Here is a 144179-nt window from a genome sequence, read left to right as displayed (position 1 = left end):
ACTTTATTAGGAGAAGCCTGATTAATTAATTATACACATATATTTACTGTGGTATCATGACGTAAAAACAAAAGAGTAGGGAGCCATGAAAGGTAGAGGCAGGGGGAGATGTTAGGTGGGCAACGAATTCTAAATCATTTAAACTGCTGTTTCTGTACTTTGGGGCACTCACAGCTCAACCTGATCTTTAACACAACTGCCTCAGGTACACCTCTATCTGTGTAGCACACCTTGTAACATGTCTTTCTCTCTGGGCCTTGACACATCCCTGGGGCTGAATCTGGGAAGAAAGGCAGATTTCCCTCTGCTCCCAGGGTTTGTGTCTCCTGTCACCCACCCCCATCCCTGCGGAGCCCAAGGTCCTCTTACTTGGGAATCCATCAACCTCCGTGCACCCAGGGCATCTACTCCACCTACTCCAGTGGAGGAATCTTTATCGAGTCCAGAGAGGTGTAGCATTGCTTTTATATCGGATTATTTCTTAGTCCTTTCTGCTCCTTCAGTACTAGACTGCTCCAACTCAAAAGCTGAACTGAATGTGGAAGAGGATGGCAAAAACATTACAGGAAATACAGGATAAATAAATTACTATTACCCTGCCCTATATTTTAAGGGTGATAATTCACCACTGATAATAAATGCTTGTAATATTAAATAGTTCTTTTTTGCTGCTCTTACAGTTTAATATTTTTAAACAATGTTTTTTGTTTTTTAATAATTTTATTTATTTATTTGTTTGTTTATTTATTTATTTATTTTTGGCTGCGTTGGGTCTTCCCTATGGTGCGCCGGCTCCTCATTGCGGTGGCTTCTCTTGCTGTGGAGCACAGGCTCTAGGCACATGGGCTTCAGTAGTTGTGGCTCGCGGGCTCAGTAGTTGTGGCTCACAGGCTCTAGAGCGCAGGCTCAGCAGTTGTGGTGCATGGGCTTAGTTGCTCTGCGGCATGTGGGATCTTCCCGGACCAGGGCTCGAACCTGTGTCCCCTGCATTGGCAGGCGGATTCTTAACCACTGTGCCACCAGGGAAGCCCCAGTTTAATTTTTTATATCAGGTACATGTTTATTTTACACAATTTAAAAAATACCTTTAATCACAATAGAAAAGAAAAACCTTTAATACTTTGGTATAATGATGATGACCCTCTAATGTTGCCAGGATCCAGTCTGAGTAACCTGAGTCCCTCCTCCCTACCCCATTAGGCTTAGGGCCAACTCATCCCAAACACAGAGTTGGCAAAGCACGCCGTTAATGGCTTCCCGCCCCTGCTGACATCATTCCATTTTTTCCCTTCTAGATTCTGATGTCTAACCCAGGCGTCAATCCCATTAGTCTCTGTTAACTGTTTTTTTTTTTTTAATTAATTAATTTATTTTATTTTTGGCCGCGTTGGGTCTTCGTTGCTGCGCGCGGGCTTTCTCTACTTGCGGCGAGCAGGGGCTACTCTTCCTTGTGGTGCGCAGGCTTCTCATTGCGGTGGCTTCTCGTTGTGGAGCCCGGGCTCTAGGCGCGCAGGCTTCAGTAGTTGTAGCATGTGGGCTCAGTAGTTGTGGCTCGCAGGCTCTAGAGAACAGGCTCAGTAGTTGTGGCACACGGGCTTAGTTGCTCCACAGCTTGTGGGATCTTCCTGGACCAGGGCTCGAACCCATGTCCCCTGCATTGGCAGAAGGATTCTTAACTACTGTGCCACCAGGGAAGCCCTCTGTTAACTGTTTTTGTATTTTGTTTTTTGTTTTTTAATTTTTAAGCCCTTTCTTTAGAATATAAAAATGTATATAGTTGGATATACATTATATGTAACAGAAGTTCATGACATACTGAACAATCTTAAACAAAAGAGCATATTTTCTTAGCACTCAGACTTATAATGGTACAAAGGAGTTAATATAGGAACTTAGCATTCCTCTAAAGCAGTGGTTCGAAATCAGGGGCATTTTTTTTGCCCCACAAGGAGCATTTTGCAATGTCTGAAGACATTCCTTGTTGTCACATCTGGAGGAGTGGGTGCTACTGACATATAATGGTAGAGGCCGGGGATGCTGCTAGACATCCTGCAATGTAGAGGACAGACTCCACGACGAAGCCTCAAATGTCAGTAACACTGAAATTGAGAAACCCTGTTTGACAGTTTTAAAAAATTGTTTTAATAAATGAGTCATAAGGATGTAATGTATACCATGAAGCCTATAGTAAACAGTATTTTATTGCAAATTTGAATGTTACTAAGAAAGTAAGTCTTAAAAGTTCTCATCACAAGAAAAAAAATTATATAAAAAAATTTGGGGACTTCCCTGGTGGCGCAGTGGTTAAGAATCCACCTGCCAATGCAGGGGACACGGGTTCGAGCCCTGGTCAGGGAAGATCCCACATGCCGCGGAGCAAGTAAGCCCATGTGCCACAACTACTGAGCCTGCGCTCTAGAGCCCGCGTGCCTAGACCCTGTGCTCCACAACAAGAGAAGCCACCCCAACGAGAAGCCCATGCACCGCAACAAAGAATAGTCCCCGCTCACCACAACTAGAGAAAGCCCACGTGCAGCAATGAAGACCCAGTACAGCCAAAAATAAAATAAATTTATTTTTTAACAACATTTGTATGGTGACCGATGGTAACTATACTTATTGTAGTGATCATTTAGTAATGTACACAAATGTCAAATCACTAGGTAGTATACCTGAAACTAATAGAATGTCATAGGTCAATTACACTTCAGTTAAAAAATTGTTTTATAACATTATATTCGTTTCATACTGTAAAATTTATCCTTTTTGGTACACTATTCTGTGAATTTTTATCATTTAAGTTTGTGATTATCTGGCATGTTTAGTAGATAAGGAATGCTGTGGTTTTCAGGTTTTTATTTTTGTGTTTGGTTTTGTTTTGTTTGCATTGTCCCTGTAAGTCAGGGAGAGTCCTGCTCCCTTGGGAAAATCAGATTTAGAAGTGAGCTTATAGGAATGACTTAATGTGACTTTTGCCAGATAAATTATGAGAGGGGAGGAGCTCAGTATCTGAAAGGGCCTAACAGTCCCTGACACATGGGAGAAATTCATTAACTATGGATCTCAGGTGTGAACGACAGAAGCGATGTTCTGTTCATGCTGGAAATCCAGGCGTCCTTCTCCATACGCTCCTGGATTTCCCTATTCAAGTCATCACCCAATCCTACTGAGTTTACATGTTCTCTCTCTCGTATCAGCCCTTCTGTGTCTCTAACACTCCCCCCAACCCAGACACCATTATTTCCCATGTGGACTATGTAGTAGCCCACGGCCAGGATTGCAGTAGGCCTGATGTGGACAACACTACACTTAACTGGGAACAAGACCCAAAGATGACAAGAAAAAAGGAGCTGGGGAGCTAAAGAGCAACCTATGAATGTGTAAAAAATTAATAAAGAGGGCTTTCCTGGTGGCGCAGTGGTTGAGAGTCCGCCTGCCAATGCAGGGGACACGGGTTTGTGCCTTGGTCCGGGAAGATCCCACATGCCGCGGAGCAGCTGGGCCCGTGAGCCATGGCCGCTGAGCCTGCGTGTCCGGAGCCTGTGCTCCGCAACGGGAGAGGCCACAACGGTGAGAGGCCCGCGTACCGAAAAACAAAAATTAATAAAGAGAAACCTCAAATAAGTAGAGTGGGGCGATCAGAAGGGGGAGCTCTCGCGTCCTACGCCGATAGCAGAGCCTGATAGGAGGAAGAAAGACTTCCTCTTCCTGCCTGGCAAGAGCTCAGCCAGTGAGAGAATGTCACAATCCAGCCAAAGAAAATCCTTGGACTCTGTTTCCCGTAGCCCTCCAACCTCCTTTCCCCTTTATAAAAGAGTTCTCCTTCCCATTTTTGCTGAGGACTTGTACATGGCTCACCATGTTGTGGACCCCAAATTGCAATTCTTTGCTGCTCAAAAAAAAAAAAAATTTTTTTTTTTTTTGGTGAGAAAATAACTGGCAGTCTATTTGTTTTAGGTCAACAAGTGCATTGCCACTAAGGAATACACGGTCTTCAACCTTCGCCATGTTGCATGACTTCCTGCAATTATGTAGCATCAAGCTCATCCAAGAATGGGGCCATTTCATGGGAATTCCCTGGTGGTCCAGTGGTTAGGACTCCACGCTCTCACTGCCGAGGGCCTGGGTTCAATCCCTGGTCGGGGAACTAAGGTCCCACAAGCCACATGGCCAAAAAACAAAAACAAAAGCAAGAATGGGTCCATTTCACCTTAAAAACAGAAGGGCTCTCAGGCACTTCAGAGAGAAACAGCTCTAATTTTCTTGAAGCATCAGGAGTCAGAGGGAGGATAAAACCCAGAAAAAAAGCAGGGGGAGGAAAATAAAATCTGAGTTAGAAACTTTGAACTTGGACTAACAGAGCTTCCAAGGAAACCTACAACTTACAAAGTATTGTGAAACTCCAGTGAGTCCAATGCATCGTTGCCTAGGCTCCCACGCACAGAAGGGTCCAGTGCTCAGTTAAGGCTCTGCTATCACCACCTTGACCTTCTTAATAATTTTTAAACAAGAGCTCTGCATTTTTATTTTGCATGAGGCCACATATTATGCAGCTTGTCCTGACCAGGGCAATTGACTGTATGGAACCTGAAAAACAGAAGTTCTAAGTAGTTATTTCAATTCAAGCAGGGGGTATAGCTCAGGGGTAGAACATTTGACTGTAATGGAAGTAAATTCCTTTCTTAAAGGAGAGATTCTCTTTTTCCTTTCTGAGGTAATGTGACTTCACAGTGGGGAATGTGATGGAGGAGAGTCGGAGCGGACACGAGTGCCCGCCCACCTCCCCTGGGCATGTTCCACTGTACTCTGAGGGCTGCATACTGCTAACACCCACCTGAAGACTCTTCTGGCCACAGGAGGCTGCTTGGGCTGCCCGTGGGGCAATCCTGAGTGCTGGGGAATAGCGAGTTAGTGGGTATGGCCCTCACCTTCCTCGCCCCTCAGGAACAGGGATGTTTGGGATCCTTCGGAGGCATGTTCCACTCTACTCCCAGCGTCCCCTCGGGGAGTCAGCGCCAGCTGCCCATGGGAGAGACTTGCTTGCTGATGCACACTTTATCGCTCCCTTCCTCTCCCCATCTCAAATCTCCATTCCCCTGTTGGAGTTTCCTGGAATTACCTCCTGAATAAACTACATGCACCCGAATCCTCATATCGGGGATACTTCCAGGGGAACTCAAAGACAGCAAGTCATTTCATGAAAATCCAGGACAGGTTCAAAGAGTGACGTGAATGACAACTTATACACAGTTCGGGGGCTGCTTTCTCTTCACTTTGCCTCTAAGCCAGCAAATAAGACTGCGAAGGATACATACTAGGTAAGGATTCAAGCGGGTGAGTGGATGGCTCCTGAGCTCCTCTCTGAGCAGTGGCTTTAGAGTTGGGAACCTGCCAGGTCAGAGAGGTCTGGAGCTGCAGACTCACTACCTGTTAGGCCATTAAGTTGAAAGAGAGGCCTCATCAGTCTCAAGGACCTACCTCTTGCCATGTAAAGAAATTCTTGCTGTGCTGTCATTACTTCACGTTCTTCAAGGGATGGAAAACCTAGGAATGTAGCTTAAACAAGTAAGAGGTTAATTTGTCTTTCACATAGCAGATTGATGGGAGGTGGTCGAGGGTTGGAATGATACGCCTAAGTTTTTCTTCACTCTGTGAGACCTCCATCCTCAAAGTCTCCTCATTCTCCAAAATGGCTGCTCACAGTACAGCCATCTCATCCACGTCCCAGACAGCACACCGTTTCCCTTTAAGTCTCCTTGGCAGATGTTGTACATATTCTCTTCTGCCTATATCCCAATGGCCAGAATCTAGTCTCATGACTCTACCAAGGTGCACAGAATTCTGGGAAACATGTGTCCAGCTGAAATATAGGTGTTCTATAGAAGAGCAGACTTTGAGGGGCAACTAATAGGCCCTAACACCCCAGCCTCGAAGAGTTTCTTGGGACCTAGTTTAGCCCAGAAAGTACAGAATAATTCCCATTTGCTCCAGAGAGGCACAGATGTGGCCAAAAAGTCACTGGCTCTGATGGAGTCAGGCAAACTAGAATGAGGTGGGCAGACAACTACAGACCAGATGAGTGTCTCAGGACATGCCAACCGGAATAGATGATGACTGAGGTTCAGATGTTCTCCACTGTGGTGGCATATGTAAGTTCCCCATAGATGGAACCCAGGAAAAGAGAGGAACTCCAAGGTGGCTTAGATCAGGTTTCTACTCCCTTAATGAAATGAGGATTATGGTGACCATTAGAGCTACTTACAGATATCCTGGTTCTCCTCCTCCTGGGTAGATGATAGGATTTGCCTTTCCCTGCCCCTTTGAAGTTAGCTGCGGTCATGTGATATACGTGGGCACAAGTGATACTTGAGCACAAGTGAGAGGTATCCTGTCTTGGCTGAAGGGTAAGAGTCGGTGATGGTTAATTTTGTGTGTCAACTCGGCTGGGCCATGGACCCCAGTTTTTGGTCAAACACCAGTCTAGATGTTGCTGTGAAAGTATTTTTTTTGTGATTAACATTTAAATAAGTAGACTTTGAGCAAAATAGATTACCCTTCATAATGTGAGTGGGCCTCATCCAATCAGCTGAAGGCTTTAAGAGAAAAAGGCTAAGATCCCCAAGAAAAAAGGAATTCCGCCTCCAGAATGCCTTTGGACTCAAGCTATAACATTAACTCTTCCCTGGGTCTCCAGTCTGCCCTGCAGATTTTGGATTTTCCAGCCCCTGCAATTGTGTGAACCAATTCCTTAAGGAAAATCTCTGTGTGTCTGTCTCTGTCTCTATCTCTCTCTGTACACACACACACACACACACACACACACACACACACACACACACACACACACACATTCTATTAGCTTTGTTTCTCTGGGGAACCCGGACCAATGCAGAGCCTATGTGCAATTTGTCACATTTTCTTTTTTTCTCTGCCACAGTGACCTTGAAACACGTGTGGAGATGAGTTCCCCAGCCTGGATCCATAAGTGACAGTAGCAACTAGGGGTCCCTCTGCCGATGGTGGACAGGGAACATAAGCAAGAAATAGCCTCCAATGTGTTAAACCACTGAGATGTGGGGACCGTTTGTTGTCACAGCATAATCTATTCTACAGACCGGTACAGGGAGGCGAAATAGAAATTAGGGTGACATAGAATCATATGGAAAGTTCTATGTCTTCTATTCTAGAATTACAGGCTAAGATTTCATTTCCAAGTACTCACTATTTCTTATTTCTTCTGGCCAAGATTACCACAGGGCTTGAAGCCCTGCAAGGCCGTAAGAAGCTCTTGGAGTTTTCCCTGTTTAGAATGTCCCTATTCCCACTCTTCTGTCCTTCATTTAAGCTTCCCTGGTGCTAAAATTCTTTTTCCTCTCAATTCAATAAAAATGTTTCCTTTTCTTCTCAATGCGAGAGATCACAATTAGGCAACAAGAGGTAATAAGCAAATTCCCTCCAATGTGTGAATAGAAGCTTCATTTTCCCAAGGGAATTTGCATTTGAAAAGGAGATTTAAAAACAAAACAAAAATCCCACACAAATGAAGCTATACTTGGTGAAATTCCAGGAAGCACAACTGAGTGAGATTTCCTGTAGTAAGGGAGACATTTGGGAACAAGAAAAGTCTTTCACAGGTGCTCTGCAGAAGGTACCAATATGGTTGAATTTTATTTCTTGGGATTTCTGGGTGCTTCTGAGTGATGGAGAACAGGGATTCCTCAGCAATGCTTCAGAGCAGCTTCCTGTACTGTCCAATAATCCCCATTTCTCCTTCCAAATGCTTCCCAATGACTAGCACTGTCCAGCTCTTACAGCCTCACAGCCTTTCCCGGCATCCTCAGGCCAAGCTGCCAGCCAATTTGTTTTCCACAGGGAGCAGCTTCCTGGGATATGTGACCTTTACCCCAGGTTAAGGTCCTTGAAATCTGATACAGAAATACCCCCCGGGTGTCACATCTCCCCCTCTTATTTCACCCCAGGAGGCTTACCTCTAATCTCAAATGTAATGTATATTCATACGAAATCAAGGAGGCAACTTGTTTAAAAATGTAGATTCAGAGATCCAGATTCTGATTCAATCGCTTGGGATGCAGCCCAGAAAGCCGGATTTTTACAAGCCTCCTTCCCCCAGGTGGTTCAAATGTACGTGGTAGGCGGACTATAGGTGGCGAAGTAGTGCCCAAGGGAGATGGGGTGAGTTCTGAGCACAGCCTGCCCTCCTGAATCCCCTGCTAACTCTTTTCTAGTAAGCTCTGAGTTTGTGTGCATTTGATGTATCTGGGCCATCTGTTCACAACCTTAAAACAAAACAAACAAAACAGACAAACAAAAGATGGAATGTTGCTGCTAGGAATTTCTGTGCCATTTGTCTCTTTTCTTTCGGCTTACAAGAGGATAGGTCTTTTTTGTGATTTAGTTTTTGATGACAAAAATGAGGACAAATGGTTGTCTCCTCCTGCACTCGATTTTTGCCATATTTGCAGAGGACTTAAAAGTGAACACATATGAAAGAAGCAACTAGCTCCAAGAGCTCTCAAATGAAAGTTGGGATAATCAAGAGTTAAAGGGGAAAAAAAAAGAGTTAAATGACATTTGTTAACACAGTGTCTTTATACACCTGGTTTAGAGCCAATAGTCCTAGGGCAGAAACCAATACTCAAAAAGAAAATTCAATTGGCCAGTTGAAGGGTTAATTTCTATGGCCTCCGAGAAGAGGCCGCAGAGTTCCGCAAGCTTGGAAGTAATTATCCTTCCCCTCCCCCAACACCACCCCAGCTCCCGCCCAGTCCCAAGCCAGATCTTTGACCGAAATGCGTGTGCCCCCTGGTGGGTTCGAAGGTAAACTACACTTTACCTTAGAGGGAAAGAGAACCTCGGGAGTTTATCTTTGCATTTCACCACTCGACAGGCACAGAGAGCTTTTTCAGGAACAGATCTGCAGGTGAAGAGTCCTCTTCAAAGGTGCATCAAGACTGACAGGTAAAGATATCGTAGCTCTAGTGGCACCCTCACCCTTTATTCTACACACATCAAACATGTGGGTGCTTTGATACTTCACAAATGCAGACATGTAGCAACCCCTTAAAAGCACAGTTCTTGCCCGGCCCAGCTCTCTCCACTGAACCAGGCCAAGCCACCAGTGCCTGTCACGGAAAGCACTCGATAAAAATCAAGCCCCAAGTTCAGCGTTGTCCCTCGGGCTCCACCAGCGTCCACGCTTCAACTCCAGGCCTGGGACAGAGCTTGCATTCACCCTGTGGCCCCTAGGCTCCACCTGGTTTGCACGTCCACTCCATCCCCACCACCCTAATTAGGGAAAATCTGACAACTCTTCACCAGGAAATAATAGAAAAAGGCCTCTGGACCTTCAAAAGGGGCTGCTGGCCTTCAGCCAGACCCTCTACACACATGCAAGATTCTTTTCATTTTATTTTATTTTTGAGGATATTCCTTTTTTAAAAAAAAATTTATTTATTTGGCTGTGTCAGGCCTTAGTTGTGGCACACGGGATCATCGTTGAGGCACATGGGATCTTTTGTTGTGGCGCGCGGGCATCTCTCTAGTTGTGGCAAGCACTCTCTCTAGTTGTGGTGTGTGGGTTCCAGACCACGTGGGCTCTGTAGTAGTTTGTGGCACGCGGGCTCACCAGTTGTGGCTCGAGAGCTCAGTAGTTGTGGCACGCAGGCTTAGTTGCCCCATGGCATGTGGGATCCTACTTCCCGGACCAGAGATCGGAACCTGTGTCCCCTGCATTGGAAGGCTGATTCTTTACCACTGGACCACCAGGGAAGTCCCAAGATTCTTTTTATTTTTAACTATAAATTATACAGATATATCCTCTTGTTTAAAACATCCAATACAGCATACAGATGCCATTGTTATTAATTTGGAGCATGTCCTTCCAGAACTTTCTATAATGTATTTACATATATAAGTGTACATAGACAAATATAGAGATTTATAAGCCGTGGAGCTTTTTTTAAAAAAAGCAAACAGACAACAAACAGGATCATATTGTACCTATCTTCTTTTGCAGCATGATTTTCTTAATTAACAATAAGATTTCTTCTGGCAATAAATCTTTCTAGTGCATACATATGGAGCCATTTCGTTCTGTTTAACTCTGCACACTATTCCATTTTCCTAAGTCTGGGCTCAATGGAGAAAGAAGGCAATGGACGCAGCAGATATAAACCAAAAAAACTGACAGAAATAAAAATGTTCATATTGTTAGCAAGTTGATTGGAAAATATGGCTTAAGGGCATATCTAGAAGGACTTGCTAATATTTCACCCCTGAATGAGTATAGACTGACTTGCTGAGTCACAGGCATCCCTGGACACCCCATGTGTCCTCTGGCTGAAGAGCTTGCTACAGAGCAGAGCACAGGCTAGCATGGCCTCAGGGCAGACACCTTGGAAGATGGCAGTGAAAAGCCTGAGCTAAGGTGCCCAGCCCCTTCTCCTTAACTCACCAGCTGGGTAAACTAGTCCTTTCCTCACAGGGATGAATAAGCAAATGGAGGGTGGCAGGGAGGACAGGAGTGTACTCTAGAATCTAAGGCCAGGGAAATGGAGATTCCCCTGAACACTTTCTAGCCTTTTGTTCTCGTGACCCTGTTGGCCCCAAATCCACAGGGGCATAACTGACTCCTGCTTCCCCCCTGGAGAAGAGGTCAGGCATTTATCAGAACACTCCTGGCATCTACCTTCATGAATCCATTACCTCGATACCAACCACTGTTCTTTTGTAGATCTGTCTTGTGAACAGTTTATATTTTGACCTCGGAAGACTCTAACATGGGTTAGGACAGTCCATTTGTTATTAACTCCTAGGCCTTGATGTTGTCTAAACAGTAATCTGCTCTATATTCTGTTTCCCACCAAAAACATGCCCTATCACATGGTCCAATGACACCCATCAAAGGTTATACAGCAAAAAGATGCTCCTTTCAAAAATGCAATATCTAACATAATAAAGGTCATATATTAAAACCCAGAGCTAACATCATACTGAACAGCGAAAGAATGGAAGCTTTTCTCTAAGATCAGGAACAAAACAAGAATGCATGCTTTTGCCACTTCTGTTCCACATAGTGTTGAAAACCCTAGCCAGAGCAATTAGGCAAGCAAAATAAATAAAAGGCATTCAAATCAGTAAAGAAGAAATAAGGGAATTCCCTGGCAGTCCAGTGGTTAGTACTTGGCGCTTTCACGGCAGGGGCCCAGGTTCGATCCCTGGTCAGGGAACTAAGATCCCACAGCCTCCCAGTGCGTCTAAAAAAGAAAAGAAGAAGTAAAACTGTCACTGTTTGCAGATGACATGATATTATATATAGAAAACCCTAAAGACTCCACCAAAAACACTGTTAGAACTAATAAACAAATTCAGTAAAGTTGCAGGATACAGAATCAATTGATACAAAATCAATACACAAAAATCTATTTACCCTAAGAATGAACTCTCAGAAAGAGAAATTAAGAAAACAATACCATTTATGATTGCATCAAAAAGAATAAAATACCGAGGAATAAATTTAACCAAGGAGATGAAAGACTAGTACACTGAAAACTGTAATACACTAATGACAGAAATTGAAGAAGACACTGATAAATGGAAAGATATTCCATGCTCATGAATTGGAAGAATTAATATCGTAAAAATGTCCATACTACCTGAAGTGATCTACAGATTCAATGCAATCCCTACCAAAATTCCAATGGCATTTTTCACAGACATAGAACAAACAATCCTAAGGACTTCCCTGGTGGCGCAGTGGTTAAGAATCCACCTGCCAATTCAGGGGACACGGGTTCAATCCCTGGTCTGGGAAGATCCCACATGCCATGGAGTGGCTGAGACCGTGGGCCACAACTACTGAAGCCCGCATGCCTAGAGCCCGTGCTCTGCAGCAGGAGAAGCCACCACAATGAGAGGCCCACATACCGCAGCAAAGAGTAGCCCCCACTCGCTGCAACTAGAGAAAAGCCCGCAAGCAGCAACAAAGACCCAATGCAGCCAAATAAATAAATAGAACAAACAATCCTAAAATTCTTATGGAACCACAAAAGACCCTGAATAGCCAAAGCAAACTTGAGAAAGTAAAACAGAACTGGAGGCATAATGCTCCCTGATTTCAAACTATATTATAAAACTATAGTAATTAAAATAGTGTGGTATTGGCATAAAAAAAGACACGTGGATCAATGGAACAGACTAGAGACTCCAGATATAAACCCACATATATATGGTCGATTAATTTATGACAAAGGAGCCAAGAATATACAATGAGGAAAGGACAGTCTCCTCAATAAATGTTGTTGGGAAAACTGGACAGCCAAATACAAAAGAGCGAAACTGGACCACTATCTTACACCACACACAAAAATCAACTCAAAATAGATTGAAGACTTCAACATAAGACCTGAAACCATAAGACTTCTGGAAGAAAACAGGGGTGAGCTCTTTGATATCATTCTTGGCAATGATTTTTTTTTTTTTGGCCGTGCCACGCGGCTTGCAGAATCTTAGTTCCCTCACCAGGGATTGAACACAAACCACGGCAGTAAAGTACCAAGTCCTAACACTGGACCACCATTTCCCTAGCAATGATTTTTTTGGATTTAACACCAAAAGTAAAGGTAACAAGAGAAAAACAAACAAGTGGGAATACATCATCTAAAAAGCTTCTGCATAGCAAAGGGAACCATTAACAAAATGAAAAGGCAACCTACCAAATGGGAGAAAATATTTGCAAATCATGTATCGATAAAGGGTTAATATCCAAAATATATAAAGAACTCATACAACTCTATAAGCAAAAAACCCCAAAAATTCAATTTAAAAATGGGCAGAGGAACTGAATATACGTTTTTCCCAAGAAGACATACAAATGGCCAACAGGTGCATGATAATGTGCTCAAAATCATAATCATCAGGGAAATGCAAATCAAAATCAAAATGAGATATCACTTGACACATTAGGATGGCTATCATCAAAAAGACAGAAATAACAAGGGTTGGTGAGGATGTGGAGAAAAGGGAACCCTTATACACCTTTGGTGGGAATGTAAATTGGTACAGCTGCTATGGAAAACAGTATGGAGGTTCCTCAAAAATTAAAAATAGAACTATCATATGATTCAGCAATGCCACTTGTTGGTATATATCCAAAGGAAATGAAAACAGAATATCAAAGAGATATCTGCACTCCCATGTTCACTGCAGCATTATTCATAATAGCCAGTATATGGAAACAACTGAAGTATCCATCAGGAGGTGAATGGATATATATATATATATATATATCTCCATTCACACACGCACACATACACACACAATGGAATATTATTCAGTCGTGAGACCGAAGGAAATCCTGCCATTTGTGACAACATGGATGGACCTTGAGGGCATTATGCTAGGTAAAGTAAGCCAAACAAAGAAAAATAAACGCTGCATGATATCACTTATATGTGGAATCTTTTTAAAAAAAAAAGTCAAATTCATAGAAACAGAGAGCAGAAACATGGTTGCCAGGAAGTAGAGATAGGTTGGTAAAAGGGTACAAACTTTCAGCTATAAGATGAATAAGGTCTGAGGATCTAATGTAAAACAGGTGACTGTAGTTGATATATAGTATTATATAATTGAAATACACTATCGTATAATTGAAATTTGCCAAGAGAGTAGAACATAAATGTTCTCACGAATAAAAGAAAAAGACGAACATGTGAGGTTATGGATGTGTTAATTAACTAGATGGAGAGAATCCTTTCACAATGTATATGTACATCAAATCACTACGATATATAATTTAAATATCTTACAATTTTATATGTGAATTATATCTCAATAAAGCTGAAATTTAAAAAAAATACTACAAAGTTACAGTAATCAAAAACAGTGTAGAAACGGCATAAAGACAGACATATAGACCAAGGGCACAGAATATAGAGCCCAGAAATAAACCCTTGAATATATGGTCAAGTGATTTTCAACAAGGGTATCAAGACCATTCAATGGGAAAAGAACATCTTTTCAACAGATAGTTCTGGAAAAAATTGGATATCCACATGCAAAGGAATAAAATTGCACCCTAACAAAATTAGGGAATAAAACTGCACCCTAATTTTGATTTTACCTAACACTGTATACAAAAATTAACTCAAAATGGAGCAATGGCCTAAATGTAAGAGTTAAACTATAACACTCCTATTAGAAAAAATACGGTAAAGCTTTATGACATTGGATTTGGCAATAACTTCTTAAATATGACACCAAAAGCATAGGCAACAACAAAAATAAAAGTAGATAAATTAGATTTCATCAAAATTAAAACCATTTGTGCATCAAAGGATATTATCAACAGAGTGAAAAGGCAACCTATGGAATTGCAAATCATATATCTGACAAGGGATTCACATTCAGAATATACAAAGAACTCCTACCACTCAACAACAAAAACAAACAACCCAATTAAAAATGGGCAAAGGACTTTGTGATGGTTAAAGTTATGTCTCAGCTTGACTGGGTTAAGGGATACCCAGATAGCCTGTAAACACGATTTCTGGGTGTGTCTATGAGGATTTCTTCAGAAGAGATGAGCATTCAAATCAGTAGACTGAATTAAGAAGATCAGTCCTTACCAATGTAGGCTGGCATCATCCAATTCTTTGAGGGCTGGGAAGTCTGTCTTCTTTTGCCATCGGACATGAAATCTCCTGGTTCTCAGGTCTTGAGATTCAGACTCAATTTTAACCACTGGATTTCCTGGTTCTCTAGCTTGCATACAGCAGATCATGGGACTTCTTGGCCTCCACAGAGCGTGAGCCAATTCCAGTAATAAATCTCCTCTTATATCTGTCTATAATATCCTATTGCTTGTTTCTTTAGAGAACCCTAACAGGCTTTTTTTTTTCTTCTTTTTATGTTTGGCTGTGTTGGGTCTTCGTTGCTGCAGATGGGCTTTCTCTAGTTGCAGTGAGCGGGGTCTACTCTTCGTTGCAGTGGACTTCTCATTGTGGTGGCTTCTCTTGTTGCGGAGCACGGGATCTAGGCGCGCAGAGCTTCAGTAGTTGTGGCTTGTGGGCTCTAGAGCTCAGGCTCAGTAGTTGCAGCTTGCGGGCTTAGTTGCTCCGCAGCATGTGGGATCTTCCTGGACCAGGGATCAAACCCATGACCCCTGCATTGGCAGGCAGATTCTTAACCACTGTGCCACCAGGGAAGTTCCTGACTAACAGACTTGAATAGACATTTCTACAAAGAAGATATATAGAAGGCCAATAAGCACATGAAAAGATGCTCAACATCACTAATCATTCGGGAAATACAAATCAAAACTACAAAGAGTTACCACTTCACACCCATTAGGATGGCTATTACTATAAAACAAACAAAAACAGAAAATAAATGTTGGTGAGGATATGGGAAAATTGGAACTCTTGGCATTGCTGGTGAGTGTATAAAATGGTACAGCTGCTATGGAAAACAGCATGAGTTTGCTCAAAAAATTAAAACTAGAATTACATATGATCCAGCAATGTCACTTCTGAGTATAAACCCAAAAGAATGGAAAGCAGGGACTCAGGTATTTTTACACCCAAGTACATAGCAGCACAATACATAAGAGCCGAAAGGTGAAAACAACCTTAATGTCCATTGATGGGTGAATGGATACACAAAATGTGATATATACATACAATGGAATATTATTCAGCCTTCAAAAGGAAGGAAATTCTGAAACATGCTACAACATGGATGAATCTTGAAGGCATTATATACTCCAGGGGAAGAAAAATAATTTTCCCTCTACCCTTCTGAGTTCTTAGCTGAAACTCCTGTAATAAAAGACAGATTAACAAGAGAAAAAAAAAATTTATTAACATATATACCTCATTTATATATGGGAGATAATCAGGGGGAAATGAGTAACTCTCCAAGGTGGCTTTAGAATTCAGGATTTAATGCCATCTTAAAAGGGAAAGGGGAATCCAGAGGTACAAACCTCCAGTTATATAGTAAATAAGCCATGGGGATGTAATAATGTAGAGCATAAGGAATATGGTTGATACCGTAATAGCTTTGGGAACAGATGGTGACTAGACTTATTGTGGTGGTCATTTCATAATGCATGCAAATGTCAAATCACTATGTAGTACACCTGAAACTAATGTAATATTGTCCACTACATTTTAATTTTTTAAAAAAATAGGGAAAGGGGAGAGGATATGTAGGCCTCAGAGAGAGTAAATAACTTTTAGGAAAGATGAATGAGCCCTTAGAAGAATAGATGGAAGTATGATAGTTTGTGGAAAAGTTTGTCTTCATTTTATCATTCAGTTCCACCTAGCCTATGTGCTCAGTTAGTTCTCAAACCTTTAGAAGGCATCAGAATCACCTGGAGGGCTTGTTAACACAGGGATTGCTAGGCCCTACCTGTGGAGCTTTGATGAAATAGGTCTGGAGTATTTGCATTTCTAACAAGTTCCCAGCGATGCCCTTGCTGGTCTGGGGACCACACACTGAGGCCGCAGCTCGCTGACCTCAACCTTCTCTGAAGGGAATCTCTTTATTTTATTTTATTATTCCACTGTTCCACCCTAAGGCATATTTTTCAAACCTACACTAATTCCCCCTTGACTCTCTGACTCCTAGGTGCAGGCCTTTTAATCCCCTTCTTTGCTTTTGGGCCTTACAATAATTTTATTGAGCTGTTTCTCCACCTCAACCCAAGAAACTGGCATTATTGTTTATTTTTTAAATTATTTTTTAAAAATTATTATTATTTTGGCCATGCTGCGAGGCCTGTGGGATCTTAGTTCCCCAGCCAGGGACTGAACCCAGGCCCACCGCAGTGAAAACACAGAGTCCTAACCACTGGACCGCCAGGGAATTCCCACATTATTGTTTATTAATAAAACACATTTCTGTTCTTGATCTGGTGGTGGATGTGGGTAGTATTCAGTTTGTAATCATTCACTGAGTGGGTACTCTTAGGTTTGAGCACGTTTTTGCATGCATGTTATGCTTTTTTTTTAATGTTTATTAAACACACACACACACACACACACACACACACACACACACACACATCCATGCTGATAAGGAAGCCATAGTTTTTGAGTCTCTAAAGTCCAAAGCTGCTCATGGCCAGAGGTTATATAATTGGCAACACTGTGGGCTGTAACTCAACCTGCAGATAAGCCAAATGAATCAGAGAGGTTACTTTCCTGCTTGGCCCTAAAAGCAGATGTAAAAAGTGGCCACTTTTCAAACCATATTTCAAACAGTCAAGGACAGCCCCCTGCACTGCCCCGCTCCACCCCAGCCCAGCCCTGTCCTTCCTACAGCAGCAAAAAAGCCTGCCACCAGCAGCCCCGGCCCTGCCAGGAGCACACTCTCTCCTCATGTGATTTCTGCTCTCAGGGCCAGTCCTGTTATATTGTCCAAAGTTCCAAGTGGTCGGGTTTTTAGGAGGCCACTATATTACAGTTCTTTATTCCCACCCCAAAACAGGACCAGCTAAAAAAACAGGCAGCAGACCATGGTGTCTGCTTTTTCACTGATAAGCATTGGGCTGGACATGGATTCAAGTCTTTGACTAAAAGCAGTTCAGCCGACAATTAGACAGGGTCAAATTAGATAGGCTCCCTCACTCAGTCACATCTAGTCCTGGAGGACTAGAACTTGCCACATAGTAGATAACAGGTCAAAATGCAGTGTCCCTGAGAGTCATCAAAAAAGAGAAAAAGGAAAGGACTTAGCTGAGCATGCCCAGTTCGTCCTCCCAAATTCATTAATCCTAGGTGTCCCCTATTCCCATAGAGAGGTGTGAATAAAGGGACAGGGGTGTTACTCGAATTTAATACTGTTTCATTAGAAATATGAAACCAGAAAAAAATGGAGGTCCCCCCAACATATAGTATGGGTTTACCAGAGTTTAACGATTTCCCTGTTCATGGATATTTAAGTTGTTTCTAATCTTTCCACAGTGAATATCCTCAGGGAAGATCTTGTATATGTTTCATAGCGTACATGTGCAAGTTTTCCTCTAGGCTAGCTACCTGGAAGTGGATTTCTAGGTGGAATGTATAAACATTTAAAATTTTAATAAATACTGACAATTTGCTTTCCAAAAAGGCTGTACATGATTTGCATTTGAGCTAGAATGTGTGCAAATACTTGTTTCCCCGCATCTTCATCATTACTGGTTACTATCGATCCTTTTAATTTTTGTCAATATGGTAGGTAAAAAGGATGTCTCTGTTTTGTTTTGCTATATATGATTCTATCACTGGGGAGAATGAACATCTTTCTATATGTTTGCTGGCCGTTTGTATTTCCTTTTTACAGAGTTGCCTGTTCATTTCCTTTGCCCATATTTCTATTAGGTTATCTTTTCCTTATTAATTTGTGGGCATTCTTTATACATTTTGGATACTAATATTTTGCCTTTTCTATTTGTGGCAATTATTCTTTCCAGTCTTTTGCTTGTCTTTTAAGTTGAGTGTGTATCTATGGTAATACAGAAAATTTTATTTTTTGAGGTTACTGTTTTTTTCTTTGCGTCTGCATTTTGTTTCTTGGTTAAGAAAGTCTTCACTATTTCAAGATTCTTCTATATTTTATTCTTCCACAGTTTGTTCAAATACTTTTGTTTCTTTGTTTTTGAAATAAATGTAAACATCCATCTGGAACTTACAAAGGAGTTGTCGACTTAAAGAAAAATGCACAACATGAGATCTGTGAGTTTAAGTTTTATTCAGGGTCTTACTGAGGACTATTGTCTGGGAGACAGCTCTGATGAATTGCTCCAAAGAGGTAGGGGAGGAGTCAGTATATACCTGCATTTTTTGGCTAGGAAATATGGGCATTCAAGCATACAGTCTGGCAAAAGATTACTACTCTTCACAAAGAACACATATCTCAAGCTAATGATTTTAGTGCTTTTCTATGTATAGGAAGAGACAAGAATCTGGAGTCATTGAAATTCTTCCTGTCTAACTATCTAGGGGTCCATTTATCTAAAGTACAGAGTGCCTCATCCTGTTTTTTCATCCTGAATTCCCCTCAGGATGCACTACTGGAGGGCCACTGCAGTGGGTTTTGACTTAACCTTTATATAACTGGTTGATGAATGACACTATTTTGTTCCTTTTTTTTTGTTCACAGAGTTAAGGAGGTCAGTTTACTATTTTTTTCCCAAATGAATAGCTAATTTTCCATTTGTTCCCTACTGATAAAATGCCATCTTTATCAACTACTGTCTTCCCTTGCATGTATGGGTCTTAACATATGTTTCTTTTTTTAAAATTTATTTTATTTATTTATTTTTGGCTGCATTAGGTCTTCATTGCTCTGCACGGGCTTTCTCTAGTTGGGGCAATCTGGGGCTACTCTTCACTGCAGTTCATGGGCTTCTCATTGTGGTGGTTTCTCTTGTTGTGGAGCACGGGCTCTAGGCACACGGGCTTCAGTAGTTGTGGCACGTGAGCTCAGTAGTTGTGGCTCACTGGCTTAGTTGCTCTGCGACATGTGGGATCTTCCCGGACCAGGGCTTGAACCTGTGTCCCTGCATTGGCAGGCGGATTCTTAACCACCGTGCCACCAGGGAAGCCCCAACATATGTTTCTAATAAAGCTAGATAACTAGGTTCCTTGCCTACCATAGATTGGAAGCAAGGAAATAAACTGAGGAATTTGTTTCTTGAGAAATGAATCAAATGATACAAAAAGGAAGTGAAAGCTGAATACAAAAAAGAATACAGATAAATAGAGGAGGAGAAATTGTGTTGTGTTGCACAATAATGGGCAAAGAAATATTCTGAGTCTTTAAAAAAGGGTTGAATTATGTTTGGGCTCATTTGATTTTTAAGACAGGTAATAAATTTTATATTTTAGAACAATTTCTATTTTTAAAAAGTGATAAAAATACATACTGTTTTGGCACTTGAAGGGGCAAGTTTCCATTACGTGGAAATAGCAGTTACACAGAACCTTGATTCCCATGCAATGTTGGGTACACTGAGTGTTGCTATAATTTTTAGATATAAAAACAAGCCACTGCAGAACCAAGCTCATAAATGCAGAGAAAGGAAGATCTTACCTATAATTTTAAGCAAACCTGAAAACCCGGGTGCTTCTTTTCCCACACCACGCCTCGTTCCTGCATTGGACTGCACGGACATGTAGCCCTTTATCTTACAAGCTGCAAGCTCTGTGTGTTCAAGTCCTCAGCCTTGTGGCTTCCTGCTGAAGATAGAAGTTCATGGTCCTGTAATTTGAGCTTCTGTGGGCTCATATTTAGCCTGGGGGGTAAAAATCAAGGAGGCTGGAAATTTAGCCTGGAGGGTAAAATCGAGGAATATGAATCCAAAGTAACAGTAACAAAGGAGCAATCTTCCGCTGCATGCCCTTACCATTGAGATATCACTCTTCTTGCACAAGGTGTCTCCATGGTAACTCACTTTTGCCTCCAAACAGCCTTGATGGGCCCTGTGGGAGATTGGGTTCCTGTTCCTTTACTCCCTCCCTGCAGTAGAATGAAACATCCACAGCCTTTGCCATTTGACTTTGTAGGGTCTCCCACTGCAGTACATTTTCATGCCCCATGGATGTGGGGCTTGACTATGTGATTTGTCAGTGGAATATTCATGGATATCACCTAAGCAGAGGTTATAAATGTGCTTGCATGGTTTGGTTTTTTCCTCCAGTTTTATTGAAATATAATTGACATACAGCACTGTATAAGTTTAAGGTGTACAGCATAATGATTTGACTTATGGTTTGACTTCTTGAACTTCTGTCATCCTCCATGACATGAGAGTCGTGAAGCCACAGGCTGAAGCAGAACAACCAGCCTGAAACTGAAGACCTAGAGTGAGAAACATGAATGTGGTGCTGATGTTGCTGCAAGCCATCGAAATCTGGGTTTGTTTCTTTGTTTAAACAGGATCATTGGGCGTCCCTGGTGGCGCAGTCGTTGAGAATCCGCCTGCCGATGCAGGGGACAGGGGTTCGAGTCCTGGCCTGGGAAGATCCCACATGCCGCGGAGCAACTAGAGCCCGTGCGCCACAACTACTGAGCCTGCGCTCTAGAGCCGCGAGCCACAACTACTGAGCCCACGTGCCACAGCTCCTGAAGCCCGTGTGCCTAGAGCCCGTGCTCTGCAACAAGAGAAGCCACCGCAATGAGAAGCCTGCGCACCGCAACGAAAAGTAGCCCCCGCTCGCGGCAACTAGAGAAAAGCCCGCGTGCAACAACAAAGACCCAACGCAGGCATAAATAAATAAATAAATTTATTTTTTAAAAAAACCAGAATCATTGCAGTGAAAACTGACTGATCCACTCCCCTTCTTTGGCACCCCCAGACCCAGTGTTAGCCGTGCAGCTCCCCTGTCCTTCCAACAGTCACTCCTCGCCTGACAGGCACTGTGACTCTTGTGCCTTGGTTTCCACTCTCCTGCTGTGCCAGGTGCCCCCATCAGCCCCTCTGAGAGCTCCCATGTCTCTGGGGTCAGAGGCAAGGCACAGCTCCCCTCAGTTGCTGATGAAGTGAAACACTTTCTTCCAACCTCAGTTAGACACTGTGAGGCCATAAAACAGAACCACCCTGTGCTGTATTTACAGCTCTTAAACTTGACTAATTTTTTCATTTTAGTACAAGACTCCTCTCCCCAGGAGACAGATACAAGACAGCTGGGCCTAAAGATCATTTGGGACTCTCCTCAGAGATGCATTGGCTCTTGTTGGGGTGAGTTGCTTTCCTTTTAGAACACCACCGAGAAGGTTAAGGTAAAGTCATTGCTCTCTGATTGAATGTGGATTACAGTCCTGGGGGCCAGCTGTCAGTCCCAGTGCACCAGGTACAAGGCTCTTGGGAGAAAAAGATCCGTGGGAGCCCATGTGGAAATTTACATGAGCTCCATAGCTTGTGCCTGCCCTATGGGATGCTAAGTAGACTAAGTGGCTGGTAAATAGTATTTTCACTTTCCTATCCTCTAGAGAAGATAGGTGTGTATCATACCACTTCTGGAAGATTCACTCACTAACTCATTCAGAAAATACTTATTCAACTACAGTGCTAAGCACTAGAGATACAAAGGTGAAAGAGACAAAATTCTTGCCCTCATGAAACTTCCATTCCTGAGAGGAGGAGAGGAAGGAAACAGAAAATAAAGAGAAAAACACATAAATGTGTAATTTCAATCAGTGATAAGTGCTATGAAAATCTCAAAAGCAGGGTAAATGGTGGGAAGAAGTAGGGCTCTTTATATAGGGCAGAGAGAAGGCATCTCTGAAATCCTAACATTTAAGTAGACACCTAAATCAAGGGGGGATAAAAGCCATTAGAAGTTTTAAGGAAGGACAATCTAGAATAGGAAAAATGAATATAGAGATCCTGAGGAAGGGCTTCCCTGGTGGCGCAGTGGTTGAGAGACCGCCTGCAAATGCAGGGGACGCGGGTTCAATCTCTGGTCTGGGAAAATCTCACATGCTGTGAAGCAGCTGGGCCTGTGTGCCACAGCTGCTGAGGCTGCACTCTGGAGCCTGCGAGCCACAACTACTGAGCCCACGAGCCACAACTACTGAGCCCGCGCACCTAGAGTCTGTGCTCCGCAACAAGAGAAGCCACCGCAATGAGAAGCCTGCGCACCACAACAAAGAGTAGCCCCTGCTCACCACAACTAGAGAAAGCCCGTCCACAGCAATGAAGACCCAATGCAGCCAAAAATAAGTAAATGAAATAAATAAATTTATAAAAAAGAAAAAAAAAGATCTTGAGGCTGGAACAAACATTCAAAGACTATCTTGAAGGCCAGTGGCTAGAGGAAAGTTAGCCAAGAAGAGTGGGAAATCCCTTAATAGTGTCAAATGTCATGTCAGTGTTTAAATTTTCAATTGTCTCCTAAATGCTGTGAATTTTTCTTCTTTCATTTTGTGGAGTTTTTTTTTTAATGGAATCCAAATAATATCCACACATTACAAATGGTTGTTGTTTTTTAAATCTCTTTTAATCACAGGTTTTCCCTCCACTTCTTTTTATAACACTTGGAATTTATCTGTTGAAGAAACAAGGTTGTTTATCCTAAATAGTTTCCAATAGTCATGGATTTTGTGTACTGCATCGTGTGGTTTACAAATATCTTCCTCGGTCTTCTGTATTGTCGATAACAGGTATCAAAAGTTGGAATTAGGGCTTCCCTTGTGGCGCAGTGGTTGAGAGTCCGCCTGCCGATGCAGGGGACACGGGTTCATGCCCCGGTTCGGGAAGATCCCACATGCCGCGGAGCGGCTGGGCCCATGAGCCATGGCCGCTGGGCCTGCGCATCCGGAGCCTGTGCTCCGCAACGGGGGAGGCCACAACGGTAGAGGCCGCAACGGTGAGAGGCCCGCGTACTGTTAAAAAAAAAAAAAAGTTGGAATTAAATCTATTTTAAAAATACAGGCAACCCTCAGTATCTGCCAAGGATTGGTCCCAGGACTCTCACAGATACCAAAATCCTCCAATGCTCAAGTCCCTTATACAAAATGGCGTCGTATTTGCATATAACCTATGCATATCCTCCCATATACTTTAAATTATCTCTAGATTACTCATAATACCTGATACAATGTAAATGCTATGTAAATAGCTGCCTATGTGCAGCAAATTGAAGTTTTGCTTTTTGGAACTTTTTTATTTTATATTAGATCGAATGTTTAATTAAATGGTTCTGTTGATTAGCTCTTATTTTCAACCTGCTAAGATTATATTGAATTTGATTATCCAATTCATTCCATTTGTTTTTTTCTTTGTTTGGTTTTTGTTGGTTTATTTTTACATCTTTATTGGGGTAAAATTGCTTTACAATGTTGTGTTAGTTTCTGCTGTATAACAAAGTGAATCAGCTATACATATACATATATCCCCATATACCCTCCCTCTTGCATCTCCCTCCCACCCTCCCTATCCCACCCCTCTAGGTGGTCACAAAGCACTGAGCTGATCTCCCTGTGCTATGCAGCTGCTTCCCACTAGCTATCTATTTTACATTTGGTAGTGTGTATATGTCCATGCCACTCTCTCACTTCATCCCAGCTTACCCTTTCCCCTCCCCGTGTCCTCGAGTCCATTCTCTCCCTCCCCGTGTCCTCAAGTCCATTCTCTATGTCTGCGTCTTTATTCCCATCTGCCCCTAGGTGCAACAGAATCATTTTTTTTTAGATTCCATATATATGTGTTAGCATACAGTATTTGTTTTTCTCTTTCTGACTTACTTCACCCTGTACAACAGACTCCAGATCCATCCAACACGCTACAAATAACTCCATTTCATTTCTTTTTATGACTGAGCAATATTCCATTGTATATCTTTGCCACATCTTCTTTATCCAGTCATCTGTTGATGACAATTAGGTTACTTCCATAACCTGGCTATTGTAAATAGTGCTGCAATGAACATTGTGGTACCTGTCTTTTTTTGAATTATGGTTTTCTCAGGGTATATGCCCAGTAGTGGGATTGCTGGGTCATATGGTAGTTCTGTTTTTAGTTTTTTAAGGAACTTCCTTACTGTTCTCCATAGTGGCTGTATCAATTTACATTCCACCAACAGTGCAAGAGGGTTCCCTTTTCTCCACACCCTCTCCAGCATTTATTGTTCGTAGATCTTTTGATGATGGCCATTCCGACTGGTGTGAGGTGATACCTCATGGTGGTTTTGATTTGCATTTCTCTAATGATTAGAGATGTTGAGCATCCTTTCATGTGTTTGTCGGTAATCTGTATATCTTCTTTGGAGGAATGTCTATTTAGGTCTTCTACACACTTCTTTTTTAAAAAATTATTTATTTATTTATTTTTGTCTGCATTGGGTCTTCGTTGCTGCATGCAGGCTTTCTCTGGTTGCAACGAGTGGGGGCTACTCTTTGCTGTGGTGTGCAGCCTTCTCATTGTGATGGTTTCTCTTGTTGCGGAGCACAGGCTCTAGGCACGCAAACTTCAGGAGTTGTGGCTCACGGGCTCTAGAGCAGAGGCTCAGTAGATGTGGCGCCCTGGCTTAGTTGCTCTGTGGCATGAGGGATCTTCCCAGGCCAGGGATTGAACCTGTGTCCCCTGCATTGGCAGGCGGACTCCCAACCACTGCACCACGAGGGAAGCCTCTTCCACTCATTTTTGGATTGAGTTGTTTGCCTTTTTTGATATTGAGGTGTATGAGCTGCTTGTATATTTTGGAGATTAATCCTTTGTCAGTTGCTTCGTTTGCAAATATTTTCTCTCATTCTGAGGGTTGTCTTTTCATCTTGTTTATGGTTTCCTTTGCTGTGCAAAAGCTTTTAAGTTTCACTAGGTCCCATTTATTAATTTTTGTTTTTACTCCCATTACTCTAGGAGGTGGGTCAAAAAGGATCTCACTGTGATTTATGTCATAGAATGTTCCGCCTATGTTTTCCTCTAAGAGTTTTAGAGTGTCTGGCCTTACATTTAGGTCTTTAATCCATTTTGAGTTTATTTTTGTGTATGGTGTTAGGGAGTGTTCTAATTTCATCCTTTTACATGTAGCTGTCCGGTTTTCTCAGCACCACTTATTGAAGAGGCTTTCTTTTCTTCATTGTATATTCTTGCCTCCTTTGTCAAAGATAATGTGACCATATGTGCGTGGGTTTATCTCTGGGCTTTCTATCTTGTTCCATTAATCTAGATTTCTGTTTTTGTGCCAATACCATATTGTCTTGATTACTGTAGTTTTGTACTATAGTCTGAAGTCAGGGAGCCTGATTCCTCTGGCTCCTTTTTTCTTTCTTAAGATTGCTTTGGGGGGCTTCCCTGGTGGCGCAGTTGTTGAGAGTCCACCTGCCGATGCAGGGGACACTGGTTCATGCCCCGGTCTGGGAAGATCCCACGTGCCACGGAGCGGCTGGGCCCGTGAGCCATGGTTGCTGAGCCTGCGCGTCCAGAGCCTGTGCTCCGCAGCGGGAGAGGCCGCAGCAGTGAGAGGCCCGCGTACCGCAAAAAAAAAAAAAAAAAAAAGATTTCTTTGGCTATTTGGGGTCTTGTGTGTTTCCATACAAACTGTAAAATTTTTTGTTCTAGTTCTGTGAAAAATGCCATTGGTAGTTTAATAGGGCTTACATTGAATCTGTAGATTGCTTTCCATCTGTTTGTGTCATCTTTGATTTCTTTCATCAGTGTCTTATAGTTTTCTGCATACAGGTCTTTTGCCTCCTTAGGTAGGTTTATTCCTAGGCATTTTATTCTTTTTGTTGCTGTGGTAAATGGGAGTGTTTCCTTAACTTCTCTTTCAGAGTTTTCATTGTTAGTGTATAGGAATGCAAGAGATTTCTGTGCAGTAATTTTGTATCCTGCTGCTTTACCAAATTCATTGATTAGCTCTAGTAGTATTCTGGCAGCATCTTTAGGATTCTCTCTGTGTAGTATCATGTCATCTGCAAACAGTGACAGTTTTACTTCTTTTTTTCCGATTTGGATTCCTTTTATTTCTTTTTCTTCTGTGATTGCCATGGCTAAAACTTCCAAAACTATGTTGAATAATAGTGGTGATAGGGGGCACCCTTTTCTTGTTCCTGATCTTAGAGGAAATGGTTTCAGTTTTTCACCATTGAAAATGATGTTTGCTGTGAGTTTGTTGTATATGGCCTTTATTATGTTGAGGTAGGTTCCATCTGTCCCCACTTTCTGGAGAGTTTTTAATCACAAATTGGTGTTGAATTTTGTCAATAGCTTTTTCTGCATCTATTGAGACGATTATATGGCTTTTATCCCTCAGTTTGTTAATATGGTGTATCACATTGATTGATTTGTGTATATTAAGAATCCTTGCATTCCTGGGATAAATTCCACTTGATCATGGTGTATGATCCTTTTAATGTGCTGCTGGATTCTATTTGTTGATATTTTGTTGAGGATTTTTGCATCTATGTTCAACAGTGATATTGGCCTGTAGTTTTCTTTCTTTGTGACATCCTTTTCTGGTTTTGGTATCAAGGTGATGGTGGCCTCGTAGAATGAGTTTGGGAGTGTTCCTCCCTCTGCTATATTTTGGAAGAGCTTAAGAAGGATAGGTGTTAGCTCTTCTCTAAATGTTTGTTAGAGTTCACCTGTGAGGCCCTCTGGTCCTGGGCTTTTGTTTGTTGGAAGACTTTTAATAACAGTTTCAATTTCAGTGTTTGTGAATGGTCAGTTCATATTTTCAATTTCTTCCTGTTCAGTCTTGGAAGCTTGTACTTTTCTAAGAATTTGTCCATTTCTTCCAGGTTGTCCATTTTATTGGCATATAGTTGCTTGTAGTCATCTCTCTTGATCCTTTGTATTTCTGCAGTGTCAGTTGTTACTTCTCCTTTTTCATTTCTAATTCTGTTGATTTGAGGCTTCTCCCTTTTTTTCTTGATGATTCTGCCTATTTATCAATTTTGTTTATCTTCTAAAACAACCAGCTTTTCGTTTTATTTATCATTGCTGTTGTTCCCTTCATTTCTTTTTCATTTATTTCTGATCTGATCTTTATGATTTCTTTCCTTCTGCTAACTTTGGGGTTTTTTTGTTGTTTTTGTTGTTGTTGTTGCTCTTCTTCTTTTTCTTTTCTTCTTCTTTTTCTTCTTATTTCTCTAATTGTTTTAGGTGTAAGGTTAGGTTGTTCATTTGAGATTTTTCTTGTTTCTTGAGGTAGGATTGTATTGCTATTAACTTCCCTCTTAGAACTGCTTTTGCTGCATCCCACAGGTTTTGGGTCATCATGTTTTCATTGTCATTTGTTTCTAGGTATTTTTTGATTTCCTCTTTGATTTCTTCAGTGATATCTTGGTTATTTAGTAGCATATTGTTTAGCCTCCATTTGTTTCTATTTTTTACAGTTTATTTTCCTGTAATTGATATCTAGTCTCATGGCATTGTTGTCGGAAAAGATACTTGATGAAATTTCAGTTTTCTTAAATTTACCATGGCTTGATTTGTGACCCAAGACATGATCTATCCTGGAGAATGTTCTACGAGCACTTGAGAAGAAAGTGTATTCTGTTGTTTTTGGATGGAATGTCCTATAAATATCAATAAAGTCCATCTTTGTTAATGTGTCATTCAAAGCTTGTGTTTCCTTATATATGTTCATTTTGGATGATCTGTCCACTGGTGAAAGTGGGGTGTTAAAGTCCCCTACTATGATTGTGTTACTGTGGATTTCCCCTTTTATGGCTGTTAGCATTTGCCATATGTATTGAGGTGCTCCTATGTTGGGTGCATAAATATTTACAATTTTTATATATTCTTCTTGGATTGATCCCTTGATCATTACGTAGTGTCCTTCTTTGTCTCTTGTAATAGTCTTTATTTTAAAGTCTATTTTGTCTGATATGAGTATTGCTATTCCGGCTTTCTTTTGATTTCCATTTGCATGATATATCGTTTTCCAACCCCTCACTTTCAGTCTGTATGTGTCCCTAGGTCTGAAGTGGGTCTCTTGTAGACAGCATATATACAGGTCTTCTTTTTGTATCCATTCAGCCAATCTGTGTCTTTTTTTGATATGTATGTTCAATATATCAATACATATTGATATGTATGTTCCTATTCCCATTTTCTTAATTGTTTTGGGTTTGTTTTTGTAAGTCTTTTCCTTCTCTTGTGTTTCTTGCCTAGAGAAGTTCCTTTAGCATTTGTTGTAAAGCTGGTTTGGTGGTGCTGAATTCTCTTAACTTTGGCTTGTCTGTAAAGGTTTTAATTTCTCCGTCGAATCTGAATGAAATCCTTGCTAAGTAGAGTAATCTTGGTTGTAGTTTTTTCCCTTTCATCACTTTAAATATGTCTTGCCACTCCCTCTGGCTTGCAGAGTTTCTGCTGGAAGATCAGCTGTTAACCTTATGGGGATTTCCTTTTATGTTATTTGTTGCTTTTCCCTTGCTGCTTTCTTTATATTTTTCTTTGTAGTTAATTTTTGATAGTTTGATTAATATGTGTTTTGGCGTGTTTCTCCTTGGATTTAACCTCTATGGGACTCTCTGCTCTTTCTGGACTTGATTGACTACTTCCTTTCCCATGTTAGGGTAGTTTTTGACTATAATCTCTTCAAATATTTTCTCAGAGCCTTTCTTTTTCTCTTCTTCTTCTGGGACCCCTATAATTTGAATGTTGGTGTGTTCAATGTTGTCCCAGAGGTTCTGACACTGTCGTCTATTCTTTTCATTCTTATTCTTTATTCTGTTCTGTGGCAGTTATTTCCACCATTTTATCTTCCAGGTCACTTATCCTTTCTTCTGCCTCAGTTATTCTGCTATTGATTCCTTCTAGAGTATTTTTAATTTCATTTATTGTGTTGCTCATCATTGTTTGTTTACTCTTTAGTTCTTCTAGGTCCTTGTTAAACATTTCTTGAATTTTCTCCATTCTATTTCCGAGATTTTAGTTCATCTTTATTATCATTACTCTAAATTCTTTTTCAGGTAGACTGCCTATTTTCTCTTCATTTGTTTGGTCTGGTGGGTTTTTACCTTGCTCTTTAATCTGCTACATATTTCTCCATTTTCCCTTGTTTAACTAACTGTGTCTGGGGTCTCCTTTTTGCAGGCTGCAGGTTTGTAGTTCCCGTTGTTTTTGATGTCTTCCCCCAGTGGGTGAAGTTGGTTCAGTGGTTTGTGTAGGCTTCCTGGTGCCTGTGTTCTGGTGGGTGGGGCTGGATCTTGTTTTTCTGGTGGGTAGCGCCGTGCCTGGTGGTGTGTTTTGGGTGTCTCTGAGCTTACTATGACTTTAGGCAGCCTCTCTGCTAATGAGTGGGGTTGTGTTCCTGTCTTGCTAGTTGTTTGGCATGGGGCATGCAACACTGGAGCTTGCTGGCCATTGTATGGAGCTCAGTCTTAGCGTTGAGATGGAGATCTCAGGGAGAGCTCTTGCCGATTGATATTACATGGGCCTGGGAGGTCTCTGGTGGTCCAATGTCCTGGACTCGGCTCTCCCACCTCGGATGCTCAGGCCTGACACCAACAGGAGCAAAAATACCCTACCAACTGCACTGCATGGAAGAAAAGGAAGAAAAAGAAAATGAACAGACAGAAGCCCAAAACAAATTGTAAAAGCAAAACTGAACAGACAAAATCACACAAAGAAACATACACATGCACACTCACAAAAAGAGAAAAATAAAAAAGGAAGAGAGCAACCAAACCAATAAACAATCCCACCAATGAAAACAAGCACTAAAAACTAAACTAAGATAAACATGAAACCAAAAACAAATCAAATGCAGAAAGTAAACCCCAAGTCTACAGTTGCTCCCGAAGTCCGCTGCCTCAGTTTTGGGAACATTCGTTGTCTATGCAGATAGTGCACAGATGCAGGGTTTATCAAGCCGACTGTGGGGATTTTATCTGCTGCTCCTGAGGCTGCTGGGAGAGATTTCCCTTTCTCTTCTTTGTTTGAACAGCTCCTGGGGTTCAGCTTTTGTTTTGGCACCGCCTCTGAATGTAGGCCACCCTCAGGCATCTGTTCTCAGCCCAGACAGGAAGGGGTTAAAGCAGTGGCTGATTAGGGCTCTCTTGCTCACTCAGGCTGGCGGGAGGGAGGGGTACGGTAGTCGTAATTGGAATGCAGGGTGTGCCTGCAGTGGCAGGCCTGCATGACATTGCAACAGCCTGAGGCATGCCATCTGTTCTACCAGGGAGGTTGGCCCTGGATCACAGGACCCTGGCAGTGGCGGGCTGCACAGGCTCCCAGGGGGGTGTGGGTAGTGACCTGTGCTTGCACACAGGATTCTTGGTGACAGCGGCGGCAGCAGTAGTGGTCTGTGCCCGTCTCTGGGGTCCAAGATGATAGCTGTGGCTCGTACCCTTCTCTGGAGCTTCTTAGGCAGTGCTCTGCCATCTATGGGCACACAGAGCAGGAAGCCTCTCTCCTCGCACACCCCAAAACAATGGTTTCTTTCCTCTCTGGTAGGTCCAGACATTTTCCCGGACTCCCTCCCGGCTAGCTGTGGCACACTAGCCCCCTTCAGGCTGTGTTCACACAGCCAACCCCAGCCCTCTCCCTGGGGTCTGACCTCCAAAGCCCAAGGCTCAGCTCCCAGTCCCACCCCACCCTGGTGGGGGAGCAGACAAGCATCTTGGGCTGGTGAGTGCTGGTCGCCACAGATCCTCTATGTGGGTATCTCTCCGCTTTTCCCTCTGCACCCCTGTTGCTGCACTCTCCTCTGTGGTTCCGAAGCTTCCCCTCCCCATCCCGGTTAGTGAAGGGGCTTCCTAGTCTTTGGACACTTTTCCTCCCACACATCTCCCTCCCAGAGGTGCAGGTCCCGTCCATATTTTTTGTCTGTTTTTTCTTCTTTCTTTTGCCCTACCCAGGTACGTGGGGAGTTTCTTACCTTTTGGGAAGTCTGAGGTCTTCTGCCAGCATTCAGTAGATGTTCTGTACGTGTTGTTCTGCATGTAGATGTACTTCTGATGTATTTGTGAAGAAGAAGGTGATCTCCATGTCTGACTCCTCTGCCATCTTGAAGGTCTCCCCCTGTTGATTAGTTTTTGATCAGATTGTTTTCTTTTTTTTTAAGATTTATTTATTTATTTAATTTATTTTTGGGGGCTGCATTGGGTCTTCGTTGCTGTGCGAGGACATTCTCTAGTTGTGGTGAGCGGGGGCTACTCTTCACTGCAGTGCACGGGCTTCTCATGGCGGTGGCTTCTCTTGCTGCAGAGCATGGACTCTAGGTACATGGGCTTCAGTAGCTGCAGCATGTGGGACTTTCCTGGACCAAGGATCGAACCCATGTCCCCTGCATTGGAAGGCAGATTCTTAACCACTGCACCACCAGGGAAGTCCCCAGATTGTTTTCTGATATGGAACTTTCTTTTTCTAATTTTGGGTGATCATTTTATTAATTAATTTATTTTTGCTGTGTTGGGTCTTCGTTTCTGTGCGAGGGCTTTCTCCAGTTGCGGCTAGCGGGGGCCACTCTTCATTGCGGTGCGTGGGCCTCTCACTGTTGCAGCCTCTCTTGTTGTGGAGCACAGGCTCCAGACACACAGCCTCAGTAGTTGTGGCTCACGGGCCTAGTTGCTCCGTGGCATGTGGGATCCTCCCAGACCAGGGCTCTAACCTGTGTCCCCTGCATTAGCAGGCAGATTCTCAACCACTTTGCCACCAGGGAAGCCCCTGATATGGAACTTTCTGGAAAAAAAATGTTTTTGATATCTTCTATCTATAGTTGATTGAATCTGTGGATTTGGAACTTGCAGATACAGAGGGCTGACTGTATAGATGATTTGGAAAAGCACAAATGGAAGGTAATATAGAAAAGCAACAAAAGAAGAAAGTACAATTTATTCAAAATTCACCACTTTTAACCCTCTTTTTGAATAGTAAAGAGTAAAAATGGGAGTTCTCCCTTCGCCTCCTGGAATCCCATCCCTCAAGAGTAACCACAGGTAACAATTTGGGGCTTGGAGGACATAGTTTAAATTAAAAAATGAGGAAAGGTGTGTTGGTTAATGTATGTGTCAACTTAACTGGGCCATGGGGTGCCCAGACATTTGGTCAAAATTTATTCTGGGTGTGTCTGCAATGGTGTTTTTGGATGAGAGTAACAATTCAATCCATGGACTGGGTAAAGCAGATTGCCTTCCCTAATGTGGGTGAGGTTCATCCAATCAGTTGAAGGCCTTGAACAGGACAAAAAGATTGACCCTCCCTGGAAAGGAAGCTCCTCTTGCCTGAGAGCTTGCTGGGACGTTAGTCTTTTTCCAGCCTTTGGACCCAAAGTGAAACACTGGCCCTTCTTGGGTCTTGAGCTTGCCAGCTTTTGGACTAGAACTTACACCATCAGCTCTCCTGGTTCCCAAGCCTGCGGACCTGGCCAGGAGCTACACATCAGCTCTCCTGGGCCTCTAGCTTGCTGACTACAGATATTGGGAATTCTTATCTTCCCGATTGCATAAGCCAATTCCTTATAGCTAATTTATATATGTATATTCTGTTTTTATATTCTGGTTCTAGTTCTGGTTCTGGCTCTCTGGAGAACCCTGATTAACACAGAAGATTAAGTGGAGGTGTTGGAATTTGAGCTAAGCGGTGAAGGATTGGTGCTATTTCAACGGTTAAAGACAAGGGGAAGGGGTATGCCAGGAAAACAAAGTGGAAGAGTCTGGAATATGAATTTGTTATGTGGGTCTCAGTGGGGAGATTGGGCAGACTACAGCTGAGACTTGGGGTTGTTGAGTAACGCAGGGTTTTGGAGGCCAGGGTAAGGAATAGGTACACAGTCCTACAGGCAAGCAACAACCATGTCCACCGTCACCAAGATAAGAGGCAAGTGTCGAAGAAATTCGATGTGTGTGCAAAACAGCTCAAAGCAGCAGGATTTGCTGGACAAGTTCCACTGTGGAATTCTGAAGGAACCCAAGATTCTCATTATCAACCTGGTATCAGAAGTCCCACGTGGAACCTCTAAAAATCACATTTGGGAGCCCTCCAAAAGGGAGGTGCAGGGCTGTACAGCATTTACCTCAACACAGTCACACCCTAACTCTCTGACACTCCCTCCTGCTCGCCACCGCATTTGGCTCTCTGGTTCTCATCCTTGAAATGCACCTGTGTCTGTGTCTCCTTGACTTCTCATGCATTCTGGTTCCCAGCACTTGCTCAGAGAGTCAGCTTCAGGGCTATGTTTATCTGCCTGGCTTATGTAAGAGGCAATGTAAGGTGCAGAATGTATCTCTGGAGCCATATTGCCAACATTTAAACCCCAGATCTGCCTCTTTAAATAGCTGTGTGACCTGGGGCAAGTGCCTTAAACTTTCTGATCCTGTTTTCTCATCTATAAAATGAGGAGAGTAATAGCAATTTACATGAGAGTTATTAGGAGGATTAAGTAAGATGGCACGTGTAGAGTGCTTAGAACAGGCCTGGCACAATAGTAATAGTTGGGGTTTTTTAAATTAATTTTTTCATTAAAAATTTTTTTTTAAGTTTATTTATTTTATTTATTTTTGGCTGCGTTGGGTCTTCGTTGCTGAGCGGGGGCTTTCTCTAGTTGTGGTGAGCAGGAGCGACTCTTCATTGTGGTGAGCAGGCTTTTCCTTGCGGTGACTTCCGTTGTTGCAGAGCATAGGCTCTAGGGCATGCGGGCTTCAGTAGCTGTGGCTCGCGGTCTCTAGAGCGCAGGCTCAGTAGTTGTGGCGAAGGGGCTTAGTTGCTCTGCGGCATGTGGGATTTTCCTGGACCAGGGCTCAAACCCGTGTCTCCTGCATTGGCAAGCGGATTCTTAACCACTGGGCCACCAGGGAAGCCCTTTTTAATAAATTTTTATTGGAGTATAGTTGATTTACAATGTCGTGTTAGTTTCTGCAGTACAGCAAAGTGAGTCAGTTATACACATCCATATATCCACTCTTTTTTAGATTCTATTCCCATATATGTCATTACAGAGTATTGAGTAGAGTTCCCTGTGCTAAACAGTTGTTTTTTCTTTATTGAAACATAAAGCACAAGGTCTCTGCTTCCACTGCTCTATCCCCTGTTGAGGTCACCAGTGGCCCTGAATTTCAACCTCTGGACCTCAGAGCTGTGTACCGCACTCTCTTTGAGAACTCCCCCAGGAACACTGGATTTCCACACTGCTAAACTCCCAATCTGGCTCCTTAGCCCTTGCCCCAGCTAGTTAAGCACCTTCATTGGGAGAAGAGATGCATGAGCCCCTACCTGTTCTTGCTCAGCTGTGGGCCCTGAGACCCTTTCCCAGCAGGCTGAACTGGCCTTGACCAAGAGGTGCAGTGGGAAAACCTGAGCCACAGTAGAAGGGATCTGCAATGCTTCCGTGGCTGCCATGTATATTCTGTGCTTGAGCTTCTCAAACCCCTAAGCCACAGGCATGCCCCACCCTCCAAACCTCTGGGCTCTGCCTCCACTCCCCATTCCTGGTCTAGACCAGGAGTCTTCCCTTTGGCAAACCAGGCTTGTGTTTGATACGCTGCCCTGCCCCCTCTGGCCCAAAGAGGCTATCTTCTGTTTTCCTCTAAAGGCTTTGTTGATTTTTCCATGCACATTTAAATTTGCAATCCATCTAAAATTGATCCTGCCTCCAATTTGAATGTTCTGCAGAGAACCGAATTGAAAATGGTTGGTTTTCATTATTTAGGCAGTGGTGTCCATCCAGGCTGTTCCTGCCTCTCCTGCTTCCTTATCCTCCAGAGCTTACTGTTCCTGCCCAATTCCAAGCCTGATTTTCCAGCCTTCCTGTTAAGTATATGAGCTTTCTAAAACCTCTTCTAAAGTCCCCTATTAACTCCCTGGTGGCACGGTGGTTAAGAATCCGCCTGCCAATACAGGCGACATGGGTTCGATCCCTAATCTGGGAAGATCCCACATGCCACGGAGCAACTAAGCCTGTGAGCCACAACTACTGAGCCTGCATGCTGCAACTACTGAAGCCTGCACACCTAGAGCCCATGCTCCACAACAAGAGAAGCCACCGGCAAGAGAAGCCCGCGCACCACAAGGAAGAGTAGCCCCCACTTGCCACAATTAGAGAAAGCCCGCGCTCAGCAACAAAGACCCAACACAGCCAAAAATAAAAATAAATAAATAAATATATATATATATATATTTTTTTAAGTCCCCTATTAGTTGTATCATCCAGTGTTGGTTTCTATTGCTTGCAATTAAAGATCCCTAATTTTTACACCCCAGAGAAGTGGATGGCTCATGTCTAGCTATCTGGGGTGAAGGTGGCGGAAATGAAGACCTTTTGGGATATCAAAGGAATACTAATGGTGAAATAGTAATCTGTCACATTTACTTCCTTTACGCAGGAGACTAGAAATGACCATCCCCAGGCCTTGCCTAGAAACTGGGCAGTATGGCCAGCCGTAAGTTTGTTGGTGGTGGAGACACTGGCCACAGGCAGACAAAGATTGCATGTGTAGGATATTCAGGAAACTGCCAATAGGCTACTGTACATCTCCATAGATTCTGGACCCTTTGGGATAAACCAGGTCATGTTCTGACAGAAGCAATGCCCCACCACCACTCAGCCTGTCCCATGATGGCTGAGATGATCTACAACACACTCTGTGCACAGAGCCCATGACTAGTTGTTTCAGGCTCTAGAGGTCTGTGAGGGAGCATGTGTGAGAATGTGTCTGGGCTGAGTGGCTAGACACACATGATTTCACTTTTACTGAGAGCACCATAATCATAATTTTGGTGTCCCCTGCAACCAACATAATCCCCAGTCTGCTGCCCAAGCTGGGACCACCTAATCATCCCACAGAGAAGGAATGGCAGGTATTGTTTGTTGCCTACTTGGCAGGTGTGATGGGCTGAATATGTGTTTTCCCCCAAAATTCACATGTCAGAGCCCTAACTCCCAAATGTGATAGTATTTGGAGCTGAGAACTTTGGGAGGTAATTAGGGTTAAGTGAGGTCAGGAGGTGGGACCCTCATGATGGGATTAGTGCCCTTATAAGAAGAGATACCAGAGAGCTTGCTCTTTTTCCTCTCTCCCACTGTCTCTCTCTCCCAGCACACACCTCAGGAAAGCCACATGGGCACACAGCAATATGATGGCCATGTCCAAACAGGAAGACAGTCTTCACCTGAAATGAACCCTGCTGGGCCATGATATTGGACTTTTCAGCCTCCAGTTTCCTGTTGTTTAAACCACCCAGTCTATGGAATTTTGTATTAGATGACTAATACAACAGCAATTCCCTTTCTTTCCTAACAGAACCCTTATTTAGTAATAGGTGGAAACCTCTTGTAACAGAATCCCAGGGGATGAATAATGATTTGTCTAAGGCAATCATTGTAATACCATCCCCCCTTTCCAATAATGGGTTTAAGAGTGGGTATGTCTAGCACAGTAGAAGAAAATTGACACCTGTAGTAACCCATAGGAAATAAACTGTAGAGTTCCATATTCTGGTATTGTGGTTATATTGTTTTATATTAAAAAAGAAAAGAAAAGAATTTTTTAAAATTTTATTTTTCCCCATCTTGCAAAGTATAGTGACCCCTGTTTCCATTAAATTTGAACAAACACTGTTTTTGCTTGACAAAAAAAGGAAGAATGGGCATGTCAATCTCTTGATTCTCAGTTATGGCCAATGAGAATCAAAAGAAAGTCGGGATAGAAAGCCATAAAAAATCCTTTTTCCTCTGCCCCTTCCTTTCTCTTGTGCAGTTGGAGCAGCAGCAGCCATCTTGTAACCAGGAGATAACATACATGAGGAAGCAAAGATAATACCCTGATGATGGTGAGGCCAAGGATGCTTAACGATATTACTGAGCCATTTAACCAACCCTGGGATTTCATGTTGAGTAAGCAACAAATGTCCTTATTGTTCACACTCACCAGTCATTTTCTGTTATTTGAAACTGAATGTAATAATCTCATTGATACGGGAGGAGGTCACTGGACTTCTCCCCAGACAGGCTGAATTCCAAAAGGCATTTAGCCAATGGAAAGCTGTACCATTTCTAGATGTCCAGGGTACAGGTCCTTGGCAAAAGCGTATTCTCCCCCATTGGGGGCAGAATACCATAAAAGTTAAGAGCTCCAGCTTTGGAAACAGATGCATGTGTTCAAATCCTGGCTTTTAAGCTGATTAACTATGTGACCCTAAGAATGTTACTTAACCTCTGTGCCTCAGTTTCCTTCCCCATCAAAACCTAGGAATAATAGCAGGGACTACCTCATAAGGTTGTTGTAAGACTATAATGAGATGATACCTGTGAAGTGCCTAGCACAAGGTTGGTATAGAGCCTGGCATATAATAATCACTCAAATATTTACTATGTTCCATGACAGAAGATGAAATCTTCAGTAGAAGATGAAGGTCTTCAGTGTTCAGTGGACAAGAATGTCCAACATGGATTCATGCCACTCTTGATTGTACGGGCTGACAAACCAGGGAGACTCTCTGCTCTGGAATGTCTAAGGAGTCATTTATAAAGGGAGTGAGTCTCTTAGGGCAGAGGGAGGGATACAGCTTGAAATTACAGACATAATTTTCAACTGTTTATTTAGGAACATTAGTCATCTCCTTATTGGACTTTAACCTCAGGCATCAACTACAGAACACCCAATTCTTCATTAAGCAAGTACCTTAGAGAGCCTAATTTTGGGACAGATCAGCAGGGCAATGAGCAGAGAAGACTGAAGACCTGAGAGAGTTTATTCAAATTGTTATGCCCATCAGATTACTTTGATGCAGGTACTTCAAGGGTTTCATGAATGAGAACATTAATGGCTTGTAGCCTAGAAGTTATCCTCTACACAGATGGTTCTCCACCAAAGTGACCCTGTTCCCGGGGGAATATTGGAAGTTTGTGGATGTTGCAATGACACCCCTGGCATTTAATGGTCAGGGGCCACGGATATTAAACATCCTGCAATACACAGGACAGTCCTATAGGACAATGGATTATGTCAGTATCAAATTGGACATTCGTGTGCATGCAAATTATGTTTATAAGCGTAGAATCTAAGCCTAGAATCAAAGTTGGCTTTGATATATAAAAACAAAGTATTTTTACATTTTAACATGCTCTAGATTTGAAAGGAATGTCATTATTGTGGAAATGGAAGGATGGTTGCACTGTGTTCTGTTTAAAATGTTAGCACAGATTGTTTACCATTTCAGAAATTTCCATCACCAGTGCCTTAGTAATTAACTAGTACATTACCTGATGCCATTTGCACTTGCAAATGTTGCATTCATGGAGATTTGCACACTAGGTGCAAGCCCCTGCTGTACTCAGTGTCTTCCAGAGTAGTCCTAACCAAATATCAACACACTGAAATACACATTTTTTTATTATAAAGTTTTTCCCTCTCCTTTTTTTTTAAATATTTCTACTAAGGCACTATGTTGATTTTAATTATAAAATTAAAATTTTATTTTAAAAAGAAAAAATTTTAATTATACATGTAGTATGTACAATTATCTACAACTTTCATTTCAGGAGAGTACAGAGGATGTCACAAAACATTTGTTATAAAAGGGGGGCATTTGGGGGCTTCCCTGGTGGCGCAGTGGTTGAGAGTCTGCCTGCCGATGCAGGGGACGCAGGTTCGTGCCCCAGTCGGGGAAGATCCCACATGCCGCGGAGCGGCTGGGCCCATGAGCCATAGCCGCTGAGCCTGCGCGTCCGGAGCCTGTGCTCCGCAATGGGAGAGGCTACAACAGTGAGAGGCCCGCGAACCGCAAAAAAAAAAAAAAAAAAAGTGTGGGGGGCATTTGGGTTTGATAAAGTGAAGAACCACCACTCTATGGGGACTATTTTTTTTTAAGTAAACGTTACATTGAAATAAACATATATACAGAAAAGTGTAACTTAATTTATAAATTAAATTTTCATAAGTTACCCATCTCCTCTGATGAACCCTAGTATTACCAGGTCCACAGAACTCCGCCTCATACTCCTCCTAGTCACTTCCCACTTACTATCCTGACTTATCATACAAGAGATTAATGTTGCCCAACCAGGAACTGAACCTGGACCATGGCAGTGAAAGCCTGGAATCCTAACCACTAGGCCACCAGGGAAGTCCCAATGTTGCCTGTTTTTAATTAAAACTTCATGTTTATGTGAAGTGATGGCTATGTTAAGTAACCTTACTGTGGTAATCATTTCACAATATATACACTATTCAATAAGTGTATCCAGTCATCTCATACACCTTAAACTTGCACAGCACAATATGTCAATTATATCTCAATAAAACTGGGGGGAGGGACTTCCCTGGTGGCACAGTGGTTAAGAATCCACCTGTCGGGCTTCCCTGGTGGCGCAGTGGTTGAGAGTCCGCCTGCCAATGCAGGGGACACGGGTTCGTGCCCCGGTCCGGGAAGATCCCACATGCCGCGGAGCTGCTGGGCCCGTGAGCCATGGCCGCTGAGCTTGCGTGTCCAGAGCCTGTGCTCCGCAATGTGAGAGGTCACAACAGTGAGAGGCCCGCGTACCACACACACACACACACACACAAAAAGAATCCGCCTGTCAATGCAGGGGACACGGGTTCAATCCCTGGTTCAGGACGATCACACATGCCGCGGAGCAACTAAGCTGGTGTGCCACAACTACTGAGCCTGTGCTCTAGAGCCCATGAGCCACAACTACTGAGCCTGTGTGCCACAACTACTGAAGCCCGCGCGCCTGGAGCCCGTGCTCACAACAGGAGAGGCCACCACAATGAGAAGCCGGCACACTGCAACGAAAAGTAATAGCCCCTGCTCGCCACAAGTACAGAAAGCCTGTATGCCTCAAAGACCCAACACAATCAAAAATAAATAACTAAATAAAATTGATTCTTTAAAAAAAAAACTGGGGGAAAAAAGAAAAAAACCTCATGTAAGTGACTTCGTAAAATTCTGTATTTATTTATGTATGGCTTTTTTCCCCTCAGCATTGTATTTCTGAGAACCATCTATGCTGCTACACATATCAGTCATTCATTCTCATTGCTGTTACTATTCTTTTTTTTTTAATAAATTTTTTTAAATAAATTAATTTGTTTTATTTTATTTACTTTTGGCTGCGCGGGCTCTAGAGCACAGGCTCAGTAGCTGTGGCGCACAGGCTTAGTTGTTCCGCAGCATGTGGGATCTTCCTGGACCAGGGCTCGAACCCGTGTCTCCTGCATCGGCAGTCGGATTCTTTTTTTTTCTCTGCCGTACGCGGGCCTCTCACTGTTGTGACCTCTCCCGTTGCGGAGCACAGGCTCCGGACGCGCAGGCTCAGCGGCCATGGCTCACGGGCCCAGCTGCTCCGCGGCATGTGGGATCTTCCCGGACCGGGGCACGAACCCGCGTCCCCTGCATCGGCAGGCGGACTCCCAACCACTGCGCCACCAGGGAAGCCCTGATACTCTTCTTTTGTACAAATGTAAGAGAATTTATTTTACCCATTTGACTATTGAAGAATATTCCGGTAGTTTCCAATTTTGGACTGTATGAATAGTTGCTTCTCTGAAGATTCTTGTACATATTTTTTATAAAACATATAAACATGTATATACAGATACACATTTCTGTAAGTGTACCTAGGAGTAGTATTGCTGGATTGTAAGTTTGCGTTTGTTGAGCTTTAATGGATTCTGCCAGTTTTGCAAAGTGGTGGAAATGATCTGCACTCCCTCTGAAGCTATGACAGTTCCACGTGCTCTACATCCTCATATCTATATTCTTCTAACCCCACTGACACAGAATCTTGCCCTCCAGGCTTTGAGCAACTAGCAAGGTAGGAAGGTGACCTGCCTCTCTGAATGTGCTCCAGGCTGAGCGCTGCTGAGGGGCATAGCTAGCAAGTGCTATGATCAAGGCCTTGGCTGAGTGACAGCCAAGCCTCGCCACCTCTGGAGCTCTGGAGCTCCCACTGCATCTCAGGGGGAGGATGACTTCACACCAAGGCCCTTGAGGCAGAGAAGGAGTTTTTCGAACGCCCCTGGCCACCAGCCTCGTTGGGCTGCACAGGTAGTGCATGGAGTAGGCAGAGGGAAGGGAAATGAGCAGGCTGCCTGTCAGCTGGAAAGCAGACTCAAGGTAGGTGGGAGTGGGGGAAGTCAGGGTACAAATGACTGCATTTCCAAGGTGTTTGCCAATCAGATATAACTCAGAACTAGGTTTTTAATTAAAAAGTTAATTCAGGGGCTTCCCTGGTGGTGCAGTGGTTGAGAGTCCGCCTGCCGATGCAGGGGACATGGGTTCGTGCCCCGGTCCGGGAAGATCCCACATGCTGTGGAGCGGCTGGGCCCATGAGCCATGGCCGCTGAGCCTGCGCGTCCAGAGCTTGTGCTCCGCAACGGGAGAGGCCACAACAGTGAGAGGCCCAAGTACAGCAAAAAAAAAAAAAAAAAGTTAATTCACTATACAGGGAAAACTGTTTTTTCCAACCACCACAAGCAGGCATGTTAAAAAAAAAAAGTCTCTTCTGTCTCTTAGATTGCCAATCCTCCAGGCCCCTTCCCCAAAGACAGGTATGGTCCTCCAGAAGCAGCCTGTGCTTACACAAGAATAGACACAGAGCTATCTTCAATAAGTTACTCAACTTCTTTGGGCTTCATCATCTTCATCCTTAGCATGAAGGGGCTGGGCATAGTGTTCCCCAAAGTTCCTTGTTGATAAGAATCACTTGAGGAAACTTGTTCAACGTATAGTTTCCCAGACCACATGTCCTGGGATTCTGATTTAGTGGGTCTGCAATTGGATCCAAGAATTTAAATTTTTGGAAGACTCCTTAGGTGATTCTTATTATCAGAAAGCTGAGGAGAACACTGGATTTAGAGTAATTTTATTGTAATTTTACTTGGTTTTGCCTGGGGCAAAGGGGTGGTGGGGATGAGGGGTGCCAACCCCAAAGATCCAGCCTCTATTTTTCCTGGTATCCCCGACATAAAGCAAAATAAGGGCACTTAGAACATTTATTTTGAAAAGTTGGGGGTTTATTATTCATACTGATCATGAATAATAAATTTATATGATGAAATGAAACTGGCTTTGGGCTGAAAGTCAGGAGATATATCTGGACATGGCACTCATGGCACTAAGGAGCTGTGTGATCTTGGAAAAGTCACTTAATTCTCTAGACCTGTTTCCTTATGTATGCGGTGGAAGGGTGGATTAATGATTCTAAGGTATACACATAGTTTGGATTTTGTTTTGTTTTGTTTTGTTTTCATGTTTTGACATCTCTGAACTTGGAATGCATCTTATAATCAATGGTGTCTTACAAATCTTATTGGCAGAATTTTTTTCTTTGCTGCTTTCACAATCTATAGCAGATTGGAATCAATTAAACACCATATCTAGAAATTTACTTCTAGCCTGGGAGCCTTCTGGGCCCTGGTAAAGATGGAACACGTGACCATGGGACACCAACTGACTAGGAGAACTGTCTGTCATGAACTGGGTATTATCTTACCTTCCAAGCCGTAAAACTAAACCCATACAGCGGTCTTCCAAAACAGAAGCAGCATATATAAGAGACCAGGCTGGAGTAGTCCAGCAGGCACAAATAAACTCTCACAAGCTGGTGGCCCAGAATCCCATGTTACCTGCTCCCATTAGCTTGCACTCTCTCCCTCCAGCCATCCTTATAGCCCATGGGAATTCCCCACGACCAGTTAAAGAAGGAAGCGAATAAGGAAGAGTCAAACACCTGAATCATTGATTGATCTGCATGGTATACTAGTTCCAGCTGAAATTGGACACCTGCTGCCCTACTGTCCCACTCAGGGTGACCCTGAAATACGGTGGAAAAGAGAAGTCCTCTGAGAGGGCAGGATTTGGGTTGTACACTTTATTGTCTACTTCATATGTAAGTAAAGATAGACTGAGTACAGATCTATACTTATTAATAAGCACTCACAGCTGATCAGGGACTGGGAAAGAACAAGGCTAGAAAATGTGACATGAAGGTCTGGAGGAGAGGTACGTGGATAGACCTTCCAGAATGGTCACTGAATGTGAAAATGTTCATACCTCATGTGCAGCGGTCAGAATAATGACCCTCAAACCTAATATATGTTCTCTTACATGGCAAAAGGAACTTTGCAGATGTGAATGAGTTAAGGATCGTGAGATGGAGAGATTATCCTAGATTATCCAGGTGGGCTTAATGTAACCACAAGGGTCCTTATAAGAGGAAGACAGCAGTGTCTGAATCAGAGGGAGATGTGAAGATGTTCTGCCCGTGGCTTTGAGGACAAAGAAAGGAGTCGTGAGCCAGGATTGTAGGTGACCTCTAGAAGCTGGAAAAGGCAAGGAAATGGATTCTCCTCTCGAGCCTTCAGAAGGAATGTGGTCCTGTTGGCAATTTGATTTCGGCCCAGTGAGATTTCTGAACTACATTATTATAACGCATAAATGTGTTGTTTTAAGCCAGGAAGTCTGTGGTAATTTGTTATAGCAGCAATAGGAAACTAATACATCATGGAAATGCTCACCAGAGGGTGTTCCCAGAGGACGAGGCACTCTATTAATCAGGGGGACAGATGACCCATTTATGGATGTGGGTCAGCCTCTTTCCCCAGCCACCCAAGTGCTAGCTTGATAGACCCATGTACAAAGTGTATATTTAGCCATTTAATCCTCACATCAAATTTACAAGTTAGTACTACTATTATTTTTCCTATTTCATAGATAAGGAGACCAGGGCATAAGGAGTTTAAGTAAATTGGCCAAAGTCATACACTCAGTAAACGGTGGAGCCAGGATTTGAACCTAGATCATCTGACTCTAGTACTGTACTATCCAATAGGGTAGTCACTAGCCATATATGTGTAGTTAGATTTAAATTAAAGAAAATTAAAATTTTAATTTCTGTCCCACGAGCCACATTTCAAGTGCTCAACAGCTACATGTGGCTAGTGGCTGCCCTATTGGAGAGTACAGATATAAAACATCTCTATCTTTGAAGAAATTTCTACAGGGCAGTGTTGCTCTAGAGTGTGCGCTCTAAACCAATGTGCCCTTCAGCATCTCCCATTAATGATTTTATCAAGCTCTAAACCGGGTCACAGTGTGGCTCGGACTCTTCTCCAGTCCCCTAAATAGCTATTCCTTGTGGCTGCCTTGATTTCTGCAGGTTCTTTGGATTCCAAAGAATATATTATTGACACAAAGAAACGCTTACAACACTGGCATTAGGTGTTGAGACCTGGCAGCAGATTACATGTGCTAGAGGGTCAAGGTTGCTGGGAGGACTAAAATAGGTTGGCATTTGCTTATGTGCCTGGTACCATGCTGGGTGGCAGTTGGAACAGGGTGGAGGAAGATACCAAATTTATATCGTAAAACCATTGTTCTCAGGAAATGAAGGACACAGGATTAAGCTCATCTATACCACAAACCGTTATTTAAGACCTACTATGTTATTGTCATGGTTCTAGGCATTGGGAATTTTGTGGCAGATAAAACAAAGTTCCTGACCCTATGGAACTTACGTTCTTTCCTTGGGGAAAGAAAGACATTGAGTAAGAAATAGCAAGTCTGATGTGTGTTAGGAAATACAAAGTATGGCATACTTCGGGATCAAGTAATTAAAGAGCTGATAATATAAGTGTTCCGGTAGTTTATAAATGAGAAATAGCCATGTACACTAATAGGACATGTTCTTACTTTAGGCAGGTACGAATCTTTGTAACATTTTCAGCAAGGTAGTGACATGTTGGTCAGAGGTGTTCTAGGGAGGTGGCATGTCATGCAGGTTAGGCATTCTGGAATCACGTTGGCCGAGATGTAAATCCTGCCTCTACCACTTATTAACTTCATGAACTCAGTTTTATCATCTCTAAATGGCATAAACATAATAGTCCCTACCTCATAGGTTTCTTTCTTTCTCATAGGTTTCTTTTTAACACCTTTATTGGAGTATAATAGTGTTAGTTTCTGCCTTATAACAAAGTGAATCATCTATACATATAAGTATATCCCCATATCTCTTCCCTCTTGCATCTCCCTCCATCCCACCCTCCCTATCCCACCCCTCTAGGTGGTCACAAAGCACCAAGCTGATCTCCCTGTGCTTTGCGGCTGCTTCCCACTAGCTATCGATTTCACATTTGGTAGTGTACACATGTCCATGCCACACTCTCACTTCATCCCAGCTTACCTTTCCAACTCCCCGTGTCCTCAAGTCCATTCTCTAGTAGGTCTGCGTCTTTATTCCCGTCCTGCCCCTAGGTTCTTCTCTCATAGGTTTTTATGAAGAATAAATGATTGTAATGTACATTGATGTTCTTCTTACTATTACTACTATTTTTTAAATTTTATATCCTTTGAGAATTTTTAAGAAGATGGGTTTGAGAGAGTTAGATCCTTAGGAAGAGAGACCAATTAGTGGGCTGCTGAAGTGGCTCTGGGCAAAAAGCTGTGAAGAGGAACAGAATTAGACATTTTTAAAAAGTGGTGGTGAAGGGGGGCGGTATTTACCAGCAATCCCATTAAGGAGAATTGAAAATATATATATATATATACAAAAAAACTTGTATTAGTCAGGGTTCTCCAGAGAAAAGAACCAATGAGATATACAGCGATATGTATAAGAGATATATTACAGGAAGTGGCTCATGCCGTCACGGAGGCTGAGAAGTCCCTTGATATGCCATCTGCAAGTTGGAGAACCAGGAAAACTGGTGATGAAATTCAGTCTGAGGCCAAAGGCCTGAGAATCAGAACCAACAGTGTAAGTCCCTGTGGGAGCCAAAAGGCCTAAGAACCAGGAACTCCAAGTCCGAGGGCAGGGGAAGATGGATGTCTCAGCTCCGGCAGAGAGTGAATTTGCCCAGCCTCCACCTTTTTGCTCTATTCAGGGCCTCGGTAGATTGGATGGTGGTCACCCACAATGGTGAGGGCATCTACTGATTCAAATGCTAATCTTTTCCAGAGACACTCTCACAGACACGCCCAGAAAAAAACTGTTCAACCAGCTATCTGGGCATCACTTAGCTCAGTCAAACTGACACATACGGGGGCTTCCCTGGTGGCGCAGTGGTTGAGAGTCCACCTGCTGATGCAGGGGACACGGGTTCGTGCCCCGCCGCGAATAATCCCACATGCCACGGAGCGGCTAGGCCCATGAGCCATGGCCGCTGAGCCTACGCGTCCGGATACTGTGCTCCGCAACTGGAGAGGCCACAACAGTGAGAGGCCTGCATACCACAAAAAAATAAAATAAAAATAAAAAAAATTGACACATATGAATAAATGTTCATAGTAGCATTATTCTTTTTTTTATTTGATGTGGACCATTTTAAAGTCTTTATTGAATTTGTTACAATATTGCTTCTGTTTTATTTTTATTTTATTTATTTATTTTTTGAATTTTTGAATTTTATTTTTTTATACAGCAGGTCCTTATTAGTTATCTATTTTATACATATTAGTGTATATATGTCAATCCCAATCTCCCAATTCATTACACAACCGCCAACCCCCACTTTCCCCCCTTGGTGTCCATACGTTTGTTCTCTACATCTGTGTCTCTATTTCTGCCCTGCAAACTGGTTCATCTGTACCATTTTTCTAGATTCCACATATATGCGTTAATATACGGTATTTGTTTTTCACTTTCTGACTTACTTCATTCTGTATGACAGTCTGTAGATCCATCCACATCTCTACAAATGACCCAATTTCATTCCTTTTTATGGCTGAGTAATATTCCATTGTATATATGTACCACAACTTCTTTATCCATTCATCTGTCGATGGGCATTTAGGTTGCTTCCATGATCTGACTATTGTCAATAGTGCTGCAACGAACATCGGGGTGCATGTGTCTTTTTTTTTTTTTTTTTGGCGTACGCAGGCCTCTCACTGTTGTGGCCTTTCCCGTTGCGGAGCACAGGCTCCAGACGCGCAGGCTCAGTAGCCATGGCTCACAGGCCTAGCCGCTCCGCGGCATGTGGGATCTTCCCGGACCAGGGCACGAACCCGTGTCCCCTACATTGGCAGGCGGACTCTCAACCACTGCACCACCAGGGAAGCCCTGCATGTGTCTTTCTGAATAATGGTTTCCTCTGGGTATATGCCCAGTAGTGGGATTGCTGGGTCATACGGTAATTCTATTTTTAGTTTTTTAAGGAATCTCCATATTGTTCTCCATAGTGGCTGTATCAATTTACATTCCCACAAACAGTGCAAGAGGGTTTCCTTTTCTCCACGCCCTCTCCAACATTTATTGTTTGTAGATTTTCTGATGATGCCCATTCTAACTGATGTGAGGTGATACATCATTGTGGTTTTGATTTGCATTTCTCTAATAATTAGTGATGTCGAGCAGCTCTTCATGTGCTTCTTGGCCATCTGTATGTCTTCTTTGGAGAAATGTCTATTTAGGTCTTCTGCCCATTTTTTGATTGGGTTGTTTGTTTTTTTAATATTGAGCTGCATGAGCTGCTTGTAAATTTTGGACATTAATCCTTTGTCAGTTGATTCATTTGCAAATATTTTCTCCCATTCTGAAGGTTGTCTTTTCGTCTTGTTTGTAGTTTCCTTTGCTTTCCAAAAGCTATTAAATTTCATTATGTCCCAATTGTTTATTTTTATTTTTATTTCCCTTACTCTAGGAGGTGGATCAAAAAAGATCTTCCTGTGATTTATGTTGAAGAGTGTTCTTCCTAAGTTTTCCTCTAAGAGTTTTATAGTGTCTGGTCTTACATTTAGGTCTCTAATCCATTCTAATTTGTTCTAATTTCATTCTTTTAAATGTAGCTGTCCAGTTTTCCCAGCACCACTTATTGAAGAGACTGTCTTTTCTCCATTGTATATCCTTGCCTCCTTTGTCATAGATTGGTTGACCATAGGTGCGTGGGTTTTTCTCTGGGCTTTCTATCCTGTTCCATTGATCTATATTTCTGTTTTTATGCCAGTACCATATTGTTTTGATTACTGTACCTTTGTAGTATAGTCAGAAGTCAGGGAGTCTGATCTCTCCAGCTCCATTTTTTTCCCTCAAGACTACTTTGGCTATTCGGGGTCTTTTGTGTCTCCATACAGATTTTAAGATTTTTTGTTCTAGTTCTGTAAAAAATGTCACTGGTAATTTGATAGGGATTGCATTGAATCTGTAGCTTGCTTTGGGTAGTATAGTCATTTTCATAATATTGATTCTTCCAATCCAAGAACATGGTATATCTCTCCATCTGTTTGTGTCATCTTTGATTTCTTTCATCAGTGTCTTATAGTTTTCTGAGTACAGGCATTTTACCTCCTTAGGTAGGTTTATTCCTAGGTATTTTATTCTTTTTGTTTCAGTGGTGAATGGGATTGTTTCCTTAATTCCTCTTTCTGTTCTTTCGTTGTTAGTGTATAGGAATGCAAGAGATTTCTGTGCATTAATTTTGTATCCTGCAACTTTACCAAATTCATTGATTAGCTCTAGTAGTTTTCTGGTGGCATCTTTAGGATTCTCTATGTATAGTGTCATGTTATCTGCACACAGTGACAGTTTTACTTCTTCTTTTCCAATTTGTATTCCTTTTATTTCTTTTTCTTCTCTGATTGCCGTGGGTAGGACTTCCACAACTATGTTGAATAAGAGTGGTGAGAGTGGACATCCTTGTCTTGTTTCTGATCTTAGAGGAAGTGCTTTCAGTTTCTCACCATTGAGAATGATGTTTGCTGTGGGTTTGTCATATATGGCCTTTATTATGTTGAGGTAGGTTCCCTCTATTCCCACTTTCTGGAGAGTTTTTATCATAAATTGGTGTTGAGTTTCGTCAATAGCTTTTTCTGCATCTACTGAGATGATCATATGGTTTTTATTCTTCAATTTGTTAGTATGGTGTATCACATTGATTGATTTGCATATACTGAAGAATCCTTGCATCCCTGGGTTAAATCCCACTTGACCATGGTGTATGATCCTTTTAATGTGTTGTTGGATTCTGTTTGCTAGTATTTTGTCAAGGAGTTTTGCATCTATATTCATCAGTAATATTGGTGTGTAATTTTCTTTTTTTGTAGTATCTTTGTCTGGTTTTGGTATCAGGGTGATGGTGACCTCATAGAATGAGTTTGGGAGTGTTCCTTCCTCTGCAATTTTTTGGAAGAGTTTGAGAAGGATGGGTGTTAGCTCGTCTCTAAATGTTTGATGGAGTTCACCTGTGAAGCCTTCTGGTCCTGGGGTTTTGTTTGTTGGAAGATTTTTTTTTTTTTTTTGGTACACGGGCCTCTCACTGTTGTGGCCTCTCCCGTTGCGGAGCACAGGCTCCGGATGCACAGGCTCAGCAGCCATGGCTCATGGGCCTAGCCGCTCCGCGGCATTTGGGAACTTCCCGGACCGGGGCACGAACCCGTGTCCCCTGCATCGGCAGGTGGACTCTCAACCACTGCGCCACCAGGGAAGCCCTGTTGGAAGATTTTTAATCATAGTTTCAATTTCATTACTTGTGATTGGTCTGTTCATATTTTCTATTTCTTCCTGGTTCAGTCTTGGAAGGTTATACCTTTCTAAGAATTTGTCCATTTCTTCCAGGTTGCCCATTTTATTGGCATAGAGTTGCTTATAGTAGTATCTTATGATGGTTTGTATTTCTCCTGAGTCCGTTGTAACTCTTTCATTTCTAATTTTATTGATTTGAGTCCTCTCCCTCTTTTTCTTGATGAATCTGGCTAAACGTTTATCAATTTTGTTTATCTTCTCAAAGAACCAGCTTTTAGTTTTATTGATCTTTGCAATTATTTTCTTTGTTTCTATTTCATTTATTTCTGCTCTGATCTTTATGATTTCTTTCCTTCTACTAACTTTGGGTTTTGTTTGTTCTTCTTTCTCTAGTTCCTTTAGGTGTAAGATTAGATTGTTTATTTGAGATTTTTCTTGTTTCTTGAAGTAGGATTGTATTGCTATAAACTTCTCTCTTAGAATTGCTTTTGCTCCATCCCAGAAGTTTTGGATCATCGTGTTTTCGTTGTCATTTGTCTCCAGGTATTTTTTGATTTCCTCTTTGAGTTCTTCAGTGATCTCTTGGTTATTTAGTAACATATTGTTTAGCCTCCATGTGTTTGTGTTTCTTAAGTTTTTTTCCCCTGTAACTGATTTCTAATCTTATAGCGTTGTGGTCGGAAAAGATGCTTGGTATGATTTCAATTTTCTTAAATTTACTGAGGCTTGATTTGTGACCCAAGATGTGATCTATCCTGGAGAACGTTCCATGTGCACTTGAGAAGAAAGTGTAATCTGCTGTTTTGGGATGGAATGTCCTATAAATATCAATTAAATCTATCTGGTCTGTTGTGTCATTTAAAGCTTGTGTTTCCTTATTAATTTTCCGTGTGGATGATCTGTCCATTGGTGTAAGTGAGGTGTTAAAGTCTCCCACTCTTATTGTGTTACTGTCAATTTCCTCTTTTATAGCTGTTAGCAGTTGCCTTATGTATTGAGGTGCTCCTATGTTGGGTGCATATATGTTTATAATTGTTATATCTTCTTCTTGGATTGATCCCTTGATCATTATGTAGTGTTCTTCCTTGTCTCTTGTAACATTCTTTCTTTTAAAGTCTATTTTATCTGATATGAGTATTGCTACTCCAGCTTTCTTTGGATTTCCATTTGCATGGAATATCTTTTTCCATCCCCTCACTTTCAGTCTGTATGTGTCCCTAGGTCTGAAGTGGGTCTCTTGTAGACAGCATATATATGGGTCTTGTTTTTGTATCCATTCAGCAAGCCTGTGTCTTTTGGTTGGAGCATTTAATCCATTCACGTTTAAGGTAATTATCGATATGTATGTTCCTATTACCATTTTCTTAATTGTTATGGGTTTTTTTGAAGGTCCTTTTCCTCTTTTGTGTTTCCCACTTAGAGAAGTTCCTTTAGCATTTGTTGTAGAGTTGGTTTGGTGGTGCTGAATTCTCTCAGCTTTTGCTTGTCTGTAAAGCTTTTGATTTCTCAATCGAATCTGAATGAGATCCTTGCTGGGTAGAGTAATCTTTGTTGTAGGTTCTTCCCTTTCATCAGTTTAAATATATTGTGCCATTCCCTTCTGGCTTGTAGAGTTTCTGCTGAGAAATCAGCTGTTAACCTTATGGGAGTTCCCTTGTATGTTATTTGTCATTTTTCCCTTGCTGCTTTCAATAATTTTTCTTTGCCTTTAATTTTTGTCAGTTTGATTGCTCTGTGTCTTGGCATGTTTCTCCTTGGGTTTATCCTGCCTGGGACGGGACTCTCTGTGCTTCCTGGACTTGGGTGGTTATTTCCTATCCAATGTTAGGGAAGTTTTCAACTGTAATATCTTCAAATATTTTCTTGAGTCCTTTCTCTCTCTCTTCTCCTTCTGGGACCCCTACAATGCGAATATTGTTGCTTTTAGTGTTGTCCCAGAGGTCTCTTAATGTCTTCATTTCTTTACAGTCATTTTTCTTTATTCTGTTCTGCAACAGTGAATTCCACCATTCTGTCTTCCAGGTCACTTACGCATTCTTCTGCCTCAGTTATTCTGCTATTCAGTCCCTCTAGTGTATTTTTCATTTCAGGTATTGTATTTTTCATCTCTGTTTGTTTGTTCTTTAATTCTCCTAGGTCTTTGTTCTTTAATTCTTCTAGGTCTTCTAGGTCTTCTAGGTCTTCTAGGTCTTAAACTTTTCTTGCTTCTTCTCAATCTTTGCCTCCGTTCTTTTTCCGAGGTCCTGGATCATCTTCACTATCACTATTCTGAATTCTTTTTCTTTTTCTCCACTTCATTTAGTTGTTTTTCTGGGGTTTTATCTTGTTCCTTCATCTGGTACAAAGTCCTCTGCCTTTTCATTTTGTCTATCTTTCTGTGAATGTGGTTTTCCTTCCACAGGCTGCAGAATTGTAGTTCTTCTTGCTTCTGCTGTCTGCCCTCTGGTGATGAGGCTATCTAAGAGACTTGTGCAAGCTTCATGATAGGAGGGACTGGTGGTGGGTAGAGCTGGGTGTTGCTCTGGTGGGAAGAGCTCAGTAAAACTTTAATCTGCTTGTCTGCTGATGGGTGGGGCTGGGTTCCCTCCCTGTTGGTTGTTTGGCCTGAGGCAAACCAGCACTGGAGCCTACCAGGCTCTTTGGTGAGGCTAATGGCGGACTCTGGGAGGGCTCATGCCAAGGAGTACTTCCCAGAACTTCTGCTGCCAGTGTCCTTGTCCCCATGGTAAGCCACAGCCACCCCCCGCCTCTACAGGAGACCCTCCAACACTGGCAGGTAGGTCTGGTTCAGTCTCCTATGGGGTCACTGCTCCTTCCCCTGGGTCCCAATGTGCACACTACTTTGTGTGTGCCCTCCAAGAATGGAGTCTCTGTTTCCCCCAGTCCTGTCGAAGTCCTGCAGTCAAATCCCGCTAGCCTTCAAAGTCTGCTTCTCTAGGAATTCCTCCTCCCATTGCCAGACCCCCAGGTTGGGAAGACTGATAAGTGTTTTCCAGTTTGTGAGTCACCCACCCAGCAGTTACAGGGTTTGATTTTATTGTGATTGTCCCCCTCCTACCGTCTTTTGTGGCTTCTCCTTTGTCTTTGGATGTGGGGTATCTTCTTTGGTGAGCTCCAGTGTCTTCCTCTCAGTGATTATTCAGCAGTTCATTGTGATTCTCGTGCCCTCACAAGAGGAACTGAGCACACGTCACCCTACTTTGCCATCTTGAACCAATCTAGTAGCATTATTCTTAATAGCCAAATAGTGGAATCAAACCAAACATCCAGCAACTTATGAATGATAAACAAGATGTGGTATATCCAAACAATGGAATATTATTGTCATAAAAAGTAATGAAGTACTAATGCATGCTACGACATAGATGAAACTTGAAAACATAAGACTAAATGAAAGAAGCCAGCTAAAAATGCCACATATTGTATAAGTCCATTTATATTAAATGTCCAGTATAGGCAGATCCACAAAGACAGAAAGTAGATTTGTGGTTTCCAACCACTCAGAAGAGGAGCATAGGAAGTGACTGCTAATGGGTACAGGATTTACTATTGGGGTGATGATAATATTCTGAAATTAGACAGTCGTGAGAGTTGCACAATTTTGTGAATCTACAAAAAGCCACTGAATTGAATATTTTAAAAGGGTGAATCTTATGGTATGTGAATTATATCTCAAAAATTTAAATTGAAAAAAATTAGTATAATAGGGTGAGAGAAATCAGAGACTGACTGTCTATGCCAAGAAATCCTTTAATATCTATTCTGTCTGGTATTAACCAAAGGATTGCATTGAGCACTTGCCATGTGCCAAGTAATGCTCCAGGAATACTTTACATGTATTCATTCGTGTAATGCCCACAACAATCATGTAAAGTAGGCGTCATTAATTCCTGAAGAAACTGAGGTCCAGAGAGGTTATATAAATTGCCCTAGATCTACACAACTAGTAAGTGGTGCAGGTAGGATTTGAACCCGTAAAACCTGGTCCTAGGGCCTTCCCTAGTGGCACAGTGGTTAGGAATCCACCTGACAATGCAGGGTACATGGGTCCAAGCCCTGGTCTGGGAAGATCCCACATTCTGTGGAGCAGCTAAGCCTGTGCGCCACAACTACTGAACCTGTGCTCTAGAGCCCGTGAGCCACAACTACTGAGCCCACGTGCCACAACTACTGAAGCCCATGCATAGAGCCCGTGCTCCACAAAAAGAGAAGCCACCGCAATGAGAAGCCCGCACACCGCAACAAAGAGTAGCCCCTGCTCACCGCAACTAGGGAAAGCCTGTGCTCAGCAATGAAGACCCAACGCAGGCAAAAATAAATAAATTTATTTATTAAAAAAAAAAACCTGGCCCTAGAAGAAACCACTGTATCATAAACTCTCTTACTGAGGTAAATACGTCATCTTCTGCACTAAATTTCCCTTTCACAACAGCAGCTGTCGCTGTGTTTATCAAGGATACATGTTATCTCTGTGGATTACCCTACTATCTGATCCTGGATCACGGCTCTCAGTTTGTACCTTAATCCTTTTAAAGGCCTTCATGTATCCATCAATCTATCCACCATCCAACATCCATTGGCCAAAACTCAAGAAAAAACTTCAACTGGATTCTAAAGAATATCTCTCAGCATGTCTCCCAGACCACAGAGTTATTCCTCCAAGGGAGAGGAGGAGAGCAGAGGGGAAGGGAGGGGAGAGAAGGAGAGAAAGGATGGGGAAGGAAGAATTTAGATGGGCCTGCTTCCTGGTCTTTCACCTTTGGCTCTTTTTTTTTTTTTTGTGGTACGCGGGCCTCTCACTGTTGTGGCCTCTCCCGTTGCAGAGCACAGGCTCCGGACGCGCAGGCTCAGCGGCCATGGCTCACGGGCCCAGCCGCTCTGCGGCATGTGGGATCTTCCCAGACCGGGGCTCGAACCCGTGTCCCCTGCATTTGGCTCATTTTTGATTGTAATAAGAATGGGTGGTGGTTGGAATAATAGCCAACACTCACAAAGTGCTTAGAGTGGGCAGGCACTAATCTAGGAGCTTCACATCTAGGATGATGTTAAGCCCCCTGCTGTAGGTAGTACTTTCATCATCTCTATTTACAGAGGAGAAAAATGAGGCACAAAGAGGTTGTGACAGAGGTGAGTTACGGAGCCGAGATCTGAAGCCAGCTGAGTCCGGCATCAGAGTCTTTTTCACTATCATACTCCTCATAGTACAGAGTAGCTTATATATTATTCTTTCTGGCTGACATGTTTGTATTGTAAGAAGGCCTTTCAGGATACCAGTTCTTGACTCAAAGGTGTGAGGAAAGGCAAACATGTATTTTGGGTGAGTTTAGGTGCAGGCCTTCTCAGGCTGGCTCCACCTCTTCTGGGTCTGCCAATTGACATTTCCTCATTTGGCCTCAGATGCTAATTAAGGTTTCTCTTGATGATGCTGAGGCAGATACTACAGGTTCCTGAACTGCCTTCTGAGTCATCCAAGAAAGATTAAGCTGTGCGCAGCCTGGTTCATTCATTAAATAAGTTCTATCACCAGGCACCCAATATTAGCGCCTTGCATTCAACAAGCTGCAGCTTGATGGGGGAAGTACATATTAATCAAATAATCACGCAATAAGTGTAAGATTGCAACTGTGACAAAGGCAGCTAAGTGTGAAGCATAGTAAGGGTCTGATCCATTCAGGGGGTCAGGGAATTGACTGAGGCTGAGGAGTTGACTGAGTGGAGATCTTTCTTTAAAAATAAATTTACTTATTTATGGCTGTGTTGGGTCTTCGTTGCTGCTCACGGGCTTTCTCTAGTTGCGGAGAGCAGAGGCTACTCTTCGTTGCAGTGCGCAGGCTTTTCATTGCAGTGGCTTCTCTTGTTGCAGAGCACGGGCTCTAGGCGCACAGGCTTCAGTAGTTGTGGCACATGGGTTTACGTGCTCCGCGGCATGTGGGATCTTTCGGGACCAGGGCTCGAACCCGTGTCCCCTGCATTGGCAAGTGGATTCTTAACCACTGTGCCACCAGGGAAGTCCTGAGTGGGGATCTTGAAGCACAAGGGTCAACTAGGTGAAGAGAGGAGGGAAGAACATTCTAGGCAGAGAGAACATGCAAAGCCCTGGGGTGGGACAGAGCATGGTAAATAGGAGGCCAAGGAAGCTGGAATGGAGAGAATAAAGAGGAAGATGCTGAAAAGGTGGGGAGGACAAACTACACAGGGCTTGTAGACCACATGGAAGTTTTGCTTTATGCTAAGAGGGAGAAGCACAGAAGCGTTAGATCAGATTTTCATTTTGAACTCATCACTCTGGCTGAAATATGAATGACTGTTGTTTTACAGAAATGCTACCTCATTTAATCCCCACCACAATCCCGTGAGCGTTATTGTTATTCCTGTCATACAGGTTCAGAAAGGTTAAATAATGTACCCAGGTCATTCCACTACTAAATGCCCAGGAAAAGGACCCAAGTTTTCTTGATTCCAAGCCCTGTCCAAAACTCCTTCCTTAAATAATCCCAAATCAGGGGCAGGTTGAGGCCATTCCTGCTGCCACACCTACCCTTAGATCTGGGAACAGTTACCAAAGAGAAGAGGCATGCCTCCCTCTTTCTAGTTACCTGACTGCTCATTGGGGTGTGCCTGCAGCCCAGTCCTCTTCCATCCTCTAAATACCTGCCAAGCAACCAAGCACAAAATTGGCCAGAAAAGAATCCTCTTGGGCGGGTGATTAACACCTGACTTTTCTCCTCCAGTTTTAGTCAAATAGCCCAGTAACTAACAGTGCAAATTTATCAAAGCAGTTACAGTCAGCGCCTTGAAGGCTTGATTGCTCCGTGAAGTTCAAGGCAAATTACCTTTAAAATGCAGTTCTAATATCTTATGTGTAGATTTTTTTTTTTTCCTAGCAACACACTTGGAGCACAAATAACTTTTGCCTGGAGAAACATCGGTATTCTGAAAAACAATGACATTGATTTTTCTCAAATAGTCTACACTTTCTCTCTTTTGAAATGAATAAGAGGATAATTCAGACAGGATTTTAGAAACTGTACCTTTCTAGGAGGTATGGGGGAGCAGGGTTGGCACAAATAAGAACTGAGGTACTGTCTCTGCTCTGGCATGAGAAGGTGGGATAAGGCCCTAAACTTAGTGAGTCAGTTCTGATTCACCCTTTGTGTTTCTTTTTAATGCTCATATCCAGCTCAGATCCAATAGAGAGGCGAGTAGCAGAGGGTCTGGGGGATGGCTGTGGACTAGGTGAGGAAGAGGTGAAATGGATCACTTAGGCACTGATGGAAGGCGGGAAAGATGTAAGGTGGGAGAAATAGTCAGAAGAGGAACTGCAGGAGGAAAGAGAATGGTTGAAAATGCACAGGGAAAGTAAAGACAAAACAGTGAGAAAGCAGAGGGAACAAAGACACGGCTGCACGGTGGGGAGAGTATCCTTCTGTCCTTACCATGAAAGATTCACCACTCTTACCAAGGACTTCTGTGATCTGGACTCCCCGTCACTCGACTCCAGCCAGCCTAACTCCCTCGCTGCTCTTGAGCACGCCTGCCTTAGGACCCTCCATTTTCTGTCTTTTCCCCCCGACTGTCAACTAGGTTTGCCCCCTCACCTCCTTCACAACTCTACCCGTTGGCTGCACTAACCACGCCCTACATAAAGTAGCACCTCTCTCGCTCTCTAACTTCTTTACCACGCTTTATTCTTCAAGCTGCAATCACCAGCCGACATCGTATTTATTTGGCTATTGTCTGAACCTCCTGCCGCCCACCCTCCCCTTTCCCAGAAGGTAAATTCCGTGTGAACAGGGACTTTGTTTTGCTCACTGCTCTATCTCCAGCACCCAGAAGAGCGCCTGACGTTTTGTGAGGGCTCCGTACACGCTGTAGGAGTCAAGCGGTGGGTGCGGGTGGGAGAAGGGACCAGAAGAGAAGTGCTCGGAAGGGGTATCCAACGCAATAGCACACCTGCCGTTCTTTTTCTCTTTCTCTTCTCCCCGTCTTTCCTTCTCCACTTTAAAGGCTAAGGACAAGAACCGGGAATGCGAGAAATAAGGAAAAATCCAAATTAGTCCAGCTCAAGTCCTGGTGAAAAGTGCACGATGGAGAAGGGCAAAAGGGAGAGAACAAATGGACACGCAAAAGTGAAAGAAGTGAAAAGTAAGAAGAAAAGGCTGGTAGACGTCACTCTCTCGGGTCACTCTCCCCGACTCCCTCTCCCGGCCGGCGCGGCTCGTCTCGCCTTCGCCACCACCGCGCAGGAGACCAAGCCCGCCTTCCACGGAGGGCGCCCCAGGCCCGCCTCGGCGGAGGCATGGCACGCGCCCGTCGGAGCCGCGAAGGCGGCGGGACTACAGCTCCCAGGGTGCCGAGCGCGGGGGCGCCTGCGCAGTGCGGCGGGAGGCGGCGGTCTGTTCTCCGCTGAGGAGGAGCGGGGCAGAGGAGGGAGGCAGCGGGTGAGAGTTCAGAGTTCAGCAGCAGCAGCCCGAGCCCATGATTCCCATATGCCCTGTAGTTTCTTTCACCTATGGTGAGTATAATGTGCCCCGTCGGGGTCCCCGTGTGGCCCCTTCCCCGGCCCGGGGCGGCGGGGAGGCGCGGGGGGTTGGGGCAGGCTCTGGGGAGGAGGCGGCGGCCGCCACCCGGGCGTGCGAGTGAGTGAGGGAGTGCGAGGCGGGAGGGGGAGGCGGCGCGGCCGCGGCCCGGCCCGGCGAGGGCGGCTTCTCACGGAGCCTCTCTCTCTCTCTCCCCTTCCCTCCCTCGGCGTCTCTGCCCCTCCGCGCCTCTCCTCCCGCCATGGGACCCGACTCTCCGTGCCCGTCGCAGTGCCCAGCCGGCTGGGGGAAGATGCCAAAATGGCGACCGGCAACTACTTTGGATTCACCCACAGCGGGGCGGCGGCGGCGGCGGCTGCGGCCCAGTATAGGTAACGGCTCCCCGCCCTCTCCCTCCTCTCCCCCTGCTCGCCCATCCGCCCGGATCCCGCCGACACGACGCCCACACGCCCGCCGCCCCCCCGTGCCCCCCCCCTCCGAGCGCCGGCCGGTGGCAGGCCGAGCCCCGCGGCCTCGCCCGGCCCGGGGCGGGCAGCGGCCCCGGTGGGGGCGGGAGCGGGAGACGGTGAGGCGGAGGGCCTCCCGGGCCTTTGGCGGCCCCGCAGCTAAAATGGCCTCCCGCGGCCTCGGAGCCGAGCCGCCACCCCCGCCGGGCGGGGAGGGAGGGAGCCGAGGCCGCGGCCCCTGCGGTGCCTCCGGTCCCGCCCCCGCCGGGCCGGTCCCCACCTCCGATATCCCTCCCACTTGGGGAAAGAGACGGTGGGCGAGGGCACCTTTCGGGGAGTGCGGAGTCGCGCCGCCGCCCGGGCACCGGTCCTCGCCCGGTGCTCCGGCCCCCCGAGCCCAGATAACGTGTTGTTTTCTTGGGTGCCTTCTCCTGCGTCCCGTGGTCTCCCCTGGCCTTCCACCCGATCCCCGCAAACAGACTGTGGGTGTCATCGCATTCGTTTGGTTCCTTTAGTTCTCCCTTCAAGGAGAGAGGTAAACACACCAACCACCTGTGAATTGTGTAGCTGGTAGGCTGGAAGAGATGTGCGAAGTTTCTAGTGCTGATAAATGAGTCCACAGCTTTGTTCTGGCTGTTGCGTTTAGGCTCCAGGTGGGCCAGTAATTTCCCTTGGCGGGTCTTTCCCCTCCAGGGAAATGAAAAGTGCAAGTGAGGTGCCGTGAAATGCACCCTATGAAATCTCTTACTTAAGGGAAGCTCTAATTTCTGAAGTTTCTGTACTTCGTTATATATCTTATCAAAAGAAAGAAAAACACTAGATTCTGTTGTTGTTACTTTTGAGTCAGCCTGAGACAGTCTCTTTAGACTCAGGCCGTAAGCGTTCAGGGCTCCTAAGTGATCAGCTTTTTATAGAGAGAGATTATATTAGATATCTGTGTACTAGGTAAATTAGCTATTGGTTAATAAACCCAGGTAGTTTTCTCACCTCATTCACTTCAGGCGGCGGGTTGTCTAAAGGAAAGGACATCACTGGGAACCAGAAGACCTGGGTTCCAGTCTTTTTTGCTCCGGATTTTAATGACTTTGGGGACATCTCTTATTTGGTCTTTCATTTTCCTCATCTGTAAAATTGGGCTATCTTTTTTGGTTAAAACGTGTAATTCTGAGGAACAGAGTTGCCATATTTCATGGAATTATAAGATAGCATTTATTATAAAGGAAGGGTATCATTATTTTATGTATCACTGAAAAAATCACCACCAGTTAAAATATGACTCAATGCTTAAGACCCCATTGATTTTTAAGAGATATCAAAATGTGTAAATGTGTTTTATTGATGAAATTAATATTCTACTAATTGTCAAATGCGTTGAACACATGTGGCATTTTTTTACAAGTCTCTTTTACTTTGAAGCTTATTTCCAGAAAAAGAACTGAGATGACAAATTATTGGGGCATGATCTTGGGGCTTTTCAAACTTTTAAAAAATTCTTTACTTACAAATTGTGATAATTAAACAACTAACAAAGTCCCAGCCACTTTAATAAAGAGCAAATAATTTTCGTGGAGAGAAAAATCAAGCCATTTTCTTTTTCTGGGAAACAAGATACAGCTCATCAGCACTGTGCTGTAAATCTACTGCTACCAAGTACTGTGTGTCCTACACAAGGCTGTATTTAACCATTTAAGTTTTAATTGTTTTACACAGTATTTTTCTGTTACTGTGGGCAGAGTGATAGATTTGTTGGATTATTAACTGTTTACTGAAAATGTAGTGGGTTTGTTCTTTGTGGCAGTTTTGAAATATTTTTTCGAATGCAAACCTATAGATAGAAATGAGGGGAGGAAATGCCAATTTAAAGATAATCATTTTTTGATCAAATATTTGCATGTATGTATTTTATCCCAGTATAGGAAGCTATTACAGAATTTCTGTACCTAGTTTTTCTTTGGCTTTGAATCTTATAAAGTTTCAGTAAACTGTAACAGCAATCCAAAGTATTAAATTGCTTGTTAATATGTGTGTCTAATGAGAAAAGACTAGTCTTTTGACATCACTTATTTATGCATGTATTGGCAAAACTAATTGTTAAGATGCTCTGTCCTTGTATATAACATACTATATAGAATTGTTTGTTTTTAATGGAAAGAAATCAGGTCCAGTAATGCTAATACCTTGGTTCAAGGAAGATGAACAAATAGCATTAATAATAAAAGCATATGCAAAAAATGCAGTGATGGTGCTCATCTTTCTTCCTGTCTGGAAATCATTAAAATGTAACTTTGAGACATGGAAGACCAAGGCTTACTTTGCAAAAAAATTTTTTTTGAAGGATGTAAACTTAAGGAGATCTTAAACATTTATCTGTAGATTATGTGAATAGTTGCTTCACCTGTTGTTGAGTGCAGATAACTGAGAGTAACTATTCTAAGTCTAGATTTAATTCCGGTTCTTAGTTTTCTTGGTTACCACTATGTGAGGTATTTGATTAAATTTATTTTAAATTTAGACTTTCTTTTTGCTTGTTAATATTTGAGATTTATAATGGCATACTAAGTATCAAAGTTCTTTAAGAGATGTTGTAAAGATCTCTTATAAGTTCTACTACTAATAACCTTTAGATAAACCAGGTTTTTCTTTTGTATAATACATAATAAATATTTTTGTGGTAAGCATTTATTCAGTCTTTGTGCTACACGTTCCATCAGCTACTGATTGCTTTTCTTCCTGCTTCTGTATTTTTTTAAGGCTAGTAAATAAACCTATTGGTGCCATTTGCCACTATTGCAAATGTAATCTTTTCTTACCTTTCATGTGCTTTTTTCCCCTTGGCAGTGACAAAATCAGAAAGGTTTTAAGTATTAATTATTGTGTTTATAAGTATATATTTCTGGTAGAATGTTAATTTGGGGTGTGTAGGACAAGGCAGATCTCAAGCATGATGAAAAAACAGGAATGGCTTCATGGCAGAAAGGGAACTTGGTTAGATAGGTAACTACTTCAGTAGAGTACCTTTTTTGTTTGAGAAGATATACTTAAAAACTTTTAGACAGACATTAATTTTATAATAAATTTTGAAAAAAATGATTTCAACAGTTGTAAGAACTTACGGTAGCAAAGAATGTGAGAAAGATAATTCTCAGTGGAAAAAACTTTCTAATTAACTATCATAGGATCAAATGAGTTTTTTTGTCTCCTTCATTGGCAGTTTTACAGAAGTTCTCATAGGAGTTCTTCAGTTTTTGAAGGGGATTTGTGGCATAAACAAATATGCTATGTATATGTAATATAAACTAAAGTAATCCCATTATATCCCACTATGAATAGGACATAACTTTTTCTTGGAGAGTTTTAAACAGCTAGTTTCTTGTATTCTTTAGAAAAGCCTTGGTCATATCTTTCTTGTCACCTTTCTATCTACTCAAGATGCTTGTCTGTTAACCTGCATAACCTAAATGTTTAGCTTGTGCTTAAACTAATTTTCTTTGTTCTATCTATAGCTCTTAGTGTATCATTGGTATCTGAATGTTATTCTACCTTCAATAAAGTTAGCTATTTAAAATAATCATTCGCCAACATTTTTTTACCCTTTTAATATCTAGAATTAATTGAGTTCAAAAATTTTATAATGATTGTATAAAGGTACAAAATAATTGCCCCCATATTCTTAGGATCTCAGCAAATGTTGTTAAATAATAAATGTTTAAGTGGATTTCGACTGTTGTCTGGACATTAGCTTAAATTAAGTATCTGTTAGTCAAAAGAAGGCATCTCATCTAGTGATTCTTGAGATGTCTTTAGGACATCTGTTCCTAAAGGATAAGTATCTTTTCACATCACTAAGATAACTTGGGTAGGTTGATTGGCCAGTGAATTTTCCTCCTCTTTTTTGCTTTTTATTTGAATGTAGAGTTAAGAATATTGTATCTTGAAGGAAAGAATAAAAGTAACACTAGTAAGGTAGAAAGAAGTAATCACTAACTGAGATGGTGAGAAAACCAGGTGAACAGGTTTTTGAAACCGATCTTAGTGATGGAAATTTACTGGCTCTACCAAAAAAAAAATTACTGCAACTGCTAATTATATCAGCTCCTCCACTGTTGAATCAGAGATCTTAGGATTCATATTGCATGAATGAATTTGAAATAATGAAAATTTTCTTTCCAAAAGGATTAGTGCTTTTACAATGATGATATATATCCTGTATATGTTATTAATAGCCTTAAGAGTAGGATGAGGGAGACTAGCCCTGTATAGAATGCTTAAAGTGTATGCTTGACTGTGTTTTTATAACGTGCCTCACAGTATACTATAATGAAAAGGCTTTGGATTTGAATCTCAACTCTATCTCTTTAGACACTTATGCAAGTCACCTAATCTTTCTACAACTCAGTTTCCTCAGCTAACTTGCTTTGAGGTGAAGTTATTAAATATAAACCTTCCTAGCCTAGTGCTTGATTTTCAGTAGGCATTTTACCAATACTAGTTTTCTATAGAGATTTGTATAATAATACTAAAAGGGTTTTAAAAGCTCTCCATAGTTGATGGCTATCATACACTTAATACATAGAGCTTCATAATCTCAAATGTTTTAAAAGTAGGTACTTGAGTATCAATTGGAGGCCTCAGTTTCAGTGTCAGTTTAATAGGGACCTCCAAGTTTTTAATTGTTTGCAAGCAACATGATTATAATCAACAGACTAATATGAGAAATAATAAGAGTTCAAATTTTCTGGATCTAAGATCACTCCTGTTTCAGCAATGTTGAATTAATTAGATTATCAAATTTCAAATAAGTCCTTTTTATATAGCCACAGAATCTATTAAGTAGAAATAAAACTAATGAGATATACAAAACACTTTAAGAAAAAAATACAGTAGGCTATAAAGGGCATACAAGAAGACAAATAATTGAAGATGGGCTGTGTTCATGCAGTGAAAAAAATCAATACTATCAAGTTATCAATTTTCTCCTAAGTAGTCTATATGTTTAATGTAATTGCAATAAAAATCACAACAGGCTTTTTGGGGTAACTTGATAAAGGAGTTCTCATGTTGATAGTGAAGAGAGTATTTGTCCAAAAGTAGTCATGACAGTCTTGTAAGATCATAAGGAAGGTCTTGTATTGGCGGGGACCAAAAGATGTTATTAAACAGGAAAATGTGGTATTGGTAGAGGGATAGACAAATAGATCATTGGCTTAAAATAGCCCAGAAATAGATGTATGCTTATGGGCAGTTGGATTAGAATATATAGCTGTTTAAGTAGAGGTATTTGTCAAAAAAAAGCAAATCAACCAAATTATTATTCAGAAGTACACCATCAGGATAATCAGAAGACAGTCCTTGGGCTTATAAATGTAGTAATTGACAAAGTATGTTAGAATTACTAGAATGAGATTAAAGGTGAGGAGTGCGCCAACAACATTGTCCTTGGCATCACTCTATCAGAATTAGGTTCGTTGTTCCGAGTATAACATTTCTTAGTGTTTTGTGAAAGCTGTGTGCAGTGCAGCTCTTAATTCATCCTTACAGAGGGCGAATTAATGAAGCAAAGAACACTGGGCTTTTTTGTTGTTTTAGTATTAGTCTCCTCATGTAATATATACATTAAAATACGTTCATAGGGAGTAACTTACAGTATGCATAGTCCCTGCTTTCAAGGAGTTTACACTCCTGGGGGATGAGGGTAGGGGCAGGTATACCTCCAGGTAACTATGCCATGATAGCGATCATAACTGAGTTTTAATGAAATACTAAAATGGGGAATTGGAGGATTCTGACTATGGAGTTTGGGGTAGGCTTCATGGTCTTTAATTCTGAAAATGGAGGGAAGGTCATTTTAGACAAAATGTGTTGAACCAAGATAGGAATGAATTAAATCCACCCCCCACTCCTCCCCGCTGGCTGCGCTGTGTGGCATGTGGGATCTTAGTTCCCAGACCAGGGATTGAACCCTAGCCCTCGGCTGTGAAAGTGCTGAGTCCTAACCACTGGACTGCCAGGGAATTACCTAAATTAAATTCTTGATATGGTTGATAGTTGGTGGGTTCTGAAGTCAGGCTAGCTGAGCTGAATCCAGGATCCCTCTACTATTTGTCATGTGACATTGGGCAAACAGTCCTTTGGTCCTTGAGTTTCTTCATCTGTAAATTAGAGATAATACTAATAATTACCTCATAGGATTGAAATTTTAAAAAAATTCTCCGTCGAAGTATGGTATATATAAAAAGAACTGCACATATAATAAGAATATAGCTTGATGAAATGTCATAAGCTGGACACACCTGTATAACCAGCACCCAATCAAAAAAACAACACTATCAGCATCCCTGGAGGCCTCTACAGTCTCCATTGTGATTTGAGAATTCAATGAGATAAAATTTGTAAAGTGCTCAGAATAGCCCCTGCATACATATATCTCCATCAATGTTAATATCATATTGAGTAGACATTTGGAAATTGAGCTCAGAAGAGGGATAAGGGTCGTAGTGTAAATCCGAATATCATCCATATGGTGGTGATCCACCATTATAGGTGTGAGCATGGATGAAACCAGAGAAAGTACAGTGCCTGTCGTACATCAAACATTTAGTAAACGTTTTTTGAATGAGTGGGAAAAAAAATAGAACAAAGCCATGGTTACAAACTTGGGGGACATCTGTGTTTAAAGTAGGGGCAAAGAAAGAAGCAAATACTGAGACAGGGTCGGGGTGGGCAGAGAGCTGGGAGAATGTAGTGTTCATAAAAACCAAAAGAAGATGGAGTAATCAGCAATGTTAGGGTTTTAGAGAGGCTGGATAAAGGATTGATAGTTAGCAAGATCTTTGGTATAATTTTCATGGGCAGCCAGTATAGAAAAACTAGAATCTGATCGTTTGGAGCTACAGAAAGACAAGCATAAAATTTCGCATAAGATAGGTCTTGTAGTCGAATTTAGTATTCAAATAAATTTTTTTGTTGCTGTTGTTGACGTGTAGTTGATTTACAGTGTTGTGTGAATTTCTGCTGTATAGCAAAGCGGCTCAATTATACACATGTATACATTCTTTTCCATTATGATTTATCCCAGGATATTGAATATAGTTCCCTGTGCTATACAGTTGTTTATCCACAGATAAATTCTTGAGTGTTCTAGAGGTTAAATGGGCTTAAAGTATTTGGAAGCACTGTTTTTGAAGATGGATTAAATGAAAATAAAATTTTTAATTCATTTTTTATTTCTGGGAAAAGATACTGTGCCTGAACCACCCCCTCCCGTCCTTGGAAAAATTGTCTTCCACGAAACCAGTCCCTGGTGCCAAAAACGTTGGGGACCACTGACCTAAAAGGATAGTAAAATAGTGAAATAATTGGAGGATGTTGCATTGTCTAAAGTATTGCATTGTCTATCAAGAAGGTATGAAAGAAAGGAGAGATGCTGTCTTTAATAGTTGGCTTTTAGTTTTCCTTCAACACAGTTGAGGAGTCAGAATTACTAATTCTCTGTTCATACTGGCAAAGGGAAGAAAGTTAACACAAGACGATATTTGACAACTCTTAGCTAAATAAGATAAATACAAAAATAGCACCACTCTAGACAAATGATAATGGTGAAATTAATTGTATAAGCAAAATCTCAGCCTAAGAGTCTATAGATACAATGTCCTAGATGATTTTTTTCAAACTGAAGAATCAGTGAGTGAAAAATATATTTATAAGGATAAAAAAGGAAAGTAAGGTATTCTCATCTAGTTAACAGGAAGAACTTCATTATGTAATATTCTGTGACAAGTTCCAGAACATCCCATTTTGCTAAAAGTATATGTGGCAGAAATCTTTCATGTTTTGTGATGTTTGTGAACCAAAATTTACTCGATATGGTTCATTAGTGGACAGATGCTTAAGGCAGATATGTATACAAAGGTAGTTGGAAGGAAATAGATGGTGTAAAATTTTAAAAATTCTTTAGATCATTCCAAAGGAAAAAACTGATAATGTTTTACAGTTATGGAGCAAAGTAGATGACCATCTCTCTTCAACAAAATATGAGCCATAAAACATTTCAAAACTTTTTTAAGCATTGCATTTTGACAATTCAAATGCAGGAAGATGAACCCAAAGTAATGGCGGGTTAGAACTTATTAGAAAAATATTTGAAATGTGGAATTAGCATTTATGGGATGGACATGTTCCATGTTCATGCATGAAAGTTGATGAGCAGTTATGTTCAGAGAACATGGTGCATTTTGTGTATATGTGGAATAAAAATTTGGGTTTATTGTACTCTGTATTTAAAATTTTCTAATAGTATTTTCATTATCCCTTATTCTTATGTAAATTGTCAAATGACCTCAAAAATATAGAAAATGTAAGAGGTCCAATGGACCCAAATGATATTTCTCCTGGCATGTTGAGAGTTAAAAGATGTCAAGAAAACTGTCAACGGTTTTCATATGTTATTTAACCACCCTCCCTCCCTTGTAGTCTACCCATCTAAAGAGTTGGTAGAAATTTTAGGATTAGTTATTTTATTTGTTCTAGTTTTTAAGAAGAAAATAGAGCCTGAATTTAAATTTCTTCTAAAATTCTACAATGATGCAGTTATTGTTTTAATAGCACTGTGAAGGTTAATGGGAGCATGACATTACAATAACAAGTTTAGGGAATATTTAAAGGTGGTTTGTCTTTGGGATTATTCCATGAGAAAGTTTAATTTTTCATCATTCTCAACATTATAAAATACTAAATGTAAAGATAAATTTGTCAGTGATTTTGTAGATACATAAAACGCCATAATTTGACCTAGAAAAGTCCAGCAATGTTGAGCATTAAATTTGGACTAATGGAAAGGTTAAATTTTGTTTTGTGTGCCAAGAGAAAGACAGAAAAAAAGTTTTATCAGTTACTTTACCATTTTATGCAAAATTGAAACAAACACATACAAAGTGTGTTTTCCAGGGGAGTAAAAGCACATTTAATAATGTAAGTGACAGGAGCTGCCTACATTTTCTTGCCTGAGACTTGTTTCCCTCATGGCCTTTCAGAAATGAAACATTCCGCATTTGTCCTATAGTGGTTCCTTTAGAAATTTAGCATATTTCACTTAGTCTAAAGTTAATCATCACCTTTATTCTCCTAAACAATACGAGGACTTAAAATGTTTTAACTTTGGTCAGTCCACTCCTGATTTTTGTGCTTTTGTTGTACTATATTTCAGATGTTCTTAACCCCACAACTGTTGTTGAACAAAATTATTCTTTTATATAGCTAGTATTTAAATTTGCCTTCGTATTTACCACTTTTTTTATTATTATTTAATATTCATTCCCTCAGATCATTTTCATTCTTCCTAAAGTAAATCTTTGAGAATGTCCTTTAATGTGGGTCTACTGATAACAATGTTTTTTTGGTTTTTCTCTGTTTTTTAATCTCAAAATATCTTCATTTCACCCTTCTCATTCTTGAGAAGTCATCACTTAGTTTCTAGGGATTTTTTTTCCTCAAGCTACTCGTGCTTCTCTCTCTTTGGTGTTTACAGTTTCACTCAGATGCGTCTTGGTGAGAACTCCTTATTTAATCCTACTTAGGGTTAGTTGGGGGCTCCTGGATCTGAGGATTGTTATATCAGACATTCTATTTAGATGTTTCCTCTCTCCCTTTTTCTTCATTTGCAACTCCAATGAGTTGTAAGTTACCATTTTTTATTCTTTTCTCTTGGTCTTTTAACCTCTTTAATATCTTTCATCTCTTTGTGTGCCTTCTGAGTAATTTTTATAGATTTTTTTTTTGCCAGCTATGTCTAATCAGTTACATAATGCCTTTCTGAGTTTCTGATTATAATTTTTATATACTGTATTTCATTTCTGGAAATTCTGTTTTTTTTTTTTTAATTCATCTGGTTGTTTTTGATTGAACTCTTAGTTCTTGGTCTTGGTTTTCATAGTCTCTTTAAGTGTACTTATTTTATATTTCGTATCCAATACTAATACTTGTAGTCTTTTTTTTTTTTTTCCCCAAACTCTTGCTCCTAGTATCTTGTTTCCTTATGGGTTTTGTTTGTGATTTTTGATTGAGATCTCCTCTTTTTTGGAACATGGTAGCATTAGAGAGGAATGAGCATTTTGTGGTACCTGGAAGGAAATAAATAAATAAATAAACGCCAAACCAAGTAGTTAGTTTTCCTGGTCAGCTAATGTGAATTCCAGAGCCCAAAGTAGAGGAGTGCTGGCTTTTTGTTAAGAATTATCAGGAGAGGGCTTCCCTGGTGGCACAGTGGTTGAGAGTCCGCCTGCCAATGCAGGGGACGTGGGTTCATGCCTCGGTCTGGGAAGATCCCACATGCCACGGAGTGGCTGGGACCGTGAGCCATGGCCGCTGAGCCTGCACGTCTGGAGCCTGTGCTCTGCACAGTGAGAGGCCCACGTACAGCAAAAAAAAAAAAAAAAAAGAATTATCAGGAGAGGCTTTTCTCTCTTTTACTTGGAGCCAAGGCTGAAACAGGAAAGTTTCCTTACAGTTCTCCCTTAAAGGGGGAAGTGAGCTTTTTCCTAATTCATCTTCTGTTAGTTTTGTGTGGGAGTTCCAAAATTCTAAGCCATTACTTCCCTATGCCTTTGATGTCTCTGCTAACATAGAAAATATTTGTACAGCAGCACACCAGGTAAACTGGGAGGAGATTTGGAGCCCTAGATAAGACTATTACACAGCTGTAGGCAGCATACTTGGGGCTCTGGCCACTTTTTCAGTGCTCATTTTACCAGAGAACAAGTACTGTTTCCATGTCATAAGATAGAAGGAAACATTTTGCTTAAAGGGGCAGTAAGTAAAGAGCAGGAAAATGAATGGTGAATACCATTACAGACTCTAAGTTAATGTTCTGTATCGTAAAATGGTGGTTCTCAAACTTTTTGGTTTGGGGACCCTTCTAACCTCTAATTATTAAAAACCCCCAAAAGCTTTTGCTTATGCAGATTATATAATATTTACTATTTTAGAAATTTTTAAAATATTTATTAAATTGTTTTAAAATAGTAAAAATACCACTACATGCTAACCAGAAATATCTTTATGCAAAATAACTATATTCCAACCACTGAAAAAGTAGTAAGATGAGAAGCATTGTTTAACATTTCTACAAATCTTTTTTTTTTTTTTTTTTTTTTTTTTTGTGGTGGTACGCGGGCCTCTTACTGTTGTAGCCTCTCCCGTTGTGGAGCACAGGCTCCGGACGCACAGGCTCTGGACGTGCAGGCTCAGCGGCCACAGCTTACGTGCCTAGCTGCTCCGTGGCATGTGGGATCTTCCCGGACCGGGGCACAAACCCGTGTCCCCTGCATCGGCAGGCGGACTCAACCACTGCGCCACCAGGGAAGCCGCCTCTACAAATCTTTTTAGTATCTCAATTAAGATGGTTGGATTCTCATACCTGCTTCTGCATTGTCTGTTGCAGTAAATTGTTTGGATTAAAATATATGAAGGCAATCTGTAATTGAAAAGGGAGAACCAACCTCCTGAGCCCTCTGAAACGGTCTTAGGGACCCTCAGCGGTCCTTGGATCACATTTTGAGAACCACTGTTGTATAGAAACTAACGGAGGTGTAGGATACCGCTTATGCGGATGAGCCATTTGTACACATAAGTTATTTTAATTTCAGTAGTGACTATAAATTTAGTAGTGTAGTATGAAGCCAGGTCATATTAATGGAATTCAAAAGCACTTAGAGATGGGCCTGAAGTTGGATACAGATTAGGGTTGAGGCCAGAAATGTAGATATTAGAGTTGTGTTGGGATAACTAAAAAGGAGTATTTAAATTCGGGGTTGGTTTTTTGGTCATTGAAGTTGCCAGCTTGAGAATTCTATTCTGATATCTTTCTGCTTATCTTTCATTACTCCCAGAGTAATGCATTAATTAATTAAAAATAGTATAGAAGGGCTTAATGAAAACAACAGTCCCTTATTTTCCTTCTCCCTGCCTCCCAGTTCCCCACCTTTAACGCATTTTGGTTTTATTTCTAACCTCCATATCACTAAATAGTATGCTGCTTTTTTATGTCTTAATTTATCAACTTTATGCATTATAGTTTGATTTCTTACAATCATGGTTAGGATTTCGTACATACTCTCTCATGCTTCTCATTTCTCCTCCCAGATTCAGTGATAATGATTATTTCTGTTGCTTCAAACAATACACACCAATTCTAGTTCCATCAAAGGTAGACAGTATCTTGGTACTCTCTAAGAATCTTGAAACCCTTGTGCTTTACTTTCCCTCTCTCTCCACCCCATCCCCCAACTCAGCTCTCGTTTTCCTTGTGATAACACTTATATTGTGTTCTGTAATCATAGTTTATCTTCCGTGATTTAGGTTGATTCTAAAACCTTAAAGCAGAAAACTGTTTCATTATTATGACTGTAAATAGTATTTACTCTGGAACCAAGTACTGTTCTAGGATTAGAATTCCTCATGTATTCCATTTTTACAACCCTGTATCACTTAATAGAGAATTTTTGCAGGGTCAATTTCAAACAGATTTTTCCTTTTTTACACCCTACTAATTGCTCAACTGAGATCATGACTTTTCTTGAGCAGTTTCATATTTCCTGAAGTCTTTCATTACCCTTTTTTACACAAATCTTCTTGGTGCCTTGATTATATCATGAGATTTTCCCAGGCTCTTGGTCTGCTGTCTATTGTCCAGTCATCTGTTTTCCTAGACATCCTTCTCCTGGAGGCTTCTGTCCTTCCTTTGATTTCAGTCTCATAAACTTACTGCCTTTCTGGGCCTGCTGCATAGCTGCCGACCTGGGCTTTTATCTGTCTCCTGAGTTTGAATCCACTGTGTGTAGGATCCCATTATATCTTTCTTGTTTTATTTTTTGCTGAAGTACATTTTCATGTAGCTTCCTAAGAAAAGGCATGTGGGAGGTAAACTCCTTCATACCTTGAATGTCAAAATCATTATTCTGTGTTAATAGTTTAACTGGGTGCAGAATTGTACATTGATAATCATTTTCCCTTGAATTTTGAAGATATTACCCTTTTGGCCTCCAGCCACTGGTGTTATCAGTAAGTCTGATTTTCATTTACTTGTATGTAGGTGATCTGTTTTTCTTCTCTCCCGGAGATTTAAAGGATCTTTTTTTTTGTCTTGTGTTATGAAATGCTATCAATATATGTCTCTCAGTGTTGTTCTTTCATTTCTGTTTTATACTCCGTAGATATTTGAATTTGAAAATACGGGCCTCCCTTCAATAGTGGGAAATTTCTTAATTTCTTCCATCTGCTTTTTTTCTTTACTCTAGAATTCCTTTTTGTTGGAATATTAGACCTGCTATATTTATCCATTCTCTTTTCTTTTGTCTTTATCTTGTCCATGTCCTTCAACTTTATCTTCTAACTAGTGTAAAATTCTTGTTTTATGGATACAAATTAGAGATTTTTAAAATTCTTATCTGTTGCTTTGAGATATCCATTTCCCATGGGTTCATTCTTATTTCTTTTGCAGTTTATAGTAGGTTTTCTTTAAACATCTGGTGATTTTAGCTGGCTGTTTATTTCGGTAAGGCTTCTGGCTGGCCTCACTTTTTGGTAAGCAAGTAGGGAGCAGACCATTAACCTCCAGCTTAAGTTCAGAAATATGAAGGATGTTTTTACTCTTCAATATTAATAATTTCCTAAATACTCTCCCCCCCGCCTCCCACCGCCAAGAGAAATACCCTTCCATTTTATGTCTGATTGTTTCTTTTTCTTTTTGGTATCTTTTTGTTTGTTTGTTTGTTTATTTATTTTTGGTGACATTGCGTCTTCGTTGCTGTGCACACGGGCTTTCTCTAGTTGTGGCGAGCGGGGGGCTGCTCTTCATTGCGGTACACAGGCTTCTCATTGCGGTGGCTTTTCTTGTTGCAGCATGTGGGCTCAATATTTGTGGCTTGCGGGCTCTAGAGTGCAGGCTCAGTAGTTGTGGCGCACTGGCTTAGTTGCTCCGTGGCATGTGGGATCTTCCCGGACCAGGGCTCAAACCCGTGTCCTCTGCATTGGCAGGTGGATTCTTTTTTGTGGTATGCGGGCCTCTCACTGTTGTGGTCTCTCCCGTTGCGGAGCACAGGCTCCGGATGCGCAGGCTCAGCGGCCATGGCTCACGGGCCTAGCCGCTCTGCGGCATGTGGGATCTTCCCAGACCGGGGCACGAACCCGTGTTCCCTGCATCGGCAGGCGGACTCTGAACCACTGCACCACCAGAGAAGTCCCTGTCTGATTGTTTCTTAAACTTTCTTACCCATGTTGTTTATATATTTGTTTCATAATTTATTATTTAATTTGTCCCAGTTTAAAACTGACTGAAGCTGATATGATTTAATTTATTCACAAAAGGATATTACCATCTAAGTAAAAGCTTCTGCTCTACTGGATGCTTAGTAAATGAAAATCTTCTCATATTTCACAAATTATTTTTAATGGCACAAGATTTGGGATTTTATGTCCTGTTCTATTTAAGTTAAAAAATATATATTTATTTTTGGCCACACGGCTTGTGGGATTTTAGTTCCACAACCAGGGGTTGAACTGAGGCCCTTGGCAGTGAGAGCACGGAGTCCTAACCACTGGACCGCCAGGGAATTCCCTATTTAAGAAATCATTTAAAGACAGTTAAAAGTCTTACATTTTATGTAGGGATATAATTTAATACCTTTTATTCTCACACCCCAGACTAGGCAAAAACCTTGATTTGAACGGTTTCAACTTAAGACTAATTTTTATGTAAACTAATTTGAACTTGACCTGAATTTTTAAAAATTAATTTACTTATTTAGACTTAGCTACTTGATACTTAATTGAACGGCTATAGTCCAGTGTAGTCATCTATGTCATGTGAAAGGCAGTTTTCCTAAAGGTATTTGAAATTGGAAGAGAATTTCCCAGATGGGTCTAAGATAACAAATCAGAGAATCTTTATTCTGAATAGTAGTCAGCTGCCCTAGCCCTTGACCCCCTGGGAACTGGGACTGGATCATCATTCTTCATGATGCTTTGGTGGAGCATGTTGTTCCAGCCCGGATGATGGTTAGGGACCTGGCTCTACAGAGCAAGTTAGGTTAGACAGCCCTAGGGATGTCTATGGTAATTGCTAAATGCGCTGGCATCTTTTTATATGATTCCTGGGAAGGGTGACTATAAAATTTATTGTTCAAACTGAGACACATAGGAGAGTGAGAATACTATTAATAATTATGCTGGGGCAATAAGCATAAACCAGAGCACAAGGTCATCCCTTCCTGAGTCGCATGGACTTTTAAAGATCAGTGGCAGGCTTCCCTGGTGGCGCAGTGGTTGAGAGTCCGCCTGCCAATGCAGGGGATGCGGGTTCGTGCCCTGGTCCGGGAAGATCCCACATGCCACGGAGCGGCTGGGCCCGTGAGCCATGGCCACTGAGCCTGCACGTCCGGAGCCTGTGCTCCGCAACGGGAGAGGCCACAACAGTGAGAGGCCCACGTACCGCAAAAAAAAAAAAAAGATCAGTGGCAGTTTAAGTCAAATTGCCTGCCTAGTGTACTTGACATTCCTATTCTACTCCAACTTTTGTTTTTTGTCCTATAGGACATGTCTTGGGGATCATGAAATGTGAACAGATACTCGATAAAGAGCAGTGGGATGAATGAAAAGAGTATAGGAATTCAAGACTGTCTGAATTTTACATAACCATGTAGCCTCTACGTGGGAAATCTTATCAGTAAATGTTAAATACAAGTTTTGCAGAACTGGTGTATTTATATTTTAAACATAATTCTTTTTCTCAGTTCTAGGAATTTTGAAGAAGTATATGTTATTGGAATTTTTCTTAAGGACGTGGAATTATCCATTGAAAATGTCAATGCCCAACCAATTTCCCACTATTACCGTTTAAACTTCCCTTTTCCTGTCTTATAATTGGCATATATGTAGGAAATGTTAGCTAATTTTAGTATCAAAATGTGGAAAACCTCATCCAAATAGAAATTATAAGAGTTTCTTTGGACTCTGTTCTAAGTTTTTGTTTTTTTTTCTTTTTCATATTGGGCTGAAATCTGCCACCCTTCCATCCATTGGTTCTAGTTCTGTTCTCTGGAGCAGCATGGAGTAAGTCTCTTCTATTAGAAGGCAGCTATCATATCTTCCAAGGTCACTTTTTCTAGACTGAATGTCCCTAGGTCCTCTACTTTTATGTGAAATAATACCCATACTTATAAACTTCATATTGATTCCCTTTGAACACATCCTAATTATCAGTGTTTTCCATAATACAGTTAAAATATGATGGCCCCAGATTTTAATTCTGTGCCATATTTTTTTTTGGTATTGTGCATACCAGTGAAGAATACCCTGTACTATAACCCATGAATCAAACACTCTAGTTTATTAGTGCAGCTTCAGCTTACGTCAGGTATTTTTTTCTTAGCTATTCTTAACTGTTGGCTCATATTAAAACTTATGGTCAGGGCTTCCCTGGTGGCGCAGTGGTTGAGAGTCCGCCTGCCGATGCAGGGGACACGGGTTCGTGCCCCGGTCTGGGAAGATCCCGCATGCCGCGGAGCAGCTGGGCTCGTGAGCCATGGCCGCTGAGCCTGCGCGTCCGGAGCCTGTGCTCCGCAACGGGAGAGGCCACAACAGTGAGAGGCCCGCGTACCGCCAAAAAAAAAAAAAAAAAAAACTTATGGTCAGGTAAATAACTGTTGGGGCTCTCCTTTTTTCAAGAAGGCATTTTTCTGCCTTGGTAATACAGATTTAGCAAGTGTGATTGTGAATGTATTACTTAAGAGAACCTAAAACAACAAAAACGTTTTCATTTGCTAACATTTGTGGGCCTGGTTTTATGTGATATAGGCTCTCAATTTAAAAATTAAAGTAAATGCTATTTTAACTTTAGCTGAAGATTCATTTGATTTACAGTTTTAGAAACTTTTTGTCTCTCTGAGGTTTAAATGTTATGATTGCAAAGCATCTGACTTAGGTCTCCTTTTGCAACATGTGCTACTTTTTAAGAGAAAAAGAAATGTGTGTAATGAATTGCTGCCTGAAACCTGGAAAATTTATCTAAAATAATAGATATTCCATTGTAAATTCTGTACCTTAGAGCAGGATTTCTCAACCTCAGCACTGTTGACATTCTTCGGATAATTCTTTGTTGTGGATAGCTGTCCTTTATGTAACAGCATCACTGGCCTCTACCCACTAAATACCAGTAGCACACATCACCTCCTCCACAGTTTAACCATCAAAAATATCTCCAGACATGGCCAGATATCTCCTGGAGGGCAAAATCTCCCCTAGCGGAGAACCACTGCCTTACAGCATCAGAAGTATTTAAGTCATCTCGGTAATAGTTTCTACCTTAAATGTTTTCCATAATTGGAGTTAGAATACAATATTTTTCTTGATATGATTTCCTTGTAGAGATTTTTTTTAACTATAGTACATAATAAAGAACTATACATATAACAAATACTTTTTTAAGTTCCTAGGTTGATCAGTTTTTTCTTTCTTCCTAATACTTCTTATCCCAGTTTGTCCTCCCTGCTTTGTGATATGATCTTTGATCTGAAACATATGTGTGACCATCTAATTTATTCAGATTAAGGAATGAAAATTATGCAACAATAACAAATAGGGTGTTGGTTAGGTGGTTTATTAAGCTCAAATACCTGTTCTTTTGTAGTCCATGATTAAATTATTGGGAAATGTGCTTTTGATTTAAGTTGATTAAACTCCTAGATTTTAAAAATTAAATTGTATTATGTTTATTCTTCTACTCCACGATATAGCCAGCAGCCAGCTTCGGGTGTAGCCTACTCTCATCCAACTACGGTTGCTAGCTACACTGTCCATCAGGCTCCAGTAGCTGCTCACACAGTTACTGCTGCCTATGCACCAGCAGCCGCCACAGTTGCAGTTGCCAGGCCTGCTCCAGTAGCTGTTGCAGCTGCTGCAACAGCTGCTGCATATGGAGGGTACCCCACTGCACACACAGCAACTGACTATGGTTATACACAGAGGCAACAAGAAGCACCTCCACCACCGCCCCCAGCTACTACACAAAACTACCAGGTAAGAAAACTACTTTCATTAGCCTTAACATATAGGTTCAGCGGCTTCAGTATTTAATGTAATGTCCAAGCCAATGCTTCTCAAATTTGGGTCTTCCAAAATATACCTCTAATGATACAGAAAAGTGAGTGTGTATTCCTATAATTTGGGGGTATACTCCAAGCATTAAGTTTCCTTGCAGTGAATTTTATATTAATAATCCCCCAGTGCATTGCACTCCACTCTATATATATGTTTGCTTTAATTAAAAAAATATAGTAATTGGGACTTCCCTGGCAGTCCAGTGGTTAAGATTCTGCGCTTCCACTGCAGGGGGCGCAGGTTCGATCCCTGGTCAGGGAACTAAGGTTGCACATGCCACATGGCGTGGCCAAAAAAAAAAGATACATTAATTACTGGTTAAGTATTTTAATTTCATTACAAGTTTTTGAGAAAAATTAAGACATATAGGGTCTTCTGCCCCTTCTTTAAAATTTTTATTTATTTATTTTAGGGTCTTCTGCCTCTTGTTGGTACTATGGCATTATTTATCCACTTGGGACACCCCTGTGTCTCCTATTTTGAGAACCATGAGCCTCAGCTGAATAGGACAAATTACATAGTGTCTTCTTGAAACTTATCAAGGGTGGAAATTCTATTGCCTAAATGTACATTCTTCCCTCAAGGTGTTCTTTCTTAGTTTGTAATAGAAATTGATCCTGCTCTTAATTCATCTAATTGCTTCTTGTTAGGTTTATAGGGACATAAAGATCTAAGTCTGTTTATGGTAATATAATTCTCTTTATGTCTGATATGACACTAAATTACTACCTGCTTATTTAATTAAATTTGGCCCTAATCCTTTATCCCATTTTTTGTTTGTTTGCTTTTAGGATCTGTTTTTTAAACTTTGGTCCTTCTGGACTTTGCCTGGTTTTTAAATATTCTTTCTAAAATACGGGGATTTATTTTGTTAACTAAGAAACTGACATGAATCAGCAATATTAGTATTTGCTATTAATATTTAGCAGGTTACTAAACTCAGGATTACTTTAACATGTGTGATTGTTTTCATTATGTCCAGAGACAGAATATAATAAATTTTATTGGTTTTGATAGGATGTATGAAGCCCATCATTTTCTGGGCCCTGCCAAATCTTTCTGCCTTTCCTCCTGCATACATCAGGTGTACCTCCCCAGTTCTCCTCATTATATGCAGTGCCAGAATTCACCCAGCTCTCCGTGATCTTCGTTGCCTTGGAGATTTATATTTAGCGTTCCTTTCCCTTGGAACCTCTGTTCCCCTTTCCTCCACCTGGAAGCTCCTACTCATCATTATGTTAATGAATAGTAGTAAATAAGGAAGAATGAAAAGAAAGCTGGAACAGTCACAAAGCTTAGAACACCCAGGTGTTCTTTACTGTGGCATCCATCTTTAAGGCAGATCCGCCAAGCAATTTTTTAATAAAATTAATTTTTTAAAAAAATAATGCTTATTTTAAAATTTTGATGATTTTTCTAATTGTAAAAGTTAAGCATACTGCTTAAAATGGTTTTGACCTTATTTGATGAAGTCCAAAATGAATGCCCTTTGTATTGAATTTGAATCTTCTGTCTCTGTTCATACATATTTAGGCTTTTGTTTTCTTTTATTGCGTTTTTAATATAGTAAAGATGAAGGTTTTTTTCCGTCTGCCACTTCACTCATAGCAAGGTTTTCTTTCATTCTCTTTCTTTAGGACTCGTACTCATATGTAAGATCCACAGCTCCTGCTGTAGCTTATGATAGTAAGCAGTACTACCAACAACCAACAGCAACTGCAGCTGCTGTAGCTGCTGCCGCCCAGCCTCAGCCTTCTGTTGCTGAGACCTACTATCAGACAGGTGGGTTTTATTAACATATGCCCTTTCATTGTACACTATTGAAACATATTATTCAAGGTGTTTTTTAACGAAAATATGCTTTTGAATCCATCTAAACTCATTGTGTTATATTACCTTGAGGGGCAGGTTCTAACCATGTCCTTCTCTTTCTCCACAAGAATGCCTTTGAGTCCCAAAGAGAGAAGATCTTGGAGGCAATTCATAATCATGTCCTTCCTTCCTGAAAGTGTATTTCATATCTGTTCTTCAGATTATAGTTCTTTTCCTGTTGAAATAAGCTGTACAAAAGAAGTTGTGGCAATAACTTCTGGCCACCTTCTTCTCGTTGTCTGAAATGCCCAGACATAACTGCTGACTGCCTTTGTAACTAGTGGAGGCCCTAGTATGGTTTCCATTTTGTGGACCCTTTTTTTTTTGGCCATGCCGTGCAGCTTGTGGGATTAATAGTTCCCCAACCGGGGATTGAATCCGGGCCCTCAGCAGTGAAAGCTCGGAGTCTTAACCACTCCAACTGCCAGGGAATTCCTGTGGACCCATACTTTTAACTCATCTTTCTCTGATCTGTAATGACAGTTGGTTCCGTTACCAGCCATTGATATTACAGTATGTATTAATGGTTTGAATGCAGGAAGTATTTTGTTTGCAAAGAAGCCTACATATTTGTAGTCTTTAAAAGATAGGTTTTTTTCATAGAGATTTAATTGAGAACTTTTAAAGCAAAGCTCTCTTAGTTCTGAAAAATAGCAACTCCTTTACTTTAATTTTTTTTTTTTTTTTTTTTTTTTTTGCGGTATGCGGACCTCTCACTGTTGTGGCCTCTCCCGTTGCGGAGCACAGGCTTCGGACGCGCAGGCTCAGCGGCCATGGCTCACGGGCCCAGCCGCTCCGTGGCATGTGGGATCTTCCCGGACTGGGGCACGAACCTGTGTCCCCTGCATCAGCAGGCGGACTCTCAACCACTGCGCCACCAGGGAAGCCCTGATTTATTTTTGAGTAATACTTTTTTATTACTATTTATTTTATTTTATTATTTTTTGGCTGCATTGGGTCTTCGTTGCTGTGCACGGGCTTTCTCTAGTTGTGGCGAGCGGGGGCTGCTCTTTGTTTTGGTGCACAGGTTTCTCATTGTGGTAGCTTCTCTTGTTGCAGAACGTGGGCTCTAGGCGCATGGGCTTCAGTAGTTGTGGCTCACAGCCTCAGTAGTTGTGGCTCACGGGATCTAGAGCTCAGGCTCAGTAGTTGTGGTGCACAGGCTCAGTTGCTCCGCAGCATGTGGGATCTTCCCAGCCCAGGGCTCAAACCCATGTACCCTACATTAGCAAGTGGATTCTTTTTTTTTTTTTTTTTTTTCTGTACACTGGCCTCTCACTGTTGTGGCCTCTCCCGTTGTGGAGCACAGGCTTCGGGCGTGCAGGCCCAGCGGCCACGCGTCACGGGCCCAGCCGCTCCGCGGCGAGTGGGATCCTCCCGGACCGGGGCATGAACCCGCATCCCCTGCATCGGCAGGTGGACTCTCAACCACTGCGCCACCAGGGAAGCCCAGCAGGTGGATTCTTAACCACTGTGCCACCAGGGAAGTCCTGACTCAGATCTTTCTAGGGTACTTTTAGTTCTAAGATTGATTTTACGAGTCCCTTAAAAGTGGTTTAAAAATATTTTGCATTATAATGACCCTGACTTTTCTTATCGTCTCTTTTCTAATGATTTGTGGGTACAGTGAACTATAATGAACTTCCTGATTAGTTACCAAGGTTAAATAGATTGTGCTTAAGAGTACTAAAGTGATCTAAGAGTCAGAAGACCTTGGTGTAGTCTGAACTCTGACATTGACCATGTGACTTCTGTGAATCATTTAGCTCCTGGACATCAGGGTTTTTTGGTAAAATGTTGTACTCTTCTATATGTTGTGTGGATCAAATTTCATGCTATGTGTAGGAAAAGTTTTATAAACTCTTAAGTGCTATTTATTTCAAATACTTTTACTTAACTAGGCATGAAATGAGTTTGGCCCCTGATATTTGGGCCTTTCTCAGAAAATTACATTTGTATGCTTTACTGATTATTAATAACAGATTAATTATTAATTTAGTGATAATAAGTCTCATAGATTCTTAAAGTATACATTTGTTTTAATATGTTCAGGGGCAGTGGAAAGTTTAGCAGAGACATTAATGGTAGCCATTTAAGAACAGCTGACTCATGCTATTGACATTTGAAGAATTAAGTCAGTAGCACCTTGTGGGTTGTAATTAGATTGAAGTTCACTATGGATAAAATCAGTAAAATGCCATGAATAGTATATGAAAAAGTTCCATGTAATTAAACATTGAAAACTTCACTGTGACTTAAATTATACTTTGAGGCTCTCTCTATTCTGTTCCCAATATTAAGCATAACTCTCAAGTAGACTGACTAGCCCAAATACACACATACACACACACACCCTTTTCTAAAAACTTTGTTTATTGCTAACATGTTTTAAATAGTGCTGGTGTTTTAGTTGGAAATTTTGAACAATGTCATTTTGGAAATATGTAAAAAGCATATGTGGAGGGATAGTAAATTTATACAGATGCTATATTTTATTAAGTTGGTGATAAGAATTTTATCAAGAAGAAATTGCTAACATAAAATTTACAGTTAATGATGTTTACATTTTTTTTCTAGGATACTGGTACAGTAACTATAGTGGTTCACCCTTCTAATTTTCTGATGTCTCTTTCCCAATTTAGCCCCTAAAGCAGGTTATAGCCAAGGTGCAACTCAGTATACACAAGCCCAGCAAACTCGACAAGTGACAGCCATAAAACCAGCCACACCAAGTCCAGCTACCACTACTTTCTCCATTTATCCTGTATCCTCCACCGTACAGCCAGTAGCAGCTGCAGCTACTGTGGTGCCGTCCTATACCCAGAGTGCTACTTATAGTACCACGGCAGTTACTTATTCTGGTAAGGCTGATAAACTGTGTTTAAATGAGTAACCAAATTAAAAAGAGACTCACCAAGAAACTATCTTGATTTTCTATGGAATGATCTTACTCCCAGTAGCAAGAATTGGATTAATTGATAGGCGTTAATACAAATATATGTGCATAATGTGACAAATGAACCATAATCGAAGTTGTAAGGGTTTTTTTGGTTTGTTTTTTATTAATTAGATAAAATAACACCTAGTATTCTACAGGGTCATTTCCTGTCTGACTTTTCCAAATGAGTTTGAAAGTTCAAAGTTAACTTCAGGAAATAACCACTGACAGATTCTTTATATTGTTTTTTCCAGCTCTCAAGAAGCTATATCTTCATATTTATCCTCAGGAATAAGTAACCTTGAAAATATTGGGGGCCTTTATAAACATCCATAAGATGATGGTTATATAACACATCTCTTGGAAGGACAGAGCAGATTTATTTTCCTTAAATAATCATATATTTTCCCTGGAGAAGAATAATTACTAAAACCTTCTTGCTGTGCCCACTGCTCTTCCTAATTTCCAGCTGAGGTACTTTGTAGTGTTGCAGTGATGAAAGTCACACATGGCTTTTTTGAAGACACTTAGCCTTGTATTACTGCATGGTTTGTTGTTGTTTTGCATTTTATTTATTCCTTAATATGCTGTCTTGTTCCATGGAGGATTTAAGGTGACATAGGCCGTTGAATTTCTTACCTCTTGATGTTTTTGTGGTAGCCTAGCTACTGAATTTCTAAACTATTTTTTTATTTTTTAGAGATTTTTTTATCTCTTACCCTATGTCAAATCCTGTGCTTGGTGCTAGGGATAGAAATCAGGCAGGCATGATGTATTTGGGATCAACAGTTACTGTGGCTGGAATACAGGATACATGGGGTAACTATCAGGAGCTGAGGCTGGAAATGTCAGTGTGGAAAGTTTTGTAGGGTCTGCTGTGGTGTCTGTGTTTATCCTGTGGGCAGACAGGGTGCTAAAGAGGAGATCTCAAGAAGGGGAGCAATGGGAACACATTTATAAGTTAATTAAGACAGCCATGTGGAAATGAACTGGCATGAGGAGATGTTGTTATTCGGGATTGCCCAGTTACAACTTTTCTGCCTTTCTCTGATTAGCTAGTTATAAGTGTAAATGGAGTTATTTCAATGAAATCTGTTTGGACACTAAAAAAAAAATCCACATTAGCTTTAACAAAATAAGGAATACGATAGTATCCTTTCCTACTCCTTGTTTCTCTCTTGACTGTGCTCCTTCTCCCACTATCTTTTCTCTGTCTCAGTGTTTGTCTCTCTCAGTTGCTTGAATATACCTTACACAGAATGAAGATAATTATTTTTATTTACTGCTTTATTATGTAAGTAATAAATCATTTTAAACCTTGAAAGTATGGATTAAAAAAGGAGAAAAAATTAAATTACTAGACATCTACCCCTAGACATTAATTACCATTAACATTTTAGTGCATGTCCTTCTAGACTTTCTTCCATGGGACTATGCATATATAAACATGGTTTCTTTATAAAAATGAATTTGTCTTGTATCTACTGTAGTGTAAACTCCTTTCCTCATTGTGAATGTTCTTTCTAAGTATAGAAATATACCATTCCTTGGTTTCATGTTTTTTCCCCAATTTTAGAAAATTTTAATTCTGCAGAAAAGTGAAAAAATATTATAGTACAACAAATGCCCGCACAACATTTACCTAGACTCACCAAGTATTATTTTAATACATTTGCTTTATCTCGCCTCTCTTTAAACATATTTTCAAATGGTTCAGCAGTGTTTTATAAGTTGCAGGCAACATGGTGCTTTGCCTAGAATTCTTCCACATGTATTTCCTAAGAATAGGGGCATTCTTTTATATAGCCACAATTCAGATAAGGAATTGGACATGGATATTATCTAATAAATTTTCTCCAGTTGTCCACAAATGTCTTTTATGGCTGGGCTTTCTCTGTGGTTAATGTATTTGTGTTTGTGCTTTGTTTTAAATTTAGGGTCCAGTCAAGGATTATGGGTTGTATTTGGTTGTTAGTTTCAGTTTCCTTTAATGTAGAATAACCCCTGTTTTTATCTTGTCTTTCATGACCTTGATGTTTTTGAAGAGTTCAGACCAGTCTTGTAGAATATCCCACAATCTAGATTTACCTGATTGCTTTTATGTTTAGATTCTGGCAGCTTTTTAGTTAATTAAACTACCTATGTGAGCATTACATTTCAGCACATCAGGTGCACAAAATAAATGTCAGTTTATTCCTTATTGATGGTGCCAAGTATAATCACTGATTAAAGTGGTGACTACCAGATCTTTCCATTGTAAAGTTACCTTTTTCCATTTTATAATTAACCAAGTAATCTGTGGGCCTATTGCTCAACTACCTTTCTCTCTAAGGTGTTAGATCCTATGAAAATCTCAGTAACTGAATCAGGTTCTCCAATGGTGAATGCAAAATCCTTTTACTAAGAATCAATGTAAAAGGATTTGGATTCTTAGACATTCTTCCCTAAAAAGGAGTCCCCTCACCCCTTCTTTTTTAGTATTACTGTGGGCTCCTTTTTTATTCAGTGTAGTATCCATTGCTTTCATTTTTCTTTCTGAGGCACACAGTGTCCCAAATTTGGCCAGTGGGATCCTTTTCAAACCAACTCTGAGTCTTTTGAATTTGGCATCATTTGTCTTTGAGCACTTCTTTCCTTTCTGGCACAGTAAGATGTTATTCTGCCTGGTTCACCATTGTATCCCTAGCATCCAGCATAGCATTTGACATAGGGTAAGAGATAAAAAACCTCTGAGAAATAAAAAAATATTTTTAAAATTCAGTAGCTAGGCTTCTAACAGCCAAGATGCAACAAAACATCAAGAGATAAGAACTGAAATTGCCCATATCACCCTAAATCCTGCGCAGAACAAGACAGTGTATTAAGGAATAAATAAAATGCAAAACCACAACAAACTTTGAGCCTTTCCTGCCCTAGACTCACAATTAGCCATTTCACAAAGGAGCGCCTTGGTTTCTGCATGGCATTGGTATTTAGAAACCAAGATCTATGCTTAGAAAAACATAGTTTTTAATGACTAATACTGTCTTATTGTATGCATGTACCACATTTTAAAGGTTCTTTTTGGGGACACTTAGTTTCATATTAAGGAAAAACTAGAAACGACACTAGGTAAACATCCTTTTATGTAAAGATTTGTGTGTTTGCCAGTTGTTTCCCTAGGATAAATTCCTAGATTTGGAACTGTTACATCAGAGTATATACACTTTTTAAGGAACATGTGATACACAATGTGAAATTGCCATCCAGAGAGATCATTATTAGGGCTTCTGAATTCTGTATCTGCAATTTTATATCAGCTACAACTTAAGTCAGCTATTCTTCTTATCTCATTAAAAATGAGTTCTAGAGTATTGGTACCTACGAAATGATGACATGTAGTATGATGCATTTACTGTTGAAGTGATAATTTTTGTTTCTGATACCATACCTTTAAAAATTATATTTTAACTGCTATAATTATGCAACTTTCTAATTGACAGGTATTTATAATAAAGGTGCTTTTTAAGTGAAACTGTTTTAGCATTTCCAGATTGAGCTTTTACTTAATTTAGAGACACATCCTTATATTTATTTTCCCATAGTGCTTTATAAGAAATGTACGTTTGTTTCCTAGTATAGGAGATTTAAAGGTGTTCCTTAGCAGAATTCCAGAACCTTCAGCCTACCTTTCAGTTTATGCTTTGATTTTTTTTTTTTAAAAAGCTAAGTAGTAAGCTATAATTAAGCTTACCTTTTTATTAGTTTTAGACTACATGTGTACAAATGAAGGTTATTTTGTAAATATTATGCTTAACCTAGTGATTTTTGTTGTTTAAATAACACAGAGGACCTTATGATCTCTTAGCCTCAGTTTTTTCATCTCTAAAGTAAGTATAGTAATACCTGCAATACCTAACTTATAGTTCTGTTGTGAGACTTCACTGTGTCTGGAACACTGCCTCCCATATTGTGAATTCTCAATTTTAAACCTAGGGAATTCCCTGGCGTTTCCAATGGTTAGTACTCAGCGCTCTCACTGCTGTAGGCCTGGGTTCAATCCCTGGTTGGGGAACTAAGATCCCGCAAGCCGTGAGAGGTGCTGCCAAAGGAACAAAAAAAACCCCTAGAAGTCCTGGTCATCCAGCATTGTAGGATGCTGCTGCCCTTATTCTCCTTTTTATTTTCTTGATACATAATTCCTGAAGTTATATTTTAAGTGGCATGTTTACAGTTCCTACACACAACTAGTCATTTGGAAATTTTATATTAATAAAGATTTTATATAGAAATTATGGTCCTAACCAGTAATAATCCACAAGTAGCTTTGTTATTTTAAAAATCAGACAATTTTATGGTGTTGTTTAAAGAGCGAAATTTAAACTGTACATGTTTCCGACTATAAATGTGCAAGTATTTGGCTGAGCTTAATTATATTCTTTTATCACAAACTTCAGTAATAGAGGCCACTGGTAGGACTGACAAAGAATTTATTGATTTTTATAGAATTTTTCTTTTAACCAATTATACCAAGTGTTTTCTAATTTTTAGAACTCTGTTCATATGCTTATTATTGATGTGTTTACCTGCTTCTTTCTACTTTCATTTTTAGGTGTTTTCTTCGTTACCACATTTTCTTTCTGTATATCTTCGTAAGCATTTATATAATTCAATAACCTGACATAAAAGTCTATGAAGGTTTTTCATAAAAGTTGCCCAACTACTTTCTCTCTCTCTCTCTCTCTCTCTCTCTCTCTCTCTCTCTCAATCTGTCTGCTTTCAGATTCCTATGATTCTGATTTCCCATGCATCTTAACCTTCACCTTTCCAATTCTTATTTTCTCCCCTGTGTGTGTAATATATATTGGAGTCAATGTGTCATAAGTCTTTACTCCTCAGTATAGCAGCCTGCATTTGAGATACCAAAAAGTTCAGTTTTCCTTAAGTCGTTCTCCTGTGCCATCATGGCAACTAGGAATCTCTCTCTTGAGCCTTAACTCTTGGCCCACTCATTTCCACTTTAGGGGAAAGGATGATAATTAGGGAGTCCAGCAAATTTCCAGAGATCTTAGTTTAGGAAGCAGTAAGTTTTCCAGTTTTGTGATAACATAATCATAACATTACACCATGTATATATTATATCAATAACTAGTCTAATGTGTTACTCATCAAAGACTTTGAACAATGGAAATGGATAGAATCCATACATTTAACCAGAAAATTCAGTGCTTTTTCACCTTTTGGAAGATGAAAACCAGTGTATTTGGTTCTTTATTTCAAAATTTTTTCTTTGTCGTCCTAGATGTTCATCTGAACTCCAACTCCATATTATGGACTTCTGCTAAGCTTCATTCACCTTGCCTCTCCAGACCAGCTTCTATCAGCTCCTTGCTTTTATTGGTTGCACAACCCATCAGTCAGTCCCTGGGATTCAGAATCTTGGTGTCATCTTTGTGTGTTTTCCTCTTCTTTCACATATTTTATCCTCTAAGCCACCAAGCATGTAAAATCTTACTTTCATGACTTCCTTCTTTTTTCCTTTCTAATATCCTAGTTCAGACTCTTCCTCAAATCCAGCACTTCCCAAATTATTCAGAGGAATTCTGCTTGGGGAAATACTAATAATAGGTTCTATAATCACATAAGTTTATCAAGCCTATCACTTCCCTCCAACGGAACTATAAGCCTTCTTGAAAGCAGTGTCCAAGTCTTATTCTTACTTCATATCTCCATGACACCTGGCACGTATTGCGTAAATACTATGTTGGTTGACTTACATTAAAAGGAAGATAAGTGAGATTTTTTTTCCCCAGGTTTTGTAAATAGGCACATGAAAACCTACCTTTATTAGCAGCATTTATTGGATTTACATTCACAGCATTTATCTTGGCCTTTTATAATTATGTAATATAACCTTTGTTTGATTTTATCTGTAAGGTACATCTTATTCAGGTTACGAAGCAGCCGTCTATTCAGCTGCATCCTCCTACTACCAACAACAGCAGCAGCAACAGAAGCAGGCGGCGGCGGCGGCGGCAGCAGCTGCTGCAACAGCTGCTTGGACAGGGACCACCTTCACTAAAAAAGCACCATTCCAAAATAAACAACTGAAACCAAAACAGCCTCCCAAACCACCCCAGATTCACTATTGTGATGTTTGTAAGATCAGCTGTGCTGGACCACAGGTACTTATGTTGTATGCTTTACCATGAGTCTTCAGTGGTTGGGTTTTTTGTTTTTTGGTTTTTTTCCTGTTGGTAAACTTAAAATAAGTGATTTAGGGAAGAGTCTATTTATAAAATCTAGTGAGTTCAGCTCCCTTCCCAACTTTATTTGTTAATACTTTATTTAAGGGTATCTAGTTTTCGTATAAAACTTTGATAAGCAGTTTGGTGGACAAAAGGCATAGTATTTGAAAAGATCAGATTTTGACTCTTTAGTAGTTTCTTCCAGTTATATCCACTCCCACCCTTGCCCAACCTGTGTACCTTCTTTTTAATTTACTAGATTAGTTCTGTCTACTTTTCAAAACAGAATTTGTAGGGTATTTTCAGTTACCAGCATTTGCTGAGTTACACCAAATTAGGGAATATTTTAATATATGTGGCTAGTAACATAAAACCTTCTTTTTTCCTATTTTCAGTATGATAGGAAACAGGTTCATTGTCATTACTTGGTTGGGGGAGAGGAGACAGGTGGGGAATGTTTGCAGCAACCCAAGATTAAACCTGAACTGGAACAAGAATGTTGGTTTTAGGATTTGAGGAGTGTATCTTACTCAGTAGTGACTGTTTTAAAGGTAATGATGCTAAGAGTGGCAAATGCAAACCATAAGAGACTTGTTGAATATGTGGTACCATGTAAAAGGATAGACCATGGCTGTAGGGTGATAGGTTAATTGCAGCATTTAGAATGAGTATATATATAAGGCTGACCATTGATCTGGGGGAGCTGGATGGTTACACAAGAACAGGCCAAGGGTACTTCTGCAAGTCAGAGGCAGTGCCATAAGGGATTAACGAGCCTTAGAGAAAAATACCATTGAGGTGGTGAGGTAGAGTGAGTTAGAGTCTAGTGTAGACATAAGGAGGGAGAATAAGTTGGTATATAAGGGACCATGGTTCCAGTCCTCTCTGCAACTAACTTGTGGCCCTGGGCAACTTGGAGACCTTAACTTCTTTGGACTTTTGTTTCCTCAGTTCTGTAATAAGGACTTGTCCTAAATAATTGAGGTTCAGACTGCTTCACAGAGCCACTTTAGACTGCCGCAGATAGTGAGAGGAGAATCAGATGGCTAGGTCTTATGCCTTCCTCTTTTGTTTCAAAAACAGTAACTTTCCTTACTTGTGCACAAGATTTCATTTTGAGGAAGGATTCTCTTGTTTAAAATTTAGAAAATTGTTGTTTTAGTTAATCTCCAAAGTCTCATCGAGCTCTGAGATTCTATGCTGTATATATAATTTTATGCTAATCATATGTCTGTATTAAAACAATTTTTTAAATAATACAGGAAAGAGTAACTATCTAGCCCCACTCAAGAAAAAACAAACTACCCAGCAGTCCTTATTGACCTCCTCTCATTTTAATAAAGCTACCTTCTTCAGTCATCTGCATTGAAGACGATTTTTTTTTAATGGTTTTTTGTTTTGTTTTGTTTTTTATTTTTGGCTGCATTGGGTCTTTGTTGCTGCGTGCCGGCTTTTCTCTGGTTGTAGCGAGCAGGGGATACTCTTGGTTGCAGTGCGTGGGCTTCTCATTGCGGTGGCTTCTCTTGTTGCGGAGCACAGGCTCTAGGCGCACGGGCTCAGTAGTTGTGGCTCGTGGGCTCTAGAGCGCAGGCCCAGTTGTTGTGGCGCACGGGCTTAGTTGCTCTGCAGCATGTGGGATCTTCCCGGACCAGGGCTCGAACCCATGTCCCCTGCATTAGCATGTGGATTCTTAACCACTGCACCACCAGGGAAGCCCTGAAGACAATTTTTAATGTATAATTTCACTATTTTGATGGCTAGTATTACAATAATACTATTTTTCCTTCGAAAGAGATAAAATTTTGGCTGTTAAATATTTTAAATAGGCTTTTGTTTAGGGTGGCATGGATTCTAACATAGATCCTATGTGAAAATGCATTCTGTGTTTGAAAAATAAAAGAAAGTGTTAGGTAAATGTATTCTTGGAAAACAAGGTACAGAGAACCACTGATGTATCATATATGTAGGGAAACCACATGCTGTTGTTCAGTTGCGTTTAAAAAATGTGTAGTGCTGATTTTTTAATGAGTATTAGAGATTTGAGAATTGAATAATTTCAAATGATGCAGATAGAAAATTAGTGAAGCAAAATTTATTCTTTTTGTTTGAAACAGACTTACAAAGAACATTTAGAAGGGCAGAAACATAAAAAAAAAGAAGCTGCATTGAAAGCCTCACAGAATACCAGCAGCAGCAACAACTCCACTCGTGGGACTCAAAATCAGCTACGTTGTGAGCTCTGCGATGTGTCTTGTACAGGAGCAGATGCGTATGCTGCCCACATTCGTGGTGCTAAGCATCAGAAAGTAGGTGTTTTTTTCCCACACACCCTTATGTCTTACTCTGTTTTCTTCTCCTTTTTCAGTGGGGGGTTTAAAGTAAAGGTGGCTTCAAAATTTGAAAACTTTGAGTGCATTATACACCTTGCTTACATGTATATAAAGGTGACATCAAATACTCTTTGCTTAAGGAAGGAAAGACTGGAGACCTTTTTTCTTTAAATTTAACTAGATCGTTTTTTTCCACCAACTGGAAATTGAGTCATGTGATTGTTTTCTGCCTTTTGTCATGCTTACAACTAGGTTGGTAAGCATGTGGCCAAGTCATTTCCTTACCTGGTGGTAGATGGAATATGTATCCATATCTGCTTCACGGAGATTATTTTGAAAGTAATAAGTTTTTATCTAAAAATGTATAACAAAAAATACAAAAAAGAAAAATATAGTTAAGATTTTCATTTTATAGTGTCTTTTAGACGAACTTTTTTAAAAACTTTTATATTCTCCGAGTTTCCTGACAAATAAATATGCTTTTATTTTGTAGGTGGTTAAATTACACACAAAACTTGGCAAACCCATTCCTTCAACAGAACCAAACGTTGTTAGCCAAGCTACTTCTTCAACAGCCGTGTCTGCTTCAAAACCAACTGCCTCTCCTTCAAGCATTGCAGCAAGCAATTGTACTGTGAATACTTCATCAATTGCAACTTCTTCAGTGAAAGGTCTTACAACTACAGGAAACTCGTCTCTTAATAGCACAGCCAACGCTAAAGTATCAGCAGTGCCTGCAAATATGGCTGCCAAGAAAACATCTACACCCAAAATAAACTTTGTTGGCAAGTACTGAAGATTCTCTGTGTTCCTTCTAACTCTGTTAAAGTGATGTTTCTCTTCCATTCCAGGACTAACCCTTCTACTTTTGCTGTTGTATCAGTCTTCTCCTTTCCTGGGACCTTATTCAATCATATATCTGTATTTTTTTCTTGAAATTTTTTCAGTTCCCTTTTCTTCAGCCAGCAGGTATACCTGTGTCTTTCATAATCTTAAAAAAATATATGTATATATTTTCCCATTTCTCAGGCTGCTAACCTAATTCTTATTTTCTCTACTTACTATCCAGTCCTCAGTCTCTTACAGTGTTTCGACTCTGTGCTTTTCTGAAACTGCTTTCAGGAGTCACCAAAGACCTACTTGCCTGATTGATTGAGTGGCCAGTTTTCTGTTTCATGCTTTTGACCTCTCTAACATTTGACACAGTTGACTGCTATACCTTAAAGCTTAAGATATGTCTCTGTCTCTATTCCATGTCCACTCACCTCTTCCTCGGGTATCTTTATTGGTTCTCCTGCCTTCATGTTCATTAACTGGTGGTGTTCCTAAGATTCTGATTTTGGCCCTCATCTCACTTACCTAGTATTCATGAGTGGTCTCATCTATTCCACTGTGTATGCAGTGAGTTTAAACTCAGTTGGGCCAATTCAAAACCCCCACCTGAGTTCTAGAGCCATATTTTAGGTATTTACTGGTCACTATCTGTATGGTTCTGTTGATGCCTACTAGTGTCTCATTCTAACTTTTTATCTCATCACAAGAGTACCATGAAATAATCTCATAAACTGCTGCTTTTTCACATGGAGAACTTCACTGACATCATTTCTTCTTATTTATTGCCTCTTCCAGTCGTTTATCTAGTCCTTTTGTTTCTGTCACTACAGTATTTCTCCAAAAAGTGTTGTTTCCTCTTCAGAGCCACTGCCTTGGTTTTTTGGGTTTTTTTGTGGTATGCGGGCCTCTCACTGTTGTGGCCTCTCCCGTTGCGGAGCACAGGCTCAGCGGCCATGGCTCACGGGCCCAGCCGCTCCGCGGCATGTGGGATCTTCCCGGACCGGGGCACAAACCCGCGTCCCCTGCATTGGCAGGCGGACTCTCAACCACTGCGCCACCAGGGAAGCCCCATAGTCTTTTTAACGCCATGTTTTTGTGCTTTTCTTGTACATACCACTGTTTCTGTTTAGACATCATTCTCTTTTTTTCTGCCTGACAGTTCATACTCATTGCTCTTCTTTCAAAGCCCAGCTCAAGTGTCACACCCTTGGTAAAGCCATTCTTAACTGGGTCAGTTTAAAGGGTTGTGGCTCCTTTCCTTTACATTCCCACAATACTGTTAATACTTATAACAGCACTTGCCACATTGTACTCTAATGACTTATATATTCCCTTAAATTGTTGGCACCTCAAAGACAGCCACACTGTCTTATTCTTATTATATTACTAGAACTTAGGACAGTGCCCCATCCCATCCCATAAGAGCCATGGTGGGGACAGAGAGCACCACTGGATATTGGGACGTAGAGAAGGGGAAAGAAAATTCAGACATGTATTTAATTAATAAGATAAAAAAGCCAAGTGGTTTACGTGGCTTTTCAAACTTCTGACCTGCTCTGTGTCAGGCAGGAGTTTGACAATTGGTAGAAAAGATCAGAACTTTATCTGAAGTTCTTGTTGTATCAAGCCGTACATTATACAAAAAGAAAATTTAAATCACTATAATTCTTTTATGCTCTTCTAGGTGGTAATAAGCTGCAATCAACAGGAAATAAAACAGAAGACTTAAAAGGAACCGAATGTGCTAAAAGCACTCCTGTCACTGCTGTACAGATCCCGGAAGTAAAGCCAGACACAGTGTCAGAACCAGTCACACCTGCGTCCCTTGCTGCTTTGCAGAGTGATGTGCAGCCGGTGGGCCATGATTATGTGGAGGAGGTATTGATTTGAGAATACTACTGCTGTGAGATCAGATAAAGGGAAGACGTGTGTCTTTGTTACAAGCATGCTTTACATGTATAATGATATTGAATTATATTTTAGGTTTAGATTATTTAAAAAGGAATATCAAAGGCATCTTCGTTGAAGGTTTTTTTTTTAAGCTTGCCTAAGTGACATCACAATTTTTTTGTTAACTTCTCTCTTTCCCTGCTGACAGCCATCACTGTGGTGTGAAGTAACTTCCCATCTATTTGGCAGGCATTCTTTTAATATAACCCTTCTACTGTTCTTCTGAACAGAAAAAGTAATAAAAATTGTGAGCAGCAGAAATGACAAAGACAGCAAATATTTCCTTCCGAACAGTCAGTTTCATGTGTAAAATTAAGGTTGCTGATTTAACAGATACTGTTTATTTGATTTCCCAAGCTGATTAGAAAACTATTCCTGTTTTACAGACTAAGTAACTCAATAAATGGAGGATGAGGGAACGTCAGAGGGGCTTGATAAATATTTGCTGTTAGCAGAAAGACTAACATACAGTGGTGTAGCCCTACTCTTTACTTTTGCTGTATTGTAGAACAATTGTAGAGAACAAGTTCTCTGAGCTTCAGTGTCTACATCTATAAAATTTGGTTATCTCCTAGCAAAGTTACGAAGCTTAGATGAAGTAAAGTACCTAGCACAGTGCCTAGCCTACAGTAGATTTTTAGCAAGTATTTATTTGTTCCTTCATCCTTTTCCGCATCAAGAAAAATTACATATTGAGTTCTTTGTTTACAGGGTGGAAAATTGGGCTATGCAGTTTGAAAGTAGTTCATATACAATTTTAATTTAAAGTTATACCTCTTGGGAATTCCCTGGTGGTCCAGTGATGGAGGCTTCATGCTTCCACTGCTGGAGGCATGGGTTTGATCCCTGGTTGGGGAACTAAGATTCCACAATGCCGTGCATAGCGCAGCCAAAAAAAAGGACATTTAAAGGTTAATAAACTTCTTTAAAAATAAATTAACTAATTAAAGTTATAGCTCTTAAAAGAGTAAGACTTGGTTGTCTAAAAAAAAAAAAAAATGTACAGCCAGAACACCTTAATTGCCAGTGATGTTGGGTAAAATAATCTTAAACTTCAGAGAATTGAGTTCAGAACCAATTTTTAAAACTTGCACCGTTTGAACTTAGAATTCACTGTAGACTTTTTAATAACATTCTAGCCTACTTGTCTTCCTAACTGGTTGTGCAGTTAGAAAAAAATTGATACTGGTTTTCTATAAAGTTACATGTATAAAGTCTTGGGCTTTATAGAAATAAATGTGAATAATGCCTTTCATCATCTTTATCTCCATTTCCAAGAACAGTACCTGGCCAGTAGCAAGTATTGAGTAAATATTTATTATAGAATTTAAGGTATCTAATTGCATTTAAATCTAAATGTTTATATATAGACACAAGTATTAAAAGTTAATTACAAGAGCCAAATACTTGCTAACACGTCTTGCATGCTACAGTTAAAAATTCTAACCTTTAGTTCATTTCTGTAGATTATCCTTTTTAAAAAGTATAGACATAGCCCTGTTTTCTTCTCACTTCAAATTCTAAAAGTTATTTACAACCCATGAGGGTTTATAATTGAAAACTTCAACTGTAACATTCCTGTTGTGATTCTTGAATTTTTTTTTTTCCCACATCAAGGTACGAAATGATGAAGGAAAAGTAATTCGATTCCATTGCAAATTGTGCGAGTGCAGCTTTAATGATCCCAATGCTAAGGAGATGCACTTAAAAGGGCGAAGACACAGACTTCAATATAAAGTGAGTAAAATTTCAGCTGTTTTCCCTTTTTATATGTCTTGGAACATTCTAGATTCAAAAACAAGGCCTCTAAATATAACTAAGTCCATGAACTCCCACTCCAGAACTGGCATGTAATGTCTCACATAGAGTCAGATGTTTAGTCTTTATTGACTAGTTTGTTATACTTAGGAAAAAATGATATCATATTTCATTACTTGTAGTGGCAAAATAAAGCTATAACATTATTTGGATCAAGTAATCATGTAAAGACAATTGCATCACAGGAAGTGTTTGAAAGAAGTGTCAGGTCTCCATTCTTTTCCTTTATCTTGGCAGAATCCCCACTAAAATGAATTATGAGATGAGGAATTCTTCATTGAAAACACTTCAAGTGATAAGTTAAATCTAAATAGTGTATTCAAAGTTTTTAATTAGGTTGGACTAATGCACTAGATTCATGTTTTCTAAACACAGAAGTGAAAGTTAAAATAATAGTCTGTTAAAGGGCAATACATTTATATGAAAAGAAACTTTTTGACCCCACACTCAGGTATCTAGAATCATTTACTTACAAACAAAGGAAAATTAATATCTATCAGTCTTCTAAGGATTTCTTTTATTGGTTAGCACTAAGTTATGTACGTTTTACATACTAAATGTATAACTTTAAACTTTAACAACTAAGAATTTTGGGAGTGGGAAGGAAAGAAGAATGTTTATGAATGTATTCTGAATTTTTCCTCTGATTCAACTTATTTTACTGCATTTACTCTTAAAATAGGAAATTTGCAAATAAAAGCCCCTACGATGAAAGAATATGTGGGATTGTATGATTTAAAGATACGTGTAGTAGGTTGTTGGAGGGGTTGCTGGTTTTTCAAATATCTTGTCTGTATTAACAGAAAAAAGTAAATCCAGATCTGCAAGTAGAAGTAAAACCCAGTATTCGAGCAAGAAAGATTCAAGAAGAGAAAATGAGGAAGCAAATGCAGAAAGAGGAGTATTGGCGAAGAAGAGAAGAAGAGGAACGCTGGAGAATGGAAATGAGGTTAGTATCTTTAATAGCACGATAAGTGGTTTAGCCTTTCTAAAAAACGTAGCTATTCTGAGTATGTGACATCCATTCAGAGCAATCCAGATTTATTTAATATACTTTTGTTTAGATTTATTTATTATTTTATTTATTTATTTATTTTTGGCTTTGTCAGGTCTTAGTTGTGGCACACGGGATCTTCATTGAGGCGTGCAGGATCTTCGTTGTGGCACGTGGGATCTTCGTTGTGGCGCACAGGCTTCTCTCTAGTTGTGGCATGTGGGTTTTCTCTTCTCTAGTTGTGACACACAGGCTCCAGGGCACACGGGCTCTGTAGTTGTGGCACGCAGGTTCCAGAGCATGTGTGGGCTCTGTAGTTTGCGGCACGCAGGCTCTCTAGTTGAGGCACGCGAGCTCAGTAGTTGAGGCGCGTGAGCTCAATAGTTGTGGTGTGCAGGCTTAATTGCCCTGCAGCATGTGGGATCTTAGTTCTCTGACCAAGGATCGAACCTGCGTACCCTGCATTGTAAGGTGGATTCTTTACTACTGGACCACCAGGGATGTCCCTATTTAATATACTTTTAGTTTTCACTTCTCAGGAAGATCTTAGGTCTAGGAGAGAAATGCATTAAAACTAAGTTATTGGCTATTCTAATATTTAACTGTGTCCTTGGTATTAGGAATTAAGTTGGAAATGGTATCTTATATATATTTAAATACATAAATAGTTTAATACTATAAATAAGTGCCTCAGTTTAAAACAAGCAAAATAGAACATTTGGTTACATGATGAAAATATCCAGAATATCAGATTTAGTAGCTTCTAGACATTAATAATGTGTGGGTTTTGGGGTGTTTTTGTTTTTGTATCTCAGGAAACATCTATTATAAAAACTTCAGAGGCTCCAGGGAAGGAGAAATGAGAAACATGTTCAAGAGATATGTAAATGTTTCGTTTTACTGACGTAATTGGCATATCTTTAAATGGTAACAATTAACTGGTTTTTATTATATTCGCAGAGTTGTGCAGTCATTACCACAATCAATTTTAGAACATTTTCATGACCTGCAAGAGAAACCACAAACCCATTAGCAGTCAATCCTTATTCCCCCCCACAACTCCTCCCTCTACCCCCTAGGCAACCACTAATAAACTTTGTCTCAATAGATTCACCTATTCTGGAGATTTCATATAAATGGAATCACAAAATATGTTGTCTTTTGTGTCTGGCTACTTTCACTTAGCATAACGTTTTCAAGGTTCATGCACGTTATAGCATATATCAGCACTTCTTTTTTATAGGTGAATAATATTCCATTATGTGTATGTATCATATTTTGTTTATTCATCAGTTGATGGACATTTGTGTCATCTCCACTGTTGGGCTATCATGAATACTACTGCTATGAGGATTTGTGTACAAGTTTTAAAATATAATTAAGATAAATATAAACAAGTGTAATATATGTGTATTTTATAACCTACTTTTTTCATTTACATACCAACTCTTTTAAAAAGTAAGCTAGAATTATTTTATCTTATTTTCCATGGCTACATAGTATTCTCTTGTGCAGATGTAAAATTTTCCTTATAACCAATTACATATTGTTAGATATTTAGGTTTTTTACAGTATTTCCCTATTATAATTATTACATTGACCATCCTTGAGGCTATATTATTGCATAAATCATGATTAGTTGCTAATAATAAAGTCTCAGAAACGAAAATGTTTGACTGGCAGATACCCATACGTTTTGCCTGTACTGGATAGTTTAACTGGTTCTCAAACTTTTTGGTCTCAGGACCTTTTATACTCAATAATTACAAAACTCCAAAGAGCTTTTGTGTATATGGGTTATAGCTGTCAACATTTACTGTATTAGAAATGAAAACTGAGAAGTTTAAATATTTATGAATTAATTTTTAAATGACTTTGTTTGTTAAAATGTAGTTAAATATTGATAATTATAGTATTAGATCAACCATATTTATTAATGTGGATAAATATAATATGCTAACTATAAAATAACTATATTTCTCCCCCAGATTAATGAGAATGACATTGTTTTATATTTTTTCAAATCTCTTTAATGTCTAGCTTAAGGTAGCCTGATTTTTCTATCTACTTCTCTGCTCAACAGGTTGTGATAACACATTTTGCCTCTGGATAACTCCAGTGTACACTCATAAGAGAATGAGAATGGAGAAGGCAAATGTCTTGTTATTATTATGAAAGTAATTTTGATGTCATGGATCCCCCTGAAGGTGTCTCAGGAACCACCTAGGGTCCCTGGACCACACTTTGAGAACTGCTTCTATAACTTATTAAAATTTCTGCCAATGAGAGAGTGAAACATGAAAGACAGTTTTGTTTCAACTTTAATTGTTTGTATTGCAGGCAAATTAAATTTTTATTTCATGCTTAACCACTTACATTTCTTCTGTGGTGAATTGCCTGTTTATTTGTTTAACTTACCTGTTGTTGATTTGTACAGATACTTCTTATAGCTATTAACACATTATTAACATGTTACCTTTAGATAATCTTTGTTGTTATGTATGTGTCGATTTTTATTTAGGTATCTAAATCTATTTTTCTTATTCTTTATGAAGTTTCTGCCTTTGTAATGCACTGGAAATTTTTCTCTATACCTAGATTACACAGTTACTTCCTCTTTTATTGTTATATCAATATTTATTAAGCACTTACAGTTTGCCAGGAAGTAGCACGTAGTGTGTTAGACACCAAGTATGAATTGGTAAACAATGGATAAAGGTCCCTGCCCTTATTTAACATAAACAGCTTTAGTAATAACAAAGTATTCAGTACTGGAATGAACATGGTTTTCCAGAGCCTTCAAGCTCAAGACCTAAATAACATAGAAGTATGGTTCTTCCTGTCCTTAGTGGGATGACCTAAAAAGCACTGCTTATTCCCGACTGAAGAAATTGGTGGTTTCTGCAGTGCTACTTGAGAAACATACTTCTTTCTTATGTTTTGTGTTAAACAAATTTGTCTGGTAAAAAGTTAGTTGTTACAAAACTTTGCTATAAAGACAGGACTACCTTGGGAGTTATTGGTATCCTAGTTTGAAGCTGAAAGCGAAGATAGAACTGAGAAGGAGAGAGTGACATGGTAAAAAAGAAATTAGATTCTGAAAATGTTGACTATTAAAACAGAGGCTACACACAGGCTACACACTAGCTGCCCACAGTCCAAGTTCAGTCCGTGGGTGTTTCATTTGGTACACATGGTATTTTTTGGATACCAACATGAACCAACACTTACCATGTATTACCATCTGTATTCCCTTATGGCAATAATTAATAGCTGTGCTGTGGCTCAGAGCATGTGCTTTCTTCTTTACCATAGTTCCTGTCACCCTTAACATGTCCCCAAAAGTGAAACACGGTGTGAGTTGCCATTTATCTCAGTTGTTTTTCCTCATTGTAGAGAAGTGTCTTTGTCTCTCTGCCTGTATCAGTTGAGGAAATTAAAGGTAGTCTTCAGAAGTTCTCTCTTAGAAAAATTAGGAGAGAGCACATTTCTTTGGAGACATGAAGAAAATTTCTGAATGTATGCTTTGAGTCTTTCACTCACACACATTGTTGGTCTGGTCACATTAGGTAGGCATTTAAGTTTACAGTCTCCTGTAAAGAGGGAGAGGTTAGAAGGAACTCTGAGGTTTCTGGTGCTTGTTCTTTCAACCCTGTCTTCAGGCTGTGAAATTTTGTTTTGCTTTTATCTTTGTTTACTTATTCTCTTTTCACTGGGATTCACTTCCATTTACTGCTAAAGCAAATAAAGGTAATCAGATACAGTAGGAGAAAAGAGATGTAAGCTAGACTGATTTGGGCTATTTTTTAAATTGCTTTTTATATCATTATTGATTTAAATTCTTGGGTTGTATTTTTCTTATAGACTTACAGTATCATTCTCTATGTTTCAGACGTTATGAAGAGGACATGTACTGGAGAAGAATGGAGGAAGAACAGCATCATTGGGATGATCGCCGCCGAATGCCTGACGGAGGCTATCCTCATGGTCCCCCAGGCCCACTAGGCCTCCTGGGAGTCCGACCAGGCATGCCTCCTCAGCCACAGGGGCCTGCAGTGAGTGTCCACTTTGTTTACATAGGGGGTGAAAGTGTAAGACTGGCTCAGCATTGGAAGATAACAGTTTGGGGAGCTAATTTTTAGACCTAATAATATCCAAGTCCCAATATAAGTTTTTCATCTGATTTAGAATTTTCCCTCCTTTTATTACAGGTTCTCAACTTGTGTCCTTATTTATGAGGACTTCATAGAATTTCCATGCATCTTTCTTACTTTCACTATGAGTTAAGGGAGCAGAGCTTTTTTGCCAACTCTTCTTTCACATAAGAGATTTTCTTGCCTTTGTTCTTTAGATTGTCAAGAACAACTAATTTTGAAGGCAGTTGCTTTGCTTTCAGAATTATTCTTATCTTCCCATTACCAGTGGTTTAGAGTCTTTTTTCCTTTTTCAAATTATGAAAAAAAACCTACCACTACTTCTAAATTAAGTGCAGGACAAGGGGTAAGTAAATGGTCCAAGATGAGCACACAGTGGATGTATTAGGAGAACTGTAGGCAAGAGCTGCATCTTGAGAGTTTGTGTTCTGTGGAAGCTAGATAAAAGAAGACATACTGGGCTTCCTTGGTGGTGCAGTGGTTGAGAGTCCGCCTGCCGATGCAGGGGACACGGGTTCGTGCCCCGGTCCAGGAAGATCCCACATGCCGCGGAGCGGCTGGGCCCATGAGCCACGGCCGCTGAGCCTGCGTGTCCGGAGCCTGTGCTCCGCAATGGGAGAGGCCACAACAGTGAGAGGCCCACGTACTGCAAAAAAAAAGAAGACATACCTGGGGGGTTATGAGGAATATTTCATATAAGTTCAGACTGCAGAAAACAAGATGATTTTATTCTTTGTTCTGTTTTCTAGAGGGCACTTAGAAGGAAACAGCAACAAATTCCTGCTCTTAAACTATTCTTTCTCATTTGTCTTTCCATAGAATAAGTATTTGTGAAACTTGTTTTATTAAAAGCAAAACATTTCAGAATCGCTGGTTGTTAAAGTTGAGTAGAAAGTATTTTTATAACCTTAGATGGTGTGTATTATAATTTTACTTGTTTTGAGGCAAAGCATGCATATATATACATAGATGCATACTCATTCTTGATAGTGTAACTTTCCATAGTTTACATGTTTGTTTTTACTGAGATGGAAAGAAGGGAAAAGATGGCTTTAAATGGACATTTTGCATAATTGACTTTTTTATTGAAAAGGTGTCACAAACATATGTATAGTTGAAAAATAATAATTTACTTTTGCTTGGGAAGCATTTTTTTTTAATGAAGTTATCTTTTTTGTCTTCTCCAGCCCTTACGTCGTCCTGACTCATCTGATGATCGATATGTAATGACAAAACATGCAACCATTTATCCAACTGAAGAGGAATTACAGGCAGTTCAGAAAATTGTTTCTATCACTGAACGTGCTTTAAAACTTGTTTCAGACAGCTTGTCTGAGCATGAGAAGAGCAAGAGCAAAGAGGGAGATGATAAGAAAGAGGGAGGTAAAGACAGGTGTGTTTTCAGAGTTTTTTACTTTTGTTTAATTTTGGTTTCCCTTATGTGGACTTCTTATACTTGAAATAAAAGTTACAAGGACTGAAAATTCTCTGTTGTCAGTCTACATGTGTTATGCTTGTGTTAGATATTTAATGTATTCAGCTGTTTTTTGCTGAAATGAAAAATAACAGAATTTCATACAGTCTCCAACCTTGTAATTTTACTCATTTTATTTAAATTTATATAAAACTATTTCAAGTCTGTTTTCAAAGCAGCCTTTATAGTTTTCAATTGCATTTAGCAGCTCTTCAGTTTTTATTTATCTGTTGCATCTGTTTACTCTTTGTTTTAGCAGCTTAATTTTCCTTAACACATTGACCCATAAGTGAATAAGCTCAAGCTTTAGCAACATCTTTCATATCAAGTTTGCATTATGATCTATAACTTTTCATTTTCCCCTTAACCATTTGGAAATATCTTTGTATATATTGAACATGACTTTTGTTCTAATTTGTAAAGTGAGACGCAGAAAAGTGTTATGGCCTTCGCGTTGCAGTTGTCCTTGTGAGAACTTATCTCTTGATTTATTAATTTATCCATATTTCTTATCTAAGTGAAGGACACTTCTAAAAATATTGAATGTTTTTATACTGTAGTTGATTGAGAATTTTAACGGTGTAAAAGTTATTTCACTTACTATTGTGTGTTGAGAGATTATCGTGGTTCTGGTTGAGAAGGGAAATGTCATAATATAACTTGATTTCACTGCAGAGCTTTAAAAGGAGTTTTGCGAGTGGGAGTATTGGCAAAAGGATTACTTCTCCGAGGAGATAGAAATGTCAACCTTGTTTTGCTGTGCTCAGAGAAACCTTCAAAGACATTATTAAGCCGTATTGCAGAAAACCTACCCAAGCAGCTTGCTGTAAGTATTATGGAAATGTTCATTTTTACCCCTTGTCTGGTTCAAAAGTTTTTGGCAGGACTAACTGTGCTTCAGCTTAATCTTAAGCCTGCCTTTAAAGTTTTGGTTTGACTTTCCGAATTGAATTTTTTCCTGATTGTACAAATTGGTAGAACTGTTTTCTACTTTGTCTTTTTAGGTTTTATAGTGCTCCTCTTTGGCATGAAGCCATCTTGCTAATTTATTTTAAAATATAAAATTGCAGCACATGTCCTCTTCCTGTTCTTTTTTCCAAGAGTTGAATCATTAAGAGATGAGACTTTAGGGAAAAAATGGGGGTTTTTTGTTTTGTTTTTTAAACAAAGCCCATGTATGTAAAGCAAGCTTAAATTTTTAGAATTCATGAACTTCTTGCCTATTTAGTTGAATATATGTTTTTAATAAAGTATAGTAACTAAAATAGAGACTCTTTCTGATTTGAATTTCCCCAGTTTTATTATGATTACTTTCAGTTTTCTACGTGTTATAGTCGTAGGTCTTAGCTCTCACTGTCTCTCTTCAGCAAATTGTGGCAATGCACAATTAGTAGAATATCCCCTTTTGGTCCTACAAAAAAAACTTTTTTAAGTTTGAATTTTTAAAATTTTTATATAGTATCTTGTCAGAATCACAGACTGGGATTTAAAATAAAGATTTCTTGAATAACTTAATGTATAAAACTTATTTAGATATTTGAAATCCAAGAATTGACATTTCATTGGTAATATGTATTCCACAGTAATGTCAGAATAAATAGTACCTGACCACAGCAGAGCAACCGATACCAAAAGGGATAGTGAAGCATGCTATTAAACTTGAGCTCTGGGCTTCCCTGGTGGCACAGTGGTTGAGAGTCCGCCTGCCGATGCAGGGGACACAGGTTCGTGCCCCGGTCCGGGAAGATCCCACAGGCCGTGGAGGGGCTGGGCCCGTGAGCCATGGCCGCTGAGCCTGCGCGTCCAGAGCCTGTGCTCCGCAACGGGAGAGGCCACAACAGTGAGCGGCCCGCGTACGGCAAAAAAAAAAAAAAACTTGAGCTCTGACGACTGTGGCACTTACTGTTGTTTGCTTTATATTACCATTGTTCCAGATGTGAAGTTTCTTACTGTAGATTAGTCTTTTTAAGTATTAGGAGCCAAGAGAATTGTCATTGTGTGTCTACTTGTTACCCTTTGTTGACGCTGCTAGAGCAATGAAGGGGAGGAGACTCAGAAGAGGTTTGAGGACTTCGAAAAAATTATATAATTTGCGAGAAACATCTTGATCCTAAATTGTGGTGTTTAGTAAATCTACAAAGCAGGGGGGCTTCCCTGGTGGTGCAGTGGTTAAGAATCCACCTGCCAGTGCAGGGGACATGGGTTCGAGCCCTGGTCTGGGAAGATCCCATATGCTGCAGAGCAACTAAGCCCGTGCGCCACAACTACTCAGCCTGCGCTCTAGAGTCCACAAGCCACGACTTCTGAGCCCGCATGTTGCAACTACTGAAGCCCACGCGCCTGGAGCCTGTGCTCTGCAGCAAGAGAAGCCACAGCAGTGAGAAGCCCTCACACCACAAGGAAGAATAGCCCCCACTCGCCGCAACTAGAGAAAGCCTGCGCGCAGCAATGAAGACCCAACACAGCCCCAAAAAACTACAAAGCAGAAAATACTATATCCTAACTAAGTAATTAACAATTACACTAAAAGCAGCATACTCTTTCCAAATCATTCTATGTACTTACTGTACAAGTGGATAAGCAAGAGAAATAGAATTTATTATCATCATCATCATTGTCATAGTTAATGTTTATATAATTATTACTATGTACCAGGCACTGTTTTAAGTGCTTTATATAGTTAATTCATTTATTCTTCCAACAATCCTATAGGTTAGATAAAATTACTGTCCCTATTTTATAAAAACAGGTAAAGGGGAGTTAAATAATTTGCCCATCTTCATATCATTAGTAAAGTAGCAGAGCTAGGATTTGAACCTAGATACTGTGCTGTAAACAATCCGTGTAATTTCTGTGGAGTCTTCATTTGTTCATATATACTGAGACTTATTTCATGTGTACTGAATTGCAGTGAATCCTGGTTTTTCTTCTGTTGATCAGGACTTTCTGCTCCCTGATAAAATGTAGATCTGTTGAGTTCACAGACAAGGTACACTGGGAATGTTTGAATTATGGCTCCTGTTAGTTTCAGATATCTATTTTAGTCTCATTCATATTCTGCAAGTACTTAACTACCCAAGATGCTACTAGGAAGGTATGGTAATAAATAGGGCAGTGTTTCTTTTATCCAAGAACTCATCATCTAAGAGAGACATACACACATACAAATAACTCATATGATACAAGTAATGGTAAATATTAGTTCAACAAAATTCTAAAAGGAAAGAGGAGCAAGAGATTTATAATATTTGCATGTATTACAAGGCTTCTTGGGGGAGTAATATATGATCTAGTCCTTATAAAATGGTTAAGGTAGTGAGAAAATGAAAGAGACATAGTGAAACTGCTTTGTTTGATAATGTTAAAAGGTCCATCTAATTTCCTGTACTCTTCATTACCTAGGTTATAAGTCCTGAGAAGTATGACATAAAATGTGCAATTTCTGAAGCGGCAATAATTTTGAACTCATGTGTGGAACCCAAAATGCAAGTCACTATCACCCTGACGTCTCCAATTATTCGAGAAGAGAACATGAGGGAAGGAGGTTGGAAAGCCATTAAACATTCTACTTTCTATTAACTTTTTTTTTCCCATTTACCTACTCTTTAAGATGGCATTAAGCCCTAGAAGGCAACATGCTGGCATTACATATGAATTTGATAGATTTGACGTATATAGCAACCAGTTTTGCTTAAGATCATTTCCCAGATCTTTTATTAATGTCTTTTTAGCAATGTACTTTTATATAAAACACTCATGGTATTATTGATTTTTTTGATTTTTTTTTCTTTTCTTGCTAACCTCAGATTTCTGGAAAAAAAAAAAAAGTTCAAAATTATTCTTACCAGCATAGTTGACCCATGAACAAATTAAAGAAATGTTGCTAGTGAGGGGCCACAAATTTAACTTCTGTTAAGTTCTTGTTCTTGTCTTAAAAAAAGACAAGAGAGTTCCATAAATAAAATTGGTTAAATATTCATAACACAGTTTAAGAGGCATTGTTATGTATGTAATCATGGATTTGGCTTGTCCTGAGGTAAATATTTCTGGTTCTCTGAGGTTGCTCTTTGGTTTGAAGCGTTTTCATAAATGCAGAGCATCCTAATGCACGTAGATTTGGGCATCTGACCCCACTATTATACTAGAGATATTGAAAACTAAATGGTGTTGGCATAGCTAGTGAGTTACAGCACAATTCAGGGTTTTTAAACTTACTTTACAATTGTAGAATATGAAATCCTGCTGGTGCCAGCAATGTTGCTTTAGGGACTATTGTGTAACATTTTCAAAGCTTCAAAAGCTTTTAAGCCAAAAAGCATGGTCAGTGTCTGCCGTATGTTGGTTCTGTTGTTTTATGGGTCAGATAAAATTTACTTTGTTTCCTTTCATGTTGTTTTTGTACATCTTAATTTGTTGATATGGAGTTATAGTCTACACTAATATTTCTTTGTGATACAGATAGAGGAGAAGAGAATACTTAATTTGTCTAATAGCATAAGTAGGCTCTCAATTACTGTCCCTTTAAATTTGTTTTCTTACAGCAAAGCAATTTTTTTTAAGGCCCTGGGCTTTCCACAACCCAGGAAAAGATAATTTTTACTAAAAATGCGATCATTGGGAGACATGTCTAACTTTGCATACATTATATATACACGATATATCAGGACTTGTATGTTGTGTAAGCTTTGCATCTTAAAAATGGGTTTGTGTAGAGGATCTTTTATATGAGCATGAGTTTTCCCACTCAAGGTCTGGCTGTGGATATTGCTGGAAAAACAGTGTCTGAGTCAATCTGGTCAATTCATATGCAGCATATGACTCTTAGGATTTGAAAAAGAAATCTTCGAGATTATGTTATAAATAATAGTTGCTGTATTTCATATGAAATTATACTCATATAACCATTTAACTTTATTTCAGAGCACATCTTGTCCAGTCATATTTAGGCTTGCTTAAATTGGTGCAGTATCAAGTAATTTTATTTTGTTGCAAAAGTCTAAAGTTAATAGTATCATATTTGTAGTAGTCTTTAATAATCTATCCCTTCTAAAGGAAACAAAATTATACTTTTGTCTGACCCAGACTTGAGTTATTGTTCTGAATTTCATAAATATTATGGTGAGAGAAGTGGTCAGTCCAAAATTGAAAGATTTTACTTCAAGACACTGAGCTGAAAAGTTGGATGTGCAAAAAGTGTAGAAACATTGATAGTGTTCTTTGCTGCAGATAACTGCAGTAAATCATGTCTTTAGCTTCATTATGAAGATTGCTGCAGAATAACGGTATGTATTCTCTCTCACTGCAGCTCTGAATGCTCTGTGTCTTAAAATCATTTAAAGCCTATAGCTTGCTTTGGGGAGTTAGTACAGGGGTAAGGAAGGCTTTGCCGGAAGAGCACTTGTAAATCGTGAGACTGGCGACTTGCGCATAGTTGTGGTAGCCTCTTAATGCGTAATGGTCCTGTTTGATACCAAAAATTATTTAAAGAAGATGATTAAATTGCCCAAATAACTGTTAAACACATTACAGATCTATTTTATGTTACTGTGTTTGACAGTTAAACATTAAGTAAACATTTAATTGACTTGAAGCTTGAAATGTACAAAATGCTCTAACCCTTGCTACAGCGTCTCTTCTGTAGCAAGTCAAGTATTATGTGTGTTTTTTTCCACCTTTAGCTTATCAGGCCCGGTCCAAAGCCTTCTAGCAGAGGGAATTGATTCCTGTCAGGGGTTGCTGCCAAGACATCGGAAGGATTTTTGACCAAGGTTTTCAAAAGCTCAGTGTCACACCTGCCATTTGATTAAGGAGGGATTTTGGATGCAGAGTCTGGCATTTATTGTCCTTTGTGTGGCTGTTTTGTTTGTTTTGTCTTTGTCTCTCCTAGAATTGAGCAGTGTTCACACTAGTTTTTAAATTGTTGGGTGGATTACATATTTTACATAACCATGTTAATTTAAATTAATATATTCCCATTAACTTTTAATCATAAAATAGTGTGGACACAGCATGTCTTCTAACTGGTGATTAACCCCTTAAAATTTATGAAACACACTTTTGTAGGGTAAGAATTTGCTTTCTTTTAAATAAATTAACTGGTTTTGTTTTGTTAACTGGGTATTAGGAAGAAAGTATGATCTTAGTACAATATATCTAAGGGGTTAATCCACTTGAAATATAGAATGGGTGCAAAAATCCACACTCTAAATTTGCCAGAAATTTCCTACTTATAGCTCTTAAGTTGTTTTTAAATTGCAATAGGTGTCTTGGCATCTTTGAAATTATATCATTAATTTAAATTTCCAAAGTTATGAATGCTTGTGTGCAAAAGGAAAACTTTTCTTCCGTATTGGAGGAAATTAAAACATGAATTAACATTAAAAATTCAGAAACTTTTAGAAAGAGATTGCACATTATCACCTATTTGCATTTTAGCTTTAGCAGATAATGTAAATAAATAAGGGACATGGAAAGGGTTCTTCAGCATGTTCTGTAACCTTGCTTTGGGGAGTGGTTTTTTGTTGTTGTTGTTTCTTGCTTTTTTTTACTTCTTTAATTAGCTGTGCTTTCCTGTGTTCCTTTTCCTTCTCTCAGAATAGCCCATTTCTTATGTTCATTACATTTCTGGATTCAGTAGTTGGTTTTTCAGGTTTTGAGATTGTTTATTAGTTTTTAAAAATTACTACTATTTCTGACTTGATACTTTTCTTTTTAGTACCCACATTCCTCTTTCAGTGTTCATTTTCAGAATGCCACACAGTGTTCTTTGATTATCTGTAAAATTCCCTTCTAATATGTATTCTGAAAATTTGTGCCATCTGATTATGTAAGGAGTAGGAACTAAGAATAAAAAGCCCAGACAAGGGATGAAATTCTTTATTACTTTTTAAATATGCTTTTTAATATGTCATCTACTCAAAATAAGGACAGATATCTTTTAAGATTTCTGAATGCTCATATAAAAATAGACAAATAATTTGCCCAGCGTTGCTAGTACTCTTAAAGTAAAATCATCTTCATGTTTTCTTTTATCGTATATTTCATCTTTTGTCCCACATATTCATTTGGTGCCCTCAATGATTTATAAAATTATATCCTAAATGTCCCATAATTTTGGTGCTTTTTATCTAGAAGACTGTTTTCAGTAGCTTACTTGCCTGGTATGTAATTTTCCTATATTTAGAAAATATTTTAAAATCACCACAGTTGTGAATTAGATTGACTTATACCTATGAATAGTTTGATTAGCAAATTTGATTAGCAACTTTTATACACAGTTTACAGATATGTTTTAGATGAACGTAAAGCTGGCCTTTTATGAATGAAAAGTTAACTTCTTGTCCTGATTTAGGTTCAGATTTTCTTAAGTTTTACATAGCTCATTTATGTTTTAATACAATAATCTGATTAAAATCAGTTATTATAACTGACTTGCAACTTAAAAGATTCTACAGATATATCATCAAACCATTCTGCTTACTGCATCTGTTCTATTTCTATACTTATTCTATTTAACCATGCTAGTTCCTATTGCCCTTTTCTACTTTACTCATTGTTTCTCTCCAATTATTCTTTGAATTACTTCATGGGAACTTTGAATTTTAAAGGGCATTTCATATTCCCTTAATTCTTAAAGCTAAAATTCTCTTGTGGAAGAGAAGTCATTGAACTCTTAGAAATGCCTATTTTTGGCTCTTTATTTTTTTTCTATGATTATTACTTCATTGATCATCCCATATTTATTGTTAGTTCTTTGACATATTAGCCCCAGAATAACCTATGACCATTTAAAATACTGAACAAACTCAGTAGTTTATTGTACATTCTCATTTATTAAGGTGGATTTTTGTGTTCCCTTTTGTCTTGTCGTCTTTGTGCTGGTGCGCTGTGTCCAGTAATCCTTCCTTTTGATTTTACTTTGGTGGGTAGGGTTTATATTTGCAGAAATTATTTATTATATTTCTAAAATAAAGAGTTTAATTCTCATCTTGATCTTCATATTAGATTATGTGAATTTGTTGAAAATAACTCCCTGGGTACTTTAAAGTGTTGACAGACTCTCAAATGGCTCATGTGACACTGATGCTACTTTAAGGAAGTGTCTTGCTCACCTGGTCAAACACCCATTCCTCACTGCATTTTGCCAATTCAATCCATTTTAGATGTAACCTCGGGTATGGTGAAAGACCCACCGGACGTCTTGGACAGGCAAAAATGCCTTGACGCTCTGGCTGCTCTACGCCACGCTAAGTGGTTCCAGGTTCGGAACATCATTTTACTTTTTTCTTGTAGCCTTATGAGAGAGTAGTTCAGTACAACATGTTTAACTGTGTTTAAACATTTCAAAAGATTGCCCAAGCAATACTATTTTAAATTAAATATCAGAAAATGTTAACATAGAAAGCTGGGTGTGAAGATCTGCATATTGCAGTTACTATTAATTTGACAATAAACTCAGGTTTTGGGGGTGTTTTGTAGTTTGGGTTTTTTTATTTTTATTTTTAGTGGCTATATTTAAAGTTGACTTGTTTAGGAACATCACAAGTTTGTGTACATATATTATATTCCATAAGGCTGCAGATTAACTTTGCTTTAAATAATGGAATATGTGTTTAAAGCTTTGTGTATAGTTTTAAGATTTCCCCCCCTCTTTCTCTAAGTTAATAAGTGTAGGGAATGAAAGGTGAGGAAGCAGCTGTTTGGTTTAGTGACTTTGCAGTTATGCAAAGGCACAGAAAGGAAACCAAACAGATTTCCTTAATCTTTCAGTCCCTAGACAAACTTTTTAGCTCTTTACTTTTTCTTTTATTTCTAATGTAGGCAGACTTTTTTTTGAAGTTTACTGTTTTAAATGAACACAGGTCAAGGTTCACAGGGGATCAAGAACAATTATTCTTGTATAATCTGTTTACTTTGACCTAAAATATCAGCTTTTAAATACTAACCCTGGCATAAAATATTGCTGTAAATGGCAGCTCATTGAATCCAGTTTTAAGCGTGGTTATTTTTGTTTTATTTTTATCTGAGCTTCCATTGAACAGTGGTATTTTAACTTTTTTTTCATCAAGGGATACTTTCAGTATTTCTAAGATTAATTCAGTTGGTTTTTGTGTTGCTCTCAAGGCTAGAGCTAATGGTCTGCAGTCCTGTGTGATTATCATACGTATTCTTCGGGACCTCTGTCAGCGAGTTCCAACTTGGTCTGATTTTCCAAGCTGGGTGAGTAATATGTAATTGTATGGTGTGAAAAATAAACATATAGGAAATATTTATGCAGTTTTTTAATAGACTCATCTTACATCTAATTATCAACTTTCTTTTCATTTCCTAAATGTAGTTTTTTTCTTCTAGTGAGAAATCCTGGGGTCTTAATTTTCTGAGAATTCCACTTGATTTTCTTTCTGTATTTTCCTCTCTTTTTTTTTTAACTCTTCTCACAGTGTTTATTACTTTCTTTAAAATAGGACCGATTATGAGTTGTACATACATAAAGGTACAAAGAAAACTAAAAATGAGCTATTAATCTACCTATGCAAGGTTTTGTTGACATTTTAACAAAATAATTTAAAAGGAATTTTTAAGATTTAGAAATATACATTATTCAAAAATGCATAAAATTAGGAAATTTGAATAATGCAGAAAGGCATGAAGTAGAAATGAAAGCCTTCTCGTCATTTAAAGGCAAGCCATCTTGACACAGTTTGTTGTGATTTTTTTCCTAGGGGAAAAAATGCATGCATATATATCGCGTATGTTCCTTTTTTAAAAAAATATTTATTTGTTTGGTTGTGCTGGGTCTTAGTTGTGGCAAGCGGGCTCCTTAGTTGGGGCTTGCCGGCTCCTTAGTTGCAGCACACCAGCTCCTTAGTTGCGTCACGTGGACTCCTTAATTGTGGCGTGTGAACTCTTAGTTGCAACATGCATGTGGGATCTAGTTCCCTGACCAGGGATCGAACCCAGGTCCCCTGCATTGGGAGCATGGAGTTTTAACCACTGCGCCACCAAGGAAGTCCCATGTATGTTCCTATTATTATTTATGTACATAAATCCCTTTGATATTGAACCGTTTGGGTTCCTACAAGAATTCAGATAGAGAGGGATTCATTCAGAAATATAACTGAAACTACTGATTCCAGAGTTGGGTTAGAGAGAGTTGAATAGCCAGGGTTATCTTAATTCTTTTTTTTAACACTGGAGTGGGTCATGCTGTTTACATTGTTTGCATCTTTCTCAACAAAATGCATCTTGGAGCTCTTTGAGAGCTGTATTGACTATATGGTGTTGCCTTTGTATGGACATGCAGTATTTTATTTAACTGGTATCCATTTAATGGACAGTTGCATTGTTTGCAGTCTTTTGCTATTAAATTTTCATTGTATTGTTATCAGGCTTTTATGAGTATTATATACATGTGATAAATGGCTAGGGTCAATTGCTATAGAATTCCAAGGTCAAAGGACATGTGTTGATTGTTACCGGAAAGGTAGATCATTTAAAACTTCCAAAAATTGTTGAACTGATCATTTCCTTCACACCCTCGCTAACTTTGGGATATCATCACGCTTCTTTAACATGATAGGTAAAAAAAACGGTGTCTCATTTTTTATTTAGATTTCTTTATGTGATTATTGGCATTTGTAATTCTTTTTCTCTTAACTGCCAGTTCCTTTATTATTCGTTTTCTCAATTTATAACTCTATAAGAAATTAACTCTTATCTGTATTAAAAAATAAGTTTTTCCAGTTGTTCATCTGCTTTTCAACTTAATTTTTGCTGTTTTATAAAAGCTTTAAAATGTTTGCAAATTTTAATCCATTAATGTTTTATGACTTAACGGTTTTATTTCTGCTTACAAGATTCTTTCATATTTTAGGTTATAAATTATTCACACATGCTTTCTTCTAGAGCTTTTTTTCCCCCCATCATATGATATTTTCTACAGATGATTGCTTGCTTGTTTATTTAGTTCTTTAGTCGTAATACATAGCAAACCTCCTGGAAGGATGTATTTCATATTACAACAGTGGTTATCTCTCAGTAGTGAGTAGTGAGATTGGTAGAGATCTGTAATGTTTGGATTTTACTAGGATGAAATATATATTTTATTACTTGTATAATTAAAAATTAATTTAAAAATCGTACATGGATTAAAGGTGGATCCAGCTATATGTTTTTCCAGACCAATTACCAATTATTCCAGTACCATTTAACATTTTATTTAGTAGTGATGTTTGTTCTCCCAACCCCCACTTTGAAATATCACCATTATCATAAACCAGTGGTTCTCAGCCACCATCAGTTTTGCCCTCTAGGGGACATTTGGCAATGTTTGGGGATAACTTTGGTTGTCAAAACTGGTTATCAGTAGCACTGAGGAAGAGAAACCCTGTCACAAACCAAAGTTCCTTTTTTGCAGGCCTACTTCTGCAGCCCTCTTTCATTGCTCGGTCTTTTCTAGTACCAAACTCTTTTAATTTTTAAAGCTTCATAGTGTGTTTTAAAATGCTCATAGTCCTCTTCATCAGAAGTCTTCCCTCTTCATTCTCTGCTATTCATTATAAACACCATCTTACACAGAAGATTTTTTGGGGGGTGGTGCTTTTCTCATGCTTCTTTTTCTGAAAGAACTTGACTACTGTTTTGTTCAGTTTCTCCGGTTCTCTTGATGATTTTTAAGTAGCACTGTATTGAATTAATAATTGGTGGAATGTCATCACTTTTATAATACTGACTCTTCTTTATGGGATGTCCTACTTATTGGAATGAATGTTACACACTTATTTAGATTTGAATGGGTTCTGAGCATAGTTGTTTGTACCTAGGTATTTATCTTTTAGAGTTTTTTAAAATACCATTTTCTGGTTATTGTTTATATATATTAAATATATTAATTTTGTAACCCACCACCTGACTGCATTCCTTTTATTTGTAGTAATTTTTTTCATGTGATTCTCTTGGCTTGGAATCATATCTACCAATCTCTTTCCTAATTTAGTTGGTTGATACTCCTAGAATAATTATGGAATAAAAGAAATAATACTTTACATGCACGTTATGTTTTAATTGCTTTGGAAATGTTTCTAGTATGTAAAGTCTGTTAAGCATGGTGGTATAGCCTTTTATTTGAGATCCTTATTTCTTTGTAATGTTAGAAATGTCAACCCTCTCTTAGTTTACTAAGTAATTTTGAATCAGGAATGTAAATTGAACTTTATCGATAATTTTTCAAGGTTTCTTGACATGAATGTATAGTTTTTCTCCTTCACCCTGTTAATATTGTATATTTACAAATATATCTACTGATATTGAGCTACCTTTGCATTCCAGAGATGGATTCTCCTATATTTGAGAATAATCTCAATGAACTGTTAAGTTCTGTTTGCTGATAGTCTATTTAGGAATTTTGCAGTGACATAAAGGAAATTTTTGTGGTTTTATTTTTGTCTTCTTTGTTAGATTTAGGATCAATAATACACTAACTCTATAAGAATAACTTAGAAGCTTTCGTTCTTTCTCTAAACTCTGAAACAGTTTTTAGTAGCATCAAAACTATATGTTTTTTGGGACTTCCCTGGTGATCCAGTGGTAAAGAATCCACCTTACAATGCAGGGGACACAGGTTCAATCTCTGGTCAGGGAACTAAGATCCCACATGCCGCAGGACAACTAAGCCCATGAGCCACAACTACTGAGCTTGCACGCCTCAACTAGAAAGCCCACGTGCTTCAACTAAGACCCAGCACAGCCAAAAAATAAAAAAATATATATATAGTTTTTTAAAAAACTTTTTTGATAATTTATAAAATTCATGTGACATCATCAGTCATTTATAAAAGGGGTCACGCTTTCTTGGTTTCTTTTATTGTGATTAATTGGTTTGTTTAGTTTTTCTTTCTCTTGGGGTAATTTTTGGCAACTTATCTTTTCCTAGAAAAATTGACCAATTCAGCCAGATAACTCAGATTTTTAGACTTTTAAAAATACCTGTAGCATCTTTTTTATTTTAATTCTTTGATTAGACTAGCCAGTAATAGCAGTTGCTATATAGGAACAAAATAGCAAATGGGTGTTCAGTATTTATTTGTGATGAGAATTCACTGAATTCTTAATAGATTTTAAATATAAAAATTTATGAGCATTATATAACTTTAAATTTTTTAAATGTTCAAAAATATAAGCATTATGCATTATCATTTTACTTCCTGATTCCTTCAACTTCAGTCCCTTCAACCCAGGTGCCCTTGAGGCTATTTCTGTTGTAGTAAGTCTAAGCTTCAGTACTTTCGAGACTGAACTCTCAGGCCACTCCTGGGCTACTCTTGGAGTTTGGAAGTCCAACACTACAGATGGCCCTTTGCCTACACCTAACTTTTCCTCTTTATCAGAGCCATAAACTTCAAGGGACCCTCTCTCCTTTGAGGGTGCAGAGATCTAAGAACTGAGTGGAAGAGAGGATGCACAGGTGAAAGGAACTGAGGGAAGATAGGCCATGACAGGGTAATGATGGGAGAATCAGGGAGGGCAAACAAAGCTGCTGGATGATCTTTGAAATCATGTACATATAACATAAAATACACAAGTATTTTAGTAGGTTAAAGCACACCAAAATGTCAGTATTTTGACATTTAAAAATCTCTCCTAGTATTATATACTTTAGGCAGTAGTTTATCCAATTTATTATTTTTTTCCTCCCCTCAAAGAGCCAGCTCCTTGGATTTAGCTGCCAGATCTGCCATTTTCCTTCTTAAGTAATTCATTAATTTTTTACTTCATCTCTAATTTTCTATTTTCCTTGGGTTTATTTTTGTTCTTTTACAAACTTCATGAGTTGGATACTTGTTTCATTCACTCACTCTTTAATTATAGAGGTTTTAAAGCTGTAGTTTAAGGCTGGACATAGGTTTTGGCCATATATACATGTGTATATATATATACGTGTGTGTGTGTGTATAATATTTTTTCTTTTTTTTCTATGCAGTCCGAAATTCATTTTAATATTGTCTTTAAGCCAGGAGTAGTTTTGAGGGAATTTTTTAATTCTACATGACTGAAGAAGAGTTGCTTTTGTAAATAACTTCTAGTTTTTATAGCATATAAAAATAATGCAATAAATATATTCTACTATTTGCAACTTTGGAAATTTAAAGTTTTCTTTGTGGTCTCATATGTACAGTTTTTGTGAAGTGTGGGCACTTAAAAAATGTGTTCTCAGCAAGGTATAGCATTTAATATATATCCCTTAGTTCAACTTCATCAATTCTGTTCATACATTCTATCTCCTTTGCTTCATATTTTTTGTCTACTTTATCTGCCCATGGACTGACAAAGATAAATTAAAGTCTGGTATTTTGTTGTGTTTTCTACAGTTCTTTATTGTTTTGTTGCAGTAGTATTTTGGACATAGACATTTAATACAACTATGTCGTAATTGTGAATTTGAACCTTTTGCCATTATAAAGGCCATTTAATTAATACTTTCTGCTATTAGTTAATAAACCTTGTCCATTTATTAATATCAAAACTCTAGCTTTGGGCTTCCCTGGTGGCGCAGTGGTTGAGAGTCCGCCTGCCGATGCAGGCGACACAGGTTCGTGCCCCGGTCCGGGAAGATCCCACATGCCGTGGAGTGGCTGGGCCCTTGAGCCATGGCCGTTGAGCCTGCGCGTCCAGAGCCTGTGCTCTGCAACAGAAGAGGCCACAACAGTTAGAGGCCCACATACCGCAAAAAAAAAAAACTCTAGCTTTAAAAAAAAGAATTACAACTAACTTACAAATTATATTAGTTTCAGGTGTACAACATAGTGATTTGATATTTTTATACATTATGAAATGATTACTGAAATAATGACCAGTTATGATTTGTTACCAAAGTTATTACAGTATTATTGACCATATTCCCTATGTGCACTTACCTCCCCTCTGACTTACTTACCTTAAAGCTGGAAGTTTGTACCTCTAAATCCCCTTCACTTATTTTGTCTGTACCCCCAGCCTCCTAAACTCTAGCTTTTTATATTAACATTTGTCTGGTATGATTCTGTTTGTTTCCTTTGTTTTCTTCTGCCCTTTCCCATAATTCTTACCCTTTTCTTGTTCTTTTTTATGTGTGAATGGGTTTCCCTCTGATTATTTATACAATTAGTTGTTGCCCTGTTTACAGTTTTTTTGTGGTATTTTCATCTATTTGTTTAACCATTTTAGGTAATGTTTGTTAACCTCTCATCTATAAAAGCTGAGAAAATTATCACTTCTTCGTACTCCTCACGTCCTCTTTTGCGTTTTTTGTTATATTTTCTTTTTTTCATTCGTTCCTTTAAGAATGTATTAAAACCTGTTTCTTGATTTATGTCTTAATGTATGCTGATTCCACTTAGAAAACAAGGAAAGTTTACACTTAATGCTTTTTTAAACCTTGAAGGTTTAAAAATAACTACACTTACCTTCTGTAGTCATATTCCCTTTGTTTAATTTTCTGTATCTGAATGGTTTGATGCCAACCGTTAGATCTTTTACTGGGGCTTCCTCTTTTTATTTCTTGATTGACTGCATTATATCATCATATAGTTTTTATCAAAAAGTGTTCTAAGTTTTTAAAATTTCTTTCATGTTTGAGAATCTTTGCCAGTTACCATTACTTTATTGAGAAATATATTGTTAGGTCACAATTTTTCCTCCTCCATTTATTGGTGTTGCTCCATTATCTTCCGGCACTGAGTATTACTAAATCTAAGTCCAGCCTAATTTTTTTGCCTTTACTTTTTCTACAGGCTGCTGAAAAATTCTTTATCCTTGAATTTTAGTAACTTAACCAAATTATGTCTTGGAATCTGTTGTTCAATAATCAGCATTTCATTGAAACTTTGTCCTTTTTGCCCTGCAGATTTGACAAATTATTAATATGATTCTCTATTTTCAGGGGCACCAATTATCCTTATATTGCATTGCCATTGTCCTACGTATCTGTTATCTTTGTGATTGTTTTAATCTTTGTTCTCTTTCCTCTTTTGTCCCCTATTATTGTCTCTTTGGCAGTAATTTAGTTTCCAACTGTGTCCTAATCTTCTTTGCTATTTATAATTCATTATTCCATAATAATGTTATTTTGCATTTCAGTTTGCTTAATTAGCTCTGCAGTCTTCCTTTTCATCTCAACTTTGAGCTCTTTTATTGGCTTTTTGTATTTATCAAGTTCTCGATTACTCAGAATGTTAGCAGGTTATATCTTCATTTCCTTAAATTAAGATTCTTCCAGAATAGATTATATTTTAATAGATATTTTTTAAAACACTTTTTGGTTCACAGCAAAACTGAGCAGAAAGTACAGAGTTCTCACCTACCCTCCTCCACTATACATAGATAGCCTCCCCCTCAATATTTGCACCAGAGTGATACATTTGTTGTAACAAGTGATACTACTTGTTACAAGCAGTGACATACTATTGTTGCTCGAAGTCCACATGGCTGGGTTGGATCTTTGTTGCTGCACGCAGGCTTTCTCTAGTTGTGGCAGGCGGGGGATATTCTTTCTCTAGTTACAGTGCACGGGCTTCTCATTGTGGTGGCTTCTCTTGTTGTGGAGCATGGGCTCTAGGCATGAGGGCTTCAGTAGTTGTGGCACGTGGGCTCAGTAGTTGTGGCGCACGGGCTTAGTTGCTCCTTGGCACGTGGGATCTTTCTGGACCAGGACTCACACCCATGTCCCCTGCATTGGCAGGCGGATTCTTAACCACCGCACCAGCAGGGAAGTCCCAAGAATAGATTTTTCAACTCTATTTTTCATGCTGTGTTCCTCCCAAATGCACAGATGTTGCGTCTGGTTTGTTTCAGTTTTTTCATCTCGTTAGTGCTTAGCATTGTCAGTTCCATTACAAAATCATCCTTTTATGCTGAGACAACCAAACAAGAACTGTCTTTGAATGTATCCACACCTTTTAAAATACTTCTCCTTTTTCTTCCCCCATGAGCTCTGCTTTGAGGATTGCTTATGGAAAGGAGTAGGGTTTGGCTGCATGTAAACCTTGGGCTTTTTTTTGGCCATGTTACATGACTTGCGGGATCTTAGTTCCCGAACCAGGGATTGAACCCAGGCCCCAGCAGTGAACGCACTGAGTCCTAACCACTGGACCACCAGGGAATTCCCAGACATGGGCTTTGTCTCTCCTGTGTCCTGATTGAATGTGCTGTGATAGTCTGTGAGGTGGATTCCATTGGCACACCTTTATGCTTCAGGTTTCAAACCCAGGATGGCTTCCTAGAGGCTTTGCTTATGCAGAATCTGCTCTGTTTGTTTCCTAAACCTATTTACCATTTCCTTTCAAGAACAATTTCTCTTTCCCTGAACCAACAGAGGGTTTTGGGTATGTGAAGCCTCTTTGGGACACTTGTATTGAGAATTCACAGCCACCTTTGATATTAATTTTCCCCTGCATCTTACTCCTTTGGAAGATCTTACTCCTTTGGAAGATCTTACATTATTTATTTTTTTCTTTTATCTACATGTTAGATGTCTATTTATTATTAGATATAATTAGATGTGGATAATTGGAATTTTTCTACTCTTCCTTTCCTGTCTTCCACAAAGAGTCTTCAACTTGGTAAATACCATTACAAGCACTTGTCTGAATAAAAGATGTTTTAAGTGATAGAACACTGACACAACAGGGCAAATAACTAACATTCTTTTAGCTTGCAGGAGAATCAGCAAGTTGTACTTGGACTGTATCATCTCACTCACTTTAGCTTAAAAATAATAACTCAGCACTTAGCTACCCCATAACAGAAACCATCTACTTGAGTAAATACACATCCCCAAATCACCAAAAGCTGTTAGTAAACTTTTTTTAAGAAGACTTGACAGTTCTGGGACTTCCCTGGTGGCCCAGGGGCTAAGACTCTGTGCTCCCAATGCAGGGGGCCCGGGTTTGATCCCTGCTTAGGGAACTAGATCCCACATGCTGCAACTAGGAGCCCACATGCCACAACTTAAAAGATCCTGCATGCCTCAACTAAGACCCAGCATAGCCAAATAAATAGAAAAATTTTTTTAAAAAGGACTTCCCTGGTGGCTCACTGGTTAAGAATCCGCCTGCCATCGCAGGGTACATGGGTTCAATCCCTGCTCCGGGAAGATCCCACATGCCGCGGAGCAACTAAACCTGTGTGCCACAACTACTGAAGCCCGCGTGCCTAGAGCCTGTGCTCAACAACAAGAGAAGCCCATGCGCTGCAATGAAGAGTAGCCCCTGCTCGCCGCAACTAGAGAAAGGCCACGTGCAGCAACAAACACCCAATGTGGCCAAAAATAAATAAATTTAAAAAAAAAAAAGGCTTGACAGTTTTTATTAAGAATTGTTGAGTATGAAATAAAGTGCTGTGCATCAACATGTGTATGAGTATGAAATAAAGTGCTGTGCATGTGCAAAGATATAACATCCTACACATGGACTTAGGAGTCAGAAGTTTGTCATGCATGTATCAACCTTCACCTGTGTCCACTGGAATACAGAAATGGCTTTTATACAGACAAGTGCTTGTAATGGTATTCATAAAATCCTATTTTAGTAGCATAAACATTTTTATCTGTAAAATTGGAATAATAGTTGTATCTACCACCAAGAGGTGATTATGATGATTAAAATTGGTTAATGTATGTAAAGGCTTAGAACAGTGTTTAGCATCTAATAAGCACTCACTCAGTAAGTGTTAGTTATATAATGATGAAGAGGCTAACTTCACTACTATTACAATTAGTTGACTAAACTTCCTAGGGTTTGATATTTAGATTGTTTCCAGTGCATTGCAGATAAACAGCTTCACTGAATATTTTTTGTGTTTTCAGTAAGTGTAAGAGCCCTATTGTAAATCTTTAGTACTGACATTACTGGGTTCATTAGTATGTGGTTTTGAACTTGTCAACTGTGTGATTTTTTTTTTTTTTTTTAAAGAAGGTTTTACAGGTATACACTACCACCAAATGAAAGTACCTGTGTTACCATAATCTCCCAAAGTATTTTTTTTTTCATAGCCCTTTACCTCTATCAGAACTAGAAACTACTATCCAAGGAAATTAGTAATGTTATCTGTCTGGATCAATTGTAAAGGATATTTATTGAAATACAGTTGTCTTTAAAAAAAAAAAACAAAAAACCAGGTTTGAGTCAGTAAGACCTGGGTTTAAATCCTAGCCCCTTAAGCTTCTAGTTGTATGACCTTTTAACCTCTTTAAGGTTTTCTGTTTTTTTAATCTTTAAAATTGTGGTATAGTGGCATCTAGTTATGAGAAATTAAACGACATCATTTATTTAAAAGTGCTTAGCATGGTGCCTGCCCCTTACTAAGCATTGTTCTTCTTACTACTATTAAAGATGGGAAAGAAAAATATATACACATGAATGTTTTTTTAAGCAAATATTATAATCCTAGGTTTCACATCATTTAATAGGTAATATTTAAGAGACCTTTTTTCTTTAAATAACTTCAGCCACCAAGATGCTTCACATTGCAACCTAAATAATCATTTTCTTAATTTGATTCTGTTCATCTTTGATGTTGTCCTTCTACTTGTTTCTTTTTTTCCACATCTTTTTTGGAGTATAAATGCTTTATAATGTTGTGTTAGTTTCTACTGTACAATAATGTGAATCAACTATATGTATACGTATATCCCCATATCCTCTCCCTCTTTAGCCTCCCTCCCACCCTCCCTATCCCATCCCTCTAGGTCATCACAAAGCACCAAGCTGATCTCCCTGTTCCGTGCAGCAGCTTCCCACTAGTCATCCATTTTACATTTGGTAGTGTATATACGTCAGGGCTACTCTCTCACTTCATCCCAGCTTCCCTTTCACCACCCTGTGCCCTCAAGTCCGTTCTCTACGTCTGCGTCTTTATTCCTGCCCTGCCACTAGGTTCATCAGTACTGCTTTTTAAAATTCCATATATATGCATTAGCATACAGCGTTTGTTTTTCTCTTTCTGGCTTACTTCACTCTGTATGACAGATTCTAGGTCCATCCACCTCACTACAAGTAACTCAATTTCTTTTCTTTTTATGGCTGAGTAATATTCCATTGTATGTATGTGCCACATTCTTTATCCAGTCATCTGTTGATGGACATTTAGGTTGTTTCCATGTCCTGGCTATTGTAAATAGAGCTGCAGTGAACATTGTGGTGCATGTAGGTTGTTGTTGTTTTTAACATCTTTATTGGAGTATAATTGCTTTACAGTGGTGTGTTAGTTTCTGCTTTATAACAAAGTGAATCAGTTATACATCTACGTGTATCCCCGTATCTCCTCCCTCTTGCGTCTCCCTCCCACCCTCCCTATCCCACCCCTCTAGGTGGTCACAGAGTACCGAGCTGATCTCCCTATGCTATGCGGCTGCTTCCCACTAGCTGTCTCTTTTACATTTGGTAGTATATAAGTCCATGCCACTCTCTCACTTCGTACCATCTTACCCTTCCCCCTCCCCATGTCCTCAAGTGCATTCTCCACATCTGCGTCTTTATTCCTGTCCTGCCCCTAGGTTCTTCATAACTATTTTTTTTAGATTCCATATATATGTGTTAGCATACGGCATTTGTTTTTCTCTTTCTGACTTACTTCACTCTGTATGACAGACTCGAGGTCCATCCACCTCACTACAAATAACTCAGTTTCGTTTCTTTTTATGGCTAATATTCCATTGTATATATGTGCCACATTCTTTATCCAGTCATCTGTTGATGGACATTTAGGTTGGTTCCATGTCCTGGCTATTGTAAATAGAGCTGCAGTGAACATTGTGCTACATGACTCTTTTTGAATTATGGTTTTCTCAGGGTATATGCCCAGTAGTGGGATTGCTGGGCTGTATGGTAGTTCTACTTTTAGTTTTTTAAGGAACCTGCATACTGTTCTCCATAGTGACTGTATCAATTTACATTCCCACCAGCAGTGCAAGAGGGTTCCCTTTTCTCCACACCCTCTCCAGCATTTATTGTTTGTAGATTTTTTGATGATGGCCATTCTGACTGGTGTTAGGTGATACCTCATTGTACTTTTGATTTGCATTTCTCTAATGATTAGTGATGTTGAGCATCTTTTCATGCATTTGTTGGCCATCTGTATGTCGTCTTTGTAGAAATGTCTGTTTAGGTCTTCTGCCCATTTTTGAACTGGGTTGTTTGTTTTTGTGATATTGAGCTGCATGAGCTGTTTATATATTTTGGAGATTAATCCTTTGTCAGTTGCTTCATTTGCAACTGTTTTCTCCCATTCTGACGATTGTCTTTTCATCTTGTTTATGGTTTCCTTTGCTGTACAAAAGCTTTTAAGTTTCATTAGGTCCCGTTTGTTTATTTTTGTTTTTGTTTCCATTTCTCTAGGAGGTGAGTCAAAAAGGATCTTGCTGTGATTTATGTCATAGAGTGTTCTGCCTATGTTTTCCTCTAAGAGTTTGATAGTGTCTGGACTTATATTGAGGTCTTTAATCCATTTTGAGTTTATTTTTGTGTATGGTGCTAGGGAGTGTTCTAATTTCATACTTTTACGTGTACCTGTCCAGTTTTCCCAGCACCACTTATTGAAGAGGCTGTCTTTTCTCCACTGTACATTCTTGCCTCCTTTATCAAAGATAAGGTGACCATATGTGCGTGGGTTTATCTCTGGGCTTTCTATCTTGTTCCATTGATTTAGATTTCTGTTTTTGTGTCAGTACCACACTGTCTTGATTACTGTAGCTTTGTAGTATAGTCTGAAGTCGGGAAGCCTGATTCCTCCATCTCCATTTTTGTTTCTCAAGATTGCTTTGACTCTTCGGGTTCTCTTGTGTTTCCATGCAAATTGTAAAATTTCTTATTCTAGTTCTGTGAAAAATGCTATTGGTAGTTTGATAGGGATTACATTGAACCTGTAGGTTGTTTTGGGTAGTATAGTCATTTCCACAATATAGATTCTTCCTGTCCAGGAGCATGGAATATCTCTCCATCAATTCATGTTATCTTTGATTTCTTTCATCAGTGTTTTATAGTTTTCTGAGTACAGGTCTTTTGCCTCCTTAAGTAGGTTTATACCTAGGTATTTTATTCTTTTTGTTGCAATGGTAAATGGGATTGTTTCCTTAATTTCTCTTTCTGATCTTTCGTTGTTAGTGTATAAGAATTCAAGAGATTGCTCTGCATTACTTTTGTATCCTGCAACCTTACCAAATTCATTGATTAGTTCTAGTAGTTTTCTAGTGGCATCTTTAGGATTTTCTATGTATAGTGTCATGTCATCGGCAAACTGACAGTTTTACTTCTTCTTTTCCAGTTTGTATTCCTTTTATTTCTTTTTCTTCTCTGATTGCTGTGGCTAGGACTTCCAATACTATATTGAATAAGAGTGGTGAGAGTGGACATCGTTGTCTTGTTCCTGATCTTAGAGGAAATACTTTCAGGTTTTCACCATTGATAACAATGTTTACTGTGGGTTTGTAGTATATGGCCTTTATTATGTTGAGGTAGGTTCCCTCTGTGCCCACTTTCTGGAGAGTTTTCATCATAAATGGGTGTTGAATTTTGTCAAAAGCTTTTTCTGAATCTGTTGAGATGATCATATGGTTTTTATTCCTTATTTTGTTAATATGGTGTATCACATTGATTGTTTTCCCTATATTGAAGTTTCCTTGCATCCCTGGGATAAATCCCACTTGATCATGGTGTATGATCCTTCTAATGTGTTGCTGGATTCTGTTTGCTAGTATTTGTTGAGGATTTTCACGTCTGTGTTCATCAGTGATTTTGGTCTATAATTTTCTTTTTTTGTGACCTCTTTATCTGGTTTTGATATCAGGGTGGTGGTGGCCTCGTAGACTGAGTTTGGGGAGTGATCCTCCCTCTGTAATTTTTTGGAAGAGCTTGAGAAGGATAGGTGTTAACTCTTCTATAAATGTTTGATAGCGTTTGCCTGTGAAGCCATCTGGTCCTGGACTTTTGTTTGTTGGAAGATTTTTAATTACAGTTTCAATTTCATTACCTGTGATTAGCCGGTTTATGTTTTCTAATTCTTCCTGGATCAGTCTTGTAAGGTTGTACTTTTCCAAGAATTTGTCCATTTCTTTCAGGTTGTCCATTTTATTGGCATATAGTTGCTTGTAGTAGTGTCTTAACGATCTTTTGTATTTCTGCAGTGTCAGTTGTGATCTCTCCTTTTTCATTTCTTTTTTTTTTTTTTTTTTTTTTTTTTGTGGTACATGGGCCTCTCACTGTTGTGGCCTCTCCTGTTGTGGAGCACAGGCTCTGTATGCGCAGGCTCAGTGGCCATGGGTCACGGGCCCAGCCGCTCCACAGCATGTGGGATCTTCCCAGACCGGGGCACGAACCCGTGTCCCCTGCATCGGCAGGTGGACTCTCAACCACTGCACCACCAGGGAAGCCCTCCCTTGCTGCTTTTAATATTTTTTCTTTGTATTTAATTTTTGATAGTTTGATTAATGTGTCTAGGCATGTTTCTCTTTGGGCTTATCCTGTATGGGAGACTCTGTCCTTCCTGGACTTGATTGACTATTTCCTTTCCCATGTTAGGGAAGTTTTTGACTATAATCTCTTCAAATATTTTCGCAGACCTTTTCTTTTTCTCTTCTTTGGGACCCCTGTAATTCAAATGTTGGTGTGTTTAATGTTGTCTCAGAGGTCTCTGAGAATGTCCTCAATTCCTTTCATTCTTTTTTCTTTATTCTGCTCCCTCACAGTTATTTCCACCATTTTATCTTCCAGCTCACTTATCCGTTCTTCTGCCTCAGTTATTCTGCTATTCCTTTTAGAGTATTTTAAACTTCATTTATTGTGTTTTTCATCACTGTTTGTTTGCTCTTTAGTTCTTCTAGATCCTTGTTAAATGTTTCTTGTATTTTCTCCATTCTTTTTCCGAGATTTTGGGTCATCTTTACTGTCATTACTCTGAATTCTTTTTCAGATAGGTTGCCTATTTCGTCTTTATTTATTTGGTCTTGTAGGTTTTTACCTTGCTCCTTCATCTGTAACATATCTTTTTGTCGTTTCGTTTTTTGGGTTTTTTTTGTTTTTGATGGGTTGGGCTGTATTCCTGTCTTACTATTTATTTGGCCTGAGGTGTCCAGCATTGGAGTTTGCAGGCTGTTGGATAGAGCGGGGTCTTCCTGCTGAGATGAGTACCTCTGGGAGGCCTCACTCGGATTAATATTCCCTGGGGTCTGAGGTTCTCTGTTAGTCCAGCGGTTTGGACTCGGAGGTCCCACTGCAGGAGCTCGGGCCTGACCTCCAGCCTGAGAACCAAGATCCCACAAGCTGTGTAGCACGCCAAAAAAAAAAAAAAGAAAGAAAGAAAGGGAGGGAGGGAGGGAGGAAGAAAGAAAGAAAGAAAGGAGCAATACAATAACAAAGAATAAAAAACAAAATCAGAAAGATAAAAAAACATATTAGGAAAAATAAAAATATAATTGAAGCAACCAATTGCCGGGGGTTCCTCCCATTCCCTTAGGTGTCTGTGGTCCCTCACGGGTGCCTGTTAGGTGCCCTAGTTTTCTGTCCTTTTACTTTTGAATGCGTACATTTCAGAGTATATAAACCTCTTGTGTTCTACTTTTGTTGCTTTCTTAACTGTAGACCTCTGCTTGGAGAACAACCATGTTCTATAGAAAATTAACATTTTTCAGTTGCTTCCTTCAGAGCAAATGATGTCAAGGCAGATAGTTGACTTAGTTTTATTGTGTGATTAAATATATGGACTTTCTGTATTCCATAAATCATTCATTTCTTTCTTGGTTTTTAGTCAGTTTCTACCTTAATATATAAGTTTAAATTACAAATTCCCACTTCTAAGGTCAGTCAGTAAGCAGATTTTGAAAAAGCTTTGAATTACTTGTAACATTTTATATCTTGACATAGCTATATTATAGCTGATTATTTAATACTTATTTTTCTCTTAACATTCTCTAAAAGTACTTAGTATAAATTAGAATTATTTTCGGAAAGTTGCATATATTAGGACATCAATTTTGTATTTTAGTAACTTGTTAATTATAAGCCTTGATTTCTTTTATTAGCAGGATTATTTTCATATTTCTTTCCAAAAGTATTCTGTTTCATAAACATTTATTGAGTGTTTTATTTATTTATTTACTTACTTCGTTGCTGTGCACAGGCTTCTCATTGCGTTGGCTTCTCTTGTTGCAGAGCACAGGCTCTAGGCATGCGGGCTTCAGTAGTTGTGACACGCGGGCTCAGTAGTTGTGGCTCGCGGGTTCTAGAGCACAGACTCAGTAGTTGTGGCGCATGGGCTTAGTTGCTCCGTGGCCTGTGAGATCTTCCCGGACCAGGGCTCGAACCCGTGTCCCCTGCATTGGCAGGCGGATTCTTAACCGCTGTGCCACCAGGGAAGTCCTATTGAGTATTTTCTACATACTGGCCACTTAGGTTACGCAGAGGGGTTCAAAATAAATGACATCTGGGGGACTTCCCTGGTGGTCCTGTGGTAAAGAATCCACCTTCCAATGCAGGGGACGCAGGTTTGACCCCTGGTTGGGGAACTAAGGTCCCATATGCCACGGGGCAACTAAGCCCAGCACCACAACTACTGAGCTCGTGCACCTCAACGAGAGAGCCCGCGTGCCGCAGACTACAGAGCCCACGCACTCTGGAGCCGCCTGCCCTGGAGCCTGTGCTCCACAACTAGAGGAAAACCCGCACGCCACAATGAAGAGCCTGCAACCAGACGAAAGACCCCATGTGCCTCAACGCAGACCCCGCCTGCCACAACTAAGACCTGACGAAGCCAAAAAACTAAATAAAGTAGAATTTTTAAAAATCCAAAATAAATGACACTTGAAAGTCCTTTAATCTTCAAAGATTTCAGTCTTTTGGACATCTTGAAATAATACTTGACTTGTCTGGAAAGGAAAGGTGTTTATTCTACATTCATAGAGTTGTCTAGATAAGTGAAGCTGATTCCTTAAAATACTAAAATTTTAAAATGAAAATCCTTAAAAATTGTCTTGAACATCTTACTGCATTCTTCAGTTGAATAAACTGAAGCATCTTAATTTTTTTGTTGTAATTTACATTTATCATTATTAACATTCATTATTCTCAGATTTTTTTAACTTCTTGCTTCCAGCTATCATTTTTTTATAGCTCTTAATGTGCACTATCTCTTTTAATTCACATCTCTCTTACAGTTTATTCCTAATTTGTTTGGGACTGAAGCCTCCAAATGTCCAGCCTTTTAAGAATTACTCTTACTTCAGAGATCTTAGTAATGGCCTCGGGGTGAATAGGTGGATGTAGTTTTTACCTCTGATTAAATTTATGAGTTTTTTAAGTATATAGCTAAAAATGGATTCTCCCTAAGGTATTTTCAGTTTCAGTATCATTTTAAGGATTTCATTCTAGTTGCAATCTATTTAATTTCTTTGAAGTGTTATTGGTGGTTTTATTTATAATTTAAGTAAAGGCTACAACTTGGACAAACCTTAAACATTATGCTAAGTGAAAGAAACCAACCAGATACAAAAAGTCACATATGGTTCTTTGTATGAAGTATCTAGAAGAGGCAAATCTATAGAAATAGAAAGTGGTTTAGTGGTTGCCAGGGGATGGAAGAAAGGGAGGATGGAGAATGACTGCTAATAGGTATGGAGTTTTTTGGGGGGGTGATGAAAATGTTCTGGAATTAGAGAGTGGTTATGGTTGAACAACTTTGTAAATGTACTAAAAACCACTGAGTGGTACATTATATCTCAATTTTTAAACTCTAAGTGGAAACAGATTTTTCTAATAGACCCTTCAAAACACTTTCTGGATCTAAATCTGTACTTCTTTCTTTTATTCATTGGTTTAGATTTTGAGTCTCTCAAATGTAATTTACAGTGAAAGCATAAGTTGTGTTTTCCTTAAGGATAATAGAAGTACAGTTGTATGGTAAATGAAAATTAGATAATTGTTCGTAAAGAAAACAAAAGTCTTCTTAGTAGAATACCGTCTTGCTCTAACGACTTAGTATCATCAGTATGTAGGTGTTAAAGAACATATGTATGTGAGTCCTAAATATCGAAAGAATTTTAAGGACTGTCATATTTTAATAGGAAAGGATAACAACTAAAAATAACAAAAAACCTATTAATCTATTTTTCATTTAGCATAAATTATAAAATATTTTTAAGATGTCAATTATATAGTCTTATTATTTTTGTTTTCATTACTTATTATTTAATTTTGAGTGTTTTTATACTATATGTAATTTTTTTCTAATTTTGTGACTCGGTCTATGTAACCTTTTCAATCTTTAAATTTTTTATTGACAGTTTTGCAGGTAGTTTGTCATTCTGGTATTTGAAAATGAATAATTCCTTTGGGCTGTAAGCTGTTAAGCACATTTTTATTTTTTTGTTTTTAGGCTATGGAGTTACTAGTAGAGAAAGCAATCAGTAGTGCTTCTAGTCCTCAGAGTCCTGGAGATGCACTGAGAAGAGTGTTTGAGTGCATTTCTTCAGGGATTATTCTTAAAGGTAAGTTTTACTTCATTTTTAATGTTTGTTTTTGTGTTTGATGGTTGAATGAGAACTCTTCTTTATTTTACAAATGGATGATGGTAATGCTTTTTTCTCCCTACGGTGATTGCTGTAGGTAGTCCTGGACTTCTGGATCCTTGTGAGAAGGATCCCTTTGATACCTTGGCAACAATGACTGACCAGCAGCGTGAAGACATCACATCCAGTGCACAGGTACCAGTGTGTTCCCAATCCCAAAGCTTTGTTCTATCACTGCCCTTAAAGTTTTGGTTTTTTATAATTGTCCTTTAGAAAAAATCACTGTAAGTAAACCCTTAGAGAGGATATAATTTAAACTAGATTTCATCAATGTAATCTTCAAGTTTATTATTTTAACTATGTGCGTGTCTCTTTAAGTATTATGTAAATATAAAAATACAGCAGTATTTTCAGTGTCTCTAAATCTTGGTATTACGTTGTATATCAGGGTCAGTAGAGAAGCTATTTATGTCCTCTGTATGTACAGAAGTGATACGTTGTATGGTTTATGGAAATTTTTGTTACGATTTAGCCTTTCCTGCCACTGAAAAAGCCAGCGAATGTGGTAATTAAAAGTGTGGGCCCTGAAGTCAAGACTCCCTGAGTTTGAATAGCAGCTCTGCCCGCTCATCTGTAAGGGATAAGAGCAGTGTCTGTCTCAAATAGGATTGTTGGGAAGATTAAATAAGTTAATATTTCAATCAGTCTAAAATTGCTATTGCTTTCTTTTTTTGAGTCCAGAAGTATACGAAGAGGAGAATAAGGTTAATCTGCCCCCTCAAAAAAGGAATTAAGTAAACCTTGTCTCCTTTGATATTGTTTAAAAATTCCAAGGTGACTTTTTATGGGAATAATTTCAGTATCCTCAAATTTTGTTTGCTGCTAAATAATTTACAGTTACACAGTAGAAATCTCTCTTCTTGTTAGAATTTAGGAATATATATCAATCACATGCAGAACAAGAGCTTACAGTGTGCACTCCATCCCCAGATGCTATTTTAGTTTTCCTTACTGGAGTACTCTTCTATTTAGAAACTCCTAGTATTAGAAAAAGCTGATGATCAGTAGCAATATGTCTGTGGTAGAAGTGTATTACTATTCATTATTATACACCAGATATCTTTGGATATTTTCTTTTAATACAGAAGAAAACATTATTCTGTTTATCTTTGGGAAGGACCTTTTGTAAGTATCTCTAAATAAAGAATCAGTATTCTGTTATGATAAATATTCCTAGTTTCACTTCAGAAAGTTAACAGCCTTATAACTTAGATGAGATAGAGAAGTACCCAGTACTGCCAAAGATCCAGAACTGCAGGCTTACACAGAATGCTGTATCAAGTTCCAACCAAGGTGATTTGGGGACTTTTGAAGGTTTGAAAAGCCAATCAATGTATGAGGAGACTTCTAAGGAACTAGAATCATCTAATCTGGAAAAAAGTTTTAGAACAGTAAATTCTCACTTGGATGATTGTAGTCAATAACTGTATCTCAGCTGAAGAAGATAAACAGGGATTAAAAATTGTCTGAATAGCAGCCACTGTGGAAAACAGTTTGGCACTTCCTCAATAAGTTAAACATAGAGTTACCAGATGACTCAGCAGTTTGACTCCTAAGTATATTCAAAGGACTGCAAATATATGTTCATTAAAAAGTTATACACAAAAAATAAAAAAAAATTTTAATTTATGCACAAATATTCGTAGAAGCATTGTGCATAATTGCCAAAAACTGGAAACATCCCAAGTGTATATCAGTTGATGGATAGGTGGATAAACAAATGCGGTATATTCATACAGTGGAAAATTACTCAGCCATTAAAAGGAATGAAGTGCTGATACATAGTATAATGTAGATGAATCTTGAAAACCTTAATGTAAGTAAAAGAAGCCAGACACAAAAAGTCATATTATATGATTTTATTTATATGAAATGTCCATAGTAGACAAATCTATCAAGATAGAAAAGTAGTGGTTGTGAGGGCCTCAGGGTAGAGGAATTGAGGAATGACTGCTGTTGGGCCATGGGGTTTTTTTACGGGTGAGAGGTGGTGATGAAAATGTTCTGGAATTAGAGAGTGGTTATGGTTGAAAAACTTTGTAAGTATACTAAAAAAAACCCACTGAATTGTACACTTTAAGAGGACAAATTTTATATGTGAATTATATCTCAAGAAATAGTCTAAACAGTTATATTGAAGGTTTAACTATGTAGTGAAAATTGCCATTTGATCAAATGACTGTAAAATTTCCTTATATTAGTTTAAAGGGTATATATCCCCCAGAAAACTGGGGAATTATGTCTCAAATATCTTGTGACACATAGGTCTTGTGACATTGATGCCTAACATATTCCTATGTATACATAGCCACGTAGTGAAAAATCTTTTTTTTAGTTCATGAAGTAACAAGTTGTAGAAGTATAATCCTCATTTTGTAAACCTGGGGGGAGGTGTGTGTGTGTGTGCACACGTGTACCCCATGCCTGAGCCTGTGTGCATGGGCATCCACAGGAAAAGTAGGAAGATGAGTGAATATGAACCAAAGAGATGTTCATTCAATAAGTGAGACACTTTTTCTTTTGCTGTATATTGTTTTAGGATTTTTTTAATGAACATTATACTAATTTTTTTTAAGAATTATTTTTTTAACTTACGCTTTAAAAAACAAAACAGCATGTACACATTAAAGCCTGAAAATCAGAACATATGGAGTATTTCATTTGTGAAATTTAATATCGTTCAAGATGTTTCTTTCATTAAACATGCTTTTTTATATTGTCATTTGGGGCTATAAACCTAATAAGAATTAATACTGGTTTTTTAAATTAACTAAATTCTGACTCTTTTTGTTGTTGTAGTTTGCATTGAGACTCCTTGCATTCCGCCAGATACACAAAGTTCTGGGCATGGATCCACTACCCCAAATGAGCCAACGTTTTAACATCCACAACAACAGGAAGCGAAGAAGGGATAGTGATGGAGTTGATGGATTTGAAGCTGAGGGGAAAAAAGACAAAAAGGATTATGATAACTTTTAAAAAGTTTCTGTAAAATCTGCAGTGTTAAAAGGCAACAGGTGCCCATTTGTTGGCTGTTTTTCATTCATAATGATGTCTACTTTGAAAAAATTATCAAGAATTTAAAGAATTTCATGGAAGAACCAAGTTTTTCTATGATATTAAAATCTTTTAATGTACAGTGTTAGGTATTATATGAATGGAAAGACACCCCCCCAAAATTGTGCTCCAACTAGGGGAAAAACAATTGTTCTGATTTTTTTTCCCATTATTTTTGGTTTTATTTACTGGTTGCCCTAGCTCCCCTTATATTTGTGTCTTTTATTAACTAGTCCTATTAAATCTTTACTATATTTAATGCAGTATTTGTGCTCAGTTGCTATGTGTATTTTGATATTTTTATTTAGAGGTTTTGTTTGCTGTTTGATACTAGTTGTTACTTTGTGTTACAGATATCCTTTACCCTCTCTTAATATTTTACAGCAGTACGTTTTTTTGTAACGTGAGACTGCAGAATTTCCTCCTTTTGTTATTCTTTATGTGATAGATTACAACACAAAAAAGTTATCCTGCCATTTAAGTGCTCAGAACTCAATGTTTCTGCAGATCTTGTGGCATTTGTCTCTCTAGTGTGATATATAAAGGTGTAATTAAGACAGATTTCTGTTAATCTAATCAAGTTTGCTGTTAGTTGTGCATTAGCAGTATAAAAGCTAATATATACTATATGGTCTTGCGACAGTTTTAAAGCCTCTGCATAATTGATAATAAAAATGCATGACATTTTTGTTTTTAATACTTTTAAAATTATAATTTTAGGTTTGACACGTAGATCTTTGTACAGTTGACTTTTTGACATAGCAAGGCCAAAAATAACTTTCTGAATATTTTTTTCTTCTGCATAAGTGGAAAGGGCATTTTTCATATATAAGTGGGCTAACCAATATTTTCAAAAGGAACTGTATCATTGTGCAACTAACAACAGTAACTAGCCCTTAATTATGAAGACAGTTCATTATTGGTGTGTGTGAGATTACTCTAGCGACTATTACAGTATAATAATAGTTGAATTATCCCTCCCCCCTGTCCCCACACCCCATCACCCAGATAATTTACAGTTCTATTAACAGTGAGGTTGATAGAGTATTACTGATTTTAAAAAATTAAGGTTATCTAAGGGAAAAAAAACAAAATTATTTGGTGTGGCCATCTTACCTGCTTATGTGTCCTACAAAAAGCTAAATATTCTAGCAGTGGTGTAATGAAAAGTTACATCTTACTGTGGATATATGTATGCTCTGGTACACAAATGTCATTTTGTCACAGCACTACAGTGAAATACACAAATAAAAACTTAAATTCATATAATGACTTAACTGTATTATATGTTAGAATTGACATAAATACTTCTGCTTTGAAATGACGTATGCTTCAGTAAAACCATATTCAAATTTATTGGCTACTTACATCTTGTTATTTCTGACAAATGATGTTTCCTGGGCACGTAATTTCCAGAAAATTGTGTAATTCAATACCATATTCGTTCAATTTCTTTCTTGGGTCAGAATCTTCCCCCAGGCTCTTAGAGGACCAGGAGACTGTAGGAGACAACCGCTGGGGAAGTAGAACAGGAGACTCTGTTTTTTCTCCCAAATTTTGTCACATACTATCTTTGTAACTCAAGCAAGCATCTTTTCTTTTCTTTTTTTTTTTAATCTTTCCGGGTCTCATTTTAGTCACCCAGTAAAAAAAATTTGGAATTTTGTTTCTCACAGTTTTCTTACTTAAGAGAGAAGAAAAGAACTGACATTTATCACTCACTAATGACAGACACCATGCTAGGTCTTTCACACGTTTTCCTGTTTAAAACTATCATAACAAATTAAGAATAAGTAAGGTGCTGTATTTCTTATTTTTTAGGTGAGGAAACTAAAGCCCAGAGTGGCTAATTAAAGTTAGTACATCAATTTAGTGACACAGTTGAAATTGAAAGTCAGGTATCAAAGTCTATGCTCAGCACTTTGCCAGCCTGCTCCCTTCATCTTGCAATTAGTTATGTTCTAAAAATGTTCTCAGCCTAAGTTCCAAATTTTTGCATTTAGTTTCAGGTGTCTTCATCCAGATATACAAGTGGTGACACTTAAATTTTTTTTACAAAGATAATTATTTCAGTATTATTTATTTTTTGCATGGCTTAATGGTTTTTACAGCTGTAGCTAGATTCACATTAACCATCTTATATGAAATAAAGCTGACTTGAGTATTTGTTAGTATCTCTTCTGCTTTGGTCAAAAGAAGCATTGGTTATCATGCTAATGCGTTCTTGAACCAGTTGTTTCGGCAACTAATTATCAGTTTTCTCTGCATCTCAAACTAGCTCTCCTTGTTATAGTGCATGCTTATGTTTCAGTAATGATAATCCAGATAAAACAAATTAATTCAACCATCCCCCAATTACATGATGCATTACAAATTAGATTTTTGTCTTCACCACTATTGTTTCTTCTATTTCTTTAAATAAGCTAGTATTAAAAATGAAAACTTCATCTGTATCCAAAATGATTGTTCCCTTTCTTGTCCAATATCTGTCCTCAAGATTGAGGAGTATCAATGAAAAGGGTGGAGTGAAACTGAGTGAGGCCCTATAGGGCTCCCGGGCATGGAGGCCCCTTTGTCCCCCATTTTCTGTAGTCAAGACTCCAGCCTCCATGACCTTCCCTGAGTTCCAAAGGGCAGATTTGAACAGAGAAATGTAGTTTTCTTCAAGGTCAGAAGCTCACTGTGTCCCCCTTTGCCTGGCAAAGAAATAAAGCTATCCTTTTCTACTTCACCCAAAAAAAGGAAAAGGAAACTTGCATAAACAGCATAAGAAAGGATCTCTGATTATTTTAAGTCAACAGTATTTTAAATCATTTTTTTTGCTTATTGACAAAGCATCAAATCTTTTGCATGGTCATCATATTATGTTGTCAGTATATGTTGTGAATTTAAGTTATAAACAGTTACTTTAATGGATTCACCATCTTTTGTACTGAATTTGGCAGAGCTAACTTAAAAATTTTTTCCCAATAAAGGGCAAATTTTAGTGTCATAGATAATATTCATGGCAGTGATCTCAAATTTGTTCATGAGAGTCATGTGGGGACCATTCTAGAAATTAAGATTCCTAAACCCTAATTCCAGAAATTCTAAGGAGGGCCAGAATAAGCCTGAGAATGTGCATTCTAAGATGGACTTTCTCTTAGTTGTTTGAATGGATTGTTCATAACATGTTACAAAAGTCAAAAATTGTAAAGGGGTTTACAGCATAAAATACCTTCTACCTCCCCCTGTTTTCCCATTACGTGGTTCCCCTTTCCAGAGGCAGTGTTATCCATTTGTATATCCTTCCACACGTGGTCTGTGCACATGTCAGCATCAACATGTGCTCCCCTTTGTCTTTATACAAATGGCTGGATACTGCGTACGTTGTTCTGAACCTTGCCTTTTCTCATTTAATGTATCTTGGAGTCTTGGAGGTTGTTCTGTATCAGTACACATAGGGAAACTGCATTTTTAACAAGCACTGTAGGATCATCCCAAATCAATTTTTTTCTTCAATTATAGGTGGTTCTGATGCAAGTTGTACATGGATCATGCTTTAATAAACATGCTTTACAGTTCAGAATTATATTTTAAGTTTAGTATTAAAGGTATTTTATGATCAGCTATGCAATATGGCAATAAGTTTATTGCAGTATTTAGCAAATCATAATATCCCTATTCCGTAAGCAATTTTATTGATTAGTTGTTTAGGTAATTTTAGTAAGCTATAGTCTAGTTAATTTTAGTCCTCCTTTATCTTTTTTATTTTCATAGTAATCTTTATTCACACATTTGATAAAAATGTCACAGGCAGGCATGAAATCATTACAATGACATAAGTACAGACCAACCCCAAGTGCAGAGTCAAATGGCCAAAAAGCACATGAGCAGCACACAGCTCCGTAACGTGTGTACTCACACTACTCTCCCCACACCACCCACGTCCCAGCAGTCACAGGCACTACGTTCCATTAGTCCTCCTTTATCTTGCTTAGTGTAATAATAGTAGATGTAAAATAAAATCTGCAAAGAGGAAACAATTCTGTAACTAACTTAAAACTTTGAGTAATATTTTTGAACAGTACTTAAACTGGTTCCATGTTAAATACAGAGCTACTCTTATTCACTTTAATATAATAAGATACTGGTACTAGAGACAAAGGGTCTTCAGTTTGGAAAGGACTGTTTAATCAGTAACCTAATGTGAAATATTTTTTTTTAAAGTAAGTAATCTGTTGCATGAAAGTACGAAAAGGCAGTTAAGTTGATCCCAGCTAATTAATCACTCATAAAATATGTTAATGTTAAGAGAGTTCACAAGTAGAAAGGGAAAATGGCAGAGAACATAACTAGGGCTTGGATCAATATAGGCCCTATATTAAATAAATACAGGATAATGCAGTACGACAGGTTCCTGATGGGAAGAAGTCCAGAGTGTTGTAATTTACCTTGAGCTTTGCCATAAGCTGTTTAAAAAGAGCAAGTTGTACTTCAGTGTGATATAGTATGCATTATACTGTAGACAAAAACAGAAGGCCTGCCTTTTGCTAATGCATAATGTGGAGGGCTGGAAGGAAGTTAAAACCTGCATTACCAATCACAACTAATTTTAGTGAGCACTGGAAGCCTTTTTTTTTTTTGCGGTACGCGGGCCTCTCACTGTTGTGGCCTTTCCCGTTGCGGAGCACAGGCTCTGGACACGCAGGCTCAGCGGCCATGGCTCACGGGCCCAGCCGCTCCGCGGCATGTGCAATCTTCCCGGACCGGGGCACGAACCCATGTCCCCTGCATCGGCAGGCGGACTCTCAACCACTGCGCCACCAGGGAAGCCCTGCAAGCCTTTTAACAGCGAAGGCACATCCTTGTATCCTTTGTCTTAGTGATATCCAAAATTGAGAGATACACAGTCCTCCTACACTAGGCATTAGCCACACCATATCTGGAATCTGTTGTTCAGTTCTGGGCATTAATTTTAATGTGATATTCAAAAAAGAGTGACCAAGATAGTGAATTTGTTCAAAATTATGGCATGTAGTTGGAACCACAGAGCAGGAGGGACAAAAGATGATATGGAAGAGAGAAAGGATTATAAGTACCTTCTAATATGAATAGCTATAGGAAAAAACCGAACAATTGAAGAAATGGCATTTTTAAAAATATTAACTGCAACAGTAAAATGAACGGGGTTACTTACAGAGAAGTTGTTGCCGACCCCTTACGTTGTTCAAGGGTCAGCTGTAGCACTTTCCATGGTTCTATCATTGGCATCTTATATGTACATGCTATTGATAATCTCATCCACCTTCCAAGTTTCATCAGGTACTCCTTCTGTTACGTTTATTTCCAAATCCTTTCTCTCAGTCCAAACTCCAGTCTTGCCTTTTTTCTTTCTGCCTCCAGTCTCTACGCTATTCAACCTACAGCCCCCAGAATATTTTTCCTAAAGCACCAATTTGATCATGTCATTGCTCCTCAAAAGAACTTCAAGCAGCTCCACATCACTGTGCTAAAATGGTACATGTGGTTTCATCCTTGGGATATCACTAGGTGATAGGTATCGTTACACATGAGAAAACCAGGGTTTTGAGATTAAGTACTTTGCTGTTGCTATAATAAAGATCATTTGAATATCTCTTCTTTAATGTGTCTGGTCATCAGAAAGCTGTGTACTTGGAGAGTCCTGTTGACTTAGAATCCTGAACTTTTAACCTTTATGCTATGTACCTCCTATAGATTTGTCCCTTTAAAAAAAATTTTTTTTTAATTGAAGTATAGTTGATTTACAAAGTGTTAATTTTTGCTTTAGTCAAACCTCTTTCTGCAGAATTTTAATGCTTAAGACGTAATGTACAAATAGATCTTAAGTATCCCAATTTTGGTGCACTCCAAAGACCTGCCCATTAGCCTTTTTTTCTCCTTGTAATTCTAAAGAACCTACAAAGCTATAGCTCTTTCAAAGGTCAATGCTTAAGTAAGGATAGGAAAAAAGGAGGAAAACTTTTACCTGAGCCAGGAGTCAAAAATGACATCTAATATACTATACCCAGGATGTAGCTGTCTCATTTGGCCCAAAGACTGTTAGAAACTTTGAGCCAATAGTAAAGATTTCACATGAAAATCCCAATTTGACTTCTCTTGAAAAACTGGAAGATCTGATGACATAGAGCATGTGTTCCTATGATGAGAGTAATGGCTACTCCCTCTAGAGGATAAATTTAAGACAAAGCCTGTTCTGGACAGTTTACCAAAGCCTCTACTGTTCCCTATTTTGTCTACCAGGCTGGCCCTGTGGGCATTTGGTTTTATTATATTTCAGATCGTGGACTTTTTACCAATGGACTCTTCCAATCTGCATGTGCAACCACATATGTTAAACTGAGGGGCAGACCATCTCTAAAATTACTGTCAGTTCCAAAATTCTTTGATTCTGTAATCATGTGTTTCTCTCCTATATACTAGGATACGTGATGTCTCCCACACCTAATGTAAAGGACAGTCGTAAAGAAACACTTGATGCACTTCCTTCATTGACTGTTTCAAGAGAAATGTCAGGAAGGAGGCCTGAAATTGGAGCAAGCTACAGCCTCAAAGGAATCCTTTATTTCAGAGCAGACACTAAAACCTATCTCCTAAAAATCTCACAGTAACATTGGAGCAGCCTGCCTGTCTTCCTGTCTGCTCTTTGGTTGGATTAAGAGAAGCAGGGAAAAGATTTCAGATGGCAAAATTCTTAATTATATGTGTTCTTAATTTTTTCCTTTTTATGAAATAGTGCATATCAAAAGAGATAAAAAAGGAGATGGCTTAGTATATGGTGAAGTGGGAGGGGGGATACAACTAAATTATTAATTGAAACCAAATTTATGAGTTCCAGGTACTGATAAGATGAAGTAAACACCCTCCTCCCCGTCTCTTCCTCGGAATTCAACTATAAAAACTGGATAAAATGCATAGAACAGCAATTTGAGGACCCTGAACCATAGTTAGTAGCAGGCATATTGGAGAAGACCAGAACTGAAGTATATCAAACTGACAATTTTGCCATCTTTCCCCCTCCAGCAGTAAACTCACTGCTTAGCCTTGGACATGAATACAGCCATAGAAGTGTCTGGTAGAATTCAATAACTAAAGCTGCAGGTTTCTGGCCAGAGGATTGAAAAAGGGAGTCCTGGGGAACTGAACACACTGGGCAGACTGGGGAGAGGAAGGAGCTAGGGCAAGTGACCCCATAAAGTTATTTATGAATAATACGATAATAATTACAGTAATTTTTTTTTTCTGGAGCTCAACCCCGACTTACTTTATGAGGCCAACATTACCCTGATACCAAAACTAGGTAGAAACAGTTCAAAGAAACTCAGACCAATATACCTGATGAAATTAGACTGAAGAATCCTTAACAGAAGATTTATCAAATCAAATCTAGCAATATATATAAAGAATAATCACCACAACCAAGTGGAGTCTATCTTGGGAATGCAAGGCTGGTTCAATATGAAAATATGTGAATTTTAGTACTAAAAATATAAAACTATAAAATTTAAAGACATAACTGGGGAAACCATTATAATATATCAGAGTTGATATTAATAAATATGTTCAAATCATTTTTTAAATATTTTTTATTTTTGGCTGCATTGGGTCTTTATTGCTGCATGCAGACTTTCTCTAGTTGCCGTGAGCGGGGCTACTCTTCATTGCAGTGCGTGGGCTTCTGATTGCAGTGGCCTCTCCTGCTGTGGAGCACATGCTCTAGGCACGTGGGCTTCAGTAGCTGCAGCACGTGGGCTCAGTAGTTGTGGCACACGGGCCCAGTTGCCCCGCGGCATGTGGGATCTTCCCGGACCAGGGATCGAACCTGTGTCACCTGCATTGGCAGGTGAATTCCCAACCACTGTGCCACCAGGGAAATACCTGTTCAAATCATTTGAATCTGATTCCACTAAGAAAAGAATTGGACACAGGAATAAAGATTTACTACTTGAATTGTCAAGAATTAGAAAAATGGGACATCTGTGTAGTGGATCATTACAAATAATGATGTAGCTGTGTGTTTATTGACATACTGAGATTTTCATAAATCATATATGTAAAACCAATATCTGTATAAAAGTCCACATTTGTGGGCTTCCCTGGTGGCACAGTGATTAAGAATCCCCCTACCAATGCCCGGGACACGTTGTCGAGCCCTGGTCCAGGAAGACCCCACATGTTGTGGAGCAACTAAGCCCGTGCGCCACAACTACTGAGCCTGCGCTCTAGAGCCCACAAGCCACAACTACTGAAGCCCACGTGCCACAACTACTGACGCCTGTGCGCCTAGAGACCATGCTCCACAACAAGAGAAGCCACTGCAATGAGAAGCCCATGCACCGCAACAAAGAGTAGCCCCTGCTTGCCACAACTAGAGAAAGCCCGCACCCAGCAAGGAAGACACACGTAGCTAAAAATAAATAAATTGATTTTTTTTTTTAAGTCCACATTTGGGGTTTCCCTGGTGGCGCAGTGGTTGAGAGTCCGCCTGCCGATGCAGGGGACACGGGTTCGTGCCCCGGTCCGGGAAGATCCCACATGCCGCGGAGCGGCTGGGCCCGTGAGCCATGGCCGCTGAGCCTGCGCATCCGGAGCCTGTGCTCCACAACGGGAGAGGCCACAACAGTGAGAGGCCCGCGTACCGCAAAAGAAACAAAAACAAACAAGTCCACATTTGTGATACATGCATCCACATATGCAGACACACACACACACAGAAAATGTCCTAACTCAAAACTATTACATTGGGTATATGTATAACTGAATCACTTTGCTGTACACCTGAAACTAATACAATATTGTAAATCTGCTATTCTCCAATATAAAATAAAAACTTTTTTTAAACTATTAACATTGGTTATCTCTGGATTATGAGATCTTGAGTGACTTTTTCCACTGATTTAGATGATTTGACAATGAATATGGAATACCTTGGTAATAAATTATAAGATATAATCTTCCTTTAAAAGGATAAGTGGGCAATGTACATGGCTGGACAATTCTTAAGAAATATATATTCTCAAAAGAAACATAAATAGCCAATAGTCACATGAAAACAAAATTTCAACCTTACTAGTAATCAAACAAATAGAAATTTTTAAAAAGTAAAAAGCTTTTGTCAACCAGATTGACAAAGGTTATAAAGATTGAAAATATCAAGTAATACCAAGATCTCAAAGGCAAAGGCAAGGGCACCAGCTCAGTCAACATCTGAATTATCTTTTTTTTAAATGCAAATATACAGAGAGAGATTTTGACCCAGCAACTGAACTGCAAAGAAGTTATCTTGGGGCTTCCCTGGTGGCACAGTGGTTGAGAATCTGCCTGCTGATGCAGGGGACACGGGTTCGAGCCCTGGTCTGGGAGGATCCCACATGCCACGGAGCAACTAGGCCCGTGAGCCACAACTACTGAGCCTGTGCGTCTGGAGCCTGTGCTCCGCAACAAGAGAGGCCGCGATAGTGAGAAGCCTGCACACCGCGATGAAGAGTGGCCCCCGCTTGCCACAACTAGAGATAGCCCTCGCACAGGAATGAAGACCCAACAGAGCAAAAATAAATAAATTAATAAACTACCCCCAACATCTTCTTAAAACAAAACAAACAAAAAAAAGAAGTTATCTTAAAGTATTAAATCTAGGGAACACTTCTCGGAGTTTTCTGAGATGCTGTTTGTGGTTTACTATCCTCAAATTTGGCTCGAATAGAATTTTCCACTTCTTTCACGAAAAAAAAGAATTAAACCTAACCAGATAAGTATAGAAAACTATAAATTCAAATATATTTACAGAAGCATTATTGGCAAGTGGGTAAGATTAGAAACAAAATGTCCAATAAGTATTTTAATGAAATACAGCTCAATCATCTAAGTGATGTTATAGACCAGTGATTCTTTTTTTTTTATTTATTTTTGGCTGCGTTGGATCTTCGTTGCTGCACGCGGGCTTTCTCCAGTTGCCTCAAGCGGGGACTCCTCTTTGCTGCGGTGCATGGGCTTCTCACTGCAGTGGCCTCTCTCGCTGCGGAGCACAGGCTCTAAGTGCACGGGCTTCAGTAGTTGTGACGCACGGGTTCAGTTGCTCTGCGGCACATGGGATCTTCCCAGACCAGGGATCAGATCAAACCCGTGTCCCCTGCATTGGCAGGTAGATTCTTAACCACTGCACCACCAGGGAAGTCCCTAGACCAGTGATTCTAAAGAGGAGTGCCCCCTCCTTAAAAACCACTCATTCAGGGCTTCCTCGTGGCGCAGTGGTTAGGAATCCACCTGCCAATGCAGGGGACACAGGTTTGAACCCTGGTCCAGGAAGATTCCACATGCCACAGAGCAATTAAGCCCATGCGCCACAACTACTAAGCCTGCGCTCTAGAGCCCGCAAGCCACAAGTACTGAAGCCCACGTGCCACAGCTACTGAAGCCCACGCGCCTAGACGTGCTCTGCAACAAGAGAAGCCACCGCAATGAGAAGCCCGCGCACCGCAACGAAGAGTAGTCCCCGCTCACTGCAACTAAAGAAAGCCTGCGCGCAGCAACGAAGACCCAACGCAGCCAAAAATAAAAATAAATAAATTTATTTTTAAAACCACTCATTCAACCCCTGCTACTCATGATACTCATGAGACAGTGTTAGTTCCCTCAAGAATGTTAGGTCAGGGGGCTTCCCTGGTGGCACAGCCGGAGTCTGCCTGCCGATGCAGCGGACACGGGTTCGTGCCCCGGTCCGGGAAGATCCCACATGCCACGGAGCGGCTGGGCCCGTGAGCCATGGCCGCTGAGCCTGCACGTCTGGAGCCTTTGCTCCGCAACGGGAGAGGCCACAACAGTGATAGGCCCGCGTATCGCAAAAAAAAAAAAAAAAAAAAAAAGAATGTTAGGTCAGGAAAAAAGCTGAAAATAACTATGTAGGAGCCTAACACATAAAGAAAGTTACTTTATAATGTTTAATGAAAAAAATCAGACTATAAAACCATGTGTGAAGAATGATCCCTTTTTGTTTTAATAGGAAAGCATGTATATATAGGCCGTTCTTCCCCAAAATGTTTCCAGTGGTTATCCCTGTGAAGCATGATTATGGTCTGTTCAGTTTGGGGGGTTTATTTCTATTTGATTAGGAGATTTGCTACTCTCTATATTTCTGTAACTTTTACTATGTAATAGGAAATGATTACTTAATAATTCTTAAATAATTACTACATAATAATTCTTTAAAAAGAAAAAAAATGGTGTAAACCGCCCCCCCCCCATTAGCTCCACACGCCTAAGGATAAATGCTGAAGTCCTTAGCATGGCATTGGGTCCATAAACTATACCTCCGGCCTGTCCCTCAAGCCTCCTCTCCCGTCACTCCCCATACCAGGACCTGCCCTGTCACCAGTGGAGCAAAGCGCTTGCTCTCACCTCTCCATGTAGTGCATGTGCCGCTGCTTTGAGGTCACCTTCATAGGCTTATGAGGGGCTCCTTCTATGACCGAGAGGGACAGAGCCCTTCCTTTGGGATGCAGAAGGTGTCACCCTGGTAATATGAGCAAACCAGGAAAAAGGCAGAGCAGAGAGCTTCTTTCTAAAAATGAATTGACTATTTTTCTGAGCACATAAGTGGTTCCAAATTAAGTTTCTCTTTGTATGTTGTCTTTACTTGATGTTGTCTCACATGAGGTGAGAGAACGAGTTGCTTTTTTCCCCCTCTCTTTCTGGGTCCCCTGTTCAGCTGAGCTGTAAAACTTCTTTTCAGGCTTCTTAAACCTGCGTCAGATATTTGCAAAGTCTGAGATTGCCTCGCTTGGTGCTTTGCTTGGCTGCCCTCATATTCTCTTCCAGAGACCAGGTGAATGAATGGTGAATAGACTCCAGTGTTCTGGAGGGAAATGGGGAAATGGGGAAATGGCCGATTATTAACAGTACTCAAGCAGAAAATTGATTCTAAAAAATA

The 144179-nt window shown here is 39.4% G+C and overlaps 1 protein-coding gene across 3 annotated transcripts; it reads left to right on the top strand.

The window, feature by feature from the left end:
* The first annotated feature begins 58225 nt into the window (after positions 1-58225).
* Positions 58226-133588, top strand: ZFR (zinc finger RNA binding protein). 3 transcript variants are annotated; one of them, XM_070045131.1, is made up of 21 exons: positions 58226-58380; positions 58677-58776; positions 74929-74952; positions 76635-76917; positions 78636-78780; positions 81513-81731; positions 87725-87972; positions 90150-90341; positions 90859-91150; positions 92884-93077; positions 94767-94886; positions 95771-95916; positions 99854-100016; positions 101303-101508; positions 102265-102415; positions 104992-105133; positions 109752-109849; positions 110713-110808; positions 128983-129094; positions 129213-129310; positions 131975-133588. In XM_070045131.1, exons 1-21 carry the CDS (start codon positions 58344-58346, stop codon positions 132152-132154), a joined length of 3246 nt encoding a protein of 1081 aa, XP_069901232.1. In that variant the 5' UTR covers positions 58226-58343; the 3' UTR covers positions 132155-133588. The 3 variants fall into 3 exon arrangements, 2 of the variants coding, with proteins under 2 accessions (XP_069901232.1, XP_030699509.1); XM_030843649.2 differs by lacking the exon at positions 74929-74952; XR_011377314.1 differs by lacking the exons at positions 109752-109849; positions 129213-129310; positions 131975-133588 and having other exon boundaries at positions 128983-129013.
* The last annotated feature ends 10591 nt before the right edge of the window (positions 133589-144179 follow it).

Source organism: Globicephala melas, chromosome 3, assembly GCF_963455315.2.
Source record: "Globicephala melas chromosome 3, mGloMel1.2, whole genome shotgun sequence".
NCBI lineage: Eukaryota > Metazoa > Chordata > Mammalia > Artiodactyla > Delphinidae > Globicephala > Globicephala melas.
This window is presented reverse-complemented; position numbering and strand designations above follow the sequence as displayed.

Excerpts from the sequence above, each read along its gene's own strand:
- ZFR (XM_070045131.1), top strand. The coding sequence starts at position 58,344 with ATGATTCCCATATGCCCTGTAGTTTCTTTCACCTATG. Across the intron at positions 74,953-76,634 it reads GTTCTCTGGAGCAGCATGGA|CCAGCAGCCAGCTTCGGGTG; the intron begins GTAAGTCTCTTC and ends TCCACGATATAG. Across the intron at positions 109,850-110,712 it reads GCCACGCTAAGTGGTTCCAG|GCTAGAGCTAATGGTCTGCA; the intron begins GTTCGGAACATC and ends GTTGCTCTCAAG.